Here is a 144,179-nt window from a genome sequence, read left to right as displayed (position 1 = left end):
TTTGAAGGTCCCTTTGTTTCGGTGCAAATGGGTCAATATGACACGAGGCGGGGTAACGGAAGACCCGCAGTACGGAATGACAACAGTGGATCTCAACAATCTTGCGTATGCAGAAGAACCATTCGTCCTAGCCAATGATGTGGCGCAGGTTTTTTATGTGAAAGACATGTCTACCAGGCCGAGAAAAAGAAAAGATAAGGAAGCGAATGGATCATACGACGAGCCAAAGCGCCACATAGTTCTTTCAGGGAAAAGAAACATCGTGGGAGTGGATGACAAGACAGACATGTCAGAAGATTATGAAAAGTTTGATGAAATTGCTCCATTCGCAGTGAATATTGACCCGAGCATCCAGTTAAATGATGAAGATTTTCCATGGCTACGGTGCAAAGGGACACACGCGAAGAAAAAGTTTCACACCCAAAGATCCGGGATGTGATCGGCTTCACTATCATCACTTTCTTCTGTGTTTCACACCCAGGAGGGAATCTCTGTAATAGTTAGGGTAGTTATGTGTTTTGGCATTTGAAACGCGAAGAAATTTTATGTGCAAACAAATTCTTTCATGCATTTACTATCTCTTTCGAAGTATCAGGGTTTCGGACGAAAACTCATCTGTTACAAAGGCATTTCATTTTTTAAATAACCTAAGCATTACCAAATTGAATATAATGATAAAACACAATAATATTAAACATAAGAAAAAAGAATCACTGAAAAATCTTTTTTCAAAGTTAAGTTATTCACAAACTAGTGATTCACACAAATTTCAAATAATTCAAAACTTAAACTATTCAAATTTGAAAACTACCGGCACTAACAAAAAGTTTGTAATTGTTTGTACCTAAAGCAAAAATATTTAGAAAGAAACTCTAAATACAGCAAAAAATAACTCAAAAATAAATAAAACAAAAAAAGCAAAAAAATTAAGAAAATAAAAAGCCCGCCTACTGGGCCAAAGCAGCCTGCATACGACTAGAAACAACCTTCTCGTTGGGCCAGGATGCAAGCCCGCAAAGGCCTAGTAGGCCCACATGGCAGCACTGAACATGTAGGCCCAGTAGGCCTGCTTAGGAGAGGAGCTTGAGAGAGCTACCGCACTAGGACTTATAAACCAGTGCGGTAGCCCTTCGACTAGCGAGGTGGGACTAAACTTGCCGCACCCCACCGGCGCACCCCTTTAGTACCGGGCCGTGGCACCAACCGGTACTAATAAAAGGGGGGGGGGGGTCTTTAGTACCGGTTGGTGCCACCACCCGGTACTAAAGGGGGGCGCTTCCTGCCGCTTGGCCTGGCCAAAACAGACCTTTAGTACCTGGTCGTGGCACCAACCGGTACTAAAGGTCCATCCTATATGTACAACAATTGAAAAAAATCACTTTCCCTCTCTGTTTCTTCCCTCCGTCGCGCCTCCCTGCCCCGATCGACGCCGTCCCCGTCGACGTCGCCGCCCCCGCCCCTCGTCGCCGACCCCGGCCGTCCCCGCCCCTCGTCGCCGCCCCGTCGACGTCGCCGCCCCGGCCGTCCCCGTCCCCGTCGTCCCCGTCCCCACGCCCCGGCCGCCCCGTCGCTGCGCCCGCCCCGTCGTCGCCGGCCCGTCCCGTCGTCACCGCCCCGTCCCGTCGTCCCGTCGTCGCCGCCCTGTCCCGTCGCCCCGTCGTCGCCTCGCCGGTGAGCTCACCCCGGCCGCCATGTTCACACACACACATTACACACACACACACATTATAGAATTTTTTCTGTTTTTTAGTTATAGAAATGTTAGAAATTATTCTCTTTTGTAGTTATAGAAATATTTTTAGAAATGTTAGCTATATAGAAATGTTATAAATTTTTCCTGTTTTTTAGTTATAGAAATATTAGAAATGTTATAATTGTTTCCTGTTTTTTAGTTATAGAAATATTTATAAAAATGTTAGCAATTTTTCTATTTTTTAGTTATAGAAATATTAGAAATGTTAGTTATATAATCAGAAATGTTAGAAATTTTAGAATTAGTTTTAGTTAGATGAATTAGTTTAATGTCAAATTGTTAGAATTTGCATATAGAATGTTAGATTAATGTTACTTTTTGCGGGCATATAGTATTTGTTCTCGATGATATGCCTGGCCCGCATCCTCGCCGTCGACCCGTTCATGACGATGTCATGCTTCAGAGGACCCATGTCCGGGACTGGGCTTCGCCAGGCTGGCACTGGGATGTGCTACCTGGAGGGGCGCGTCGCTTGGTGAGGAACCCGGCCTCGGGTCCCATCATTGACCCCGATCTCCTTTGGTGGCGTTCGCGTGGGCCACATTCGGTGCAGAGGTAGCCGGCCCCGCCGGAGGTGGTGCGTCGCCGTGTCAGGGAGGAAGACGAGCACGTCCATTGCTACATGGCTGCTATGGACGACGTCAGGTTCTCCACTACTTGGCAGGTTCTTTGGACAGATGACCGGAGATATGATCCTATGATGGTTCCTTCTCTTTGGGTGTCCACCGTCCGCGCCCCAGGAACCGCGATTGGCGCCCTAGATTCTTCTGTAGTACTCGATCTTTATTAGGTAGCTAGCCAGTCATGTATTCGATATATAATATTCGAGACGATGTATTCGAGATTATATATATTATTCGAGACGATGATGTATATTCAAGATTATATATTAATCGAGACGATGCATATATATTGCTAATTTATATGATTCGGTTTTTCCTTATTGATTGCATCCATGCATTGTAATTTGAATACTAAATTGTTCTATATTTCTTCTGTATTAGTTAAGTAAAAGCTATGGCGAACAATACCGGCAGAGACAGAGAAGAGGAATTGTTCGACATCATACACAGCCCTGGCAGGCTAGATGATCTGAATGAAGCAGATGATGGCTCCCAATATCTGAACAATACCGGAGAGGGTGATGAAAAGATATTCGATCTCGACGACCGAGCCGATGAAGTCATGAACTATGATTCTGATTATGATGACACAAACAATGTTTATGATGACATAGAGAATGCTGATCTTCAAATAACAAAGACTACCGGCGAGGTATATTTATATAAGCAGTCATCTGGTGATCATCACATGTTTTTTTATTTTAAGATATATGAACGAATCGATCTTCTTCTTTCAGCCCTCCGGATCGAGCAAATCTGCTTCTACAGACAGCAGGACAAAGCGAGGCCCGAGCAGATTGTTGAAGGACGGTGTAAAGTACAACATCGAATCCGTCAAACCTAGTGGCGAACCCTTGACGCCTAAGAACATTGCAAACAAGTGGACTCGTCAGTGCGGAGTTCTTGTGAAGGACAAACTCCCGATCTCCATTCAAGAATGGAAAGAGCCAAAGACTAAACGTCCAGGTGTTACTTGGGTCGACGACAGAGCCAAACAAGACCTTTGGGATTCTCTGATGGAACATTTCACCCTACCAGATTATTTCACTAAAGCAGATGTGGACAAAGTGAAGGGCGCTGCTCTTAAGAAGATGGCAATTGCATTCAACACCCACAAGAAAACTGTATGGGCCAACTACCTCGCTGCAAAAAGGAAGACTCCAGAATTCACGGGAACACTGGAGAAGCAAAGAGAACACTGGGACGATTTCGTGAAATTCAAGGATTCAGAAATATCTAAGGAACGGTCGATAAAAAACAAGGCCAATGCCGCAAAAAAGACGCAGTTCCATAGGCTGGGTCCAGGTGGCTACGCGGTGGGAATGCCTAAGTGGGATAAGTCTGAGCAAGAGATGGAGGGTGCAGGGGTCACTCCGATTACTAGGAGCTGGCCCCCCAGGTGCAGAACTTGGTTCTATGCGCATGGGGGGGCGTTGGACCCGAAGACAGGCCTGGTTTCGAAGAAGGCAAGTCTAAAAGGAGCCGAACAAAAGATACTTGACGCAATAGAAGAAGCTCGAGCGGGGGTGTTCACGCCCAACAGAGAGAACGACGAGCTTACGCGCGCCCTGGGAAATCCTGAACACCCGGAAAGAACACGAGGCATGGGCGTTATTCCCTGGTATGAGGGCTTTTCGGACTGGAATGACGACTACAGGTCCCGTGCAAGAAAGAAGATGGAGGAGGAGAAGAAGAGGAAGCTGGAGGAGGAGCAGAGGAAGCAGGACGCAGAACGCCTTCAAGGCCTAGAAGCAAGGCACGCGGACTTGGCACTCAAATTCCAGCAGCAGCAGCAGCAGATCGACTCACTTAGCCAGGAAAGGGGGTCTCAGCAGCGGCAGCAGCAAGCGGATGATCGTCCATCATTGGATAGCACCGTACCATCCATGCCAAGAAGCAGCGTTGGTTCTGCCCCGGGCGACACACTGCTGGATACATACCACCCTGTGGATGACATCATAGAGAACACTAACTGTGAGCTACACTCCAAAATGAAGAACATATCCATGAAGGTGGCGGACGGCGTTGCTTTCACAATTACCCCTGAAGCAACCTTCCATTGCATCCCGATTCCAGAGGGCTATGCTCGTGTCATGGTTGATGAAGTGGTGGAGCCATATTCGATGCTAGTACTTGACATTGCTGGAGGTGACGGCGAGCGCACACTAGGAGATGTCGTACATCGTATCATCCTATGGAGAAAGGATTGCATCATCTTTCCAAGTCCACCGACACCGCGTCGTCTGCCGACTCCTCCTCGAAGTCCGCCACCGAGTCAGCAGACTCCCGCTCCTCCAAGTCCACAAACGCGTGAGCCGACTCCTCCTCGAAGTCCGCCACCTCCTCCAAGTCCCCGAACGCTTGAGCAGACTCCTCCTCCTTCATGTCCGGCACAGCGTCAGGCCACTCCTCCTGCTTCAAGTCCGGCACAGCGTCAGCCACGTCAGCCGTCTCCGCCGTCTCAGCAATCGCAGAAGAGACACGCCGCAGCTATGGTGCGTAGCGGTACGAGTCGAGGTAGTACAGGAAGTACAGGCGGAGACAAGCGATATAAATATGGTCCAAGCCTCGCTCCTCTTCCTCAGAGGCCTTACGACATGACCGAGGAGCAAAACGCAGCCATAGTGCAGGCCCAAGTGGACGCCCATTTTGGACCGAAACCGGCACCGCCGCCAAAGGAGAAAGTGCCTGAGAAAACGATTGACCACTTCATTCGTATGGCTAGAGCACCAGCTCCCAAGCCTGTTGACTCAGACTATGAGCGTCAAATCAGGAAGCTACATCGAGCACGGCTACAGAAGGAAGCGAGCTCGAGCTCGAGCCAACAAGCAGCTGGCAAAAAATGCGGGAAAACCGTTCCCCAGCTGGGAGAACAGGCGGCGCAAGCGATCCCCCCGCTTGTTGTGCCAACAACACATGAGAGGAGTACGCGCGCCAAATATTATTGTGGGCAAACCGTTAGCGTTCCCCAGCAGGGCGATGTGGTAATAACGGAGGAGCATATAATGCAGGCTGAAATGCTCAAGATCTCTGTTGGACAACTCCTCGAAATCGAGCCCATGTCTCCGCTTAAAGAATCGGAAATAAAATGGAAATATGTCTGGGGCCAACCTTTGGTCCATCCAGACAAGGTCAAGGACCTCCCAACGAGAATGTATGAATTGCATCAATGGTACATGAACATTACCAAGATTTCCAATCGAGTGTCCCTCATGGTGAATGTCAAGGAGGAGCATTATTACCATGAGAAAGCTCTGGCCATTGAGTATCCAGAACTATTTCAGTTATACAATCAAGACGCACTCGACAAGTCTATCGTCAGTTGCTATTGTCTGTAAGTGATTTCTTTCTGTAATTTAAGTCTCAAGCTAATTATGTAGTGATAATTTTGATCAATCATTACATGTAATTATCCTCACTATATTCTTTTCTGTGGTATTATATGCAGGATGAAGATGTATGAAATGAAAAAATCTGGACGCTATGGCATTGGGTTCATTGACCCAAATACCATTAATGAGGACATATGGAAGCTTCCATTTTATCAAGCAGGTGTAGAGGAAAGCATGCTAGAGTTCTTGAAGCGCCTCAATAGCAATGAAGATATACCACTTCCTTACAACTTCCCGTGAGTCACACTGTCTTGTACTACAAATTCTGTTTTTGCTTACTAGCTAGCTAGATGTTAATAATTAAGTGTATACGGTTTACGGTAGTTGATTAATTTTATGCACATGCCCGCTTAATTAAGACATGCAAACGTGTGCGCATGCAGTTGGCACTGGGTCTTGATAGACATTAAAGTTGAGGAAGGAAAAGTTGAATTACTGGACCCACTAACTAAAGAAGATAAAGACTTCACCATCGTGAAGGGGATAGTCAACAGGTAATTTCGATCATTATTAACTATATATATCTCGACCTATTATTAGTTCGTCATTTCCTGATATGAACTATTTAATAACCCCTTTATTAATTTTCTTTGCCGGCGGGCAGGGCATGGGCAAAGTTCATCAAGGTGACTCCAGGCGACTGGAAAAAAAGTTGTTTTGGCATCGACCAAAGGTAAGTAATTAAGTAGTACTAGCTAGCTACCATCTCTTTAATTCTTGTTTCAATATCATTAATTAATTATCATGCTTGATTAATCATTATCTGATTCAATTCCATTCTCGTAAAGGCCCTGAAGCAGGCGCCGGGGAATAATCTGTGTGCATTCTATGTTTGCGAGAACATTCACATGATGACGTCCAAAAGGAGCAGATCTGATAGACAGGACTGGGTACGTTTGTCAGAACACTATTCACACCATTATCGATATCTAGTCACACAACTAACACACATGCATATTGATCTCCTTCTTAACAGTTCAGAGAGGTGCGGGATAAGCTCCTACCATCGGACCGCATACTAGCACTTCAAGAGGAAATAGCCGGATTTTTGCTCGACCAGGTCATAAATCCCAAAGGAGAATACTAGTACCCGCTACCGCCCCCATGAACCACTTGTCATCATGCTCCGGAGGCACCAAGGCAACATATGTAGGAGAAATTATATATGTATATACATGTGTATGTGTGAATAATGGTGTTGGTTGTGAGACATTCGATGAATCATTGTATATATATATGCGATTATACGAGAATCTTTATATGCAAATTTGTAGTATCATGAAATACCAGCAAACAAAAAAATGGAATGGAAAATAAAGCAAAAAACCCAAACATTTAGTACCGGTTGGTGTTACCAACCGGTACTAATGTCCTACGCGCACACGAGTCTGGCTCGTGCCATGTGGTGTCACTTTAGCGTCGGTTCGTGATGAACCGGTACTAAAGGGGGGGGGGGCTTTAGTCCCCACTCTTTAGTGCCGGTTGGCAAACCGGCACTAAAGGCCGGTTCTACACTAGTGAGGCCCCACTTGAGGTTGGATCTGTGTGCGCCTCTAACGCCGCTGAGTCTGCGACTTCCGCGGCGGGGTTGAGCTTCCCGTCCTCGGATGATGCAATCTGCTCCGGATCCAGGGCCAGCGCAGTTACATGCGCTATCTCCTGGGCACGGTCCGATGACAGATTTCGGTCATGTTCATCGTGGTGGCAGGGAGCAGCTGCCATGGGTGCGAATCTGTCAAAAATCAAGTCTCCGCGGATATCCACAACGTAATTCAAGTTTCTGTCCGATTTGTGGTTCCGGCAGACCATCTAGATTCGAACACTAGGGTGCACGTGGAGATTTCGCCCTCTACCTACCTGCACCTCACCGCCTCACTATGAACTAAGCAATCAAAAGAACAACACAAGATACACATGGTTTATACTGGTTCAGTCCAACATTGTGGTGTAATACCCTACTCCAGTGTGTGTGGTGGATTGCCTCTTGGGCTGGTGATGAGCAGTACAAGGAAGAACAACCTCGCGAGGGGAGGGGTTCTTGTGTTGGTGGTTCTGGCTAAGGTCCGACCGATTGAACTGTCGATGCCCTGCCTTGAGAGTGGCTAGTCCTATTTATGGGCAAAGGCCCTGGGCCTCTTCCCAAATATTGAGCGGGAAGGGCGCCAACAATTGGCCATTTTGGAGGGGAACATCTAGTACACTTATCCTTACTAAAGTTGGTCCTCGCCTACCAAAGGCACTGGTGGTGATGTCGGCTTGGGCTCCACGATGACTTCTATCCTACCGTTCTGCTGGTCTTGGTCTTGTTGCACCGAAATGGATGCCTTTGCTTGATGCTCTTGCCTGCGTTTGTTCCCTTTGCACCGAAGAGGAAACAAGGACACTGCGCGGGCTGGCGCCCGCTTGGCGCTCTTAGTCGTCATGGCTTGCATCATGGGGCACCTCGCGAGGTACCCCGCCTTGATCTCTCCGCCTCCTCGCGAGCCGGCCTGACGAGGCCGTGCCTGAGGAAGCCTTCTGTCATTCGCCCCGCGAGGCTTGGCCCCTCACGAGGGTCTTGAGCTCTTGTTGATGAAGATGGGCCATGCTGGGCCGCCCCTTGACCCACGCCGCATGCCGCTGGCAGGCATGTCTGGGGACCCCCATTCCCAGAACACCGACAGTAGCCCCCGGGCCCAAGATGCGCTCGAACATGGCTGAGCAGAGAGGCGAAGGGGCGAGCATGAAGCACCACGGGCCCTAACAGTCTGCGGCCTTGGGCGCCGCGTGGCGGTTGATTGGACGTGGGCGGCTCTGCTCCCCCATGACGCCTCGGCGACCGCACGACTTGACATGTCCTTGCATGCAAAAACCGGTCATGATTACCTGCGATCGCGAAGGCCGACGGTTGGCCTCCTCCAGCTATAAGTACGGAACGGCGCGGGCCATTCCAATTCATCTTCCTCTGCTGTCACTCCTCCTCTTCTTCGCCATTGCCACGTCTTGCCGAAATGGCTCCGATCCGCCAGTTCTCCGCAGAAGAGAAGGGAAAGGCCCCTCGAGAGGGCCCTGGCCCGCTTCCGCTGAAGAAGCGGTTGGTCCTCTGCGGCCGAGACGACGGCGCGCGGCAAGAGGTGTCGAGGCCCGGGTGCGAGCGACCGCCGCCAGGGTTCCCGCTGCCCTTGTACGCCCATCTTGAGGGCCCTGCAGAAGCTGACGCCGAGTGCCATGGCGACGCCGTCGTCGGCACCGACGGGTCACAGCGGTGCGCGTTGTCCCTCCTGGAGTCCACGCCGAGGGATCCTCCCGAGAGTTTGTGCTCCACGCCGCCATGCCTCCTCGATATTGGATTCGCCTTCCTCCCTCCTTCGCCTTCGAGATTCCGCCGAGGGGGCCTTTCAGGCTCGGGCTGCAGCACGCTGATTGCCGGGCTCCTGCGACCGATGCGGATGTCGAGGTCGTCGCTCCAGGTAAGGTCTTCATGACCCATGGCTGGGGTGAGGTCGCCCGGGTTTGCAGGGCGAGGGGCGCCCTTGTGATCGACTTGGAGTTCGATGGCGCTTCCATGATGCTCTTCAAGGTCTTCGACGAAGATGGGCGCCGGCTGGAGTGCTGCCCCAGAGGCAGCGGCCGGAGCTCCGGAGCGGCGAGGACTAGGCCTGCCGCTCGCCCTTCCAGCAGATCCTCCGGTGGCAGCGGATGCCTCGAAGGGTCCAGCGGCTCCGCCGAGCCCTTCGCGACTCCGGAGACGAGCGATGACAGCTACGAGCCCCTGAGCCTGCGCCGCTCTCGAAGCAGGGCAGGCTCGTTAGGCCGCCGCCGCCTCTGATCTGGATGAGGTTGGTGCCAGTGCCCGGTGGCCCACTGTTGATGATGGTGTCTGCCACGACGGTTCCTATAGCTAGGACGCCTTAGGATTCACGTCTTTTGTCCCTGCGAGGAACCAGGAACACACCCCGTGGGGGCTTGTAAGGTGTTTGTAATCCCTTTTGTTAATATGATCCTTATGGTGAGTTAGTGCGAGATGTTGATTCCGTCTTAGCTTAGTTTCTTCCTTTCGAACCTCACGAGGGCTTGGCGCTCTGCGCCGACAGGTTCCGGTCCCAAGGTGACTTCAGCCGTCGCTGGTATGCCAGGTCGCGATGCCGTGGTCAAAGCCAGGAGGTGAGCGGCCCGGGGTCCAGTAAGAGCCCCTGAGCCGCGATGCTCAGGAGGTCCCCTTTGGTGCTCAAGCAGTCATCATTCGGTGAGAAAGGAATGCGACGTTGCTAACACGGGATCACATTAGATGCGGTGACGGTGCAGCGATAGCTAGTGTTTCCGGAGGGTGACTTATCTCGAGAGTCGGGATCTGCTTCCTGGTGCAGTGCTAGATCCATGCGTTGTCCGACGAGGGGTTGCCTGGTGAGGGCCCTGCGTGCCTCTTTCTCCCCTGTCTGCTCTACGTCCTCGGTTCCTGGCTCTCGAGCGGGTCTCAGTCGTCGCTGGTATGCCAGGTCGCGATGCCGTGGACAAGGCCAGAGGGTGAGGGCTGGAGAGCCAGTAGGAGCCCTGAGTCGCGATGCTCAGGCACCCCCCTTTAACATGCAAGCGGTTCGCGCGAACGAGAGTGAAGAGGACAGCGTGGGGGCCTCGCCCGGTGCCCACCCTTGGAGGGATCCTGCAGGTCCATCACAAAAAGAGCGAGAGTCCGCTATGACAAGCGGCGGTCTACCGTTAGTTGCTTTGGAGGGGCGACGAGGCACTAAAGGCCTAACGAGGTGTATGAGGGCACCCGCGAGCCAGCGCGGGACTCGCGGGGCCCTACCCCAAGGCGGGTTGCGCCTGGCACTGGGCCTTGACTTGTGTTCCTGCAGATTTGGCCAGATGCCGATGCTCTACGTCCTCGGGTCCCGGCCCTCGAGCTAGTCTCAGCCGTCGGTGGTTTGCCGGGGCGCGATGCCGTGGACAAAGCCAGAGGGTGAGAGCTGGAGGGCCGGTAGGAGCCCTGAGTCATGATGCTCAGGTACCCCCCCTTTAACGCGCAAGCTTGGTTAGATGGTGACGCTCTACATCCTCGGGTGTCGGCCCTTGAGCTAGTCTCAGCCGTTGCTGGTTTGCCGGGGCGTGATGCCGTGGAAAAAGCCAGAGGGTGAGGGCTGGAGGGCCGGTAGGAGCCCTGAGTCGCGATGCTCAGGTACCCCCCCTTTAACGCGCAAGCTTGGTTCGATGTCGACGATCTACGTCCTCGGGTCCCGGCCCTCGAGCTAGTCTCAGCCGTCACTGGTTTGCCGGGGCATGATGCCGTGGACAAAGCCAGAGGGTGCGGGCTGGAGGGCCAGTAGGAGCCCTGAGTCGCGATGCTCAGGTACCCTCCCTTTAACGCGCAAGCGGCCGACACGAAGGAAGAATGGGTGCCACAGACAGGCACCAAATAACAAACATGATGGGTCGAATGCATAACCGGAAGATAAACGCAGGAGGGATACATGCCACTGGGTATGACCCGAGCGACTTGGGGATGATGCAGCCCGAGGGGAGCCCCCAACAAGGTAAGCTAAGGACATGAACAAAAGGGGTACACGCCGCAGGGACGGACCCACGCGGCCTGGGAATGATGCAGCCCTGGGGGCGCTCCCAGCTGGAAATGAAACTTGGAAGATGTCACCTGATAGTGTCGACGACGAAGGGGTGTTGAAGTAGCAGGCGTAGAGGGCTGTGGGAGCCGATCTTCACGAGCCCCCAGGCCCAGGAGCCTCGGGGGGCTCCGGAGGCGCTAGTGGCTCCTCGCGAACCATCTCCATCTCCGCCAGGACCGCGGAATGTCTGGCCTCCTGAGCCTCCAGGATGCCCCTAATGAGGCGCTGGCGCACCGCAGCCGCGTTCGGCAGGCCGTAGGGCATGCGAACGTAGCTGTGGGGTGGGCCTTCGCATCACCCCACGCGTGAGGGTCAGAAGCGCTCCCGAGAGGCGGCTCGGTTGAGCCCTGGGATGTCGATGCAGACACGCAGCCCGCCATCCTCGCCTAGAGGGGGAGCTGCGGCGGGTAAGCGGTGGCTGCCACTCATGACTCTTGACTCCTGCAACTCCTGCATGACCTGACTGACGAACTCCTGAGGGTTTGGCCCTCCTCGCTTTGCTCCTTCCTGAGGGAAACATGCTCTGAAACACGCCTCCAAGTGGTGCCCAAACGCCTCCCTTGCGACCTTAGCAAAGTCAGTAGCCCTCCAGGGGAGAGCCCCCGAGCCCTGCTTGAGGAGGGCACCGGGCGCGCCTTCCTATGCGACAGAAGGAGGTGTCCCCCGAGCAGGCGCAGACCCTGCGGGGCCTGCCTCCTAAGGAGTCAGGCCTGGTGATGTCTTCTTCTTCTTGGGAGCGGCTTCGGGGAGCCACCCGCTCCCGCGATCTGGGTCTTCAAGTGATGCGGCCTGAAATGCCCGTTCCAGGGAACACACTGCATCTCTTTCTTCACAGGGCACCGTGATGACCTCACCGCTTCCTGGCATCTTGAGGACATTGTAGCCGTGATGAGTCACGGCCATGAACTTGGCGAGAGCTGGGTAGCCGAGGATGGCGTTGTATGGAAGGAGGATGTGTGCGACGTCGAAGTCAATGAGCTCGGTACGGTAATTGTCGCGCTTCCCGAAGGTAACAGGAAGGCGGACCTGCCCTATCGGGACGGTGGAACCGTCGGTGACTCCTGAGAAAGGCTTGGTTGGCTGAAGCTGATCGTATGACACTTGGAGATTGTTGAACGTCTCTACGGACAGGACATTGAGCCCTGCTCCGCCATCGATGAGGGTCCTGGTGACCTGCACATTGCTGATGATTGGGGAGCAAAGCATTGGGAGGACTCCGGCTGTGGCCGCGCACTTGAGCTGATCCGCTGAGCTGAACGTGATGGCGCACGTCGACCACCTGAGGGGGCACGTGGCTTCAAGCTTGGGGAGGACTGCATTCACTTCGCGGGCGAACTGCTTGAAGATGCGTTGAGAGGCTCGGGCCTGAGCCCCGCCCAGGATGCAGGCGATCGCGCATGGCTCCTGGAAGCCCCCAGCCCCCTCGTCCTGATGATGGTCCTCGTTTCTCCTAGGCTACGGAGGCAGTGGAGGGAGGTCTGCGTTTCCCTGCGGGCGATCCTCGTGAGGCTGATCCCTCCAGTCTCCCTTGCGAGGCTGATCCTGCCAGCGATCCTTGCGAGGTTGGTCGCGCCACCCTTGGCGAGGGCCGCGGTCTTCCCAGCGTCCTGCGTTCCTTCCTCCCCCTTGGCCGTAGCCACGATCGTTGCGGTCGGCCGGCCGACCCTTCCTTCTCGCACGGCTCGGAGCTCTTGGCATTCATTGGTGTTGTGGGTGTGGAGGACATAGTACACACAGTACCGGCTGCCCTTGAGAGACCCGGGCTGATCTCTGCCCCGCTTGGTGTCTGGTTCTGCCGCGAGCACGGCAGCCCCCTTGCGCTTCACATCCTTGGCCTTGGGTTTCTTCTCTTCTGGGTCTACGGCTGGCAGCTCGAGGAGGGAAAGGCGCCCTTCCTCAGCCCTGGCGCACTTGGTTGCCAGGTTGAACAGCTCCAAGGAAGTGCACAGATCTTCATGCATCGCCAGCTCCTCCATCATCTTGACATCACACACGCCGTCGGAGATGGCCAAAATGATTGCCTCCTCGGTCACCCTGGGAATCTTGAGTCGTGCGCTGTTGAAGCGCTGGATGTACTTCTGCAGGGTCTCCCCTGGTTGCTGCTTGATGCGGCGCATGTCGCTCACGGCAGGCGGCCGGTCACGAGTACCTTGGAAGTTGGTGATGAAATGGGCGCGCATCTCGTCCCAGGAGGAGATCGTGCCTGGGGCCAGGTTCAGGAGCCAGGTGTGGGCCCCGTCCTTGAGTGCCATGGGAAACCAGTTCGCCATGACCTTCTCATCCCCGATGGTGGCTTCGATGCCTAGCTCGTAGAGCTGAAGAAACTCCGCAGGGTCGGCCGTGCCGTCGTAGGGGGCAGGTCTGGCTTGAACTTGCAGGGCCACGCGATGCTGCGCAGCTCGGTGGTGAAGGCGCGGCAGCCTGCTGTGGCCACGGGAGGCTTCTGGGGACGAGGAGCTTGGTCTTGCGGGCCCCCATGCGCTGCAGCTGGGAGCAGCGCGGGGTCTTGGCATGCTGGGACGGGAGTGTGGTCATGATGGGCCAGAGCAGGGAGCACTCGGGCAGCTTCTTGGGGGCGAGGAACCTCTTGGCAGCTCCGCTCTTGCTATGTAGGCGCCGGACGGGGTGGGTTCCGTCCAGGGGCCACACGCCTCGGGGCCAGAGCGCCTTCTTGAGGAGGAGGCGGATGAGGCGCCCCCGGAGCTTCATTGCCCGCGTAGGGCGGGGCGCGGTGCAGCGAGAAGGACGGCGCGGGGGAGCCCCCTGCGGCGTGGACGAGCTCGGTGACGCGGTCGAGCCATTCTTCGTAGACGTCGTCGACCGGGCGGTAGCGCAGGAGCTCGTTTGCCGCGATGAGTGCAGCTCGAGCCTCCATGGCCGCACGGGGCGCGCGGGACAAGGAACCAGCCGGGGCGAGCGAGGGAGTGGCGGTGCGGCCGTCTCGCCTCATGGATGGATGCTGGGACGATGCCTGCTACTCATTCCCCTCCGGGCCGGTGGCGGCATTGACGGCGGGCGACGGGGAACGACGAGGGTGGCTACCGACAGGGGTCGTCTGGGCGACGCGAGAAGCGAGAGCGTCTCGGTGCTCGGCGCGGGCCCGACGAGCGTCTGACATGGACGCGATGGTCGGTGAATAACAGGGCGGTGGAAGACAAACTCTGGAACACCCCTACCTGGCGCGCCAAATGTCGGATTTGGGGTTCCGGCAGACCCTCTAGATTCGAACACTAGGGTGCGCGCGGAGATTTCTCCCTCTACCTACCCGCACCTCACCGCCTCGCTACGAACTAAGCAATCAAAAGAACAACACAAGAGACACAGGGTTTATACTGGTTCAGGCCACCATTGTGGTGTAATACCCTACTCCGGTGTGTGTGGTGGATTGCTTCTTGGGCTGGTGATGAGCAGTACAAGGAAGAACAGCCTCGCGAGGGGAGGGGTTCTTGCGTTGGTGGTTCTGGCTAAGGTTCGACCGATTGAACTGTCGATGCCCTGCCTTGAGAGTGGCTAGTCCTATTTATAGGCAAAGGCCCTGGGCCTCTTCCCAAATATTGAGCGGGAAGGGCGCCAACAATTGGCCATTTTGAAGGGGAACATCTAGTACACTTATCTTGACTAAAGTTGGTCCTGGCCTGCCAAAGGCACTAGTGGTGACGCCGGCTTGGGCTCCACGATGACTTCTATCCTGCCGTTCTGCTGGTCTTGGTCTTGTTGCACCGAAATGGATGCATTTGCTTGATGCTCTTGCCTACGCTTGTTCCCTTTGCACCGAAGAGGAAACAAGGACACTGCATGGGCTGGCACCCGCCTGGCGCTCTTGGTCGTCATGGCTTGCGTCATGGGGCTCCTCGCGAGGTACCCCACCTTGATCTCTCCGCCTCCTCACGAGCCGGCCTGACGAGGCCATGCCTGAGGAAGCCTTCTGTCATCCGCCCCGCGAGGCTTGGCCCCTTGCGAGGGTCTTAAGCTCGTGTTGATGAAGATGGGCCATGCTGGGCCGCCCCTTGAGCCACACCGCAGGCCACAGATAGGCAAGTCTGGGGACCCCCATTCCTAGAACGCCGACAGTTTCCAAACTTGACCTAATGGCCATGGGCGTAGCTTTCGATGTGCTCTAGATGGCCAAGCGAGTTGGCCCGCAGTGGAAGCCGCCGAATACGAAGATCTGTCCGGGGAGGAAAACCTCCCTCCTAGACTGCATTGTTGTAGATGATTGAAGGAGTCATCAAACCTTTTGGTGACGACGTAGCGGAACTCTCAATGAAAGCACCAACGTCGGTGTCAAAATCGGCGGATCTCGGGTAGGGGGTCCTGAACTGTGCATCTAAGGTTGATGGTAACAGGATGCGGGGGACTAGGGTTCGGGCCCTCTCTATGGAGGTAATATCCTACTTCCTGCTTGATTGATCTTGATGAATATGAGTATTACAAGAGTTGATCTACCATGAGATCGTAATGGCTAAAACCCTAGAAGTCTAGCCTGTACGATTATCATTGCCTCTACGGACTAAGCCCTCCAGTTTATATAGACACCGGAGGGGACTAGGGTTGTACAAAGTCGGTTACAGAGAAAGGAATCTTCATATCTGGGTTGCCAAGCTTTCCTTCCATGCTAAGGAGACTCCCATCCGGACACGGGAGAGAGTCTTCTATCTTGTATCTTGACGGCCCAACAGTCCGGCCTATGCCACATAGTCCGGCCGTCCGAGGACCCCTTAATCCAGGACTCCATCAATGGTGTTTACCCAGGTTCGGGCCTTCTCTAAGAAGTAAAACCCTACGTCATGCTTGATTGTATTGATGTGTTTGGTATGGTTATAGAGTCGATCAACCTCGAGATCAGTCAAGCTAAACCCTAGGTTGATGGGATATTAGACGTGGCTCTACCCTAAAGTGTTGGGAAACGTAGCATGCAATTTCAGAAAAATTCCTATGCTCATGCAAGATCTATCTAGGTCATGCATAGCAATGAGAGGGGGAGAGTGTGTCCACGTACCCTCGTATACCGAAAGAGAAAGCGTTTGCTCAAGGCAGTTGATGTAGACGAATGATGACCCACAAGTATAGGGGATCTATCATAGTCCTTTTGATAAGTAAGAGTGTCGAACCCAACGAGGAGCAGAAGGAAATGATAAGCGGTTTTCAGTAAGGTTTTCTCTGCAAGCACTGAAATAGTAGGTGATAGATAGTGTTGTGATAAGATAAATAGTAACGCACAAAAGTAAATAAAGTAAATAAGGTGCAGCAAGGTGGCCCAATCCTTTATGTAGAAAAGGATAAGCCTGGACAAATTCTAATAATAATGAAGGAGCTCCCGAGGGCACATTGGGAATTATCATCAAGCTAGTTTCATCACGTTCGTAAGATTCTCGTTCGGTACTTTGATAATTTGATATGTGGGTAGACCGACACTTGGGTACTGCCGTAACTTGGACAAGCATCCCACTTATGATTAACCCATATTACAAGCGTCCGCAATTACAAAAAGGAGTATTAAGGTAAACCTAACCACAACATGAAACATATGGGTCCATATGAACCCCTAACGAAGCAACTCATAAACTAGGGTTTAAGCTTCTGTCACTCTAGCAACCCATCATCTACTTATTACTTCCCCATGCCTTCCTCTAGGCCCAAATAATGGTGAAGTGTCATGTAGTCGACGTTCACATAACACCACTAGAGGAGAGACAACATACATCTCATCCAAATATCGAACGAATAGCAAATTCACATGACTACTAATAGCAAGACTTCACCCATGTCCTCAGGAACTAAAGTAACTACTCACAAAGCATAAGCATTTTCATAATCAGAGGTGTAATAATATGCATTAAGGATCTGAACATATCATCTTCCACCAAGTAAACCAATAAGTATCAACTACAAGGAGTAATCAACACTACTAGCAACCCGCAGGTACCAATTTGTGGTTTTGGATAGAAGATTCGATACAAGAGATGAACTAGGGTTTGAGAGGAGATGGTGCTTGTGAAGATGTTGATGGAGATTGACCCCCTCCCGATGAGAGGATCGTTGGTGATGACGTTGGTGATGATTTCCCCCTCCGGGAGGGAAGTGTCCCCGGCAGAACAGCTCCGCCAGAGCCCTAGATTGATTCCGCCAAGGTTCCGCCTCGTGGAGGCGGAGTTTCGTCCCGTAAGCTTGCCCACGATTTTTTCCAGGACAAAACCCTTCATATAGCAGAAGATGCTCGCCGGAGGCCCACCAGGGGGCCCAGGAGATAGGGGGCGTGCCCTATAGGGGGGGGTTGCCCCCTGTCTCCTGGACAGGGTGTGCCCCCCCTGGCCTATTTATTTTGCTCATAATTCCTTAATAAATCCAAAAAGTTTTTCCATGGAGTTTCAGGATTTTTGGAGTTGTGCAGAATAGGTTTCCAACATTTGCTCCTTTTTCAGCCAGAATTCCAGCTGCCGGCATTCCCCCTCTTCATGGTAAACCTTGTAAAATAAGAGAGAATAGCAATAAGTATTGAGACATAATGTGTAATAACAACCCATAATGCAATAAATATTGATATAAAAGCATGATGCAAAATGGACGTATCAACTCCCCCAAGCTTAGACCTCGCTTGTCCTCAAGCGGAAACCGAGATCGAGAAATGTGTCCACATGTTTAGAGATAGAGGTGTCGATAAAAATAAAATACGGACATGAGGGCATCATGATCATTCTAGTAACAGCAACATATATAGATTTTGTCATATGATTTCCTATGTTCAAGTAATAAGCAATTCAAAATGTCAAGTATGGTTCATAAACTTCATTGGGAACTAACAAACTATCTATACCTATACTAATTACAGACTTCTAAGAAATTACCACGTTAATCAGTAATTAGGAGCCGTTAATCTCGATGGGACCGAGTTATTACGGTGTAGATTGACCCAAATAATCCTTGACAAAACAAATTCTCATAGGGCCCATAAGGAATAAAAACTACGCTTTGTGGTTCAGCCTCAACATGGGCATCCGTGCAGGACCACATAACTAACGCCCAGAATTTCTAAAAAAAAACTAACGCCCAGAATCAAAGCTTGACTACATGCCTAGAAATAATAAAGGGATGAAGTTGTTCAAAAAATATAAACGTAATATGCCTAACAAACTAGCACGTAATCATCCCTAAAAAAACTAGCATGTAATCATCTAAAAAGAAAACCATCCCGTAAAAAGTGGGGTTTCTTCCCGTCCCTCCTTTCCTCCACCTCTTAGTGACCTCCAATCTGTATGGTCCAGCGCCGCCTAACCTCCAGCGCTGCAGATTCCTATGATTCTTTATTCTTTCCTGCCTGCATGATCTCCCGGTGGTTCATGTCCCATTCCATCCCGCTTTTGTGCGCCTCCCGATGGCCACTTCACCTTGCGCAGACTGTGCGCCTCGACAGCGTGGACTGTCATCCACCACAACAATGGCGAGGTGCTCTCCTAGGTGGAGTGGCGGACAGCATAAAGGTTGCTGTCGCTGGCCTGGGTTCGAGTCTCCTCATTCTTCTATAAGAATAAGACAGGGGGCTTCTTTCCCTCTGTTCTAAAAAAAACAATGGCGAGGTGCCTCTCCTTGCATCTGATGCCAGTTTTTCCATAGACCTAGGTGAACAACCTTGCTTCTTTCACATATTTATAAATGTGCTTCCCCTTTTGACCCATGTGCTGCTTGAACGATGAGCCTGCTAAGTACGTCATGACTCATGAGTTATGATTATATACTATATGGAGAACGGGTAACTGTAAAGCATGTAATCTCTATGAAAACATTAACGAGTGTGATAGCCGGCAAGAGTATGTCGTATGTACTGACATTCATACACCAATATTGTGTACTGAATTATTATTATCAATTGTTAGGAAACAAGAAAAGCACTTCAGAATGATTATGCATCTACCTAGATCGAAATTACAGCTGAATTGTTATGTTGTACGAGTTTGTGTCAGATCTAACTGAGAGGCAACATAAGATCAAGATTGAAGGTGGTGTCCCTTTGTGAAACCATTACAGAGTGCGAGAGATGGCAAGAGTATGTTGTATGTACCGCTATTCATGCACCAATATAGTGTATTTATTTGTTCTTATGAATTGTAAAGAAGCAAGAATAGCACATGGGATTGATTACGCATCTACCTAGATCGTGATTTCAGCTGAAATTGTTCTGCGGTACGAGTTAGTGCCAAATCTACATGAAAAGCAATAAAAGATTAAGACTGGAGGTGTTATGTTGCTTACAGTTTTCTATGAAGCCATATATGTATGCACATGTTTATGCTCATATGCTGAAAAAGTGTTCAGACATAGTGATATATCTTCACAAATATTCTAGGGATATTTGCAGCATGGTAACACAAGGCAAGCACGAGCTCTCTCCATATGCCAGGTTTCAGTGCATCTGTTGCAGTTTTACTAGAAGCTCCAGTCTTCTTTTAACATATCTTGATTATTTGTCCTTATTTTATTCATATCTTCACAATCTTAAATATTTATCTATTGTAGGTAGCCTTAGTTTCTAACTTCCAGATTTAATTTACAGTCCCCACCCCCCTCTCTATTATGAATTGATAAGTCTACCATGGCGTTTTGTGCACTTCATAGATGACACCCTTGAAGGTATAAAATTTTAGCTCATATGATCTGCTAAATGTATCATATGGCCAAGGGAGAAGAGACATGGAACACTTGCTATGTTCATTGATTTTTTCCCATGCTCAAGTGCCTTAAGCCTTTGTCTCTGTTCATTGTAGTCCTACATCTAAAAAAATTTACCTTAGGTGCAAGTTATTTCAATTGTCTCTTTTGTACCAAACCCTTATTATTATGATGGGTTTCATGAATAAATGGTTTTAATAGAGCTAATTATTGGCCTCACTACTCTCTCAAATAAATACAAATGACTTTTTGTTTCCTGATGCATTCACATAATTTCACTGTGCCCTGCAAATATGTGACAGAACTTAAGGCCTTTTAGAATTAGGGAAGTGATAGAGCCGCCCTGATGACTAAATCCAGTGGATTCTTACACCATATGTTTGTCCTTTTTCAACCAATTTATCCTTTGTTGATAACTACATAAGTAATCGCATTTGGTTACTTCGATGGATCCTATTAAGGAGAGATTGTTTTTCAACCTATTGCATTTTCTTTCATGGAAGTCGTTTGTCCAACTGTCACTTGCTGTGGATTTGCCAATAATGGAGTTGAATTGGAATTCGTTAGTTTGGTCACAACTGGTTTTAAATTTAGTCTACATTTGGCAAGTTACCAATGCTGCAAAGTAGGAAGCTTAGAAGAATTTGTGTCTTATTCCTTTATGTCGTCTGGATAGCAATTTATATTTATGATGAATTTTGCAGATCATGTGTTCATAATAATAGTTTGAGTCATGCTTCACCTGTCTGCTACAAATTGTAGATTTCCGATGTAGATAACTATTACTTGCAGGTCCTATGCTTCAGTCTCAGTATGTATTTATATGGTTTCCGTAGTAGTAATTTGGTAACCTCAGTCATGTCATATACATATTAGAACTTAGCATAAAGAAATCACACACGTGACACCTGTATAATGTTGTTGAAGTGTGGAACAATGTGCGTTATGAAATTCTGTTATTGGAATAATTTTCATTATCATTTCTACTATGTTGAGAAATATGATTAGTATTTAAACACTGGATTCTAATTTTTCAGGTTTTAAACCATAAATCATGTAGTTGTGCCCTCTTTAAAATGCCATTGCACTTATCCTGCGATCTGAAATGTTTTATTTTTCTGTTGCTGTTATCAGGGAAGTGCATAGCAGCTATCCAGAAAACAGAAAAGAATCTTGGCCATGGTTTGGGCGTATTCTGACATTACTTCTACCAGTAAAAGGGATAAAACTTAAACCCATCAAAATGGGATGGGACTGAACAAGGCAACAACCCCCATGAAAGTGGAAAGAAGATAACACCATTGGTGCCTAATGCCCGTTTATCTTTTTCGTTAGCTGCATTTGGTGTTGCAGTGCTGCACTCAACTTGGTTTCATCGAGTAAACTTGACAAATTATATATGATACTACTATATAATCTCTGAGTCGGCCCTGCCAAGAAGTTTAATAACAAACTATAGAAACACGTTTGATTGTATTGGTTCCTACAAATGGCACAGATAAACGGCACTGTATGTAGAACACATTGCTTGACAAATATGATTTTGTTGTTTCCTAGGAATTCAATAATTGCTGTATCTAAGTCAAGCAAGATGTGGCACGAAAAATAGAGTTATCCAAAAAGGTTGTACAATTCTTGGTATAGAAATGTGCAACGCCTTGCACACAATTCTGAATATTTTAACTGTCCAATTTTCATTCGATGAAGAATCAAGGGGCGAGATCATTGACTAATAGATAAGAATACCCCTATCTAACGAAGAGTTAGGCAATTCGGATCTAGGCTCTAGGGAGACTAATCTTTTTTAAATCGAAATGTCTACTTGGAGTATAGAAAAACACATACATATATATGATTTCTCTACAAACATGTCAAGTTACATTAAATAATAAGATGATTTGTAGGCCATACAGAAAAAGTTAAATTTCTAACCCAATATAAAATGTTAGATAAGTTTAATATGTGTGCACTTACTACACATGTGGAAACATATTGATAAAAATATTTGTGCACGTACTACACATCTCTATGTGTATGTACAATTTTTTGTGTGTATTTTCTTAGTATAAAAATAATGTTTAAAAAATTTGGCAATAAAATAGGACTCGAATTTAGAAGAAAAAAAGCTTATAAATAGGCATTGCGAATAGTATTACAGTGTTTTTCGGGCAAAGTATATTATTCATTAACTGGCATCTACTCAACATCTAGCCCGTGCAGATGCACGGGTTAACGACTAGTAATCTCAGTCATTGAAGCAGTTGCAATTTATCGTAACATCAGAAAGAGTCAATAATAGAGCTTTCAACAAGGTCACATACTCAACTATCTCGTAGTCCCCCATAATTGTTAACACTCACTCAATACTTGTGGTTATAGAGTTTCAGCCGGACACTGAGAAAGATAGGGGCTTATTGTGTTGCCTCCCAACATATTCACCTTTAGGTGATGTCAACAATAATAGCCTATGCCAACTTACATTCAATTTGATATATGTATCATGACCTTTCAAACACGAGGAGGTTGCCAAAGGATAAAATGAAAAAGTGGAAAGGTGATGATCACCTTGACTAAAGCATAAAGTAAAAACATAAAGTAAAAGATAGGCCCTTCGCAGAGGGAAGCAGATGTTGTTATGCGCTTTTAGGGTTGGATACACAAAATCTTAATGCAAAAGAACATCACTTTGTATTTCCCCTTGTATGTGGACCTTTATTATGCACTCTGCCGCTTTTATTACTTCCACAACAAGTTCGTACAAAGCTTATTTTCTCTGCATTAATAAGTCATGCATATTTAGAGAGCAATTTTTATTGCTTGCGCCGATGACAACTTACTTGAAGGATCTTACTCAATCCATAGGTAGGTATGGTGGACTCTCATGGCAAAACTGGGTTTAAGGGAGTTTGGAAGCACAAGTAGTATCTCTACTTGGTGCAAGGAGTTCTGGCTAGCATGAGGAGGAAAGGCAACTCAACATGTTCGGAAGGTCACTGACAATATACTTTAACTGAGATGTCGGAAAACATAAACCATTACGTTGTCTTCCTTGTCCAACATCAATTCTTTTATCATGTCATACTTAATGAGTGCTTCACAATCATAAAAGATGTCCAAGATAATATATCTATATGTGAACCCCTCTTTCCTTATCACTTCCTATTAATTGCAACGATGACCAAGGCTACGTTCATCAACTCTCAACAATTTTTATGCCTCATACTTTGTATGTGTGAAGTTATCACTATCCATAAGATCAATATGAACTCTTCTGTTCTTTCTACTTTCTCAATATCATAGTAACATAGCGAAGCCCTTGACTCAACACTAACCTTTATTATAGATAGCACACGGACTCGCTTACAAAAAGAGATCACAAAGCAAAACTCAAAACTACTTGATATCAAAACTTCGAACTAATAGATCAAGATACTACTAAAAGGATCGAACTAAATAAAGCGGTAAAGATAGGAGTGTGATGGTGATACGATACCGGGGCACCTCCCCCAAGCTTGGCAGTTGCCAAGGGGAGTGCCCATACCCATGTGATTATTTCTCATTCACGATTGGTGTTGTGATCTTCTTGGCGATGATGCCCTTCAGGATACGGTTTTCCTCCTCGAGCTTATTGTTTTGTCGTCTGAGGCCCAAAATTTATTTACGGAGCTTGCCCGTAACGGCCAAGGCTCCTTTTACCCAAGGATGTTGCACAACTTCTGGAGAACACACGAAACTCTTTTTCATATTTTCATAAGAAAGAAATCTAGAGTTGGAAGGGATGACCGAAGCAGGGACAGCCAGGCGAGGGAGTTCCCCCATAGTGAAATCAGCTTGGAAACGAGAGGTAACTTCTTGATCTTCCTCCATGGCATCTATCCTTTTCAAATCAGCCTCCATCTCATCCTCCGTTGATGGTCCAAAGTGGTAGACATCGCCGTTTGCTCCTGGATGTGGTGTTGGGTGAGACACCCGGCTCTCCCCAACTGATTCCTGAGAAGACATCTTGCTTAATTCTGTAACAGAAACAGCTCGAAATGAAAACAGAGGATAATTGCGTGATACGGTGGCCAAAACCTTCGGGAGTATATATAATGAATTTTTACCGACCAAAATACATAACATACAAGAAAACGGAGTCTGGGAGGCACACGAGGTGCCCACGAGACAGGGGGGCACGCCCTACAGGGGGGGTGCCCTCCTCTCTCGTGGGAGCCTCGTGTCCCTTTCGGACTACTTCTTTCTTCCTAAAATTCTTAAATAATCCAAAACTGATGAAAATTGCCATTAGAGTTGTTTTGGAGTCGGTATACTTACCGTACCACATACCTATGCCTTTTCGGAGTCTGGAACGTTCTTTAAAGTGTCTCTTATGTACTCCTCTGGGTTATGGTTTCAATAATATTAGTTTCAACATTGATAGGGTTACCTGAAATATAATGCTTGATTCTTTGACCATTAACCACCCTAGGATTTGTGCCTTCAAAGTTGTTAATTTTTATAGCACCGGAACGGTAGACCTCCTCGATAACGTAGGGACCTTCCCATTTTGAGAGAAGTTTTCCTGCAAAAAATCTTAAACGAGAGTTAAATAATAACACATAATCTCCTACGTTAAACTCATGCTTTTGTATCCTTTTATCATGCCAGCGTTTGACTTTTTCTTTGAAGAGCTTGGCATTCTCATAAGCTTGGGTTCTCCATTCATCAAGTGAGCTAATATCAAATAACCTTTTCTCACCGGCAAGTTTGAAGTCATAATTGAGCTCTTTAATAGCCCAATATGCTTTATGTTCAAGTTCAAGAGGTAAATGACATGCTTTTCCATAAACCATGTTACATGGAGACATACCCATAGGATTTTTGTATGCAGTTCTATAGGCCCAAAATGCATCATCAAGTTTTTTGGACCAATTCTTTCTAGATCTATTCACAGTCTTTTGCAAAATTAATTTGAGCTCTCTATTGCTCAACTCTACTTGACCACTAGACTGCGGGTGATAAGGAGATGCAATTCTATGATTGACATCGTATTTAGCAAGCATCTTACGGAAAGCACCATGAATAAAGTGTGAACCACCATCATTCATAAGGTATCTAGGGGCTCTAAACCTCGGAAAAATTACTTCTTTAAGCATTTTAATAGGAGTGTTATGATCAGCACTACTAGTTGGAATAGCTTCTACTCACTTAGTAACGTAATCAACAGCAACTAAGATATGTGTATAACCATTGGAGGCAGGAAAAGGTCCCATGTAATCAAAGCCCCAAACATCAAACGGTTCAATAACAAGAGAATAATTCATAGGCATTTCTTGACGTCTACTAATGTTACCTATTCTTTGACTTTCATCACAGGATACGACAAACTTACGAGTATCTTTGAAAAGAGTAGGCCAATAGAAACCAGATTGTAGTACCTTGTGTGTAGTTCTATCTCCAGCGTGGTGTCCTCCATAGGATTCAGAGTGACACTTGCGTAGGATTTGTTCCTCTTCATGCTCAGGCACACAACATCTAATGATACCATCTACTACTTCTTTATAAAGGTGTGGATCATCCCAGAAGTAATGTCTTAAATCATAGAAGAACTTTTTATTTTGCTGGTATGTGAAACTAGGCGGTATATATTTAGCAACAATGTAATTAGCATAGTCAGCATACCAAGGAGCAGTACGAGAAGCATTGACAACCGCTAATTGTTCATCAGGAAAACTATCATTAATAGGCAGTGGGTCATCAAGAACATTCTCTAACCTAGACAAGTTGTCTGCAACGGGGTTCTCAGCTCCCTTTCTATCAATAATATGCAAGTCAAATTCTTGGAGCAAGAGAACCCATCTAATGAATCTAGGCTTAGCATCTTTCTTTTCCATAAGATATTTAATAGCAGCATGATCAGTGTGAATAGTAACTTTGGAATCAACAATATAAGGTCTAAACTTATCACATGCAAACACAACTGCTAAGAATTCTTTTTCAGTGGTAGCATAATTTCTCTGGGCAGTATCAAGAGTCTTACTAGAATAATGGATAACATTCAATTTCTTATCGACTCTTTGCCCTAAAACAGCACCTACAGCGTAATCACTAGCATCACACATAATTTCAAAAGGTAAATTCCAATCAGGTGGCTGAACAATAGGTGCTGTGATCAAAGCTTTCTTAAGTGTTTCAAATGCGTCTACACAATCATCATCAAAGACAAAAGGAATATCTTTTTGCAATAAATTAGTCAGAGGCCTAGAGATTTTAGTAAAGTCCTTAATGAACCTCCTATGAAAACTGGCATGACCAAGGAAACTTCTTATACCTTTTATGTCCTTGGGACATGTCATCTTTTCAATAGCATCAACTTTGGCTTTATCAACTTCAATACCTCTCTCGGAGATCTTGTGTCCCAAGACAATACCTTCATTAACCATAAAGTGACACTCTTCCCAATTCAGGACGAGACTAGTGTCCTCGCATCTCTGCAAAACTCGATCAAGGTTGCTCAAACAATCATCAAAAGAGGATCCATAGAAGGAGAAGTCATCCATGAACACCTCACAAATCTTTTCACAAAAATCAGAAAATATAGCCATCATGCATCTTTGAAAGGTAGCAGGTGCATTACATAAACCAAAAGGCATACGTCTATAAGCGAAAGTACCAAAAGGGCAGGTAAAAGTAGTTTTAGATTGATCCCCCGCTGACACAGGTATTTGAGAGAAGCCAGAATAACCATCTAGAAAGCAAAAATGTGTGTGTTTGGATAACCTTTCTAGCATTTGATCAATAAAAGGTAAAGGGTAATGATCTTTCTTAGTAGCTTTATTTAGCTTACGGAGATCAATTACCATCCTATAGCCTGTAATAATTCTTTGCGGGATCAATTCATCTTTATCATTAGGAAGGTAATACCTCCCTTTTTGGGGACACAATGGACAGGGCTTACCCATTCACTATCAGCAACGGGATAAATAATACCTGCCTCAAGGAGTTTTAGAATCTCCTTTCTTACCACTTCCTTCATTTTGGGATTTAATCGTCTTTGAGGATCTCTAACAGGTTTGGCATCTTTCTCCACTAAAATTTTATGTTGACATAATGTGGGACTAATGCCCTTAAGATCATCCAGAGTATATCCAATAGTAGCTCGGTGCTTCTTCAGAATTTTCAATAATCTTTCTTCTTCTTTCTCTGAAAGGTTAGCACTAATAATAACAGGATATATTTCTTTTTCAGCATACTTGAGATTATCAGGTAAGGGTTTGAGTTCAAACACGGGATCACCCTTGGGTGGAGGGGGATCCCCAAGAATTTCAACGGGAAGATTATGTTTTAGCATAGGTTCTTGTTTAAGGAACACTTCATCTATTTCTTCCCTTTCCTTCATAAACATATCGTTTTCATGGTCTAGCAAATATTGTTCTAACGGATCAGTTGGAGGAACAGCAATGGAAGCAAGACCAATAATCTCATCCTTACTAGATGATTCCTTTTCACGATGTTGTCTACTAAACTTAGCAAAATTAAACTCATGAGACATACCATCTAAGCCAACAGTGACAATATTCTTTTCACAATCAATCTTATAACTAGCAGTATGCAAGAAAGGTCTACCAAAAATAATGGGACAAAAATCATCTTGTGGGGAACCGAGAACAAGAAAATCAGCAGGGTATTTAATCTTTCCACACAATACTTCAACATCTCTAACAATTCCAATAGGTTTAATGGTGTCCCTATTAGCAAGCTTAATTGTAACATCAATATCTTCTAATTCAACTAGTGCAATATCGTGCATAATTTCTTTATAAAGATCATAAGGTATCGCATTAGCACTAGCACCCATATCACATAAGCCATGATAACAATGATCTCCTATTTTAACAGAAATAACAGGTGTGCCTACAACAGGTCTACGTGTCTTAGTATCGGGTCTAGCAATATTAGCAGTTTCACCCACGAAAGAAATAACATGCCCATCTAAGTCTTCATCCAAGAGATCTTTAATCATAGCAATACTAGGTTCAACATTAATATGCTCAGGAGGTGTATAAGTCCTAGTATTACTCTTACGAACACCATTTGAAGCTTTAACACGATCTTTTATCCTAACAGGAAAAGGAGGGTTTTCAACATAAGTAGTAGGAATAATAGGATCACTATATGTAATAGTCTTTTCTTCGACTATAATAGGTGCAACTACTTTCACTTCAACAGGCGGATTATATTTAAACCACTTCTCTTTAGGGAGATCACCGTGAGCAACAAAAGTTTCACAAAAAGTAGCTACTATCTTAGAGTCAAGTCCATACTTAGAGCTAAATCCACGGAAAGCATCGGTATCCATAAAATATTTAACACAATCAAACTTAGGTGTCATACCTGACTCCTTACCATCGTCGGAACCCCAATCTTCAGAGTTGAGTTTAATTCTTTCCAATAAGTCCCATTTGAAATCAATAGTCTTCAGCATATAGGAACCAGCACAGGAAGTATCGAGCAAGTTGCGATTATCAAGAGAAAGCCGAGCATAAAAATTCTGAATAATCATTTCTCGAGAGAGCTCATGATTGGGGCATGAATATAACATTGACTTAAGCCTCCCCCAAGCTTGAGCGATGCTTTCTCCTTCGCAAGGCCAGAAATTATATATGTAATTACAATCAAGATGAACAAGATGCATAGGATAGAGCTTCTGGTGAAATTCCAATTTCAATCGCTTATAATTCCAAGATCTCGTGTCATCACATAGCCTATACCATGTCATTGCATCTCCCTTCAAAGATAAAGGGAAGACCTTCCTTTTGACAACATCATCGGGAATACCTGCAAGCTTAAGTAATCGACAAACTTCATCCACAAAGATAAGGTGTAAGTCGGGATGCAAAGTTCTGTCTCCTGCAAAAGGATTAGCTAGCAGTTTTTCTATCATACCTGAAGGAATCTCAAAGTGAATATTTTCATAAAGTTCAGTAGGTTGAGGAGCATCTCTTTGCTCCTCTTGTTGGGGTGAAGATACCCCAAACAAGCCACTCAAAGGATTAGTTTCCATAGTGACTAGTAACAGAAAATTTCAGCACACTAAATAAATGTTTCCTTACGAAGTTCCACTCACCAAGAGCGCTACACTCCCCAGCAACGGCGCTAGAAAAGAGTCTTGATCGATGACCCACAAGTATAGGGGATCTATCGTAGTCCTTTCGATAAGTAAGAGTGTCGAACCCAATGAGGAGCAGAAGGAAATGATAAGCAGTTTTCAGTAAGGTTTTCTCTTCAAGCACTGAAATAGTAGGTGATAGATAGTGTTGTGATAAGATTGCACAAAAGTAAATAAAGTAAATAAGGTGCAGCAAGGTGGCCCAATCCTTTATGTAGCAAAGGATAAGCCTGGACAAATTCTAATAATAATGAAGGATCTCCTGAGGACACATTGGGAATTATCGTCAAGCTAGTTTCATCACGTTCGTAAGATTCTCGTTCGGTACTTTGATAATTTGATATGTGGGTAGACCAACACTTGGGTACTGCGTAACTTGGACAAGCATCCCACTTATGATTAACCCCTATTGCAAGCGTCCGCAACTACAAAAAGGAGTATTAAGGTAAACCTAACCACAGCATTAAACATATGGGTCCATATGAACCCCTAACGAAGCAACTCATAAACTAGGGTTTAAGCTTCTGTCACTCTAGCAACCCATCATCTACTTATTACTTCCCCATGCCTTCCTCTAGGCCCAAATAATGGTGAAGTGTCATGTAGTCGACGTTCACATAACACCACTAGAGGAGAGACAACATACATCTCATCAAAATATCAAACGAATAGCAAATTCACATGACTACTAATAGCAAGACTTCACCCATGTCCTCAGGAACTAAAGTAACTACTCACAAAGCATAAGCATGTTCATAATCAGAGGTGTAATATTATGCATTAAGGATCTGAACATATAATCTTCCACCAAGTAAACCAATAAGTATCAACTACAAGGAGTAATCAACACTACTAGCAACCCATAGGTACCAATTTGTGGTTTTGGATACAAGATTGGATACAAGAGATGAACTAGGGTTTGAGAGGAGATGGTGCGGGTGAAGATGTTGATGGATATTGACCCCCTCCCGATGAGAGGATCGTTGGTGATAACGTTGGTGATGATTTCCCCCTCCCCGAGGGAAGTGTCCCCGAAAGAACAGCTCCGCCAGAGCCCTAGATTGATTCCGCCAAGGTTCCGCCTCGTGGCAGAGGAGTTTCGTCCCGTAAGCTTGCCCACGAATTTTTCCAGGACAAAACCCTTCATATAGCAGAAGATGGTCGCCGGAGGCCCACCATGGGGCCCAGGAGATAGGGGGGCACGCCCTATAGGGGGGCGCCCCCTGTCTCCTGGACAAGGTGTGGGCCCCCTGGCCTATTTCTTTTGCTCATAATTACTTAATAAATCCAAAAAGTGTTTTCATGGAGTTTTAGGACTTTTGGAGTTGTGCAGAATAGGTGTCCAACGTTTGCTCCTTTTCAGCCAGAATTCCAGTTGCCGGCATTCCTCCTCTTCATGGTAAACCTTGTAAAATAAGAGAGAATAGGCATAAGTATTGAGATATAATGTGTAATAACAGCCCATAATGCAATAAATATTGATATAAAAGCATGATGCAAAATGGACGTATCAACGAACATCTTCATGTTCCGACCGATCAAGTACCGAACGTACGACACTTCTGAGTTCTGCACACGTTCAGTGCAATGACGTCTGTTGAGCTCTTGATCCAGTAGAGGGTCGAAGGAGTAGATGAGTTCCATCAGCACGACGGCGTGGTGAGGGTGATGGTGATGTGATCCATGCAGGGCTTCACCTAAGCACTACGACAATATGACCGGAGGAGTAAACTGTGGAGGGGGGGGGGGGTACCGCACTCGGCTAAGAAACAACTGTTGTGCCTAGAGGTGCCCCCCTCCCCCATATATAAAGGAGAGAGAGGGGAGGAGGCCGGCCTAGGGCGCGCCAAGTGGGGAGAAGTCCCACTTGGACTCCTAGTGGGATTCGACCCCCTTTTTCCTTCTACCGAATGGGGAAAGTGGAAAGGAGAGGGAGAGGGAGAAGGAAAGGGCATTTCCTATTTAGCGCTGCAGGCGCCGGTTATAGCTGTTTCCGCAAACCGGCGCCTGCAGCGACGCTAGCTGGGCTCGGCCCAGTTACCAGTTCTTCCCCCTGTTTTGAAAACTCAAAAAAGGAAATCACGCTTAGTCAGGAATCGAACTAAAGACCTCTCGGTCGATAGCCGACTCGACGGACCACTACGCCAACACCTAACTCATGAATCAAAACCTCCTTTCCGTCTTTTAATACATACAGGAAATTTCCTCTATGTTTTGTGTGTTTTTTCTCCTTTCTTTTTTGGTTTTTGTTTTCTTTTTTTCTTAAATGCGCGAAATGTTTACAAATAGCCGATATTTCCTTTTTCTAATTTGTGAACTTTTTTGTTAAATCTAATGAACTTTATTCAAATTCGATGAACTCTCTTTCCAAACTCGATGAACTATTTTCTAAATTTGATGAACTCTTTTCAAATTCGATGAACTATTTTCAAATCCAATGAACTTTTTTCAAATTCGATGAACTTTTTTCCAAATCCGATGAACTTTTTTCAAATCTGATGAACTTTTTTCCAAATTCGATGAACTTTTTTCAAACTCGATGAACTCTTTTCCAAACTCGATGAACTATTTTCCAAATTTGATGAACTTTTTTCAAATTTGATAAACTTTTTTCAAATCCGATGAATTTTTCCCAATCCGATGAACTTTTTTCAAATCCGATGAACTTTTCTTGAAAAATTAGTAACTATTTTCAAGTTTGATGAACATTAAACAATAATCAATTAACTTTTTTTCAATTTTGATGAACGTTTTTCAAAACCAATAAAAGTTTTTTCAAATTTGATGAACCTTATTTGGTAATATGTGAACATGTTTTCAAATAATTAGAAAATAAAACACTACAGTGTAATGCATAATAAATTGCATGTCTAGTTTCCATTCTTTAAAAAGATCACGCTGTGAATATTCAGAAGCAGGAAGCTGGTCCAGTGGTTAGCATCTTCTTATAGAAGTGCAAGGTCGTGAGTACGAATCCCAGAGATGAGGTATTTTTGGCGATATTTTTCCGCATTGCGTCTTGCGCGATCGTGGGCCGGCCCATCCAGCAGCTGTTGCAGGCGCCAGTTCCCTTCGGCGGCGCTGAAAGCGTGCAATAGGAGCTCCCGAAGGAAAGGGGGTACCATCCACTTCCCTAGTCCAATTCGGCCTCCTACCTTGTGGGGGGCGCACCGGCCCCTTGTGGGCTGGTTAGCCTCCCTCCTAGGGCCCATATGGCCCATATCTTCCATCGGGGGGTTCGGGTAACCCCTCCGGTACTCCGGTATGTACCCAATACACTCCGGAACCCTTCCGGTGTCCGAATACTAGTTTCCAATATATCAGTCTTTACCTCTCGACCATTTCAAGACTCCTCGTCATGTCCGTGATCTCATCCGGGACTCCGAACAACCTTCGTTCACCAATACACATAACTCATATAATACATATCGTCATCGGACGTTAATCATGCGGACCCTACGGGTTCGAGAACTATGTAGACATGACCGAGACACCTCTCCGGTCAATAACCAATAGCGGAACCTGGATGCTCATATTGGTTTCCATGTATTCTACGAAGACCTTCATCGATCAAACCGTAATGTCAACATACGTTTATTCCCTTTGTCATTGGTATGTTACTTTCCCGAGATTCGATCGTCGGTATCTCCATACCTAGTTCAATCTCATTACCGGCAAGTCTCTTTACTCATTCCGTAATGCATCATTCCGCAACTAACTCATTAATCACATTGCTTTCAAGGCTTCATATGATGTGCATTACCGAGAGGGCCCAGAGATACCTCTCCGATAGTCAGAGTGACAAATCCTAATATCGACCTATGCTAACCCAACAAACACCTTCGGAGTTACCTGTAGAGCATCTTTATAGTTACCCGGTTCCATTTTGACATTTGATAGCACACAAGGCATTCCTCCAGTGTCCGAGAGTTGCATAATCTCATAGTCAGAGGAATACGTATTGACATGAAGAAAGTAGTAGCAATAAAACTAAACGATCATTATGCTATGAAAACGGATGGGTCTTGTCCATCACATCATTCTCCTAATAATGTGATCATGTTCATCAAATGACAACACATGTCCATGGCTAGGAAACTTAACCATCTTTGATTAACGAGCTAGTCAAGTAGAGGCATACTAGGGACACGGTGTTTTGTCTATGTATCCACACATGTATCAAGTTTCCGGTTTATACAATTCTAGCATGAATCATAAATATTTATCATGATATAAGGAAATATAAAATAACAACTTTATTATTGCCTCTAGGGCATATTTCCTTCAGTCTCCCACTTGCACTAGAGTCAGTAATCTAGTTCACATCGCCATGTGATTTAACACCTATAGTTCACATCTGTATGTGATTAACACCCATAGTTCACATCGCCATGTGACCAACAACCAGAGGATTTACTAGAGTCAACAATTTAGTTCACATCGCTATGTGATTAACACCCAATGAGTGCTAAGGTGTGATCATGTTTTTCTTGTGAGAGAAGTTTAGTCAACGGGTCTGCTATATTATAGGTCGTATGTATTTTGCAATTTTTCTATGTCTACAATGCTCTGGATGGAGCTACTCTAGCTAATTTCTCCCACTTTCAATATGTATCCAGATTGAGACTCCGAGTCATCTGGATCGGTGTAAAAGCTTGCATCAATGTAACTCTTTACGACAAACTCATTATCACCTCCATAGTCGAGAAATATTTCCTTAGTCCTCTCAGGTAACTAAGGATAACTTTGACCGCTATCCAGTGATCCACTTCTGGATCACTATCGTACCTCCTCGCTAAACTCATACCAAGGCACACAACTAGTCTGGTACATAGTATATCATACTTCATAGAACCTATGGATGAGGCATAGGGAATGACTTTCATTCTCTTTCTATTTTTTGCCGTGGTTGGGTTTTGAGTCTTACTCAACTTTACACCTTCCAACACAAGCAAGAACTCCTTCTTGACTGTTCCATTTTGAACTACTTCAAAATCTTGTCAAGGTATGTACTCAATGAAAAATCTTATCAAGCGTCTTGATCTATATCTATAGATCTTGACACCCAATATGTAAGCAGCTTCACCGAGGTCTTTCTTTGAAAAACTTCTTTCAAACTCTCCTTTATGCTTTCCAGAAAATTCTACATCATTTCTGATCAACAATATGTCATTCACATATACTTATCAGAAAGGCCATAGTGCTCCCACTCACTTTCTTGTAAATACAGGCTTGACTGCAAGTCTGTATAATACTATATGCTTTGACCAACTCATCAAAGCGTATATTCCAACTCTGAGATGCTTGCACCAGCCCAATGATGGATCGCTAGAGCTCGCACACTTTGTTAGCACCTTTTGGTTGTATCATATACAACTCTTCTTAGGGATATCCATTTTAAGGAATGCAGTTTTGACATCCATTTGCCATATTTCATAAAATGTTGCAATTTCTAACATGATTCGGACGGACTTAAGCATCACTACGTTTGAGAAAGTCTCATAGTAGTCAACTAACTTTGTTGAAAAACCTTTTTGCGACAAGTCGAGCTTTGTAGACAGTAACATTACCATCAGCGTCGGTCTTCTTCTTGAAGATTCATTTATTTTCTATGGGTCGCTGATCATCGGGAAAATCCACCAAAGTCCACACTTTGTTCTCATACATGGATCCTATCTCAGATTTCATGGCCTCAAGCCATTTTATCGGAATCTTGGGCTCATCATAGCTTCTTCATAGTTCGTAGGTTCGTCATGATCAAGCAACATGACCTCCAGAACAGGATTACCGTACCACCATGATGCGGATCATGCTCTATTTGACCTATGAGGTTCTGTAGCAACTTGATCTAAAGTTTCATGATCTCTATCATTAGCTTCCTCTCCAGTTGGTGTAGGCATCACGTGGACAGATTTCTCGGATGAGCTATGATACGTCTCCAACGTATCTACTTTTCCAAACACTTTTGCCCTTGTTTTGGACTCTAACTTGCATGATTTGAATGAAACTAACCCGGACTGATGCTGTTTTCAGCAGAACTGCCATGGTGTTATTTTTGTGCAGAAACAAAAGTTCTCGGAATGACCTGAAAATCCACGGAGATAAGTTTCAGAAAATATAAAAAATACTGGCAAAAGATGAAGGCCAGGGGGCCCACACCCTGTCCACGAGGGTGGGGGGCGTGCCCCCTGGCACGCCCCTGTCTTGTGGGCCCACTGTAGCTCCGCCGACCTCAACTCCAACTCTATATATTCCTTTCACGGAGGAAAAAAATCAGAGAGGAAGTTTCATCATGTTTTATGATACGGAGCCGCTGCCAAGCCCTAAAACCTCTCGGGAGGGCTAATGTGGAGTCTGTTCGATGCTCCGGAGAGGGGGATTCATCGCTATCGTCATCATCAACCATCCTCCATCACCAATTTCATGATGCTCACCACCATGCATGAGTAATTCCATCATAGGCTTGCTGGACGGTGATGGGTTGGATGAGATTTACCGTGTAATCAAGTTAGTTTTGTTAGGGTTTGATCCCTAGTATCCACTATGTTCTGAGATTGATGTTGCTATGACTTTGCTATGCTTAATGCTTGTCACTAGGGCCCGAGTGCCATGATTTCAGATCTGAACCTATTATGTTTTCATGAATATATGTGAGTTCTTGATCCTATCTTGCAAGTCTATAGTCACCTATTATGTGTTATGATCCGACAACCCCGAAGTGACAATAATTGGGATACTTCTCGGTGATGACCGTAGTTTGAGGAGTTCATGTATTCACTATGTGTTAATGCTTTGGTCCGGTACTCTATTAAAAGGAGGCCTTAATATCCCTTAGTTTCCACTAGGACCCCGCTGCCACGGGAGGGTAGGACAAAATATGTCATGCAAGTTCTTTTCCATAAGCACGTATAACTATATTCGGAATACATGACTACATTACATTGATGAACTGGAGCTAGTTCTGTGTCACCCTATGTTATAGCTATTACATGATGAATTGCATCCGACATAATTATCCATCACTGATCCAATGCCTACGAGCTTTTCACATCTTGTGTTTCGCTTATTTATTTTACCGTTGCTACTGTTAAAATCACTACAATACTGCTATCTTTACTTTTACCACTGTTACCATTACTATCATATTACTTTCTACTAAATACCTTGCTGTAGATACTAAGTTATCCAGGTGTGGTTGAATTGACAACTCAACCGCTAATACTTAAGAATATTCTTGGGCTCCCCTTGTGTCGAATCAGTAAATTTGGGTTGAATACTCTACCCTTGAAAGCTGTTGCGATCCCCTACACTTGTGGGTTATCAAGCTACCTTCCAAATTGAGAGTAGGTACAATTACCTCATCAAGTACTACTTTCCTCCCACTCACTTCTTTCGATAGAAACTCCTTCTCTAGAAATGTTCCGTTCTTAGTAACAAAAATCTTGCCTTTAGACTTGTGGTAGAAGGTGTACCCAATTGTCTCCTTATGGTATCCTATGAAGACGGACTTCTCTGATTTGGGTTCAAGCTTATCAGGCTGAAGCCTTTTGACATAAGCATCGCATCCCCAAATTTTAAGAAACGATAACTTAGGTTTATTGCCAAACCACAGTTCATACGGTGTCGTCTCAACCGATTTTGATGGTGCCCTATTTAACGTGAATGCAACTGTCTTTAATGCATAACCCCAAAACGATAGTGGTAAAACGGTAAGTGACACCATAGATCGCACCATATCTATTTAAGTGCGGTTACGACGTTCAGACACACCATTACGATGTGGTGTTCTAGGTTGCATGAGCAGTGAAACTATTCCACATTGTTTTAAATGAAGGCCAAACTCGTAACTCAAATATTCTCCTCCACGATCAGATCGTAGAAAGTTTATTTTTTTGTTACGATGATTCTCCACTTCACTATGAAATTCTTTGAACTTTTCAAATGTTTCAGACTTGTGTTTCATTAAGTAGATATACCCATATCTGCTCAAATCATCTGTGAAGGTCAGAAAATAACGATACCCGCCACGAGCCTCAACACTCATAGGACCGCATACGTCGGTATGTATTATTTCCAATAAGTCATTAGCTCATTCCATTGTTCTGGAGAACGGAGTTTTAGTCATCTTGCCCATAAGGCATGGTTCACAAGTATCAAATGATTCATAATCAAGTGATTCCAAAAGTCCATCTACATGGAGTTTCTTTCATGCGCTTTACACCAATATGACCTGAACGACAGTGACACAAATATGTTGCACTATCATTATCAGCTTTGCATCTTTTGGCATCAATATTATGAATATGTGTATCACTATGATCGAGATTCAATAAACCATTAACATTAGGTGTATGACCATATAAGGTTTTATTCATGCAAATATAATAACAATTATTCTCTGTCTTGAATGAATAACCGTATTGCAATAAACACAATCCTATCTTGTTCATGCTCAACACAAACACCAAATAACATTTACTTAGGTTCAACACTAATCCCAAAAGTATAGGGAGTGTGCGATGATGATCATATCAATCTTGGAACCACTTCTAACACACATCTTCACTTCACCCTCAACTAGTCTCCATTTATTCGGCAACTCCTGTTTCGAGTTACTAATCTTAGCAACTAAATAGGTATCAAATACACAGGGGCTACTAAGAGCACTAGTAAGGTACACATCAATAACATGTATATCAAATAGACCTTTGTTCACATTGCCATCCTTCTTATCCGCCAAATATTTGGGGTAGTTCCGCTTCCGGTGACCATTTTCCTTTGCAGTAGAAGCACTCAGTTTCAGACTTAGGTCCACCTTTGGGCTTCTTCACGGGAGTGGCAACTTGCTTGCCATTCTTCTTGAAGTTCCCTTTCTTTCCCTTTGCCCTTTTCTTGAAACTAGTGGTCTTGTCAATCAACAACACTTGATGCTCTTTCTTGATTTCTACCTTTGTCGATTTTAGCATCACGAAGAACTCGGGAATTGTTTTCGTCATCCCTTGCATATTATAGTTCATCATGAAGTTCCAGTAACTTGGTGATAGTAACTAGAGAACTCTATCAATTACTATCTTATCTAGAAGATTAACTCCCACTTGATTCAAGCAATTTAGTACTCAGACATTCTGAGCACATGCTCACCGGTTGAGCTATTCTCCTCCATCTTGTAGGCGAAGTACTTGTCAAAGGTCTCATCCCTCCCGACACGGGCATGAGCCTGATATACCAATTTCAGATCTTGGAACATCTCATATGCTCCATGGCATTCAAAAACGTTTTTGAAGTCCCGGTTCTAAGCCGTAAAGGATGGTGCACTAAACTATCAAGCAGTCATCATGCCGAGCTTGTCAAACGTTCATAACGTCTGCATCAACTCCTGCAGCAGGTCTGTCACCTAGCAGTGCATCAAGGACATAATTCTTCTTTGCAGCAATGAGGATAATCCTCAGATCACAGACCCAGTCCACATCATTGATAATATCATCTTTCAACTTACTTTTATCTAGGAACATATCAAAAATAAACGGGGAGCTACAACGTGAGCTATTGATCTACAACATAATTTGCAAATACTATCAGGACTAAGTTTATGATAAATTAAGTTCAATTAATCATATTACCTCCCACTTCGATAGACATCCCTCAAGTGATCTAAATGATATGTGGTCCAAATCAACTAAACCTTGTCTGATCATCAAGTGAGATGAACTAGTCATCAATGGTGAACATCTCTATGTTGATCATATCCACTATATGATTCACGTTCGACCTTTCGGTCTCCAGTGTTCGGAGGCCATATCTGTATATGCTAGGCTTGTCAAGTTTAAACCGAGTATTGCGCATGTGCAAAACTAGCTTGCACCCGTTGTATTTGAACGTAGAGCTTATCACACCGATCATCATGTGGTGTGATACATTTCTAGTGTATCTATAATTTTTGATTGTTCCATGCTGTTATATTATCATTCTTGGATGTTTTACAATCATTTTAATGTCATTTTATATCATTTTGGTACCAACCTATTGACATAGTGCCCAGTGCCAATTGCTATTTTCTGCATTTTTTTTACATCGCAGGAAATCAATATCAAACGGAGTCCAAACGCTACGAAACTCCTGGAGGAATTTTTTGTGCCAGAAGACATCCAATGGGCCAAGGAAGCACCTGGGGGGGTGGCTTGAGGGGAGCAGCTCTCACCAGGGCGCGCTAGGAGGCCCAGGTGCGCCCTGGTCGGTTGTGCCCACCTCGGGTGCCCCCGAACCGCCTATTTGCTCTATAAATACACCAATCTCCCAGAAACCTTAGGGGAGTCGACGAAAATCAATTCCAGCCATCGCAGACTCGAGAAACACCAGATCCAATCTAAACACCATCACAGAGGGGTTCACCACTTCCATTGGTGCCTCTCCGGTGATGCGTGAGTAGTTCTTTGAAGACCTACATGTCCGTAGTTAGTAGCTAGATGGTTCCTCTCTCTCTTTTGATTATCAATACAATGGTCTCTTGGAGATCCATATGATGTAAGCCTTTTTTGTGGTGTGTTTGTTGGGATCCGATGAACTTTGAGTTTATGATTAGATCATGTTTTTATCCATGAAAGTTATTTGAGTCTTCTTTGATCTCTTATATGCATGATTGCTTATAGCCTCGTATTTCTTCTTCGATATTTGGGTTTTGTTTCACCAACTTGATCTATTTATCTTGCAATGGGAAGAGGTGCTTTGTAGTGGGTTCCCCGCTTTCTTCTAACAACCATCGGTATCTTACTTGAAACTATATTTTTATTCGTCACATGATATGAGTTTTGCTTGGAGCGTCTTGTATGATATGAGTCTTTGCTTGTTTTGCTTAGTGTTTTAAGTGTTGAATCCTTGCTGGACACACCTATTTGGGAGAGCCAAAAATTATGCTATGCTTGATCCTATGCTTCACTTCAATTTTTTTAGAGCCATGGACTTGCTCTAGTACTTCACTTATATCTTTTTGAGCATGGTGTGCTTTATTATTTTTTAAGAAAATGCTCTCATGGTTCACTTAGATTTATTTGGGAGTTAGTAAAATTTTAAGAAATTCTCTCTTGCTTCACTTAAATTATTTTGAGAGAAAGAAAAATTATGCTCATGATCTTCACTTATATTTGTTTGAGCTTATCAAAAGCAACATATGAAAATAGTGCCAAAGTGATAGATACCCAAGGAGGATATAATAAAAACTTTCATGAAGATCATTGGACAAAATAAAGTTCATTCTTAGTAATGGTTTTGAGATATGACGATATGATATGTGAGTCATGTTGATGAGTAATTGTGCTTTAGTAAGAATATTGATGTTAAGGTTTGTGATTCCCTATGCAAGCACGAAAGTCAATAGTTATGCAATGAAATTTATATCCTACTTATGCTGCATTATTCGGTGTTACTTATGCATAATGCTTGGGTACGCGATTTTTCGCTTTTTGATTGGTCGCTTCTCAATCTTTTTGCTAGCCTTCATTTTGCACTAAGTATGATCACTACTTGTGCATCCAAAACCCTTTAAACCAGTTTTGCCATATGAGTCCACTATACCTACCTATATGCGGTATTCCCATGCCATTCTAAGCAAATTTGTATGTGCCATCTCTAATTTTCAAAATAAAATTTTCTTTTGTGTGCTCTACCACTCGCGAGGCGGTGAAGGGTGACCAATATTTTCCATGCTAGATGTGTTATTCTCACGATGAGTGTTTATTCACTTGTCATTGCACGAGAGTACGACAAAGGTATTAGGGATGCCCAGTCCCAAACTGAATAAATGAATTTACTTTATGTTGTCAAATAATAAATTCCTTGGAAAGTGTTGGTATGGAGGGCACTCGTGGATACGGTTAGCCATGGAAAGTGAAAGTAATGGTGGAAAAGGAATAAACTTTATTTTTGCTTGGGTACCGCCTATGATATATCTAGCATGGAAATTCTTGGAGATCTCTAAGTCGTTTTTGTTGGTGGGAAAAGTATGCCTCTCAAAAATATTTTATCTCTAAATTTAAGCTTTGAGCTCTGACACCTCTACAAATCCCTACTTCCCTCCGCGAAGGGCCTTTCTTTTACTTATGCAATTTTTATTTTGAATTTGAGTCTCCATCTTCTCTTATAAAGCACCAACTAAAGGGCACTATGATCGTATTTGAGCATTGGGTGTAGCTAATATTCGAGTGTGTTTCATGAATGGATCAATGATTGAGCATGATGGGCTAGGGATAACTTGCTTTAGTGTTGATATTTTGAAAGACATGGTTGCTTGTTGGTATGCTTGAGTATTAAAGTCTTCATGTCAAAACTAGATTATTGCTTTGAATCATATAAAAGTCCATATGTCCATGCTATAAAGAAAAAAATGTGATGAACATGTTAGGCAGCATTCCACATCAAAAATTCTGTTTTTATCATTTACCTACTCGAGGACGAGCAGGAATTAAGCTTGGGGATGCTGATACGTATCCAATGTATCTATAATTTTTGATTGTTCCATGCTGTTATATTATCATTCTTGGATGTTTTACAATCATTTTAAAGTCATTTTATATCATTTTTTGGTACTAACCTATTGACATAGTCCCCAATGCCATTTGCTGTTTTCTGCATGTTTTTTACACCGCAGGAAATTGATATCAAACAGAGTCCAAATGCAACGAAACTCCTGGAGGATTTTTTTGGGCCAAAAGACATCCAATGGCCAAGGAAGCACCTAGGGGGTGGCTCGAGGGGAGCAACATACCCCAATATTCCAGAAACCCTAGGGGAGTCGACGAAAATCAATTCCATCCATCGCAGAGTCCAGAAACACCAGATCCAATCTAGACACCATCACGGAGGGGTTCACCACTTCCATTGGTGCCTCTCCGATGATGCGTGAGTAGTTCTTTGTAGACCTACGGGTCCGTAGTTAGTAGCTAGATGGCTTCCTCTCTCTCTTTTGATTATCAATACAATGGTCTCTTGAAGATCCATATGACGTAAGCCTTTTTTGCGGTGTGTTCATTGGGATCCGATGAACTTTGAGTGTGTGATCAGATCTGTTTTCTTATCCATGAACGTTAGAGTCTTCTTTGATCTCTTATATGCGTGATTGCTTATAGCCTCATATTTCTTCTCCGTTATTATGGTTTTGTTCGGCCAACTTGATCTATTTATCTTGCAATGGGAAGAGGTTCTTTGTAGTGGGTTCGATATATATGTCGGAGCGACATGTAATTACAGTGAGGGCGTCGAGCTCAACCAAAGATAAAGCCCCGCCTAGTGCGCCAGAGAGTGAGGACATGATGCTATGAGTGGGTGCAGGTGCGGGTGCGGGAGCAGGCCTGGTTGCATGGGAAGGTGATGGTGCGGTGGTGTTGTTCACTGAGTTGCTCCCGACAAAACTGGGCATGGGGAAATCATGTACCATCTTGTCTGGATTTTCCTCCATCTAGTTGATGATAGCCGGGATCAAGTTAGTAGCGAAATCAGTTCTGCAGGCATCTAGAGCTGCAGCGATTGCCTGCTGTAACAACTCATTTTTCTCCTCGGCTGCTTTTTTCGCTTCCTTAGCTGTTTTTTTCTCGAACACAAGCTTCACCTTCTCGTTGATGTCCGCCTGAATAAACTTATTTTTCTACTTCTTGGCCTCCGGGCCCTTGTTGTAAAAGACCTTCCATGTGGCGCCGTCTCTGGCGCCATGCACACGTCCATATTGCGGCCACTGGTCCAAAGGGAGTCCCTTAAGTTTGTTCAAGGCCCGGTTGAGAGGGGTGTCCCACTTGGGCCTCATCAGCAGAAGGAACGTGAACCGTTTACGAATGTGTAGTCGACTTGATCAGAAGCTAAATTACCAGTAGTTTAATCAACTTCCTCGTTATCTGGTCCATGTAAAAAACATTCTTTTCCTTGTCCCACTTGTAGCGGGCCCCGATAAAGTCACACTCCAAGGGGTTGGTGAACTTTGCGAAGGGGTATGGGAGACCCGCGGCTTCACGTTCCGCGTCCTCCTTATCCCATTTGGGCCTTTTGCCAAGGTAGCCATGGCTTCCGAGGCGATGCTTCCCCGTGTTCCTTTGCTGACGACTCTTGAATTTTGCAGCCTTAGCCATGGCTGCCTTGGTAGTGCAAGTGTTCTTGAACTCCTCTTCGTAAGTGTCGGATTTTCCTCCAGAATCTTGGACAGGGGTTCCTCAGCCTCAATAGCTCGTTTCACCCTCCCTTTCCAAGAGGCCAAATCATTGCTGAACATGCCCATGGCGTGATTGTTAATCTTTTTCATCTTTGGATCATCCCACGGTTGCTCTATGCTATCATCGCAGTCGGGGAACTTGAATCTCTTATGCAACTTCGTCAGGAGCAACTACCTCAAATGTTTTTACTCTTTAAGTCATCATCATTGATGCTCGCGCATTCTCGTAGGATGCATCCTACTTGGTTCCCGTAGCACTTGAGAGGTTCTTCCGGCTCTAATGGCTCAAACTTGCCAGGGGCCATCTTTGTGATCACCAGTCATCCGATACTGACTTTGTTAGGTTTTCGTATCCTCTACTTCTTATGCTTCTTCTTTTCGGTAGAGGCATCGGCGCAGGTACCTTCCGTGCCGGTATCTTCCCCGCCAGTACCTTCCCCGCCAGACTTGGTGCCGCCATCGGTGCCGACGACGTCAGTGTCGATGTCGGCGTCAGTACCATCATCGAGGCTGACATGCAAACCTTGACTCTACTTAGTAGACAAAAAGTCGAGGTACTGTTGTTCACCCTCATAATCCATCTCGCTTGCATCTTGGTCAGAAGGCCCGGTTTCTTCATTGTTCAACATGTTTCCTATGATTAAGTGTCCTCGTTTAATTATAAAACTATAAAAAATGAGAAATGACATAAAAAAGATCTATGTTTGCCGAAATGTCGTTTCCAAGCAAATCCCGGCACTCGATATGCCTACTTTCTAGCACAAGTCATGCCAAAATTCTCGGAAAATTTTGGCATGACCTGTGCTAACAAGGGGACATATCGAGCGCCTGAAATTCACCGGAACGGAAATGAGTCAACGTTCTAGCGAAACATAGGCCACTCAGATCATTTACCCTGCACATAATCATCGTTTTCCAAATATAACATGTCCAAATTCCAAATATGACATGTCCAAATCACATGTCCACATATCACATGTCCACTTCAAAATTGCATATAAAAGGAAGAAAGAGTGATTTGCAACTAAAAAAATCCAGCCTACCTAAATTTTAAAGTAAAAAAATATATCCAAATATCACATGTCCGCATAGCACAAGTCAATTTTCTTCATAATATTAGAAACTAAATTCAGCCTACCTAAATTTGAAACTGAAAAAATATTTGAAACTAAATAGATAACCTAATTAACCTACTGCCCTAACTAAAACCTAACTAAATTAACCGAAGAACCCTAGCTAGCAGAGAGAGGAGGAGCGATGTGAGGCTTATAGAGGGTGCAAGGGCGAGAAGGCAGGCCAGACGACAACCAAGGTTCAGAGGTCGGGAGCGAGGGCGAGGTCGGCAGGGTCAGGGGCAAGCGCCAGTGCCAAGGTCGGGGGCGAGGGGGCGAGCACCGGGACGGGGACGAGCGCCGAGACGGGAGCGAGCGCCAGGACAGGGGCGAGCGCCGGAGTCGGGGCCGAGCGCAGGGGCGCGGCGAGGGCAGGGCTCCGGCGGAGACGGGGGGGAAGAGAGAGTGGGGATTTGGGGGAGGAAGCAGAGGCGGGAAGAAATAGAGAGTGGGGATTTTGGGGGTTAAGTCAGAATAGCAGTAGCGTGTTTGAGCTAAACGCGCTATATCTAACTTAGCTATAGCGCGTTTTTCCCAAACGCGCTACTGCTATCACATGTAGTTATATCATTTTTCTATGGCCGCGCTGCAGCTAGTTTGACTAGCTGTAGCCCATTTTCAGAAAAGCGCTACTGCTATAACGATTATGTATAGCAGTTTTCCTGTTGGTTTCTTCTATTTTCTTTTCCTTTACTTTCTCTCCCTTTTCTTTCCTTCTTTTTCTTTTCTTTCTTTCCGAGAGCGGGAAACAAAGCGAAGGTGATACAATGTATATAACTAAGGCGATATATATTGCATCATTTGATGGTGAAGTATGTATACAAAATAGGAACATATATATTACATCATTTGACCCATGCATAACGGTTAAGTGTGTACACAAAATAGGAACGTATATATTACATCATTTGAACGATAACGGTTCCTCAGCGTCGACATTTTCGTTTTAGAGTGAGCCTCTTTCGCTTCTTGTTCGTTGAAGAATAATTGAGCCCCTCATTGTGACTTTTCCTTTTCCATGGAGTATGATCTTTCTTAGGTAATGTAGTATTGATTCTGCTTTTGACGTATACTTCATCGTCATCGTCATCTTCCCTCATTGGGTTGTCGTACTGGTCGTAGTCTTCCTCGTTGGCGACTCCATCCATTCCAATGATGTTCCTTTGCCTCTCCTCACGACAACATGGCTGGGACTGCACGGGTCGGTTATGAAGAAGCATTGTGTCATGTGCTTAGCATGTACCCATGGCTCGTTTTTTGTGATAGCGTTCATGGTAGCACTCTTGGCGCCGGGTATAGTCATGGTAGTGAAATATCGGTTTTCTCTTTCAACATTCTTAGCCCATCTCACACGGAACATCATCGCGTTGTGCAGTCCAGAGTAGTAAAGCTCCCAGATCTCCTCGACCCTTTCATAAAATCTCTCAGTTGTGTCATTGTCGTTCCCGGTCATGCATTCCATCATCACCCCTAAGTTCTGATCATCACTGTCCATATCTTTGTCCTCCGTGTAGAACGTGTATCTGTTGATATCATATGCCTAATAGGTGATGAGGTTGGGCGAGGGGCCATGTGCTAAGGCGTATATGAGCAATCCGTCCTTAGAGCCCTCTTCTAGGGGATTAGCAATAATATGCTCTTTGAACCAATGCTAGAAAGTGGAGTTGTACTCTCTAGTAACTTCGGTGTTCATCCTGCATACTGCCCGGTCACGATACTTCTTTGCGATAGTTTCTTTGTGCAGTGCCATGAAAGGATCTACCTGGTGTAGGTGTTGTAGCACTACCAATTTTGCACTATGAAAGTCATTGCGTCGATCTGAGTTGGCCACATGCAGTTCCCTGCGACCATTGGAGTGACCTTCTCCTTCGAGCCTCCATCGTGCTTGTTAACGGGCAAACCAACAACAGGCGGCCGGTCTGTGCCATATACAAAATTCTCGCAGAAAGAGATGCACTCTTGTGTTAGATAGCCCTAGACGATGCTTCCATCCGGACGGGACATGTTACGAACGAATCCTTTGATGATCCCATTCATCCTCTCAAACGGCATCATGTTGTGCAGGAATGACGGCCCCAGGTCTATTATGTCGTCCAGAATATGGACACACAGATGCACCATGACGTCAAAGAATACGGGTGGGAAGTACATCTCAAGCTCATTTAGTATCACAACGATCTCTTCATGTAGCCTCCGGAGCTGCTTCACACTGATCAACTTTCGAGAGATGACATTGAAAAAGTTACGGAGACCAATAAGCATGTCACGGACGTGCTTGTCCATTATCCCTCTAAGGGCAACAGGCAGCATCTGCGTCATCATCACATGACAGTCATGGGACTTCATCCCGCTAAACCTTTTATTCTTCGTGTCTAGATATCTACTTATCTTGCCACAGTAACTGGAACTAACTTTGATTCCGGTAAGGCACTTGAAGAATTGATCGATCTCAGTCGTACTTAAGGTGAAGCAAGAAGGGGGCAATAATCCTCTTCCTTTACTTTTTTTCCTTCTTCTCCCGCGCCTCTGTCTCCGTCTCTGTCTCCTTCGACTTTTTAGGGGATGGCATGTGCAGATTTTCCCTGTTTTCCAAATCCTGCAAGTCTTTTCTTGCCTTTGGCCCATCCTTGGTCCTATTCGGCATGTCCATCAGTGTCGCAAGCAAGCTCTCGAGGACATTCTTGCAGATATGCATTTGATCAAGGCAATGAGGCATGTCGAGTTTGTGCGAGTACTCCAAGTCCCAGAAAACAGACCTCGTCTTCCATACCTTCAGCTGCGGCTCCGATGCCTTTTTCATCATCTTTCCCAGCACGGGGCACTGTTCCCAGTTTTTCAGCAACTCATCGATTTAGGCGCCGCTCTACTGACGTGGAGGTCCTCGAAGCTCAGCCTCACCATTGAATAGATCTCCACAGTTTCTCCACGGGTTGTCCTTCTCGAGCCATCTTCAATGCCCCATGTACACGATTTTCCCGTACCCCCATCATTCCTTGACGTTAGCTGCTGAGACATTGTATCATCAATGCACCGCGTGCATCCGCAATATCCATGGCACACCTGGCCTGTGACATATCCGTAACTGAGATAGTCGTGCACCATCGTGATCAACGCGGCTCTCATATAGAAATACTCACCTTTGCTGGTGTCCCATGTCTTGGCCGGTGTTTTCCATAACATGTCTAACTCCTCTTGAAGTAGACCCAAATACAAATTAATATTATTTCTCGGTTGTTTTGGCCCTTGAATCAGCATGCTCATGTGTATGTACTACGACTTCATGCACAACCAGGGGGGAGGTTATACATCCATACAAACACGGGCCATGTGCTATGGTTGGTGTTCTGGTTGCCAAATGGATTCATGCCATCGATACACGAGCCGAGCACAATATTACTTGCATCACATGCGAAATACCGATATTTGCCATTGAACGCTTTCCACTAGCTTCCATCCATGACGTGTCTCAGGTTCAGATCATCTACATCGTCGGGCTTTTTCCTCTCGACATGCCAGCGCATGAGCTTTGCTTCCTTGGGATCTACTAAATACCGATGTAGACGGGGAGTGATCGGTAAGTACCATACAACTTTCTGGGGAGATTTCTTCCTTGCCTTCTTGTATCAAGAAGCATTTCACACCGGATAGCTTGTTTTTTTAGCGTGGTCCTTCCGATAAATTATGCAATCGTTGATGCATTCATGGTATTTAATGTGCGGCAGATCAAGAGGGCATATGATCTCCGTGGCCTCATCCACACTAGTAGGACTTAGATTCCCCACGGGAAGAACATCCTTTAGGTACTTGAGAATCTCATCGAGGCTAGTGTCAGTCCATTTGTTCTTAGCCTTCGTCTTCAGGAGTTCGAGCGTGAAACTCAAGCGGGTCACCTCAGGATTGCAACCATCATACAATGGAGTGTTAGTGTCTACCACCAGTGTCTGCAGCTTGGCCTCCTCTCTAGAAGAAGGTCTCTTAGTATTCGTCTCCTTGCGAAGCAGTGCTTGAACACATGATTGAACTTAGTATCGACGAAGTCTGCGGCGTGGAGTCCATGTTTTCTCCGCTACCATGTCCGGCCCCTTCTCCGCCGCCATTATCGATCATCTCTCCGTCTTGCCCCGTGTCGTCATTGCCTGCCCTGTCGGCATCCTCAACATCATCATCCTCATCTTTAGTTATCCACCGAGTATAGCCAGTCATGAGCAGGTGCGCCATTGCATCATAGGGGTCGAACCAAACTCCTCCTCTGCCTTCGACACAGACATAAAACCTCTGTCAGGTTATTTTCTTTCATGTCCTGCAGCACCGACCGCAACCACCTGTTCACCACCGTTCCACTAACCATCATGAACGCCCGCATGGTAATAGTAAATTATAAAAATGCATGCATGCATCAAAGTCACACAAAAATTCGGCATGATCTTCCCTAAAAATAGGACATATAGAGTTTGCTCGGAATTCACCGAAATGGAAATAAATCAACATTTCGGCAAAACATAGGCAACTCACAAGCACAATTTGGCGGCAACTCATACCACACACCCAATTTCCATGATATCGCCCGATTATGTCATATCGCACACATACGCATATTTCCATTCTTGCAAAAGCACAACTTTTAAATCACCTATCTTGAGACCGAGCACGGTGATGATGTTGTCGTGTCGCCACACACTCCTGTGGAATGATCAAAAGTGGACAAAGCTCTTCTTTACAAGGCTATAGATCTAGTTAGGGAGGTACATAGGTCACTTCACTAAATGCTAGCTAGATCTACCTAGCTAGCTAGTTTGAGAGGAGACAAGTTCAACTAGTGGAGGGGGATGGAAAAAGAGAAAGGAGATGCATTAATGGAGCTGGTATAGTTAGCTAGGACTAATAAAGGGAGAGAAAGATAGGTAGAAAAAGGAGATTAATGGGGGGAGAAGTAGTGAGGGAAGAAGCAAAGTGAGGGAGAGAGGAGGTTGGAGGGGAAAGTGAACGAAGAGAGGATGGGAGAGGGGAGAGGGGGAGGGAAAAGGTGGTACGGCTGCGGTTTAGTAGTTGCGTTGGTCGCAAAACATGCTGCTACTAACATGATAGCAGCAGCGCGCTCCTAGCGGACGTGCTACTGCTAAGCGGGGCCCACCATGTGGCCAGGTTCAAAATTAGCAGTAGCGACATGCAGAAAGAGCGCTCTACTACTATCTAATTAGAAGTAGTGCGGTTATCGCGGGCGCGCTACTGCTAAACCTAGCGTGGCCGGAACGGTCGGCCAATTTTAGTAGTAGCATGGTTCTACCGAGACACGCTACTGCTAAGCTAGTATTAGTAGCGCCTGTTAGCTGAACGCGCTACTGCTAATTAGCAGCAGTGCCCCTTTTTGACAGGCGCTACTGCTAAGTTTCTGCGTATAAGTTTTTTCCCTAGTAGTGCATCGGTTGAAGTCTCCACCAACGTGGATGTACGATAACACCACCTATTGAAATCACGCCAAAAATCTCCGTGTCTCCAATTGCCTTTGCACACTCCAATCCCATCCCTTTACTTTCTTGCAAGTTGCATGCTTTAATTTCCGCTGCTCATATACTCTTGACATGTTTTCTTGAAATGTATTGTGAATGCTTAAACTTGTGCTAAAACTCCACCTCAACTTAAAGAACTTAAAAATTGCTACCTTTATTTGTTGAAGTGTCTAATCACCCCCCTCTAGACACCTCTTTTCGATCCTTTCACCTATTCATGGTCCTAAGTAACCTTGGCTGCCGCCATCCAGATATTGACCTTAATGATGGCTTCAGGAAGCCACCGTCGAGCACAGATGTCCCTGCCGCCAAAGAGAAAGCCACTCCCCTTGCCGACAGGGTTCAAAAGGTTCCTTCTGCTCCACGAATCCACCAGGCCCGACACTGAGCTATTCCCGCCACCATGTTGGCCTATAACCAAAACAATGATGAATGTCCCGTGCTTACACCTCATGCAGTTTTATGCTTTCATGTGAACTTGATGTTATCACTTAATCTAAATTGCGTGTTTATCCCTTCCGAGCTTTACCCATTAGTGTTCGTATGATTAGTCTCTATACGCGTTTTGGTTGTCTGCTGGTACCATATTGCCGCCAAAGTCATAAGGGTCTGGCCCTTAACATTTATCTTGGCGTGGATGCATCCCGGTAGGTTTTTCCTTTATAGTTTCTGATGCAGCCACTCATTCCGTGAGCGGACTTTAAACAGAATGATGGTGCAGACAAGAATCTAGCAAAGATGCCATTTTGTGCAAGATTTCTTCATGCGAACATTTAGATGCTCAGGGGATAAACAAATATGTCAATCTGAAAGGTTCAGAAGGACACAGAGGTAGAATGTACTTAGCTTATTTGGGCTTCCGCATGTCCTTCCACTGGCTGTGGGTGCTCATGTAACCCGCATGTTTCGGGAAGGAGTGCATTGCTTATATATCAGCCTCTAAACCCCGGCACGGGTTGGCTAGAGGCGCATGCAACTTGTAGCAGTAGGGCGCGATGCCAGGTACTGCCGGTTTCTCTCCCTTCCTCTCTGCACTCCTTGACCAATCCTAACGGCAAATGGCACAAAAGCCACGCAAGCGTGGGCGGCCTTGCTTGTGTATACTTGCCGGGGCATCAATCAACGGACTTGTGCTGGCGATATACTCAGGATTTCCCTAGGTAGGGTAAAAGCTGAACCGAGCATCTCACGGGCTCGTCGATGTTGACGATGCTAAAACCCAGAGTAGCATGATTGTCAAAGAGTGAGAGTGGCAGAGAGAGAGAGAGAAATCTTGGTACCTTGCACATCATTCCTTCCTATCGAACGAGATTTAACAAGCACTCCTGTTGCTCGGCCCATTCGAGGTAGTATTGTTGCCCTTGCTGCTAGCTTCCATGGCCGTTTTGACCACGGTAAATGGGGATGGCGGAGAGCGAGCGAGGTCGGCGCGGGAGCAATGTTGCCGTTTCGCTCTGCCCTAGTCATCCTCTCGAACATCGCTGGGAGCGACGCCTTTGGCAAATATGACATGCTTCATACGCTCTCAGGTTCGCGCAAGTCACACCCCCTACCTAGCGCCCCAAAGATATCGCAGGAAACCACATCCACCTATGGAGCTATGAACCCCTTTTGGTTTGGCGGGGGGATGGGCACATTGCACAAAGAGCGGAGAAGCGTTACACAGCGCGGCAGAGATCACACAGACAATTTTACCAAGGTTCAGGCCGACGTGAGGCATAAAACCCTCCTCCTCCTTTGGTGGATTGATGGTGGAAAAGGTGGTGGTGGATGCAACGCACTTTGCGTGGCAGGGTTGCCTCAGGCGAAGTGGCAACGTGTGTATGGGTACATGAGGGCCTGAGCTTGGCAACCTCGCAGACCGAACCCTCTTTACGTCTGCCATGGGCCTCCTTTTATAGACGAAAGGGGTTACCATAGTGGCAAATTAGTCTTTGCATTCTGATTAGATAGCGAATAGTGCTATCATACCTAACTCTGCAGGCTGACAGGGCGCATTAAATGCACCATCTAGTGTCACATCACAGCGTGCCCGGCAGCCCTTGCTGGGCTATTTTGCTAGCTTCGCGCCTGTTTGCTTGACACGTCCCATGACGGGTGTCATATGGAGGTGTTGCTGTAGAAAGTGGCTGCCATGTGGCGAAAAGTAGCCACTTAGTCATCTTGGGGCCTGCCACTGCACTGACCTATGACTCGCGTTGCTCATGAGGTGGAGTGGTGGCGTAGCTTGCCTCTGTGAGTCCTGACAAGGCCAGCCGGGATGATCCGGAAGTATGCTTCTAAGGCAGAAACCCATCCCCGCCAGGCTCGCCTGCCTGGTAAGGGTGGTTCTTTCCTTGGCGTTATCTTGCTTCTCTGGCTCGTCTTGGCCTTGTTGATTTGTACTTGGACACTTTGGTGAACTAGTCCTTCTTGCTTGGCTTGATCTTGGTGTTGTAGTTTCTGTCCTTGAGCCTGTTGGCCATGCTAGTCCGTGCATGAGTCAGGAGAAAACATACACCCCTGTTTGTGTGCCCCAGCACGGCGAATCAAAATAATACGTTGGTGGTAAGTAATATGACTATCATCGCCCACAACTCTTTGTGTTCTAATCGTGCATATCATCTATGCATAGACCTGGCTCGGATGCCACTGTTGGGAAATGTTGCATGGAAAACAAAAGTTTTCTATGCACATGCAAGATATATCCATAGAGATGGATAGCAACGAGAGGGGAGAGTGAGTCTATGTACCCTCGTAGACCGTAAGCAGAAATGTTTACTAACACGGTTGATGTAGTCGAACTTCTTCGCGATCTAACCGATCGAGTAATGAACGTACGACACCTCCGTGTTCAGCACACATTCAGCTTGGTGACGACCTCGCCTTCTTCATCCATAAAGACGGGCAAAGTAGTGGATACGTTCCGGTAGCAGGACGGCGTGGTAATGGTGGTGGTGATGCTATCTATGTAGGGCTTCGCCTAAGCACTCCGAAAGTATGACCGAGGGACGAAACTGTGGAGAGGGGCGCCGCACACGGCTAAGAGATTGTCGTGGTCTTGTGTGGCGCCCCCTCCCTCATATGTATAGATGGCGGAGAGGGGAGGTAGCCAGGAGGTGCCCCCAAGGAGGCCCAATCCTCCTTGGGCTCCTACCCTTACATATTTACCAGAGGAGAGAAGGAAAGGGGAGACCGAATCCCCTTCCTTCCGTTTCTCCCCTTGGTCGGTACCTCCCGGGGCTTCCCGGAACCCCTTCCGGTGATCCGATGACTATCCGGTACCTCCCGAAACTCTTCCCGTGTCCAAATAACATCGTCCTATATATCGATCCTTACCTCCGGACCATTCCAGAGCTCCTCGTCATATTTGTAATCTCATTCGGGACTCCGAACAACATTCGGTCACCAAATCATAGAACTCATATAACACTATATGGTCAACAAACATTAAGCGTGCGGACCCTATGAGTTCGAGAACTATGTAGACATGACCTAGACACTTCCTTGGTTAATAACCAATAGTGGAACCTGGATACCCATATTGGTTCCTACATATTCTATGAAGATCTTTATCGGTCGAACCGAAATGACAACATACATAATTCCCTTTGTCTATCCTGGTATGTTACTTGCCCGAGATTCTATCGTCGGTATCTTCATACCTAGTTCAATCTCGGTACCAGCAAGTCTCTTTACTCATTCCGTAATACATCATCTTTTAACTAACTCCTTAGCACTTTGCTTGCAATCTTCTTGTGATGTGTATTACCGAGAGGGCCCAGAGATACCTCTCCGATACACGGAGTGACAAATCCTAATCTCGATCCATGCCAACTCAACAGACACCTTCGGATATACCTGTAGAGCATCTTTATGAATGCCCAGTTACATTGTGATGTTTGATAGCACACAAGGTATTACTCCTATATCCGAGAGTTGCATGATCTCCTAGTTGAAGGAATGTGCATTTGACATTAAGAAAGCAATAGCAATAAACTGAACGATCATATGCTAAGCTAACGGATGGGTCTTGTCCATCACATCATTCTCCTAGTGATGTGATTGCGTTATCAAGTGACAACACATGTCTATGGTTAGTAAACCTTAACCATCTTTGATCAATGAGCTAGTCTAGTAGAGGCTCACTAGGGACACGGTATTTGTTTATGTATCCACACATCTATTTAAGTTTCCGATCAATATAATTCTAACATGAACAATAAATCTTTATCATGAATAAGGAAATATAAATAACAACTTTATTATTGCCTCTAAGGCATATTTCCTTCAGAAGGATCTCCCGATCTTGCAAGGGCAGCCACTAGAAGCTGCAAAGCTATTGCAGAGAGCGCATGAGAGGCCGTTGAGGCTCCCGAGACAGTTTTGAAACTAAGTCCGCCCTAGACGAAGTCAAGAAGATGAATGGAGACGAGGACAACTCTTTTGCAGAGCTGAGCTTTCTTGCAAGTTGTTATGATGGAGCTAAACTTTTATTTTTCAACTATTTGTGCAGTCCATAATGTGGTCTATGATTGATGCTCCGAATGTAGTTTCTATGTTTCTATGAAGCTGGGCAACTTGTTGTTAGCTTGTTTATTGACTATGATAAAATGTGCTCCTACTAAACTATGATTCATCGTATTGCATATGATCGAATATGTAAATTCTTGTTGGTTATATGTATAGTTGTGGTGGAAGCCTAGATTGCCAGGCCCAACCACAACATCTAGCTGTGGTGAGCGAGGGAAGTTTGACCGCCACAACTACAATATCAAGCTGTGGTGCGCGGGTGTAGATGCCCGCCACTGGATATGTTCTACCAGTGGCGGGAGTGCACCCACTACTGATGGGGGTAGTAGAAGTGGCGGTAAGTTAGTGGCGGGCACCCCTGGGAGGCTTGCCCGCCCCTGATGACCTTTTGCGCCCGCCACTGTTAGGCATTCCTGCAATAGTGCTATAGTAGATGAAGTTTTCATGTTTCTAGCTTCTTGTTTTGATTTATTTTTGTGTTCAAATATTTCTTTTGGTTGTCATAAAAAGTGGCAGGGGGAGTATAAGATATAGAGGTGTGAAACCTCCGTCAGTGAAGAGTCGGCATAAACTCCAACATCAAAAACATCATCAAAGATACATATGAACTCCATTTTCGATGAAGTCAAGCTTGTCAGGAAGATGAGGATAAGCTCTAAAACTCACAAAGAGAAACACCAAACAAGTACCAAGAAATATGATGCAATTATGCAATGGTTTGAGCCCTCTACGAATGATACGATCAAGCTACTCACTTGAGAGCCCTCCTTGGTAGTATGGGAATCGATCCTGTAACCCGGTCTCCCAACTACCCCCATGAGACCAGTAAAATAGAAAACCTATCAAGGGTAAACCTGTTGGGGAGCGTAGTATTTCAAAAAATTTCCTACGCACACGCAACATCATGGTGATAAACTACGCATAACAACGAGAGGGGGGAGTGTCGTCCACATACCCTCGTAGACCGTAAGCGAAAGCGTTATGACAACGTGGTTGATGTAGTTGTACGTCTTCAGATCGACGATCCTAGTACCGAACGTACTGCACCTCCGCGATCTGCACACGTTCAGCTCGGTGATGTCCCACAAACTCATGATCCAGTAGAGCTTCGAGGGAGAGTTCCGTCAGCACGACGGCGTGATGACGGTGTTGATGAAGCTATCGATGCAGGGCTTCGCCTAAGCACCGCTACGATATGACCAAGGTGGATTATGGTGGAGGGGGGCACCGCACACGGCTAAAAGATCAATCATCAACTTGTGTATCTTGGGGTGCCCCCCGCCCCCGTATATAAAGGATCTAGGGGGAGGCGGCCGGCCAGGAGGAGAGTGCGCCAAGGGGGGAGTCCTACTCCGACCGGGAGTAGGGCTCCTCCTTTCCTAGTACGAGTAGGAGAAGGGGGAAGGAGGAGAGAGGGGGGAAGGAAAGGGGGGCACCACCCCCCCTCGTCCAATTCGGACTAGTGGGGGAGGGGGCGTGCAGCCCTGCCTTGGCCGCCCCTCCTCTTCTCCACTAAGGCCCATAAGGCCCATTATACTCCCCGGGGGGTTCCGGTAACCCCTCGGTACTCCAGTATATGCCTGAACTTGCCCGGAACACTTCCAAAGTCCAAACATAGTCATCCAATATATCGATCTTTATGTCTCGACCATTTAGAGACTCTTCGTCATGTCCTTGATCATATCCGTGATTCTGAACTACCTTCGGCACATCAAAACACATAAACTCATAATATCGATCGTCACCGAATGTTAAGCGTGCGGACCCTATGGGTTCGAGAACTATGTAGACATGACCGAGACACGTCTTTGGTCAATAACCAATAGAGAAACCTGGATTCTCATATGGGCTCCTACATATTCTAAGAAGATCTTTATCGGTCAAACCGCATTACCACATACATTGTTCCCTGTGTCATCGGTATGTTACTTGCCCGAGATTTGATCGTCGGTAGCTCAATACCTAGCTCAATCTCATTACGGGCAAGTCTCTTTACTCGTTCTATGATGCATCATCTCGCAACTAACTCATTAGTCACATTGCTTGCAAGGCTTATAGTGATGTGCATTACCGAGAGGGCCCAGAGTACCTCTCCGACAATCGGAGTGACAAATCCTAATCTTGATCTATGCCAAGTCAACAAGTACCACCGGGGACACCTGTAGAGCACCTTTATAATCACCCAGTTATGTTGTGACGTTTGCTAGCACACAAAGTACTCCTCCGGTATTCGGGAGTTGCATAATCTCATAGTCGTAGGAACATGTATAAGTCATGAAGAAAGCAATAGCAACAAACTAAACAATCAAGTGCTAAGCTAATGGAATGGGTCAAGTCAATCACATCATTATCTAATGATGTGATCCCGTTAATCAAATGACCACTCATGTCTATGGTTAGGAAACACAACCATCTTTGATTCAACGAGCTAGTCAAGTATAGGCATACTAGTGACACTTTGTTTGTCTATGTATTCACACATGTACTAAGTTTCCGGTTAATACAATTCTAACATGAATAATAACCATTTATCATGATATAAGGAAATATAAATAACAACTTTATTATTGCCTCTAGGGCATATTTCCTTCAGTCTCCCACTTGCACTAGAGTCAATAATCTAGATTACATAGTAATGATTCTAACACCCATGGAGTCTTGGTGCTGATCATGTTTTGCTCGTGAGAGGGGCTTAGTCAACGGATCTGCAATATTCAGATCCGTATGTATCTTGCAAATCTCTATGTCTCCCTCCTTGACTTGATCGCGGATGGAATTGAAGCGTCTCTTGATGTGTTTGGTTCCCTTGTGAAATATGTGTTCCTTTGCCAAGGCAATTGCACCAGTATTGTCACAAAAGATTTTCGTTGGACCCGATGCACTAGGTATGACACCTAGATCGGATATGAAATCCTTCATCTAGACTCCTTCATTTGCTGCTTCCGAAGCAGCTATGTACTCCCCTTCACATGTATATCCCACCATGACGCTTTGCTTAGAACTGCACCAACTGACAGCTCCACCGTTCAATATAAATATGTATCCGGTTTGTGACTTACAGTCATCTGGATCAGTGTTAAAGCTTGCATCGATGTAACCATATACAACAAGCTCTTTGTCATCTCCATAAACGAGAAACATATCCTTAGTCCTTTTCAGGTATTTCAGGATGTTCTTGACCGATGTCTAGTGACCCACTCCTGGATTACTTTGGTACTTCCCTGCTGAACTAATAGCAAGGCACACATCAGGTCTGGTACACAACATTGCATACATGATAGAGCCTATGGCTGAAGCATTGGGAACACCTTTCATTTTCTCTCTAACTTCTGCAGTGGTCGGGCATTGAGTCTGACTCAACTTCACACCTTGTAACACAGGCAAGAACCCTTTCTTTGCTTGATCCATTTAGAACTTCTTCAAAACTTTATCAAGGTATGTACTTTGTGAAAGTCTAATCAAGCGTCTTAATCTATCTCTATAGATCTTCATGCCCAATATATAAGCAGCTTCACTGATGTCTTTCGTAGAAAAACTCTTATTCAAATATCCTTTTATGCTATCCAGAAATTCTATATCATTTCCAATCAACAATATGTCATCTACATATAATATTAGAAATGCTACAAAGCTCCCACTCACTCTCTTGTAAATACAGGCTTCTCCAAAAGTATGTATAAAACCATATGCTTTGATCACATTATCAAAACATTTATTCCAACTCCGAGATGCTTGCACCAGTCCATAGATGCATCGCTGGAGCTTGCACACTTTGTTAGCATCCTTTGGATTGATAAAACCTTCCGGTTGCATCATATACAACTCTTCTCCCAGAAATCCATTTAGGAATGCCGTCTTTACATCCATTTGCCAAATTTCATAGTCATAAAATGCAGCAATTGCTAACATGATTCGGACAGACTTATGCATCGCTACGGGTGAGAAAGTCTCATCGTAGTCAACTCCTTACACTTGTCGAAAACCTTTCTCAAGAAGTCGAGCTTTGTAGACAGTAATATTACCATCAACGTCAGCCTTCTTCTTGAAGATCCATTTATTCGCGATGGCTTGCTGATCATCGGGCAAGTCAACCAAAGTCCACACTTTGTTCTCATACATGGATCCTATCTTAGATTTCATAGCCTCAAGCCATTTTGCGGAATCTGGGCTCATCATCGCTTCCTCATAGTTCGTAGGTTCGTCATGGTCAAGTAACATGACCTCCAGAATAGGATTACCATACCACTCTAGTGAGGATCTTATTCTGGTTGACCGACGAGGTTTGGTAGTAACCTGATATGAAGTTTCATGATCATCATCATTAGCTTCCTCACTAATTGGTGTAGGAGTCACAGGAACAGATTTCTGTGATGAACTACTTTCCAATAAGGGAGCAGGTACAGTTACCTCATCAAGTTCTACTTTCCTCCCACTCACTTCTTTCGAGAGAAACTCCTTCTCTAGAAAGGATCCTTTCTTAGCAACGAATGTCTTGCCTTCGGATCTGTGAAAGAAGGTGTACCCAACAGTCTCCTTTGGGTATCCTATGAAGACACATTTCTCCGATTTGGGTTCGAGCTTATCAGGTTGAAGCTTTTCCACATAAGCATCGCAGCCCCAAACTTTAAGAAACGACAACTTTGGTTTCTTGCCAAACCACAGTTCATAAGGCGTCGTCTCAACGGATTTAGATGGTGCCCTATTTAACATGAATGCAGCCGTCTCTAAAGCATAACCCCGAAATGATAGCGGTAAATCAGTAAGAGACATCATAGATCGCACCATATCTAATAAAGTGCGGTTACGATGTTCAGACACACCATTACGCTGTGGTGTTCCGGGTGGCGTGAGTTGCGAAACTATTCCGCATTGCTTCAAATGAAGACCAAACTCGTAACTCAAATATTCTCCTCCACGATCAGATCGTAGAAACTTTATTTTCTTGTTACGATGATTTTCCACTTCACTCTGAAATTCTTTGAACTTTTCAAATGTTTAGGACTTATGTTTCATTAAGTAGATATACCCATATCTGCTTAAATCATCTGTGAATGTGAGAAAATAATGATACCCGCCACGAGCCTCAATATTCATCGGACCACATACATCAGTATGTATGATTTCCAACAAATCTTTTGCTCGCTCCATTGTTCCGAAGAACGGAATTTTAGTCATCTTGCCCATGAGGCATGGTTCACAAGTACCAAGTGATTCCAAAAGTCCATCAGAATGGAGTTTCTTCATGCGCTTTACACCAATATGACCCAAACGGCAGTGCCACAAATAAGTTGCACTATCATTATCATCTCTACATCTTTTGGCTTAAATATTATGAATCTGTGTATCACTACTCTTAAGATTCAATAAAAATAGACCACTCTTCAAGGGTGCATGACCGTAAAAGATATTACTCATATAAATAGAACAACCATTATTTTTAGATTTAAGTGAATAGCCGTCTTGCATCAAACAAGATCCAGATATAATGTTCATGCTCAACGCTGGCACCAAATAACAATTATTCAGGTCTAAAACTAACCCTGAAGGTAGATGTAGAGGTAGCGTGCCGACCGCGATCACATCGACTTTGGAACCATTTCCCACGTGCATCGTCACCTCGTCCTTAGCCAATATTCGCTTAATCCATTGCCCATGTTTCGAGCTGCAAATATTAGCAACAGAACCAGTATCAAATACCCAGGCACTACTGCGAGCATTAGTAAGGTACACATCAATAACATGTATATCACATATACCTTTGTTCACCTTGCCATCCTTCTTATCCGCCAAATACTTGGGGCAGTTCCGCTTCCAGTGACCAGTCCCTTTGCAGTAGAAGCACTCAGTCTCAGGCTTAGGTCCAGACTTGGGTTTGTTCACTTGAGCAGCAACTTGCTTGCTGTTCTTCTTGAAGTTCCCCTTCTTCCCTTTACCCTTTTTCTTGAAATTGGTGGTCTTGTTGACCATCAACACTTGATGCTTCTTCTTGATTTCTACCTTCACGGCCTTTAGCATTGCGAAGAGCTCGGGAATGGTCTTGTTCATCCCTTGCATATTATAGTTCATCATGAAGCTCTTATAGCTTGGTGGCGGTGATTGAAGAATTCTGTCAATGACACTATCGTCCGAAAGATTAACTCCCAGTTGAATCAAGTGATTGTTATACCCAGACATTTTGAGTATATACTCACTGACAGAACTATTCTCCTCCATTTTGCACCTGCAGAACTTATTGGAGACTTCATATCTCTCAATCCGGGCATTTGCTTGAAATATTAACTTCAACTCCTGGAACATCTCATATGCTCCATGAAGTTCAAAACATCATTGAAGTCCCGGTTCTAAGCCGTAAAGCATGGCACACTGAACTATCGCGTAGTCATCAGCTTTGCTCTGTCAAACATTCACAACGTTCGGCGTTGCTCCTGTAGCGGGTCTTGCACCTAGCACTGCTTCCAGGACGTAATTCTTCTGTGCGGCAATGAGGATAATCCTCAAGTTACGGACCCAGTCCGTGTAATTGCTACCATCATATTTCAACTTAGCTTTCTCAAGGAACGCATTAAAATTCAATGGAACAACAGAATAGGCCATCTATCTACTACAACATAGACATGCAAAATACTATCAGGTACTAAGTTCATGATAAATTAAAGTTTAATTAATCGAATTACTTAAGAACTCCTACTTAGACAGACCATATCACTCTAATCATCTAAGTGATCACGTGATCCATATCAACTAAACCATGTCCGATCATCATGTGAGATGGAGTAGTTTTCAATGGTGAACATCACTATGTTGATCATATCTACTATATGATTCACGCTCGACCTTTCGGTCTTAGTGTTCTGAGGCCATATCTACATATGCTAGGCTCGTCAAATTTAACCCGAGTATTCTGCATGTGCAAAACTGGCTTGCACCCGTTGTATGTGAACGTAGAGCTTATCACAGCCAATCATCACGTGGTGTCTCGGCACGACGAACTTTTGCAAAGGTGCATACTCAGGGAGAACACTTATACCTTGAAATTTAGTGAGAAATCATCTTATAATGCTACCGTAGATCTAAGAAAAATAAAATGCATAAAGGATAAACATCACATGCAATCAATATAAGTGATATGATATGGCCATCATCATCTTGTGCCTTTGATCTCCATCTTCAAAGCACCGTCATGATCACCAACATCACCGGCGTGACACCTTGATCTCCATCGTAGCATCGTTGTCGTCTCGCCAACTATTCCTTCTACAACTATTGCTACCTCTTAGTAATAAAGTAAAGCAATTACATGGCGATTGCATTTCATACAATAAAGCAACAACCATATGGCTCCTGCCAGTTGCTGATAACTTTGTTACAAAACATGATCATCTCATACAATAAAATTTAGCATCATGTCTTGACCATATCACATCACAACATGCCCTGCAAAAACAAGTTAGACGTCCTCTACTTTGTTGTTGCAAGTTTTACGTGGCTGCTACGGGCTGAGCAAGAACCGTTCTTACCTACGCATCAAAACCACAACGATATTTCGTCAAGTTAGTGCTGTTTTAACCTTCAACAAGGACCGGGCGTAGCCACACTCGATTCAACTAAAGTTGGAGAAACTGACACCCCCAGCTACCTATGTGTGAATCACGTTGTCGGTGTCAAAACCGGTGGATCTCGGATAGGGGGTCCCGAACTGTGCGTCTAAGGCTAATGGTAACAAGAGGCGGGGGACATGATGTTTACCCAGGTTTGGGCCCTCTCGATGGAGATAATACCCTACTTCCTGCTTGATTGATCTTGATGATATGAGTATTACAAGATTTGATCTACCACGAGATCATAGATGCTAAACCCTAGAAGCTAGCCTACGATTATGATTGTTGTTCTTGTCCTATGGACTAAACCCTCCAGTTTATATAGACACCGGAGGGGGCTAGGGTTACACAAAGTCGGTTACAGAGAAGGAGATCTACGTATGCGAATCGCCAAGCTTGCCTTCCACGCCAAGGAGAGTCCCATCCGGACACGGGAAAAAAATCTTCAATCTTGTATCTTCATAGTCCAACAGTTCGGCCAAAGTATATAGTCCGGCTGTCCGAGGACCCCATAATCCAGGACTCCCTCAATAGCCCTTGAACCAGGCTTCAATGACGATGAGTCCAGCACGCAGGTTGTCTTCGGCATTGCAAGGCAGGTTCCTTCTCTGAATACTCCATAGAAGATCTTGAATACGAGGATCTTGTCTAGCTCTGCAAAACAATTTCCACTCACCACCGTAGAGAGCACAATATTCCACAAATCTAATCTACTGACAACTCTTCCTAGCGTGACATCAGGCCACAGCCCGACCCTTATGAATCGTTTTTCCCAACCTGCCATTACACGTATTGCGAGGCGGGTTTATTGGCATGTCTTGTCGAAGCAGAGATCATGTTCCCGGGATTCTCATCAATACGGGTGTCGGTAACCCAACTACGTCTGTTAGTATGACTCCTCGATTTTAGGTAAGTTCGAAACAGTCACGCTGAGGACGCGTGAGATTCACCCCCTTTATAGAGGGACCGAGGCCTGTCCCTTTCTTCCCACGCTTGCTCTGTTGGAAATATGCCCTAGAGGCAATAATAAATTAGTTATTATTATTATATTTCCTTGTTCATGATAATCATTTATTATCCATGCTATAATTGTATTGATAGGAAATTCAGATACATATGTGGGTACATAGACAACACCATGTCCCTAGTAAGCCTCTAATTGACTAGTTCGTTGATCAATAGATGGTTACGATTTCCTGACCATGGACATTGGATGTCATTGATAACGGGATCACATCATTAGGACAATGATGTGATGGACAAGACCCAATCCTAAGCCTAGCACAAAGATCGTGTAGTTCGTATGCTAAAGCTTTTCTAATGTCAAGTATCATTTCCTTAGACCATGAGATTGTGCAACTCCCGGATACCGTAGGAATGCTTTGGGTGTACCAAACGTCACAACATAACTGGGTGGCTATAAAGGTGCACTACAGGTATCTCCGAAAGTGTCTGTTGGGTTGGCACGAATCGAGACTGGGATTTGTCACTCCGGTTGAGGGGAAGGTATCTCTGGGCCCACTCGGTAGGACATCATCATAATGTGCACAATGTGACCAAGGGGTTGATCACAGGATGATGTGTTACGGAACGAGTAAAGAGACTTGCTGGTAACAAGATTGAACAAGGTATCGGCATACCAATGATCGAATCTCGGGCAAGTACAATACCGCTAGACAAAGGGAATTGTATACGAGATTGCTTGAATCCTTGAGATTGTGGTTCATCCTATGAGATCATTGTGGAACATGCGGGATCCAACATGGGTATCCAGATCCCGCTGTTGGTTATTGGCCAGAGAGCTGTCTCGGTCATGTCTGCATGATTCCCGAACCCGTAGGGTCTACACACTTAAGGTTCGGTGACGCTAGAGTTGTTATGGGAATTGGTGTGCAGTTACCGAATGTTGTTCGGAGTCCCGGATGAGATCCCGAACATCACGAGGAGTTCCGAAATGGTCCGGAGGTAAAGATTTATATATGGGAAGTCCTATTTTGGCCACCGGAAAATGTTCGGGATTTTTCGGTATTGTACCGGGAAGGTTCTAGAAGGTTCCGGAGTGGAGCCCACCAGCATGGGGGGACCCACATGAACGTGGGTAGTGGGGGCAAGGACCCACACCCTTGGTCAAGGCGCACCAAGAACCCCCCTTAGAAGGAATAAGATCATATCCCGAAGGGATAAGATCAAGATCCCTAAAAAGGGGGGATAACAATCGGTGGGGAAGGGAATGATGGGATTTCTTTCCTCCCACCTTTGCCAATGCCCCAATGGACTTGGAGGGCAAGAAACAAGCCCCCTCCACCCCTATATATAGTGGGGAGGCGCATGGGAGCTTCACCCTTGCCCCTGGCACAACCCTCTCCCTCCCCAACACCTCCTCCTCCGTAGTAGTGCTTGGCGAAGCCCTCCCGGAGAACTGCAAGCTCCACCACCACGCCGTCATGTTGCCGGAGCTCTCCCTCAACTTCTTCTCTCCCTTGCTAGATCAAGAAGGAGGAGACGTCCCCGGGCTGTACGTGTGTTGAACGCGGAGGTGCCGTCCGTTCGGCACTAGGATCTCCGGTGATTTGGATCACGATGAGTACGACTCCTTCAACCCCGTTCTCTTGAACGCTTCCGCTTAGCAATCTACAACGGTATGTAGATGCACTCCCCTCTCTCTCGTTGCTAGTTTCTCCATAGATAGATCTTGGTGACTCGTAGGAAAATTTTGAATTTCTGCTACGTTCCCCAACAGTGGTATCAGAGCTAGGTCTATTGGGTAGATTCTATGCACGAGTAGAACACAAAGTAGTTGTGGGCGTTGATTTTGTTCAATATGCTTACCGTTACTAGTCCAATCTTGTTTTGACGGCATTGTGGGATGAAGCGGCCCGAACCGACCTTACACGTAAACTTACGTGAGACAGGTTCCACCGACTGACATGCACTTGTTGCATAAGGTGGCAAGCGGGTGCTAGTCTCTCCCACTTTAGTCGGATTGGATTCGATGAAAAGGGTCCTTATGAAGGGTAAATAGCAATTGACATATCACGTTGTGGTTTTTGCGTAGGTAAGAAACGTTCTTGCTAGAAACCCATAGCAGCCACGTAAAACATGCGAACAACAATTAGAGGATGTCTAACTTGTTTTTGCACGGTATGCTATGTGATGTGATATGGCCAAAAAGAATGCGATGAATGATATGTGATGTATGAGATTGATCATGTTCTTGTAATAGGAATCACGACTTGCATGTCGATGAGTATGACAACCGGCAGGAGCCATAGGAGTTGTCTTAATTTATTGTATGACCTGCGTGTCATTGAACAACGCCATGTAATTACTTTACTTTATTGCTAACCGGTAGCCATAGTAGTAGAAGTAATAGTTGGCGAGACAACTTCATGAAGACACGATGATGGAGATCATGATGATGGAGATCATGGTGTCATGCCGGTGACGATGATGATCGTCGAGCCCCGAAGATGGAGATCAAAAGGAGCAAAATGATATTGGCCATATCATGTCACTTTTTGATTGCATGTGATGTTTATCATGTTTATGCATCTTATTTGCTTAGAGCGACGGTAGTAAATAAGATGACCCCTCATTAAAATTTCAAGAAAGTGTTCCCCCTAACTGTGCACCATTGCGAAAGTTCGTCATTTCGAAGCACCACGTGATGATCGGGTGTGATAGATTCTAACATTCACATACAACGGGTGTAAGCCAGATTTACACACGCGAAACACTTAGGTTGACTTGACGAGCCTAGCATGTACAGACATGGCCTCGAAACACAAGAGACCGAAAGGTCGAGCATGAGTCGTATAGTAGATACGATCAACATGAAGATGTTCACCGATGATGACTAGTCCGTCTCACGTGATGATCGGACACGGCCTAGTTGACTCGGATCATGTAATCACTTAGATGACTAGAGGGATGTCTATCTGAGTGGGAGTTCATTAGATGAACTTAATTATCCTGAACATATAGTCAAAAGCCCTTTGCAAATTATGTCATAGCTCGCGCTTTAGTTCTACTGTTTTAGATATGTTCCTAGAGAAAATATAGTTGAAAGTTGACAGTAGCAATTATGCGGATAGTAGAAGGCTTATGTACTTAATGCACCGCTCGGTGTGGTGGACCTCCAACGTGGTCTGTGGATGTTGCGAACATCTGACATACACGTTTTGATGACTACATGATAGTTCGGTAATGTTAAATGGTTTAGAATTGAGGCACCGAAGACATATTTCAAATGTCGCAGAACATATGAGATGTTTCGAGGGCTGAAATTGGGATTTCAGGCTCGTGCCCACTTCAAGAGGTATAAGACCTCCAACGATTTTCTTAGCCTGCATAATAAGGGAGAAAAACTCAATCTTGAGCTTGTGCTCAGATTGTCTGAGTACAACAATCACTTGAACTGAGTGGGAGTTGATCTTCCAGATGAGATAGTGATGTTTCTCCAAAGACATTGCCACCAAGCTACTAGAGCTTCGTGATGAACTATAACATAACAGGGATAGATATAATGATCCTTGATCTATTCGCAATGTTCGACACCGCGAATGTAGAAATCAAGAAGGAGCATCAATTGTTGATGGTTAGTGAAACCACTAGTTTTAAGAAGGGCAAGGGCAAGAAGGGGTACTTCAGGAAACGGTAAATCAGTTGCTGCTCCAGTGAAGAAACCCAAGGTTGAACCCAAACCCAAGACTAAGTGCTTCTGTAATAAGGGGAATAGCCACTGGAGCAGAATTACCCTAGATACTTGGTAGATGAGAAGGATGGCGAGGTCGATAGAAGTATATTGGATATACATTGTGTTAATGTGTACTTTACTAGTACTCCTAGTAGCACCAGGGTATTAGATACCTGTTCGGTTGCTAAGTGTTAGTAACTCGAAATAAAAGAGCTACGGAATAAACGGAGACTAGCTAAAGGTGAGATGACGATGTGTGTTGGAAGTGTTTCCAAGGTTGATGTGATAAAGCATCGCCTGCTCCGTCTACCATCGAGATTGGTGTTAAACCTAAATAATTGTTATTTGGTGTTTGCGTTGAGCATAGACATGATTGGATTATGTCTATCACAATACGGTTATTCATGTAAGGAGAATAATGGTTACTCTATTTATTTGAATAATACCTTCAATGGTCTTGCACCTAAAAGAATGGTTCATTGAATCTCGATCGTAGTGGTACACATTTTCATGCCAAAAGATATAAGATAGTAATGATAGTACCACTTACTTGTGGCACCGCCATGTAAGTCATATTGGTATAAAATGCATGAATAAGCTCCATGTTGATGGATCTTTGGACTCACTCGTTTTTGAAAAGTTTGAGACTTGCGAGCCATGTCTATTGGTGTATACGCATGAAGAAACTCCATGCAGATGGATCGTTTGGACTCACTTGATTTTGAATCGCTTGAGAAATGCAAATCATACTACATGGGCAAGATGACTGAAAAGCCTCGTTTTCAGTAAGATGGAACAAGATAGCAACTTGTTGGAAGTAACACATTTTGATGTGTGCAGTCCAATGAGTACCGAGGCATGCAGTGTATATCGTTATGTACTTACTTCACAGATGATTTGAGTAGATGTTGAGTATATTTACTTGATGAAACACAAGTCTGAATTATTGAATGGTTCAAGTAATTTCAGAGTGAAGTTGAAGATCATTATGACAAGAGGATAAAATGTCTATGATATGATCATAGAGATAAGTATCTGAGTTACGAGCTTTGGCACGTAATTAAGACATTGTGGAAATTGTTTCACAATTAATACCGCCTTGAACACCATAGTGTGATGGTGTGTTCGAACATCATAGTTGCACCCTATTGGATATATATGGTGCGTGCCATGATGTCTCTTATCAAATTACCACTATCGTTCATGGGTTAGGCATTAGAGACAACCGCACTCACTTAAATAGGGCACCACGTAATTCCGTTGAGACGACACTGTTTGAACTATGGTTTGGAGAAACCTAAGTTGTCGTTTCTTAAAAGTTTGGGGCTGCGACGCTTATGTGAAAAAGTTTCAGGTTGATAAGCTCGAACCCAAAGCGGATAAAATGCATCTTCATAGGACACCCAAAACAGTTGGGTATTCCTCATAATTCAGATCCGAAAGTAATAGGGATTGTTTCTTGAATCGGGTCCTTTCTCGAGGAAAAGTTTCTCTCGAAAGAATTGAGTGGGAGGATGGTGGAGACTTGATGAGGTTGTTGAACCATCACTTCAACTAGTGTCTAGCAGGGCACAGAAAGTTGTTCCTGTGGCACCTACACCAATTGAAGTAGAAGCTTATGATTGTGATCATGAAACTTCAGATCAAGTCACTACCAAACCTCGTAGGTCGACGAGGATGCATACTGCTTCAGATTAGTATGTAATCCTGTCTTGGAGGTCATGTTGCTAGATAACAATGAACCTACGAACTATGGAAAAGCAATGGTGGGCCCAGATTCCGACGAATGGCTCGAGGCCATCAAATCTGAGAGAGGATCCATGACTTTGGAAGAAATACTTGATGGTCGTAAGGCCGTTGGGTAAAGATGGATTTGAAAAGGAAGATAGACAATGATGGTAAGTATCACCATTAAGAAAGCTCGACTTGTCGTTAAAGATGTTTTCCGACGAGTTCAAGGAGTTGACTACGGTGAGGCTTTCTCACTCGTAGTGATGCTAAGAGTCTGTCGGGATTGGATTATCAGTTACTGCATTATTTATGAAATCTTGCATATAGGATGTCAAAAACCATTGTTTCCTTGACAGTTTTCTTGAGGAAAGATTGTATGTAATAAAACCAGAAAGTTTTGACAATCCTGAAAGACGCTAACAAGTATGCAAAGCTCCAGCAGTCCTTCTAAGGACTGGAGTAAGCATCTCGGATTTGGAATGTATGCTTTGATGAGATGATCAAAGATTTTGGGTTTATACAAAGTTTATGAGAAACTTGTATTTCCAAAGAAGTGAGTGGGAGCGCTATAGAATTTCTGATAAGTATATGTTGTTGACATATTGATGATCAGAAATGATGTAGAATTTCTGGAAAGCATATAGGGTTATTTGAAAAGTGTTTTTCAATGGAAAACCTGGATCAAGCTACTTGAACATTGAGCATCAAGATCTATGAGGATAGATCAAAAATGCGAAATGGTACTTTCAAATGAGCACATACCTTGACATGATCTTGAAGGTGTTCAAGATGGATCAGTCAAAGAAGGAGTTCTTGCCTGAGTTGTAAGGTATGAAGTTAAGAGTTAAAGCTCGAACACAGCAGAAGAGAGAGAAAGGACGAATGTTGTCTCCTATGCTTCAGACGTAGGCTCTATAGTATGCTATGCTGTGTACCGCACCAGAAGTGTGCCTTGCCATGAGTCAGTCAAGGGGTACAAGAATGATCCAGGAATGGATCATTGGACATCGGTCAAAATTGTCCTTGGAGTAAATAAGGACATGTTTCTCGATTATGGAGGTGATAAAGAGTTCGGCGTAAAGGGTTACGTTGATGCAAGCTTTAACACCTATCCGAGTGACTTTGAGTAGCAAACCTGTCGGGGATATACCCCGCGGTATGACCCGGCCGGAAGTATGACCCGACAGGACTTGGCGCTTCACCGATGACCCGCCGGAGGACTGGCGACTCACGGGTCCGGTGGCTCACTGGTCAGATGACTCACGGATGACCCCGACAGCGGGTCACATAGAAGACTAGGCCCAAGGCCCAGTAGGCCGGCTCATATTATAGTGGGCCGGCTTAAGACAGAAGGCATGAGGAATATTTCCTTTACAAGGAAGCAAGACCCGTACTTGTATCCGACTTGTAATAGAGAATAAGTTAGTTCTAATCCTAATAGGACTCTACATGTAAGCCGCCCCTTCAACTTATATAAGGAGGGGCAGGGCTCCCCAAAGAGGGACAGGCAAGAAGAAACAATCCTTAGGGCTAGACACAAAGAGCCGGCTTACGAGCGACTCCCTCGTGATGATAATGAGATCTAGCCTCAAAAAGCATGTAGGGTTGTTACCGGATGATGTTTCCTGGGGCCCGAAGCTGTCTAAACCCTTGCCTTCTGTTGCGTCTCTCGATTTCGCTCAACCCCTCTCAAGCTACCACATAAATGCATTGGCCTCACGACTAAGTCCTTGCCCTAAGGACATCTGACGTATTAATTCCACGACAAAACCAGATACGTATAGTGGAGCAACCATTTGGAATAGCTTCAAGTGGAGCGTGGAAGAAGCATTTACAATATGACCTAGAGATTTGCGAAGTACACACGGATCTGAATGTTGTAGACCCGTTGACTAAAACCTCTCTCACAAGCAAAACATGATCAAACCCCAGAACTCATTGAGTCTTAATCACATGGTGATGTGAACTAGTTTAGTGACACTAGTAAACTTTTTGGATGTTGGTCACATGGCGATGTGACCTATCAGTGTTAATCACATGGCGCTGTGAACTAGATTATTGACTCTAGTGCAAGTGGGAGACTGTTGGAAATATGCCCTAGAGGCAATAATAAATTAGTTATTATTATTATATTTCCTTGTTCATGATAATTGTTTATTATCCATGCTATAATTGTATTGATAGGTAACTCAGATACATGTGTGGGTACATAGAAAACACCATGTCCCTAGTAAGCCTCTAATTGACTAGCTCGTTGATCAATAGATGGTTACGGTTTCCTGACGATGGACATTGGATGTCGTTGATAATGGGATCACATCATTAGGAGAATGATGTGATGGACAAGACCCAATCCTAAGCCTAGCACAAAGATCGTGTAGTTCATATGCTAAAGCTTTTCTAATGTCAAGTATCATTTCCTTAGACCATGAGATCGTGCAACTCCCGGATACCGTAGGAATGCTTTGGGTGTACCAAACGTCACAACGTAACTGGGTGGCTATAGAGGTGCACCACAGGTATCGCCGAAAGTGTCGGTTGGGTTGGCACGAATCGAGACTGGGATTTGTCACTCCGGTTGACGGAAAGGTATTCTGGGCCCACTCGGTAGGACATCATCATAATGTGCACAATGTGACCAAGGGGTTGATCACGGGATGATGTGTTACGGAACGAGTAAAGGGACTTGCCGGTAACAAGATTGAGCAAGGTATCGGCATACCGACGATCGAATCTCGGGCAAGTACAATACCGCTAGACAAAGGGAATTGCATACGGGATTGCTTGAATCCTTGACATCGTGGTTCATCCGATGAGATCATCGTGGAACATGTGGGAGCCAACATGGGTATCCAGTTCCCGCTGTTGGTTATTGGCCAGAGAGCTGTCTCGGTCATGTCTGCATGATTCCCGAACTCGTAGGGTCTACACACTTAAGGTTCGGTGACGCTAGAGTTGTTATGGGAATTGGTGTGCAGTTACCGAATGTTGTTCGGAGTTCCGCATGAGATCCCGGACATCACGAGGAGTTCCGGAATGGTCCGGAGGTAAATATTTATATATGGGAAGTCCTATTTTGGCCACCGGAAAAATGTTCAGGATTTTTCGGTATTGTACTGGGAAGGTTCTAGAAGGTTCCGGAGTGGGGCCCACCGGCATGGGGGGACCCATATGAACGTGGGTAGTGGGGGAAAGGCCCCACACCCTTGGTCAAGGCGCACCAAGATCCCCCCTTAGAAGGAATAAGATCATATCCCGAAGGGATAAGATCAAGATCCCTAAAAAGGGGGGATAACAATTGGTGGGGAAGGAAATGATGGGATTTCTTTCCTACCACCTTTGCCAACACCCCAATGGACTTGGAGGGCAAGAAACCAGCCCCTTCCACCCCTATATATAGTGGGGAGGCGCATGGGAGCTTCACCCTTGCCCCTGGCGCAGCCCTCTCCCTCCCCAACACCTCCTCCGTAGTAGAAGTGCTTGGCGAAGCCCTCTCGGAGAACTGCAAGCTCCACCACCATGCCGTCGTGCTGCCGGAGCTCTCCCTCAACTTCTCCTCTCCCCTTGCTGGATCAAGAAGGAGGAGACGTCTCCAGGCTGTACGTGTGTTGAACGCGGAGGTGCCGTCCGTTTGGTACTAGGATCTCCGGTGATTTGGATCATGATGAGTACGACTCCTTCAACCCCGTTCTCTTGAACGCTTCCGCTTAGCAATCTACAAGGGTATGTAGATGCACTCCCCTCTCTCTCGTTGCTAGTTTCTCCATAGATAGATCTTGGTGACTCGTAGGAAAATTTTGAATTTCTGCTATGTTCCCCAACATGCTCCTCCCCCCACCTCGAGTTCCAACACCCAAAGCTCAGGCTTAAGCGCTTCGGACCTTCAATCATGTCCAGATCCAACCTCCAAGGTCGATGGATGGCCTCCTCTATCATAGTGGAGGACATCAAGAAGCTCAGGGAGGCCAGGTATCTGACCGCCGAAATCCCGCACATGCTACCTGCTCAAGGGCAGGTCATCCCCACTCCCGAACCCAATGAGAGCGTCGTATTTGTTTCCCACTTCCTCCGGGGGTTAGGCTTTAGTCTCGGTCCCTTTGTTAGAGGTCTCATGTTCTATTACAGGCTAGATTTTCATGATCTAGCTTCGGACTCCATCCTTCACATCTCGTCGTTTATCATCGTGTGTGAAGCCTTCCTCCTCATCACCCCACACTTCGGCCTATGGCTCAAGACCTTCAATATAAAGCCGAAGGTAATCGATGGGCGATATGCGAAATGCGGAGGCGCTATAATAAGCAAAAACGCCGATGCCCTATGGCCAGAGGGTTCCTTCCCGGAGGTGTCCGACTGATGGCAGCGGAGTTGGTTCCATATCACAGCTCCCCGAGGCACAAAGTGGGTGGCTGCCCCGCCTTTTGCTCGGGCCCTCCGCCTCAACTGGCGTCGTGGGTCAACGAGGGACTGGATTGGGGGCCAGCTAATGACGCACCGACATTGCAAAGTCGCATTCGGGATCTTCTCAAGAGGAATGTCAGTCTTGTCAAGGTAATGCAAGTAATGCTAGTTCGTCGGGCCCTGTCGTGCCAACGTCGACCTCGCCGCATGTGGGAGTTCAACCCGGAAGGACCATGAACTATTCAACAATTCTTCGGCTTGATGCTCGAAGGGATGTACATGTTGTTCTTCAGATGACGAATAAAGTGTCCGGACACCACCGAGGACGCGGGTCTCAACTGCAACCGTCCAGATACCCAAGTAAGTAATTTCGCAACCGAACATGCTGTCTTTATATCTGACACAAGACCAATCTAAAAAATTTTCTCATCCAGGACTAGATATGGAAGGCGGAAACGATCAGGTGTTCGGCCCCTCTTCCCGAAGGCTTGCCGGATCCTGTACTGGCCAGGATGCTTGAGCGCGCACCCTATCAAGTGCCATCAGGAGAAGATGAAGGGAAGAAGAAAGAAGCCAAGAGCAGGCTTCATACATTACACATCCAAACCGGGGGAATTAATATCTCTATGAAGGAGAATAGTCAGGGAGGGGAATCTAAAATCCCCTCCCCCCATGGGAAGAAAAGGGCAACCTCTGAAGACTTGGAAACGGAGGGTTCCAAACGAGGGAAGAAACCCTCGCCAGGGGGCCCTGCCCCAGAGGGTGTTCTCACCGCACAACACCCGCAAACGAGCCAGCGCTCTACCGAGCTGTAAGTGAATCAGAAGTACTTTGGTAAATATATCATGCTTTACTTCTGAGAATAATAACCAAGATCTATCTCTTGCAGTCCGGCTCGTAGCCCTTCTCAACAGAGTTCGTCTTTGGGGGTTCTTCTTCCGGAGATGATGGAGAGTGAAACGCCTCCTCCTGCCTCCTGCCCCATGGGGCGAACCACCCCGAGGTGTCGTCACGGAGTATTTCTCCTGATCCACTAAGGCCAGAAGTTAATGCTTCGGCCGCCCGAAGCCCGGAGTATTCGGATCCCAAGGAGAGCAACAAAAAGAGTCCAGGATTGTCCGGCACATAGCCAGACACACTGACGGGCCTTCTGGAGTGAGCGTCTATCTCAGAGGCGCACCGTACTTTAATGGGTATGGTGTTTGAGAGGATTTCATCCGCCAAAAGCGGGTTGAATGAAGCTTTTACGAGCCTGCTCAAAGGCTTTGAGGTACGCAAAGTAATATGTAAACTTTCGGCTGTACCGCACACGCTAGGTGTGCTTTGTATAGATAGTAGCCCCTGAGACTCTGGTTGCCAGCCCGAGGTGGCAAACGGAGGATCATACTCCCAAGTAATGATCGCGCTGTGTTATGTGCAGACGGCTGAGGGTCTAGCGGTTGACCGGACTGCTGAATTCCCCAAACTAAGGCGACAACTTGATGTGGTGGACGCCGACAGCAGCTTGTGAACAAGCGGCTTGACGAGGCATAGGGTATGTGTTTTTTGGCTTGTCAGCTAATATTAAGAGGAGCATGATGCTAGTATCTATAATATGCTGTGGCTGCAGATGGAGCTGCTCCCGTGGAGGCCCTTCAAGTGGAACTTGCCCTAGCCAAGGAACAAGCCAGGATAAGTGATGCGGCCGCCCTAAAGGTGGCCGAAGAGTTAAGAGCCGGGCAGGCTGCTCATCGCCGGAGCAAAGATAAAATAGCTGAGATGGCTGTCGAGCTGAAAGATGCCACCGACCGATATGAGCTCCTTGAAAAGGAGAGATAAGCGAAAGCGGCTGACCTGAAGAAGGCCTTGGAAGCAGCCAAGGAAACGCGCTCTGAAATCAGAGCTGTACGGGAGGAGCTTCGACAAGCCGGAGATATCACGGCTGGGAGGCCCTTTTTGTTGCGGATGAAGTTTGGAGATCCAAAGTATGCTCCTCGGGATCAGTTATGGAGTGCTCCAGACGCGTATGCGGACTTTGCAAAGAGTACCGCTGACGCGACTGAGTTTTCCAATGATCGAAAAGATCATGAGGTAGAAAGGTTGTTCTGGTCGCAGTTCAGTGCCCCAACGCATCCGTTGCCATTGAATGAAAAGATGGCCTCATGGGCCAAGCTCCATAGGTTGTCCGGGCTTGCCATAAGGTCTGTCGTGGATCATCTTTGGCTGAAGGGACCAAGGCTGGACAATTATTTTGGTTTAGTGCAACAATGCCTTGGTGCTATGTTGCATATCGATGATGTGAAGAGGTCGGCGTGCATAGAGGGTGAGCGGATGGCTCTTGCCCGTGTTAAAACATTTTGGGTAGGGATGGAGGCCACCGGTATTGAAAACCCGGGGTCCGGCGGAAGGCCAGGACCCGGCCGAGCACTATTTTGAATAGGTTTTAGAAGGCGCCCGTTTAATAGAGGCTCAGTGCTCAAAGAGTACCATGTTCGAGTGACATGTATCCCAATTGTAAAAACAATGCTACTTCGATTATAAAGGCCGTGTTTATACTTTTGCCCGAAAGTATTGTAGTGCCTCATGTGCGGCCGTTTATGTATGTATGTAACCTGAAAGTTTGCAGTCGTCGGCTTCAGCCCCACGCATATAATGCGGGGGTGTTCAAAAAAGGCGCGTAACCACACTTGATCCAACGTCTTGGTCCATTAAGGAGGTGATAGCACGTCGAACTAGGCAATCGGACTATATAGCTTTAACACTTTCACTTAGCCATAGAAGTTTGACGGTGGGGCTACTAATAGCCCCTGGTACTTCCGCGTTCATCCAAATACGATGCGTGTATGTACATGATGGGAAATAAGTCCTTCATTAATGCGGAGGAATCCCGAAGATTCCGCTAGGTCATCGAGTGGTTGACCAGTCTCTCGCTGTATCATGACAGTCAGTTTTCGGCTTTATCTACTGAGGTGCTCATCCGGAATAACCAAGGCACAATCGTAGTAGTTCTCCTTTGGCCGCCTTAGCCGATAAAACAAAACGTAAGGTAGCAAAACCCAGGAGCCGGGCAAACCCAACATTTGACCAAAGACATGATTCGGAGCTGATGCAAATAAGGCCAAACTTGCGACGCCGAACACTCCCGAAGGTATTCGGACTTTGTAACATATACTGGGCTGAGTAACGCCCTCAATAATGAACCCCGAATTTCTAGGTACGTGCATTAATCTGTCATGGCAAAATGCCAATAACGCCAGTATCCCTCTCGGGTGTGTTAACTACCCGGGGGATGTCAAGCAACAAGAGACGTTAAAGAAGGTTTACATAGGGGCTTAATCTAAAGAGAAACCTTTGAGCGGGGCCCTGCTGCATGTCTGCGCCTTTATCTCCGTTGTGCCGTATCCTGGAAGGGTGTCGCACGATGGTCATCTGTAAAAAGGAAAATCCTAGGTAAAAGAGTCTGGTGTAAGCGTGCGAAAAGTTAGTTATTCTCAATGAATCATGAAAATGCAATCTATTATTATATTAATAAGGTCGAGCCGAACTGTGATTTTTTTTACATTCGGGTAGCCCCTAGCACCGCTTATGGGGGTATATCCATAGACCCAAGCTCAGGTTTATCTGGGCTGTTACAAGCGGCAGTGCGCTGGACTTGTCTAACCGTGTCCGTAGTCTTAACGACCCGTCATGTATTCTGGTTCAAGAGGCCGCTTAGTGTTCGGCTGCTAGAGCCGCCACATATCTTCCGCACGTAAGGAACACTCTATGTTTCCGTTAACTATGATGACGCCACGTGGACCGGGCATCTTGAGTTTAAGGTAGGCATAGTGCGGTACTGCGTTGAAGCGTGCGAAGGCCGCTCTTTCGAGTAGTGCGTGATAGCCGCTTTGGAATGGAGCGATGTCGAAGATTAATTCTTTGCTTCTGAAGTTTTCGGGAGAACCGAATATAACCTCTAGTACTAGAGAGCCCGTGCAACGGGCCTCCACACCTGGTATTACTCCTTTAAAGGTAGTATTACTTTGGCTGATTCTTGATGGGTCTATCCCCATTTTGGGGACAGTGTCCTGATATATCAGGTTAAGACTACTGCCGCGTCCATAAGGACTCAGGTGAGAAGGTATCCGTCAATTATTGGGTCAAGCACCAAGGCAGCCGATCCCCCGTGCCGGATACTAGTCGGATGATCCCTGCAATCAAAAGTGATTGGGCATGCCGACCAAGGGTTGAATTTGGGGGTGACGGGCTCTACAGCGTATATGTCTCGGAGTGCGCGTTTGCGCCTTCTCTTCGGTATATGAGTTGCGTAGATCATATTCACTATTTTGACTTCCGGTGGGAATTTTTTGTGTCCCCCAGTGTTCGGCTGGTGAGGCTCATCCTTGTCTTCACTTGGTGTCTCCCTTCCTTTGTGTTTGGCGTTTAGCTTGCCGGCCTGCTTGAAGAGCTGGGGCAAACGCGATGTAGGACATAGTTTGGCCAAGAGTCTCCTGATAAAGAGAGAGACCTCCAAGTGAGTGTTGAAAGATATCCACGGAGGTCAACTCCATGATCGGTGCCCAATCAGATTCGATAGGCACGGACGCGCGCGGTTCAGAACCGAAGACCAGAGACGAGCTCGGGGGTCCGGTGACACAAATCTCTTTGGAGGTGGAGTCTGTGCTTGGCTCCAATGCCGATGAGTGTGCGGTCTCCGTGTCGGGGTCCATCCATTCGTCCTCGGATGGCGCGATCTGCTCCAGAGTAAAGGCCGGGGCAGCCGCAGGTGCGATATCCCGAACACCGACCGATGGCAGATCCAAGTCATGCATGTCCTGATTGTTCGACGCTCCTGACGTAAGCTCGAACCCGTTGAAGACCAAGTCTCCGCGGGTGTCGACGGTGTAGTTCAAGTTTCCAAACCTGACCTGATGGCCAGGGACGTAGCTGTCGACCTGCTCCAGACGGCCAAGCGAGTTGGCTCGTAGTACGAAGCCGCAGAATATAAAGATCTGTCTAGGAAGGAAAACCTCACCCTGGATCGCATCGTTATTGATGATTGAAGGAGCCATCAAGCCCTATCGCGATGACACAGTGGAACTCTCAATGAAAGCACCAATGTCGGTGTCAAAACCGGTGAATCTCGGGTAGGGGGTCCCGAACTGTGCGTCTAAGACTAATGGTAACCGGAGGCGGGGGACATGATGCTTACCCAGGTTCGGGCCCTCTTGATGGAGGTAACACCCTACTTCCTGCTTGATTGATCTTGATGATATGACTATTACAAGAGTTGATCTACCACGAGATCATAGAGGCTAAACCCTAGAAGCTAGCCTATGATTGTGATTGTTGTTCTTGTCCTACAGACTAAACCCTCCGGTTTATATAGACACCCGAGGGGGCTAGGGTTTCACAGAGTCGGTTACAGAGAAGGAGATCTACGTATCCAAATCACCAAGCTTGCCTTCCACGCCAAGGAGAGTCCCACCCGGACACGGGATGAAGTCTTCAATCTTGTATCTTCATAGTCCAACAGTCCGGCCAAAGTATATAGTCCGGCTGTCCGAGGACCCCCTAATCCAGGACTCCCTCACACGTCGGTAGAACCAGTCTCGCGTAAGTGTAAGCATAATGTCGGTCCGGGCCGCTTCATCCAGCAATACCGCTGAATCAAAGTATGACATGCTGGTAAGCAGTATGACTTGTATCTCCCACAACTCACTTGTGTTCTACTTGTGCATATAACATCTACGCGTAAACTTGGCTCTGATACCACCATTGGGGAACGAAGTATTTCAAAAAAATTCCTACACACACGCAAAATCATGGTGATGCATAGCAACGAGAGGGGAGAGTGTTGTCCACGTACCCTCGTAGACCGTAAGGGAAGCATTATGACAACGCGGTTGATGTAGTCATATGTTTTCATGATCGACCGATCCTAGTACCGAACGTACAACACCTCCGCAATCTGCACATGATCAGCTCGGTGACGTCCCACGAACTCACGATCCAGTAGAGCTTTGAGGGAGAGTTCCGTCAACACGACGGCGTGATGACGGTGTTGATGAAGCTATCGACGCAGGGCTTCGCCTAAGCACCGCTACGATATGACCGAGGTGGATTATGGTGGAGGGGGGCACCGCACACGGCTAAATGATCAATCATCAACTTGTGTGTCTTGGGGTGCCCCCCAACCCCGTAAATAAAGGAGCTAGGGGGAGGCGGCCGGCCAGGAGGAGGACGCGCCAAGGGGGGGAGTCCTACTGCCACCGGGAGTAGGACTCCTCCTTTCCTAGCTAGTAGGAGTAGGAGAAGTGGGAAGGAGGAGAGAGGGGGGAAGGAAAGGGGGGCGCCGCCCCCTCCTTGTCCAATTCAGACTAGAGGGGGAGGGGGCGCGTGTCCCTGCCTTGGCCGCCCCTCCTCTTCTCCACTAAGGCCCATAAGGCCCATTATACTCCCCGGGGGGTTCCGATAACCCCCCGGTACTCCGGTATATGCCCAAACTTACCCGGAACACTTCCAAAGTCCAAACATAGTCATCCAATATATCGATCATTATGTCTCGACCATTTCGAGACTCCTCGTCATGTCCGTGATCATATCCTAGACTCCGAACTACCTTCGGTACATCAAAACACATAAACTCATAATACCGATCGTCACCGAACGTTAAGCGTGCGGACCCTATGGGTTCGGGAACTATGTTGACATGACCGAGACACGTCTCTCGTCAATAACCAATAGCGGAACCTGGATGCTCATATTGGCTCGTACATATTCTACGAAGATCTTTATCGGTTAAACCGCATAATAACATACCTTGTTCCCTTTGTCTTAGGTATGTTACTTTCCCGAGATTCGATCATTGGTATCTCAATAGCTAGCTCAATCTCGTTTCTAGCAAGTCTCTTTACTCGTTCTGTAATGCATCATCTCGCAACTAACTCATTAGTCACATTGCTTGCAAGGCTTATAGTGATGTGCATTACCGAGAGCGCCCAGAGATACCTCTCCGACAATCGGAGTGACAAATCCTAATCTTGATCTATGCCAACTCAACAAGCAACATCGGAGACACCTGTAGAGCACCTTTATAATCACCCAGTTACGTTGTGACGTTTGGTAGCACACAAAGTGTTCCTCCGGTATTCGGAAGTTGCATAATCTCATAGTCATAGGAACACGTGTAAGTCATGAATAAAGAAATAGCAACAAACTAAATGATCAAGTGCCAAGCTAACAGAATGGGTCAAGTCAATCACATCATTCTTTAATGATGTGACCCCGTTAATCAAATGAAAACTCATGTCTATGGTTAGGAAACACAACCATCTTTGATTCAACGAGCTAGTCAAGTAGAGGCATACTAGTGATACTTTGTTTGTCTATGTATTCACACATGTACTATGTTTCCCGTTAATACAATTCTAGCATGAATAATAAACATTTATCATGATATAAGGAAATATGAATAACAACTTTATTATTACCTCTAGGGCATATTTCCTTCAAATCCTTTGCCCTGCACAAAGTCCACTTGAGCTAGATGATGAAGATTTTGACTTCCTCAAGTTGGACCGTCTTTCTTGATAGCGTTGGCTACATGAAGACTAGTAGATAGCTTCTCCATACTCCACTATGGGCGAGCCACTCTTCAGTACATCTTCACAGGTCCATTATTAGCATAATGGATGGCAAGCTTCAAGCATGATCTCTTCGAGATGCTCCACTTGAACTTGCACACCGCAATCTTGATGACAATCACCACTTGATGTCATCCTCCATGGGTTGTATGAGAACTTCCTCTTGACGCAAGCCCATGGAATCATACGCAACCCCACATAGAACTCTCACTTAGACCATGAGTTAGTACACAAGGTGTAATGGACAATGCTTACCATACCATAGGATCACTTGATCCTTCTCGGTACATCTTGTACGGTTTGTGTGTTGATTAACTTGATGCATTCTCTGACTTAGTCTTGATCAACCTTATATCATGTCTTCTCTATGATCAATCTTTGGATAATTCCTTGAATAACACCTTGGTCATCACGTAATCTCCTTGAAACCAACAAATGAACTTCAAGAAATGCTTATGGACAAGCCCTTCAAATATAGCTCAAGGCAACCATTCGTCCATAGGGATTGCCATCAATTACCAAAACCAACCATAGGGGCACCATGCTCTTTCACCCACCATTGACCTCCCACCACTTGTAAAGTATGTGCCAATGGGAGGTGCTCGGCACACCACCTATGACTATGTCGGCGTCATTTTCTTCTGCCGCATGCCAGGCTTCGGCCACGAGGTTGCTCGAGCTTCCCCGGACCCCATGCCCCCAAGGAACAAAAGAGGCCGGCGTGCGCTAGCTTACCACGAACTTATCCACGGCGACGCCATGGCCACGACACCCTCGTTGTGGCTATTAAAGCCGATGCCCACCACCCTAGCCACACTGGTACGCGTCGATGCTATAGAAACGGTTTTTAACCCCTTTCCGCGATGGCGTTCGGAACTGTCGCCAAGTGAGTGACTGCAATAGGGGGGGGTCCTTTCCACATGACCTAGAAACCGTCGGGGATATGCCCTCGTGGCACAGACGCTCAACAAAATGAGGTCGTGTGTGACTGGCGAGCGCTCAAATACGGTTATATGTACAGTAGTGCTAAAAAATATAATTATACATGCAAAATTGATTCTGGTCGTAAGTACATCCCACACAGTCAGCCCCCGCTAAACGTTTCTGTTCGTATGTACATTCCACATAGTCCATCCAAGGAATACGTTTCCGTTAGTATGTACACCCCCACACAGTTAATCCAAGATGTACCAAACGTTTTTGATGCGCACAACATCACAAACAATCAATAATTTGGAAGCGTGTGTGATAAGGTGACTATCACAAACATTTAATAAGAAAGAACTATCGACGATGTTGTTGTTAATCACACACATTTTTTCTTGGCTGATCATGTGTGTAGTGGAGATTGATCGCACACGGTGTCTCCTAGTTGATCGTCTGTGCGGTGGAGATTGATCGCACATGTAGTGGATCCTAGAAACGTGTCTGATCTCCACATCTATCGCAGACGTTTCTCTTTTGCAAACTATGTGTAGTGTAATCCCTAATTATTCCCTAATTTAAAAATCACATGTTTTGAATTTGAAAGTAGGAAATCACTTATTTCATATCCAACCATGTTTATTACAAATATAGGGTCAACCACGAATGCATAATTCGATGCACAGGTACATATACTGAAGAACTACAAAAGCACCAAGTAAAGAATGATGAACCACAGTTGTAATAAAGACTGTAAAGAGAGAGGCGAAAGACATTCTTCAATCAGTGCCACACTTGATGCTCCTTCTTGATTTCTACGTCCATAGCCTTTTGCATCGCGAAGAGCTCGGGAATTGTCTTCTTCATCCCTTGCATATTATAGTTCATCATGAAGCTCTTATAGCTTGGTGGCAGTCATTGAAGGATTCTGTAAATGACACTATCATCCGGAAGATTAACTCCCAGTTGAATCAAGTGATTGTTATACCCAGACATTTTGAGTATATGCTCACTGACAGAACTATTCTCCTCCATTTTGCAGCTATAGAACTTATTGGAGACTTCATATCTCTCAATCCGGGCATTTGCTTGAAATATTAACTTCAACTCCTAGAACATCTCATATGCTCCATGATGTTCAAAACATCGTTGAAGTCCCGGTTCTAAGAAGTAAAGCATGCCACACTGAACTATCAAGTAGTCATCAGCTTTGCTCTGCCAAACGTTCACAACGTTCGGCGTTGCTCCTGCAGCGGGTCTTGCACCTAGCGGTGCTTCCAGGACGTAATTCTTCTGTGCAACAATGAGGATAATCCTCAAGTTATGGACCTAGTCCGTGTAATTGCTACCATCATCTTTCAACTTGGCTTTCTCAAGGAACACATTAAAATTCAACGGAACAACAGAACGGGCCATCTATCTACAACAACATAGACATGCAAAATACTATCAGGTACTAAGTTCATGATAAATTAAAGTTTAATTAATCAAATTACTTGAGAACTCCCATTTAGACAGACATCCCTCTAATCATCTAAGTGATCAGGTGATCCATATCAACTAAACCATGTCCGATCATCACGTGAGATGGAGTAGTTTTCAATGGTGAACATCACTATGTTGATCATATCTACTATATGATTCACGCTCGACCTTTCGGTCTCAGTGTTCTGAGGCCATATCTGCATATGCTAGGCTCGTCAAATTTAACCCGAGTATTCTGCGTGTGCAAAACTGGCTTGCACCTGTTGTATGTGAACGCAGAGCTTATCACACCCAATCATCACATGGTGTCTCGACATGACGAACTTCCGCAACGGTGCATACTCAGGGAGAACACTTATACCTTGAAATTTAATGAGAGATCATCTTATAATGCTACCGTAGATCTAAGCAAAATAAAATGCATAAAGGATAAACATCACATGCAATCAATATAAGTGATATGATATGGCCATCATTATCTTGTGACTTTGATCTCCATCTTCAAAGCACCGTCATGATCACCAACGTCACCGGCGTGACACCTTGATATCCATTGTAGCATCGTTGTCGTCTCGCCAACTATTGCTTCTATGACTATTGCTACCGCTTAGTGATAAAGTAAAGCAATTACATGGCGATTGCATTTCATACAATAAAGCAACAACCATATGGCTCCTGCAAGTTGCTGATAACTTTGTTACAAAACATGATCATCTCATACAATAAAACTTAGCATCATGTTCTGACCATATCACATCACAACATGCCCTGCAAAAACAAGTTAGATGTCCTCTACTTTGTTGTTGCAGGTTTTACATGGCTGCTACGGGCTGAGCAAGAACCGTTCTTATCTACGCATCAAAACCACAACAATATTTCGTCAAGTTAGTGTTGTTTTAATCTTCAACAAGGACTGGGCGTAGCCACACTCGATTCAACTAAAGTTGGAGAAACTGACACCCCCAGCCACCTATGTGCGAAGCACGTCGGTAGAACCAGTCTCACGTAAGCGTAAGCGTAATGTCGGTCCGGGCTGCTTCATCCAACAATACCGCCGAATCAACGTATGACATGATGGTAAGCAGTATTACATGTATCGCCCACAACTCCCTTGTGTTCTACTTGTGCATATAACATCTACGCATAAACCTGGCTCTGATACCACTATTGGGGAATGTAATATTTCAAAACAATTCCTACACACACGCAAAATGATGGTGATGCATAGCAATGAGAGGGGAGAGTGTCGTCCATGAACCCTCGTAGACCGTAAGCGGAAGCGTTATGACAACGCGGTTGATGTAGTCATACGTTTTCATAATCGACCGATCCTAGTACCGAATGTACGTCACCTCCACGATTTGCACACGTTCAGGTCGGTGACGTCCCACGAACTCACGATCCAGTAGAGCTTCAAGGGAGAGTTCCGTCACCATGACGGCGTGATGACGGTGTTGATGAAGCTATCGACACAGGGCTTCGCCTAAGCATCGCTACGATATGACCGAGGTGGATTTTTGTGGAGGGGGGCACCGCACACGGCTAAAAGATCAATCATCAACTTGTGTGTCTTGGGGTGGCCCCCCACCCCCGTATATAAAGGAGCTAGGGGGAGGCGGCCGGCCAGGAGGAGGGCGCGCCAAGGGGGGAGTCCTACTCCCACCGGGAGTAGGACTCCTTCTTTCCTAGTAGGAGTAGGATAAGGGGGAAGGAGGAGAGAGGGGGGAAGGAAAGGGGGGCGCTGCCCCCCTCCTTGTCCAATTCAGAATAGAGGGGGACGGGGCGCGCGTCCCTTCCTTGCCCGACCCTCCTCTTCTCCACTAAGTCCCATAAGGCCCATTATACTCCCCGGGGGGGTCCGGTAACCCACCGGTACTCCGGTATATGCCCAAACTTGCCCGGAACACTTCCGAAGTCCAAACATAGTCATCCAATATATCGATCTTTATGTCTCGACCATTTCGAGACTCCTCGTCATGTCCGTGATCATTTCCCGGACTCCGAACTATCTTCGGTACATCAAAACACATAAACTCATAATACCGATCATCATCGAACGTTAAGAGTGCGGACCTTACGGGTTCCAGAACTATGTAGACATGACCGAGACACGTCTCTGGTCAATAACCAATAGCGGAACCTGGATGCTCATATTGGCTCCTACATATTCTACGAAGATCTTTATTGGTCAAATCGCATAACAACATACGTTGTTCCCTTTGTTATCGGTATGTTACTTTCCCGAGATTCGATCGTCGGTATCTCAATACCCAGCTCAATCTCGTTACCGGCAAGTCTCTTTACTCGTTCCGTAATGCATCATCTCGCAACTAACTATTAGTCACATTGCTTGCAAGGCTTATAGTGATGTGCATTACCGAGAGGGCCCAGAGATACCTCTCCGACAATCGGAGTGACAAATCCTAATCTTGATCTATGCCAACTCAACAAGTAACATTGGAGACACCTGTAGAGCACCTTTATAATCACCCAGTTACGTTGTGATGTTTGCAAGCACACAAAGTGTTCCTCCGGTATTTGGGAGTTGCATAATCTCATAGTCATAGGAACGTGTATAAGTCATGAAGAAAGCAATAGCAACAAACTAAACGATCAAGTGCTAAGCTAATGTAATGGGTCAAGTCAATCACATCATTCTCTAATGATGTGATCCCGTTAATCAAATGACCACTCATGTCTATGGTTAGGAAACACAACCATCTTTGATTCAACGAGCTAGTCAAGTAGAGGCAAAGCAGTGACACTTTGTTTGTCTATGTATTCACACATGTACTAAGTTTCCGGTTAGTACAATTCTAGCTTGAATAATAAACATTCATCATGATATAAGGAAATATAAATAACAACTTTATTATTGCCTCTAGGGCATATTTCCTTCAAAACCTTTGCCTTGCACAAAGGCCACTTGAGCTAGATGATGACGATCTTGACTTCCTCAAGTTGGACCGCCTTTCTTGATTGCGTTCGCTACATGAAGACTAGTAGATAGCTTCCCCATACTCCACTATGGGCGATCCACTCTTCAACACATCTTCATAGCTCCATTATTACCGTAATGGAGCAAGCTTCAAGCATGATATCTTTGAGATGCTCCACTTGAACTTGCACACCGCAATCTTGATGACAATCACCACTTGATGTCATCATCCATGGGTTGTATGAGAACTTCCTCTTGATGCAAGCCCATGGAATCATACGTAACCCCACATAGAACTCTCACGTAGACTATGAGTTAGTACACAAGGTGTAATGGACAATGCTTACCATACCATGGGATCACTTGATCCTTCTCGGTACATCTTGTACGGTTTGTGTGTTGATTAACTTGATGCATTCTCTGACTTAGTCTTGATCAACCTTATATCATGTCTTCTCTATGATCAATCTTTGGATAATTCCTTGAATAACACCTTGGTCATCACGTAATATCCTTGAAACCAACAAATGAACTTCAAGAAATGCTTATGGACAAGCCCTTCAAATATAGCTCAAGGCAACCATTCGTCCATAGGGATTGCCATCAATTACCAAAACCAACCATAGGGGCACCATGCTCTTTCACCCACCATTGACCTCCCACCACTTGTAAAGTATGTGCCAATGGGAGGTGCTCGGCACACCACCTATGACTATGTCGGCATCATTTTCTTCTGCCGCATGCCAGGCTTCGGCCACGAGGTTGCTCGAGCTTCCCCGGACCCCATGCCCCTAAGGAACAAAAGAGGCCGGCGTGCGCTAGCTTACCACGAACTTATCCACGGCGACGCCATGGCCGCGACACCCTCACTGTGGCTATAAAAGCCGACGCCCACCACCCTAGGCACACTAGTACGCGTCGATGCTATAGAAACAGTTTTTAACCCATTTCCGCGATGGCGTTCGGAACCGTCGCCAAGTGAGTGACTACAATAGGGGGGGGTCCTTTCCACATGACCCAGACACCGTCGGGGATATGCCCTCCTGGCACAGACGCTTAGCAAAATGAGGTCGTGTGTGACCGGCGAGCGCTCAAATACGGTTATATGTACAGTAGTGCTAAAAAATATAATTATACATGTGAAATCGTTTCCGGTCGTAAGTACATCCCACATAGTCAGCCCCCGCTAAATGTTTCCATTCGTATGTACATTCCACATAGTCCATCCAAGGAATACATTTCCGTTAGTATGTACACCCCACACAGTTAATCCAAGAAGTACCAAATGTTTGTGATGCGCACAACATCACAAACAATCAATAATTTCGAAGCGTGCGTGATATGGTGACTATCGCAAACATTTAATAAGAAAGAACTGTCTGTGATGCTGTTGTTAATCGCACACATTTTTTCTTGGCTAATCGTGTGTGTAGTGGAGATTGATCGCACACGGTTTTTCCTAGTAGACCGTCTGTGCGGTGGAGATTGATCGCACATGTAGTGGATCCTAGAAACATGTCTGATCTCCACGTCTATCGAAGACGTTCCGTTTTTGCAAACAATGTGCAGTGTAATCCCTAATTAATCCCTAATTTAAAAATCACATGTTTTGAATTTGAAAGTAGGCAATAACTTATTTCATATCCAACCATGTTTATTACAAATATAGGGTCAACCACGAATGCATAATTCGATACACAGGTACATATACTGAAGAACTACAAAAGCACCAAGTAAAGAATGATGAACCACAATTTTAATAAAGACTATAAAGAGAGAGGCGAAAGACATTCTGGTTGCTGGAGAAGCTGAAGCGGAATGCCCATATTGTGACCTCCTCCATACGTAATGCACGCACGACTCTAGGCCCACCCCTTGTGATGGTTGCCCATCCATCCTTCACTGTCTTCATTACGACTTGTCCATGCTCATAGTAGTCTAGATGAAATACTTTAACCTTCATTGCGTGTCCACCAATCATGTACTTTGTGAGGTAATATTGAGTGAACTGCTTCGGGAACCACTGCGAACGAAAAAGATTCAGACATTGTTGTCTAACAACTCATTATGGGCAGTGAAAAGAGAAGGTTGCAGAGTTTGTAGTTACCATCCTACATCTCACTGTTGTGATGGATAGAGAATATACAAATAATTTTCTTGCCACCATTCATATCTTTTTGCTAATAATTGATACATCTCCAACGTATCTATAATTTTTGATTGTTCCATGCTATTATGTTACTCCTTTTGGATGTTTATGAGTTTTATTCTACACATTTATATCATTTTTGGGACTAGCCAACTAACCGGAGGCCCAGCCTATATTGCTGTTTTTTGCCTATTTCAGTATTTCGAAGAAAAGGAATATCAAACGGAGTCCAAACGGAATGAAACCTTCGGGAGCGTTATTTTTGGAACAAATCTGATCGGGAGAGCCTGGAGTTCAAGACAAGAAAGCTCCAAGGGCCCTACAAGATAGGAGGGTGCCCCCCCCTGTAGGGCGCGCCCCCTATCTCGTGGGCCCCTCGGGCGTCCACCGACGTACCTTTTCCTCCTATATATATCCACGGACCCCGAAAACATCCAGGAGCACCACGAAACACAATTTCCACCGCCGTAACCTTTTGTATCCGCGAAATCCCATCTTGGAGCCTTCGCCAGCACTTTGCCGGAGGGGGAATCGACCATGGAGGGCCTCTACATCAACACCATAGCCTCTCCGATGAGTTGTGAGTAGTTTACCACAGACCTATGGGTCCATAGTTATTAGCTAGATGGCTTCTTCTCTCTTCTTGGATCTCAATACAATGTTCTCCCCCTGTCTTGTGGAGATCTATTCGATGTAATCTCTTTTTGCGGTGTGTTTGTCGAGATCTGATGAATTGTGGGTTTATGATCAAGTTTATCTATGAATAATAGTGGAATCTTCTCTGAATTCTTTTATGTATGATTGAGTTATCTTTGCAAGTCTCTTCGAATTATCAGTTTGGTTGGACCTACTAAATTGATCTTTCTTGCCATGGGAGAAGTGTTTAGCTTTGGGTTCAATCTTGCGGTGATCTTACCCAGTGACAGAAAGGGTTGGAAGACACATATTGTATTGTTGCCATCGAGGATAACAAGATGGGGTTTATATCATATTACATGTGTTTATCCCTCTACATCATGTCATCTTGCTTAATGCGTTGCTCTGTTCTTATGAACTTAATACTCTAGATGCAGGTAGGAGTCGATCGATGTGTGGAGTAATAGTAGTATATGCAGGTAGGAGTCGGTCTACTTGTTACAGACGTGATGCCTATATGCATGATCATGCCTAGATAACGTCATAATTATTCACTTTTCTATCAATTGCTCGACAGTAATTTGTTCACCCACTTTAATACTTATGCTCTCGAGAGAAGCCTCTCGTGAAACCTATGGCCCCCGGGTCTATCTCTTATCATATTTGCTTTCAATCTACTTTTATTTGCCTCTTTACTTTTCTGCATCTATATCACAAAATACCAAAAATATTATTATCTCTCTATCAGATCTCACTTTCGTAAGTGACCGTGAAGGGATTGACAACCCCTTTATTGCGTTGGTTGCGAGTTCTTAGTTTGTTTGTGTAGGTGCATGGGACTTTTGAGGAGCCTCCTACTGGATTGATACCTTGGTTCTCAAAACTGAGGGAAATACTTACACTACGCTTTGCTGCATCACCCTCTCCTCTTCGGGGAAAACCAACGCTAGCTCAAGACGTAGCAAGAACGATTTCTGGCGCCGTTGTCAGGGAGGTCTTCGCTCAAGTCAAGACATACCAAGTACCCATCACAAACCCATCTCCCTCACATTTACATTATTTGCCTCTTGTTTTCCTCTCCCCCACTTCACCCTTGCCATTTTATTCTCCCTCTCTTTCCCAATCTCCTCCTCTCTTTTTGCTTGCCGTTTTTCTGTTTGCTTGTGTGTTGGATTACTTGTTGCCATGGCACAAGATAATACCAAGTTGTGTGACTTCTCGAATACCAATAATAATGATTTCCTTAGTACTCCGATTGCTCCTCTTAATGATGTTGAGTCTTGTGAAATCAATGCTGCTTTGTTGAATCTTGTTATGAAAGATCAATTCTCCGGCCTTCCTAGTGAAGATGCTGCTACTCATCGAAACAATTTTGTTGATTTGTCTGATATGCAAAAGAAGAAAGATACGGATAACAATATTGTCAAATTGAAGTTATTTCTGTTTTCACTTAGAGATCGTGCTAAAATTAGGTTTTCGTCTTTGCTCAAAAATAGTATTGATTCTTGGAACAAGTGCAAAGATGCTTTTATCTCTAAGTATTTTCCTGCCGCTAAGATCATCACTCTTAGGAACGATATTATGAATTTTAAACAACTTGATCATGAGCATGTTGCCCAATCTTGGGAAAGAATGAAATTGATGCTTCGCAATTACCCTACTCATGGTTTGAATTTATGGATAAGCATACAAAAATTTTATGCCGGTTTGAACTTTGCCTCTAGAAATCTCTTACATTCTGCCGCGGGAGGCACGTTTATGGAAATTATGTTAGGAGATGCTACAAAATTGCTTGATAATATTATGGCTAATTATTCTCAATGCACACCGAAAGATCTTCTAGTAAAAAAGTGCATGCTATAGAAGAAATCATTGTTTTGAGTGGAAAGATGGATGAACTTATGAAGATGTTTTCTACTAAAAATACTCCTCTTGATCCCAATGATATGCCTTTGTCTTCCTTGATTGAGAATAATAATGATTCTATGGTTGTGAATTTTGTTGGTAGGAATAGTTTTGGAAACAATGCTGATAGAGGAAATTTTAATACTAGACCGTTCCTTAGTAATCCCTATAATAATTCTTATGGTAATTTTAATAAGATGCCCTCGGATTTTGAGAATAGTGTGAAGGAATTTATGATTTCTCAAAAGAATTTTAGTGCTTTGCTTGAAGAAAAATTGCTCAAAGTTGATGATTTGGCTAGGAACATTGATAGACTTTCGCTTGATGTTAATTCTCTTAAACTTGGATCTTCTTCTCCTAAGCATGATATCAATGAGTATCTCAAAGTAATGAGAATCTCCATTGACGAGTGCAAGGAAAGACCTTTAGATTGCATGCTAAAAAAGAAAGCTTTATAAAAGCGTGTTCTTCTAGTCGCCATGAAAATAATGATGAGGATCTTAAAGTTGTTGATGCGTCTCCGATTAGATCTATGCTTTGCAATATGAAGTTTGATGATTATGGGAGTGATGATGAATCAACTTTGCCCAGAAGGCGTCCCAAAAAATTCAGAATCTTTAGATCGTGATGTTAAATTTGGTAAAAGAGAAATTGGAGAATCTTGAACTTCTAATATTGAACCTACTATCTCGGATTTCAAGGTATTTGATTATGATAATTGCTCTTTAGAAGGTTGTATTTCCTTGTTGCAATCCGTTGTTAATGCTCCTCATGCTTATAGTCAAAATAAAACTTTTACCAAACATATTGTTGATGCCTTGTTGCAATCTTATGATGAAAAACTGAATTTGGAAGTTTCTATACCTAGAAAACTTAATGATGAGTGGGAACCTACTATAAATATTAGAATTAAATATTATGAGTGTTTTGCTTTGTGTGATTTGGGTGCTAGTGTTTCCACGATTCCAAAAACTTTTTGTGATATTCTAGGTTTCCATGATCTTGATGGTTGCTCTTTAAATTTGCACCTTGCGGATTCCACCATTAAAAAGCCTATGGGAAGGATCAATGATGTTCTTATTATTGATAATATAAATTTTGTGCCCGTAGATTTTGTCGTTCTTGTTATAGATTTCAATCTTTCTTGCCCTATTATTCTTGGTAGACCTTTCCTTACAACAATTGGTGCTATTATTGATATGAAGGAAGGGAACATTAGATTCCATTTCCTTTAAAGAAAGGCATGGAGCACTTTCCAAGAAATAAAGTCAAATTACCTTATGAATCTATCATGCGTGCTACTTATGAATCAAGTGCCAAAGATGGCACTAGTTAGATCTATCCTTGCTTTTATGCCTAGCTAGGGGCGTTAAACGATAGCGCTAGTTGGGAGGCAACCCAATTTTTCTTTATGTTATTTATTTTTGTTCCTGTTTAGTGTTAGATTTCGTTTCTACTTTCTGTTTAGATGTGTTTTTATCTTTTGTTTAGTGTTTGTGCCAAGTAGAACCTATAGGATAAACCATGACGATAGTTGATTTGATTCTGCTGAAAAACAGAAACTTTGCGCTCACGAGAAAAAATTCAATAAATCACAGAAACGTGATTTTGCATTGATTCTTTTTGATGCTGATCAATAGACAAATTTTCCAGTACGTCCTATTTTGGTAGGATTTTTAGAGTTCCATAAGTGTGCGTTAGTTACAGATTGCTACAGACTGTTTTGTTTTTGACAGATTCTGTTTTTCGTGTGTTGTTTGCTTACTTCAATGCATCTATGGCTAGTAAATTAGTTTATGAACCATAAGGAAGTTGGAATACAGTAGGTTTGACACCAAAATAAATAAATAATGAGTTAATTAAAGTACCTTATGTGGTGGTTTTGTTTTCTTTCACTAACGGAGCTTATAAGATTTCCTGTTGAGTTTTGTGTTGTGAAGTTTTCATGTTTTGGGTAAAGCCTTTATGGACTATGGAATAAAGGGTGGTGAGGGAGTCCCGGACTAGGGGGTGTCCTGTCACACCCAATATGCGACCCTCTCCAAAAGGAACTCAAAGGTCCCACCAAGGATAGACCTGCATATTGAAACGCTTTTGCAAGGTGGATATCATTACATCAACATTACATAATAGATGGGGATACATACAAGAGGCATACAATTCCACATGAATACAACATCACAATACATAAGAGCATCATCCCTCTATGGATGAATCACAAACAGAAACTGAAACGACATCCACCCTGCTAGCCCAGGCTGCCGACCTAGAACCTATCCCCTGATCGAAGAAGAAGCAGAAGAAGAACTCCAATACAAGCAAACATCGCCCTCACGTCATGATCATCGCATAATATGTACCTGCAACTGTTGTTGTAGTAATCTATGAGCCACGAGGACTCAGCAATCCCATTACCATGGGTATCAAGACTAGCAAAGCTTAAAGGGAAAGGAAGGGTTAAAGTGGTGAGGCTGCAGCAGCGACTAAGCAAATATGGTGGCTAACATACGCAAATGAGAGCGAGAAGAGAGCAAATGGAACGGTCGTGAAGCTAGCAATGATCAAGAAGTGATCCTGAACTCCTACTTACGTCAAACATAACCCAGAAACCGTGTTCACTTCCCGGACTCCGCCGAGAAGAGACCATCACGGCTACACACGCGGTTGATGCGTTTTAATTCGGATCTGGTGTCAAGTTACCTACAACCGGACATTAACAAATTCCCATCTGCCTATAACCGCAGGCACGGCTTTCGAAATATTATACCCTGCAGGGGTGTCCCAACTTAGCCCATGACAAGCTCTCGCGATGAACGAAGGAATAGACCTTCTCCCAGGAAGACCCAATCAGACTCGGAATCCCGGTTTACAAGACATTTCGATAATGGTAAAACAAGACCAGCAAGACTGCCCGATGCACCGACAATCCCGATAGGAGCTGCACATATCTCGTTCTCAGGGCAACATCGGATAAGCTAAGCGTACAGGAACCGACGTAACCCAAGTTGCCAAGGGATGGTCCCGCACGGTGCTCTAGTTTGGACCAACACTTAGACAAGCACTGGCCCGGGGGGGCTAAAATAAAGATGACCCTCGGGATGCGCGACTCCCAAGGGAAAAAGGGCTAGGTCAGGCACATGGTAAAACCAAGGTTGGGCCTTGCTGGAGGAGTTTTATTCAAAGCGAACTGTCGAGGGGGTCCCATAAATCACCCGACCGCGTAAGGAACACAAAATCCGGGAACATAACACCGGTATGACGGAAACTAGGGCGGCAAGAGTGGAACAAAACACCAGGCAAAAGGCCGAGCCTTCCACCCTTTACCAAATATATAGATGCATTAATAATATAAGAGATATTGTGATATCCCAACCAAAATCCTGTCCACCATGGAGAAATCTTCAACTTCACCTGCAACTAGCAACGCTATAAGAGGGGCTGAGCAAAAGCGGTAACATAGCCAAACAACGGTTTGCATAGGAAAGGTGTCAAAGGTTAGAGGTTCATGGCAATATGGGATGGCTTGAATAAACAGGTGATAGGTAGCGCAACATAGCGATAGAATGAAGCAACTAGCATAGCAATGATAGTAGTGAGATCCAGGGTAGCGGTCATCTTGCCTGAAATCCCGCAAGGAAGAAGAACGAGGTCATGAAGAAGACGAACGGATGAAGCCACGAAGACGAACCAAGCATAGACGAACGAATCCTCACGATCGCAACGAAACAGGAACTATCGAAAAGAAGCACACAACATCGTAATCACACCACACATGAACATGACATGATGCACGACAAGCATGATGCATGAAAAATCTATATGAAGCTACTCATGGCAAGAGATTATGCAAATAAGAGCAACACATCAAGGCAAGTTTAAATGAGGCCGAGAACAACATATAACCATTCCGGTAAGTCCTTATATGCATATTTCGAAATTGGTCCAGATCTGAACAAACGTTAAGTTGAAGTTGTTAAACAGCAATTTAAGATGCACAAAGATGATCTACACGAGTTTCTAGTCAAGTTACATATAAAGTTCATTTAATTCGGAGCTACGGCCTAGAAGATATGAGCAAAACAAGTTAAACATTGCATTGATGCAAAATGCACTCAAACATCAAGCAACACCTCAAAACAAGGATGCAACATGATAATATGAAACTACATGCAATTCTAAGCAAGTTTCATATAGAGCACACTCAAAACGGAGCAACGGTTCAACATACACACACTATACAAGTTAAAAGGACAAGCTGTCCAAAACACCAACTAGGCATATTGCAAGCATCAAAACAACATACTACAGCACCCAAACATGAGAACAAAAGGCATGGACATGATGTACAGGTAAAGCATTACAAAACATGAACACTGAGCTATCTCCAGAAATCACTAGAACATGCTCAAACGCACATGGTAAGATTACAAGTTATTACAATTTCAGACTTTGCAGAAAATAACATCATGATGCAATGTTCAGAGCTATCAAACAACAGGTTACAGGAACTTATAATATCAAACAAAGGCATGGCATGAGTCTACTAATTGCATAGATCAAAAGTCCCTGACTGACCATGAGCCAAAAAGGATCAAAAAATATGATGGCACCCACGTAAACATATCAAGTTATTAAACATATTCATACATGGCAGGAACATAATTATGAAGGCATGTAGATGAGCTTGTGCAACTCACTACAGATCATTACATGGCATGGCAAGGCACCCAACAGTAAGAAGACATATTTTTGAAGCTAAGCATGGAAATAGCAAGGTCATAGGGTGCATGTATCACTATCAAAACACATGGGAACAAGTGAACTTAATGTTAACAGGCTGACAACAACATTTTCAAGCAACTTTGGAGCAAGATATGAACAATCTACAACAACCTATAAATGCAACCAGGGGCATGTATGGTTATAGGATGACATGTAGATCAAAACATGTTTATAGAACATCTCCAGATTATGCATAGAATGATTAGTAGCAACATGTTTATATAGCATCACGAAATAACAGATTCAGCCTAGCGAAACAGCAACATCATGTACCCTACTTAATAAGCTCGATACACTCACCACAAGTCATTGCATGACAAGATAAGCATAGCATCATCAAGAAGACATGTTTGTGAAAAAAACCAAGCCAAGAACAAGTCCATAGCATGCAAGGATCAACTACAACAAGCTTGGCCAAATTGAATAACATGTAAACAATCTGCCAGGAAACATTTTGAAGCAAAAGTAGAGCACGAAAATGACATGCTAGACTACTCCATAATTACAACCAGAGGCATGAATGGATAGACAATAACCACATGTTCAAAACACCCTTACCGAAGTATCTCAAAATATGCATGCATCTCTCTGTAGCATCAAGTTTACATGGCATCAAAATAACAGCAGAACGTGGACTAAAATCAGCAACATCACGATGCCTAGTTTGCATGCTTGTGCTAGTCACCACATTGATCACAAAAATACATCGTAAGCACCTCTGTAAAGAAGACATGGCATAGTTCAAAACACATGAAGACATCAACCTCATAGGATGCACACATCAATCATGGCAAAAATGACAAAAGAGCTCGTTCTGATAACAGACAACAGAAAACATTATGAAGCACTCTTACAACGATGATTCAGGCATCAAGATGACCTCAAGTGAATATGATGCAATGGAATGAAATGATGAACTCTTTGAGGCGAACAATTCGACATATTACACGCGCAAAACGGAGCTACGGATGCAGAGATACAACAGGTAAAACATGGCATGAAAATTAATGCAGATACGGGGACTTAGTGATAATCTGGAGGTCAACCTTAGGGTTTGCACGGAAAACGAGGCGGCGGCAGATCTGGCCGGAGCTTCGCCGGAGCAAGGCGCCGAAGGTGACCGGAGGGGGCGGAGGAGGCCGGAGAGGTCGGGTCCGGGCCGGATCTGGCCGGATCCGGCCGGATTCCGGCGAGGAAGGCGGCGGACGGCGGGGCGGCGCCGCGGGGAGCTCGCCTGAGCTCCAAGCGACGGCGGGGTGGCGTGAAGGCGACGGCGCATCTCCGGCCACGGGAGCGGGCGGCGCCGGGCAGCCGGGACAGCGCCCGTGGCGGCGGCGGCGGGAGGCCGCGGGGCGGCGGCGCCGGGGCACTCCGGCGAGGTCGGGCGCGGGAGGAGGCGGGCGGAGGCGCGGAGCGACGGGGCCGGAGGCGCGGCGGCGGCGCCGGTCCTCGGGCGCGGGGACCCGAGCGACGGCGGTGGGGTGCTCGGGCCCGCGGGGCGCGGCGGCGAGCGGGGCGATGGGCCGCGGGGGCCGGCGCAGGGCCGGCGGGCCGGCGGCGGCGCGCGGGTGGCCGGGGGTGGCCACGTGGCGAGATCCGATTGGGCGCGGCGGCGGGGCGGACATGTCCGCTGCCCGGATTTTTGTCCGGCGGCGGCGGGTGGAGTTTGATCTAGGGTTTGCCCGAGATTTCGGGGAAGGGGGCTAATATATAGGTAGAAGGAGCTAGGAGAGTCCAAATGAGGAGCGGTTTTTGACCACGCGATCGTGATCGAGCGACCGAGAGCATGGAGGGGAGTTAGATGGGTTTTGGGCCAGTTGGAAGGGGTGTTGGGCTGCAAAGAGAGAAGGGCTTTACGGTTACCCGGTTAACCGTTGGAGTACCAAACGACCTCCAGATGGCACGAAACTTGACAGGCGGTCTACCGGCGGTATACCAAGGCCACTTAGCAAGCCTCGGGCCATTCCGAGAAAGTTTAACACCCACTCACAACAGGAGACGAAAAGGGGGACGCCGGAGGACATAGGAGCGCCAGATTGCAAAACGGACAACGGGGAAAAGGCTCGGATGCATGAGACGAACACGTATGCAAAATGAAATGCACATGATGACATGATAAAATGCAACACGCAAGCAAATGACATGGCAACTACGGCGAATAACTGGCAGACAACTGGCGCATCGGATCCGGGGCGTTACATGTCCGGATAGCCGAACTATCATCATCGGCCGGACTCCAAGACTATGAAGATACAAGATTGAAGACTTTGTCCCGTGTCCGGAGGGGACTTTCCTTGGCGTGGAAGGCAAGCTTGGCGATACGGATATGTAGATCTCCTACCATTGTAACCGACTCTGTGTAACCCTAGCCCTCTCCGGTGTCTATATAAACCGGATGGCTTTAGTCCGTAGGACGAACAACAATCATACCATAGGGTAGCTTCTAGGGTTTAGCCTCTTTGATCTCGTGGTAGATCTACTCTTGTAACACACATCATCAATATTAATCAAGCAGGACATAGGGTTTTACCTCCATCAAGAGGGCCCGAACCTGGGTAAAACATCGTGTCCCTTGTCTCCTGTTACCATCCGCCTAGACGCACAGTTCGGGACCCCTACCCGAGATCCGCCGGTTTTGACATCGACATTGGTGCTTTCATTGAGAGTTCCTCTGTGTCGTCACCAATAGGCCCGATGGCTCCTTCTATCATCGACAACGACGCAGTCCAGGGTGAGACCTTCCTCCCCGGGAAGATCTTCGTATTCGGCGGCTTTGCACTGCGGGCCGATTGAATTGGCCATCTGGAGCAGGTCGAAAGCTACGCCCCTGGCCGTCAGGTCAGATTTGGAAGTTTGAACTTCACGGCTGACATCCGCGGGGACTTGATCTTCGATGGATTCGAGCCACAGCCAAGCGTGCCGCACTGTCACGACGGGCATGATTTAGCTCTGTAGCCGGACAGTACCCTGGAGGCCGCACTCAAGCCCGCTCCGATCTTCAATTCGGAGCCGGCTGCGCAGATCGAGGACGGATGGCTAGACACCGCCTCGGGGGCTGCAACCTCTACGGCGATAGAGCCAAAAACTGATCTTGTCCCTCACAAAGCTCGTGACTCCGAGGTGCCGTTCTCCTTGCCGGACTCTGAACCTCCCGCGCCCCCACCAATCGAATCCGGTTGGGTGCCGATCATGGAGTTTACTGCCTCGGACATCTTTCAACACTCACCTTTTGGCGACATCCTGAGTTCGCTAAGGTATCTCTCATTATCAGGAGAGCCCTGGCCAGACTACGGTCAGGACGGTTGGGATGCGGACGACGAAGAAATTCAAATCCCACCCACCACCCACTTTGTAGCCACCGTCGACGACCTAACCGACATGCTAGACTATGATTCCGAAGACATCGACGGTATGGACGACGATGCCGGAGACAACCAAGAACCAGCGTCTATCGGGCACTGGAAAGCCACCCCAACTCACGACGTATGTATGGTGGACATACCAACAGGAAGCAATAATGAGGAACAACGGCATGTGGCGAAGGAGAACTCCCCAACAAACAACAAAAACGGCGACGCAAGCGCCGCCCGAAGTCCCGCATCGATAAAAACGACACCCATACGGACCCGACCCTAGAGTAGGGCGAAGCAGTGGATGGCGAACATGCCACCAAGCAATCATCCGAATACGGTGAACCGGACAAGCAACCCATCCCCGGCGAAAACAAGAGCCTAGACGATCTCACGCCAAACACATCACCAGCGCATAAGAGCCTTCATAAAAGGCTCGTCGCTACTGCAAGAAGTTTGAAGAAGCAAAAGCGGAAGCTCAAAACAGCAGAAGACGCACTCCGAATGAGATGGAGCAAAGTACTCCATACCGCAGATAATTACGATGCTAGTCGCCAGGCAAAGAGCTACCCGAAGCGCAAGCTGTTGCCCGAATTCGACGAGGAGGCCTTAGAGCCCCCACAGTCAAAAAAGAAAGATGCCGCCTGGCCGGATAGACGACCAGATGACAGGCTAGGAGCAGCAAGAGGCTCCGCACACAAGCCTCATGACCCGCTTTTGCGCGGGGGAAGACAGCTGGCTGGCTAGATGCAGTGCCAGCAACCCGAGTACATCCGAAGTCAGGGATGGAAATGGGAAATCACAACGCAGAAAAGATCAGCGCCGGAACAAGGAAAACATCCCAAATAGTATGGCGGTCAACGACGGATTCAAAAGCTCTCGGCCGAATAACAAAACACTGCCCCTCAAGGATAACAGTGACGAGCTATCCAACCTAAACAAGATTCTGGACAGGCTATGTCAAATACATGGTACCTCCGGAAAGCCTGCAAACCATACCCACAGAGATTGTTGGGTCTTCAAGCAGTCCAGTCGACTTAACGCTGATCACAAGGGGCTCTACACACCAAGCGAAAGTGATGAACCCCAAAAGCAGCACTCCGGAAAACAGAAGACTTTCCCACTAGAAGTCAAAACAGTGAACTCACTTCATGTGATAACACGAAAACACAGCGCGGCACCTGACATACCAGGACACCGTCCACAGAATGGGGATAGACCCTACCAAAATTCGCCATAACAGCACTTCCTTCAAAGGACTGACGCCAGGCCTTTAAGCCAATTATACGGGCTCTGTACCACTAGAGGTTGTGTTCGGTTCATCCGACAACCTCCGTCGCGAAAAGCTCACTCTATGTAGCGCCCCATTTTACAGTGGCCATCAAGCACTACTAGGACGCAAAGCTTTCGCCTGCTTTAACGCAATACCACACTACACGTCTCTTATACTTACAATGCCCGGTCCACGCAGCATAATCTCATTAAAGAGTAACTCCGAGTGTTCCTCGACCACGGAGAGCGTGGGGCTGCCTTGACAGCCACTCCGACCTTGCAGGTCAAGGCCCCTAAACACAGGTCATTAAGACCCCGGACATGGTTAGGCGAGTTCGGGTAAATAAACAAGGGGCCTCCCAGCCGCATACCCCCTTTATAAGGGGCCGCGCGTCTAAATGATGAGAGCCAATAAAGCTCAACTTTCTTCATCTTCCAAATTATACTTTATTTTAATACAACTTTTGCACGATATTTCTTAGAAACTAAGTCCTTCTCTTTTACAGATGAAGCACGTGCTACACCCGTCCAGGATACAACACAACGGAGACACGGGCGCAGACGTGCATCATGGACCCGTTGCAAGGATTCTTTTCAGATTAAGACCCTGCGTAAACCTTTCTTACTGTCTCTTGTTGATATACATCCCCCGGTTTCATACCATAGCCGAGGAGGAGGCTGGCATTTTGGCATCAGCCGCGTCAGAAGTTCCCGCCTGTACCTGGACACTAGGGGCTTAGGGCATTGTTCTGCCCGGTATCATAAAGACCGAACACCTCAGGGAGTGTTCGACGTCTCGAGTTAGGCCTTATATGCATCAGCTCCGAATCATGTCTTTGGTCAAATGTTCGGTTTGCCCGGCTCCTGTGTTTTGCTGCCTTACGTTCCGTATCATCGGCTAACGCGGCACCAGGAGAACTACTGCGATTGTGCCCCGGTTCGGCCGGGCGAGCACCTCAGTAGAGAAAGCCAAAAACTGACTGTCATGATATAGCGAGAGACTGGTCAACCAATCGATCGACCATTGGAATGTTTAGAATTCCTCCGCTTTGACGAAGGACCGCTTCCCGGTCAGGCACATACGCGCCCCGAGTTCGGAGAAGTGCGGTGCCGCTAGGGGCTATATAGTAGCCCCACATTCAAGCTCCTATGGCTAAGTGAAAGTGATAAAGCGTTATAGTCCGATTGCCTAGTTTGCTACGCTATCACCTCCTTAAAAGGACCAAGACATTGGATTAAGTTTGAAAAAGCTCTTTTCTTTTTGCAAACACCCCCGCACCATGTGCGTGGGGGCTGAAGCCAAAGACTGCCATCTTTCAGATTATACATACACATACGGCCGCACAGGAGATAGTTCAATACTTGTACGCACAAGTATAAAAAGCTATTGCATTATAAACATGAGCTCACAAATTATACATGTCATTTGAACATGACATCTTTCGAGCACTACGACTCTATTAAATGAGCGCCCTGTAGGACTTCCTCAAAATAGTGCTCGGCGGGTAATCGGCTCTTGTCCGAACCCCAGGATGCAACAGCGGTGGCATCCATGTCCGCCCAGTATGTCTTCACATGGGCGAAAGCCATCCGTGCACCTTCTATGCATGCCGACCGCTTCATCGCCTTGATATGTGGCACCGCCCCAAGGAATTGCTGCAACAAGCCAAAATAACTCTTCGGCTTGGGCCTTTCCGGCCACATATGAGTGATCACATCCGTCATGGCAAGTTCGGACAATCTATTCAGCTCAGCCCAACTCAGCCAGCCGATCAGTCATCGGAAGTGGACGCTCCGGACTATGGAATTGAGATCAGTAAAGTTCTTCCAATTCGTGATCCTTCTGGCCTTGGAAGTGCACGACTGCGTCTGCCGCACTCGCCGCCAAATCCAGATAAGGATCCTCTGCACCACACAACTGGCCCAGCTGAGCATACTTCGGATCCGTGAATTTCCTACGCAAAAGAAAGGGCTTTCCAGCCACAATGTCTCCGGCCTGACGCAGTTCCTCCTTCATAGCCCGCATCTCACTCCGGGCATCCTTGACTTCGGCGCTGGCCTTCTTCAGGCCCTCTTGCTCCACTTGGCGTTCTCCTTCAAGAACCTCACAACGGTCGGTAGCATCTTTTAATTTCAAGGCCATTCCGGCCAACTCTTCCCTGCTTCGGCAGTGAGCAGCCTTTTCGGCTTTTAGCTCTTCCGCTGCCTTCAAGGCAGCCGCATTACTTATCCTGGCTTGCTCCTTGGCTCGAGCAAGCTCTGCTCGAAGATCTTCCACAGCTGCGGCACCATCCGCATCAAGCATACAAATTGTAAGGAACGGGCACCAGCTCCCTTACTAGGCAACCGCAGAGCAACCACCTACTTTGTGACGCGCTAAGTCGTTTATTGACCAGTGCGATGTCCGCATAAGCAACATCGAGTTGCCTCTTCAGTTCGGCAACTCCATCAGTCCGGCTGGCCACCGAACGTTCCGCCACCTGCATAGGAAAGGTGACATTCTATAACTGAGATTATGATCCTTGGCACGATATCGCTTTTGATAGCATACCAAGTCTAAGGGGCTACTATCTATACAGGGCGCACCTCATGTGCAAAACTGTCAAAAGGTATGTCATTTTTTGCATACCTCAAAACCCGTCAGCAAGCTTCCGACGGCCTCATACAACCCGCTCTCGGCGGACGAGATCCTTTCAATCACCGTACTCATTAATGTGCGGTGATCTTCCGAGATAGACGCCCTCTTAAGCAAATCCTGCAGCTCCACCGGCCGTACTCCAATGGGTGCCAAACTCTTTGGCCCCGCCGGACTCAGGGAGACCCTCCGCGACGACACCTCAGGGTCGTCTGCCCCGCACGATGGGGCGGCATATGGAGGCGTTTCGCTCTCCATCATCTCCGGACGAAGGTCTCCCGAAGATGAGCTGTGCTGAGACGGGCTGAGATCCGAACTACAAGATGAAAACTTCGGTTACCCTTAGAAATTAAGCAGGGGTGTCCACTGTTACAAAATTCCCCCTTTTTACTTACGGCTCGCTGGAGGGCTGATTCCTCCGAGGAGACAGTGCAGCCGGGGCTCTTCCCGACACAGGACCTTCTGGTACAGATTTCTTTCCCCGCTTTGAGGCCTTGGCCTCCGGGTCTTCGGAAGCTGTCCTCTTCTCCCCCTGGAAGGAGGGACTCTCGATTACTCCCTTACTGAAAGCCTCCTTGGCAGAGGTGGTAGTTCCCGTGTGCCCCCCTTCTCCCTCCTCCAAAGGTGCAACCTCCAACATTTTAATTAACACGGGATCCTGCGTGGTCTCAGGGAGGGGGGCCGGACACCGTATCAGTTTTTCTTGTGCTATCCACTCCTGTCCAAGGGATAGCTGGTTAAAAGGCAAACCCACGATAAATAAATGGACAATGTGTCCATACACAGGGCTACTTACTTGAGTATCCGGGCGATTGCAGCTTAGGCCAGCGTCCTCGGTCAAGTCTGGACGCATCTCTTGCGATCCGAAGAACAGTTTGTACATCTCCGCGGGTGTCAAACCCATGAAGTGTTGAAGAGCTCGTGGCCCCTCCGGATTAAATTCCCACGGGCGGAGGAGGCGACGTTTGCAGGGCAGTAGGCGCCGGATCAGCATAACCTGTACTACTGCGACTAGATTGATCTCCCTTTCTTGGAGGCCTCGAATCCGGTCCTGCAATAGGGGTACGTCTTTGGACGGCCCCTAGTCACACCCCTTGTTGACCCATGACGTCAACTGTTGTGGAGGGCCCGAGCGGAAGACGGGCGGCGGCCTCTGCTTGCTGCCCCTGGAAGCGGTGATATAGAACCACTCATGTTGCCACGAGCCGAGCTCCTCCTGAAAAGAGCCCTCGGGCCATGGAGCATCGGCCCTCTTGCTTATGACCGCCCCTCCGCACTCTGCCTGACGCCCCTCAATCATCTTCGGCTCCACATTGAAGGTTTTGAGCCACAAGCCGAAGTGAGGGGTAGTGCGGAGGAAGGCTTCGCAAACGACAATAAACGATGAGATGTGGAGGATGGACTCCGGAGCCAAGTCATGGAATTCCAGCCCATAGTAAAACATGAGCCCCCTCACGAAGGGGTCCGTCGGGAAGCCTAAACCCCGACAGAGGTGAGACACGAACACAACGCTCTCGCCGGGCTCGGGAGTAGGAATAACTTGCCCTCGGGCCGGCAGCCTATGCGAAATCTCATAGGTCAAGTACCTGGCGTCTCTCAGCTTTAACACGTCTTCTCCCATGACGGAAGAGGGCATCCACCGGCCCCGTAGGTCGGAGCCGGATATTGTCGAAGGTCGAAGGTACCCGAATCTGGAGCCCAGGGTGTTGGAACTCGGGGGCGAGGGGCGGATTCGATTGAGGATTGAAGAAAAAGAACTGGCCTTGGTCTCATTATAAAGAGGAAGAATACCGAGAGCCGTCGTCGTGACCGTTTGGAACCCGCCTTCGATGGAGGGGGCGTGGCAACGGGCGCGGTTGGGTTACCCACGTCCGTATTTATGGGAATCCCGGAATAAGGGGAACACGATCTCTGCTTCGACAAGACGTGCCAAGGAAACCGCTTCGCTAAACGCGCTGAGGTGGTACAATAAAAACAATTTAAGTAAAGGCTTGGTAGTGGTGTGACGTCACACCATCAAATACGCCAGCAGATTGAACTTGTGTAATATTATTCTCTAAACGGTGGTGCGTGGAATTTATTTTGCAGAGCCGGACACTATCCTGGTGTTCACAATCTTCTATAAATTATTCGGAGGAGGAACCCGCCTTGCAATGCCGAAGACAATATGCGCGCCGGACTCGTCGTCATTGAAGCCTGGTTCAGGGGCTACTGAGGGAGTCCCGGACTAGGGGGTGTTCGAATAGCCGAACTATCATCATCGGCCGAACTCCAAGACTATGAAGATACAAGATTGAAGACTTCGTCCCGTGTCCGGAGGGGACTTTCCTTGGCGTGGAAGGCAAGCTTGGCGATACGGATATGTAGATCTCCTACCATTGTAACCGACTCTGTGTAACCCTAGCCCTCTCCGGTGTCTATATAAACCGGATGGCTTTAGTCCGTAGGACGAACAACAATCATACCATAGGCTAGCTTCTAGGGTTTAGCCTCTTTGATCTCGTGGTAGATCTACTCTTGTAACACACATCATCAATATTAATCAAGCAGGACGTAGGGTTTTACCTCCATCAAGAGGGCCCGAACCTGGGTAAAACATCGTATCCCTTGTCTCCTGTTACCATCCACCTAGACGCACAGTTCGGGACCCCCTACCCGAGATCCGCCGGTTTTGACACCGACAGGTGGCAAGAGCTTGAGCTTGGGTATGACCATGGCACCCCAAGATATTCAAGAGTATCCAAAAGCCTAAGCTTGGGGATGCCCCGGGAAGGCATCCCCTCTTTCGTCTTCGTTCATTGGTAACTTTACTTGGAGCTATATTTTTATTCGCCACATGATATGTGTTTTACTTGGAGCGTCGTGTATTATATTGGTCTTTGCTTGTTAGTTTACCACAATCATCCTTGCTGTAACACACATTTTGGGAGAAGCCTATTTGATTAGAATTTTCCAGAATACTCTATGTGCTTCACTTATATCTTTTGAGCTTGATAGTTTTTGCTCTAGTGCTTCACTTATATCTTTTAGAGCACGACTGTGGTGTCTTAATTTTGAAGAAATTGCTAGTCTCTCATGCTTCACTTATATCATTTTGAGAGTCTTTTAGAACAGCACGGTATTTGCTATTGTTACAAAGTTGGTTAGAATGATGAGCATCCAAGTTGGGTATAATAAAATCTATCATAGGAAGTGAATTGGATGCTATGATCAACTTGATACTTGATAATTGTTTTGAGATATGGAGGTAGTGATATTAAAGTTATGCTAGTTGAGTGATTATGAATTTAAAGAATGCTTGTGTTGAAGTTTGTGATTCCCGTAGCATGCACGTATGGTGAACCGCTTTGTGATGAAGTTGGAGCACAATTTTATTTATTGATTGTCTTCCTTATGAGTGGCGGTCGGGGATGAGCGATGGTCTTTTCCTACCAATCTATCCCCCTCGAAGCATGCGCGTAGTGCTTTGATTTTTGATGACTTCTAAATTTTTGCAACAAGTATATGAGTTCTTTTGATTAATGTTGAGTCCATGGATTATACGCACCCTTTCACCCTTCCACCATTGCTAGCCTCTCTTGTGCCGTGCAATTTTCGCCGGTACCATACACCCACCATACTCCTTCCTCAAAACAGCCACCATACCTACCTATTATGGCATTTCCATAGCCATTCCGAGATATATTGCCATGCAACTTTCCACCGTTCCGTTCATATGACACACATTACTTTTGTCATATTGCTCTTTGCATGATCATGTAGTTGACATCGTATTTGTGGCAAGGCCACCTTCATAATTTTCAATCATGTCGCTCTTGAGTCATTGCATATCCCGGTACACCGCCGGAGGCATTCATATAGAGTCATATCTTGTTCTAGCTTTGAGTTGTAAATCCATAAAAGTGTGATGATCTTCATTGTTAGAGCATTGTCCTCGTGAGGGAAGGATGATGAAGGCTATGCTTCCCCCACAAGTCGGGATGAGACTTCGGACTTTAAAAAAAAGGAAAAAAAGAGAAAGGCCAAAAAAAAGGCCGAAGAAAGAAAAAAAGAGAGAAAAAGAACAAGAAAAAAAATAAAATGAGAGAAAAAGAGAGAAGGGACAGTGCTACTATCTCTTTTTCCACACTTGTGCTTCAAAATAGCACCATGATCTTCATGATAGAGAGTCTCATATGTTGTCACTTTCATATACTAGTGGGAATTTTTCATTATAGAACTTGGCTTGTATTTTCCAATGATGGGCTTCCTCAAAAGTGCCCTAGGTCTTCGTGAGCAAGCAAGTTGGATGCACACCCGCTTAGTTTCTTTTGTTGAGCTTTCATATATTTATAGCTCTAGTGCATCCGTTGCATGGCAATCCCTACTCACTCACATTGATATCTATTAATGGGCATCTCCATAGTCCGTTGATATGCCTAGTTGATGTGAGACTATCTTCTCCTTTTTTTCTTCTCCACAACCACCATTTTATTCCACATATAGTGCTATGTCCATGGCTCACGCTCATGTATTGCGTGAAAGTTGAAAGAGTTTGAGATTATTAAAGTATGAAACAATTGCTTGGCTCGTCATCGGGGTTGTGCATGATTAAATACTTTGTGTGATGAAGATAGAGAAAATGCCAGACTATATGATTTTGTAGGGATAACTTTCTTTTGGCCATGTTACTTTGAGAAGACATGATAACTTGCTTAGCATGCTTGAAGTATTACTATTTCTTATGTCATTACGAACTTTTATTTTGTATTATTTGGATCTAAACATTCATGCCACAATGAAAGAAAATTACATTATGAACTATGCTAGGTAGCATTCCACATCAAAAATTCTCTTTTTATCATTTACCTACTCGAGGACGAGCAGGAATTAAGCTTGGAGATGCTTGATACGTCTCCAATGTATCTATAATTTTGATTGTTCCATGCTATTATATTACCCCTTTTGGATGTTTATGGGCTCTATTCTATACATTTATATCATTTTTGGGACTAACCTACTAACCGGAGGCCCAGCCTATATTGCTGTTTTTTTTGCCTATTTGAGTATTTCGAAGAAAAGGAATATCAAATGGAGTCCAAACGGAATGAAACCTTCGGGAGCGTTATTTTTGGAACAAATCAGATCCGGAGAGCCTGGAGTGCAAGTCAAGAAAGCTCCGAGGGCCCCACGAGATAGGAGGGCGCACCCCCTATCTCGTGGGCCCCTCGGGTGTCCACCGACGTACTTTTTCCTCCTATATATATCCATGGACCTTGAAAACATCCAGGAGCACCACGAAACACAATTTCCTCCGCCGTAACCTTATGTATCCGCGAGATCCCATCTTGGAGCCTTCGCCGGCACTCTACCGGAGGGGGAATCGACCATGGAGGGCCTCTACATCAACACCATAGCCTCTCCGATGAGTTGTGAGTAGTTTACCATAGACCTACGGGTCCATAGTTATTAGCTAGATGGCTTCTTCTCTCTGTTTGGATCTCAATACAATGTTCTCCCCCTCTCTTGTGGAGATCTATTCAATGTAATCTTTTTTGCGGTGTGTTTGTCGAGATCCGATGAATTGTGGTTTATGATCAAGTTTATCTATGAATAATATTGGAAGCTTCTCTGAATTCTTTTATGTATGATTGAGTTACCTTTGCAAGTCTCTTCGAATTATCAGTTTAGTTTGGCCTACTAGATTGACCTTTCTTGCCATGGGAGAAGTGTTTAGCTTTGGGTTCAATCTTGCGGTGATCTTACCCAGTGACAGAAAGGGTTGCAAGACACGTCTTGTATTGTTGCCATCGAGGCTAACAAGATGGGGTTAATATCATATTGCATGTGTTATCCCTCTACATCATGTCATCTTGCTTAAGGTGTTGCTCTGTTCTTATGAACTTAATACTCTAGATGCAGGCAGGAGTCGGTCGATGTGTGGAGTAATAGTAGTAGATGCAGGTAGGAGTCGGTCTACTTGTTATGGACGTGATGCCTATATACATGATCATGCCTAGATAACGTCATAATTATTCGCTTTTCTATCAATTTCTCGACAGTAATTTGTTCACCCACCATAATACTTATGCTCTCGAGAGAAGCCTCTAGTGAAACCTATGGCCCCCGGGTCTATCTCTTATCATATTTGTTTTCAATCTACTTTTATTTGCATCTTTACTTTTCTGCATCTATATCATAAAATACCAAAAATATTATTATCTCTCTACGAGATCTCACTTTTGTAAGTGACCATGAAGGGATAGACAACCCCTTTATTGCGTTGGTTGCGAGTTCTCAGTTTGTTTGTGTAGGTGCGTGGGACTTTTGAGGAGCCTCCTACTGGGTTGATACATTGGTTCTCAAAACTGAGGGAAATACTTACGCTACACTTTGCTGCATCACCCTCTCCTCTTCGGGGAAAACCAACGCTAGCTCAAGACGTAGCAATAATCCTTATTAGTTTCCTCACTTGATGCTTGTTCATGAATATCTCATTGCCCCATACGCAAAAAGGGTCGATGCATGGATCCTTGCCAAGGGCATATGTACCTACAAGCAACAAGTCAATATTAGAAGCTAACAAGTGTCCAGGCCTGGATCTATATGCACTACATTATGGAACGACAGGGGAGTACAAGCCGAGGGATGGAGCTAAGCTCGGCCTAAAATGGTGGCCACTTCCCGTTGTTGTCCTGCATAAGTAGTGGAAAGGCGTGATAAGTACGACAACCTTAACATCAAACAAATATAGCAAAGGTAAACAATATCATCTCCAAATGATTGCTTGAATGTGTTGGTTTCAGCATGCTGTTAAAGCATATATAAATTATAAGGCAATGTTACCCACAGCAGGCTTAACAGCCATCAAATATTGCAATTCAAACTGGTATTATTGAAAATGATAGAACGTAGGTAATGCTTAAACATCACTAGATAAATGTGTAAAACTGAAATAAAGGGCATGTGTTAACTACACTAGGCATAACTGGAACCAAATATGGCCGTTCAAACTGGTATTGATGCAGTCGAGTGGCACAATTCCGACTTGCACATAAAGAACAACACATTGTGAATGACTGAAATAAACAAGTTACAAATGATTAGTATAACAACCAAATATAGCCATTGAAAACTGGACAGAGTCTCACTACAACCAACCTAACAAGCAAATACAGATAAATAGGGCATATGCTTGAAAACTGGACAAATGCTCACTGCAACCAACCTAACAAGCAAATACAGATAAACAAGGCATCTGCTTGAAAACTAGACAAATGCTAAAAAAACAACCTAACAACCAAATACAGATAAACAAGGCATCTCCTTGATAACTGGACAAATGCTCACTGCAACCAAACTAAGAACCAAATACATATAAACAAGACATCGGCTCGATAACTGGAAAAATGCTCGCTGCAACCAACCTAACAACCAAATACAGATAAACAAGGCATCTACTCACTATAAACAACCAAATATAGACATTCGTGAAACTGAAGTGGAAAATTCATACTTAATCATCACATAGCCCTATTGGACAATACATTTTTGCATAAATGGAATAATTAAGCACGACATAGTTATAGCACCACATGGCAAATGCTACTACAACAAAGGGTATGGGTTGGCAAGCTAGAAAACGTAAGATTTGCTGATAGGATGTTGCCTCACATTTCATGGACGGTATCCTTCCAGTTGGATGAGCACAGACCCATGGTGGAAGAACCTTTGTGGGTGCCCTCCTTGTAGTCGTGGTCATGGTCGATGAGATCTGACTTGGCAATTGAGGATTCCAAGCCGCCACCGTAGAACGTGTCCTTCAGAAATGACAAAATGGGCTCGATGGCGTATAAGGATCGCAAATCCTTCACCGCTTGGCGGAGGAGATCAGCGGCAGGGATGTCAAAGAGATCAACGATGGTTGAACCAGAGGGGTTGGGGATGGACCACGTAACATGTGACATGTCCCGCGTGAAGCCGTCGCTGTCGACGAGCTTGATGTCGTAGCCAGCTTTCTTGTGATATAGTAATACGCAAGCCCGCTGACATGAAGCCTTCAACATGGCAACATAGTCGACATCTTCACCAGCTTCCACGATGACGTGTTTCTCTGGGATCGACAGGTCGGGGCGAACGGCGGCCACCTTGCCAACATCCGTCAAAGAGGTCATGATAAACCACTTCTTGGCCGAACGCTCGTCGGGCTCCCCGAGATACATGGTCGAGCTTAGGCTGCGACATTTTGGAGCAGGGGATGTGGATCTGGTGGGGAGGGAAACTGCAGGCCTCATCTAAAAACTCAGGGGAGTGGGGCGATAGTATGAGAATCGTTGGGTAACCTGAACTTTCTTATCTAAGCTAGGAGGAGCAGGCAGACCGACATGGGTTGGTGGCGGTGCTGGCGGCAGCCGTGAGCTAGGGTTCAAGAGGGGGGAGGGGCGGTTGGGGGGACTGTGGTGGGAAGGGGGGTGTCGGTGTCAAAACCGGTGGATCTCGGGTAGGGGGTCCCGATCTGTGCGTCTTAGGCTGATGGTAACAGGAAGCGAGGGACACAATGTTTACCCAGGTTCGGGCCCTCTCGATGGAGGTAAAACCCTACTTCCTGCTTGATTAATATTGAAGATATGTGGAATACAAGAGTAGATCTACCACGAGATCGTAGAGGCTAAAACCCTAAGAGCTAGCCTATGATGGTATGATTGTAATTGTGATCGGCCTTCTAAGGACCATGCTTAGACACCGGAGAGCTAGGGTTTACATGGAGTCGGTTACAAGGAAGGAAACATAATATCCGGATCACCAAGCTTGTCTTCCACGCAAAGGAGAGTCCCATCCGGACACGAGCCGAAGTCTTGAGTCTTGTATCTTGACGCTTGTATAGTCCGGACGATGAATATAGTCCGGCTGTCCGGATACCCCCTTATCCAGGATTCCCTCAGTAGCCCCTGAACCAGGCTTCAATGACGATGAGTCCGGCGCGCAGTCTTGTCTTCGGCATTGCAAGGCGGGTTCCTCCTCCGAATACTCCAAGGTTATTTGTCGAACGTGTAGGCCGTGTCCGAATCTGCAAAATGATCTTCACATACCACCTCAGAGAGAATGACACTTCAGCTGACAATGCCCAGCCTCAGCCTATATTGCGAGGCGGTTTCCTTACCACGTCTTGTCGAAGCAAAGATCGTGTCCCCTTATCACGGCATTCTCATCAATATGTTACGGGTAATCCAACCGCACCGCCAATCGCGGTAAGTAGGAGGTGAGCGGCTCCACCAGGCAAGTGGGGAGGCGCAAAAGCTCTTACCTTCTCTTATAAAGAGACAAGGTCTCTTGCTCTTTTACCCACGCCTTCTTCTTTCGTTAACTAATTCCCCTCTGCTCGAGCCCTAATGCATAAGCGCTCTACTTCTCCATCAAAGAGAGGTTTTCCGAAGATGTCCAGATCCGGAGCAAGAGGCAAATGGATGGCCTCTACTGTCCGGGAGAAGGATATCAAGAGGCTCCGGGAAGCCGGGTATCTGGCCAAGAAGATCGGCCATCGTCTCCCACCGGTGGGACAGGTTGTCCCTACTGCGGAGCGTCACGAGAGAGTCATATTCCTTCCCCATTTTGTCCGTGGGCTTGGGTTTCCCCTCCATAAATTTGTACGTGGAGTCATGTATTACTATGGGGTTGATTTTCATGATCTTTCCCCCAACTCCTTTCTCAATATCTCGACGTTCATCGTTGCATGCGAGGCCTTCCTCCGGATTCCACCTCACTTTGGCCTGTGGCTGAAGATTTTCAATGTGAAGCCCAAGGTGGTGAGTGGCGAACACGTCGAGTGCGGCGGCGCCATGGCGAGCAAGATGCCCAAGGTAGTTTGGCCGATGGGCACTTTCAACAACTCCATCAAGGAGTGGCAGCAGCAGTGGTTTTATATCACCGAACCACGCGGCGAAGAGTGGGCTGTAGCTCCTGAGTTCAGATCTGGAGCTCCACTGCGGCTCACGTCCTGGCCCAAGAAGGGCCCGAACTGGTGCTCATCCGATGAGCTGTTACTGCTCCAGACGCGCGTTCAGAGTATGGTTAACAAGGACGTCAAACTTGTTGAGATGGTCCAGGTGATGCTAGTTCGCCTGGTTCTCCCTTGCCAGCGTCGAGCCTGCACCTTGTGGGAGTTCGACCCAGCCGAGCACCAAACCCTCCGGGAGCTCTACGATACCTCCCACGAGGATATCTGGAAGGTGCTCTTTAGGTCCGGCAAATGGCCGGATTCCAGCGAGGATCGGGGATATCAATTATCCCATTCTCAAAACCCAGTAAGTCACAGCCACGCCCTGTCCAGCCATGCTTCAGTTGGCATGTCCGAGGGACAATTATAATTATGTCTCATCGTGACCTCAGGGATGGATAGAGAAGGTGGAGCGGATACAATGTCCGGCCCCACTACCAGAGAAGCCGGCCGGGCCTCTTCTGACAAAGATGCTGGTTCCTGCGCCTTACAAGGCGCCCAAGAAGGAGGCCTCCAAGAAGGTCAAGAAGACCCAGAGTGGCCTCCGCTGTCGCGAGGCTTCGGACACCAGATCCGAAGGCTCGAGCGACGCTCCTTCCGAAGACGAAGAGGAGGAGGCAGAGGAGGACGAGCCTCGCTCTGCAGGCGGGAAGAAGCATGCAGCTTCACCGTCCCTGGAGGCCGAATCTCCCAAGAGAGGGCGAGGTTCCGCTCTAGAGGCATCCACCCCGGCTGCCGATAACAGCCCGGAGTGGGATCCCGAGGCCCAGCTCCTGGGAAAACCGTAAGTAACCGAAATCCGAATACGCCTATGTATCCAGGGTCGTCTGGGCATAGTAGTTTTAACTGTCGCCACATTTCATACAGCCCGGCAGGGTCTCCTGCCGGACAATCCTCATCGGAGGATTCATTGAGCTCGAATGTTGTGGTGAGTAAGACGCCTCCGGGGACTCCTTTTCCGAAGTTTGTGCGCGACATTGAGGTGTCGTCTCAAAGAGGCTCAGAGCCGGATAAGGTTCTTGGGGCCTCTAAGGCTCCAGGATCGGGCGAACAGCCACCTTCCATGAAGGGAGGTTTGACCACTCCGCCGGCAACCTCTGTCTACGCAGAGCTACCGGGTGACCTATTGACAACGTTAAAGAATGCGTCTGTCGTCGATGAACATCGGACGCTTATGGGTACGGTGGTTGGAAAGATTCAGGCTGCCGAAAGCGGGCTGAATGAGTCCTATCTTGGCCGTATAAAGGCCTTTGAGGTATGGTTTCTAAGGAACCTTTAAAGGATTAGTATGATATGAGGAGTAGCCCCTGATACACTGTCCGGCAAAAGAGAGCCGGGCAGGGGATCAAACCCTCTATTTTAATGGGAGCCTTTGTTTAATGATGCGTACCCATTTGCTTTGAAAACAGGCGGCTGCGGAGAGGACTGCCACTCATAATGCGGAAGTGTCCGAACTAAAGCAGAGCCTGGAATGGGCCGAAGAAGAACTTGGCCGTGTGAAGAAGCAATTAGAAGAGAAACAAGGTATGTTAAACATTGTCGTGTATTGGGCACAATTGAATAAGTGTTCTTATTGAAAAGTATTTGTGTTATGCGCCCTAGGAGCGAGTGCTGAATATGAGGCACTGAAGAAGGCAGCGGCTGAGGCCCAAGAAAGAGATGCCGCCAAACAGGCGCTGCGTGAAAAACACGAGGCCAGGGTCGTCACGACTAAGCGGGAGCTCTAGGATGCTGTGACGAAAAGCGAGAGCTTGGAGCAGAGTCTAGTAGGGAAAGAATCCGAACTCGCCCAAGCTCTCCAAGCTGCGGAACATTCTCGGGAAGAAGCTCGAGGTGCTATACAGGACATTCAGGAGGCCCACAAAGTTGCGGCTGGTAAGGCCCATTGTATATATGGCCATTATTGCGTTATAGCACGGAGAACTCTAAGCGGCAAGCTGAATTCTTGTTTTTATAGGGGCGTTTGCGGATCTGCCTCGCAACATATCAGATGCTGCCCAATTTTACCGGATCGAGCAGGGGGAGTCTACGGGGAGGGACTTCTGGTCGCAGTATCTGGCGCCAAACTATCCAGTGCCTTTTATCGATCTTCTGAAGCAGCTGGTCAAACTGCACCAGGCGACCGAACTAGCCATTTAGGACTTGATTATCCGGATGTGGCCTGGAGAGCGATTCCAAGCAGTTACTTCGGACTCGTGAAGCGGATTGTGGGCGCCTGTCCTCGGCTTGATACTATCAAGCGATTAGTCTGTATAGAAGGTGCGCGAATGGCGCTTGCCCATGCAAAAGTGCATTGGGGTAAGCTTGATGCGGAGAAGCTGATTACTGAGGGGCCACCAGAGGGTAAGGAGCATCGCAAGCCCGAACTGTATTATGAAGGTGTAATGAAGGGTGCCCGCCTGGCGGCGGATAAGTGCACCAAAGACACTTTATTTCCCTGAGGGCATTTTTGCCAACGTTTGTAATATGGGATAATGGCACTTTTATTATATGTTGCCTGTTTTGTTTGAACATATGTTCTTCCTTTGCGGCTATTTATTGTATGTAAATTCTGAGAGTTGGCCAGTCGTCGGCTTCGGCCCCCACGTGAGAAGTACGGGGGTGTTCGGGGTATTTCTGAACACCCTTTATCCCATGGTTGGGTCCTTATAAGGAGGTGTTTCTCACCACGAACCAGGCAATCGGACTATAGGGCTTTACTACTCTCACTTAGCCATAGGAATTCGAGTATGGTTGGCGCAGCCCCTAATGTCCGGAAGGCCAGACTAGGGGCTCTATTGGCGCCTATCGGTAGACCAATCTATCGAAATCTGCATTTTATAGTGGCGTTATGCGGAATAAATCTTTAAGGATTTTGTAACCTCTCGAACAGCTGAACAGCTCTCACCACATCGTGACAGTCGGTTTTCGGCTTTCTCTACTGAGATGCTCGTCCGGCAGAACCGAGACACAATCGCAGTAATTCTCCCAGCGCTACCTTAGCTGACGGAATGGAACGTAAGGTACCAAAACATGGGAGCCGGGCAAACCCAACCAATGACCCAAGACATGATTCGGAGCTGATGCATATAGTTCTATAAGTTCGGACTTTATTGCCGTGCCGTGAAGCCCCTGGCATAACCAGGCATAGCACGAAGCGTGGATGCCGTTTTTATGGCAAAGAGGCGTCGATGATAGACGACGGCCGGTGCATTTTTATTTAAGTCTACGCATTGCAGTAATATGATATGTCCATGCATATGAATGCTATTTACGATTATGAAAAAGAGATGGTTTTCTGGCGGAACCTGTGGTGGACGGACTAGAGGGGGCTATGAATGGATCAAAAGTGAATCTGAACTGCCCTCTACCCGCATGGTCATGTCCTTGTGTGTCCGGGCCGACTTCACGCCGCCAAACCTGTTTTGCATAAGAGTTAGTTTGTGAAGGTAAGTGAGCGGAGGGCATCGAACGTCCTCCGTGGTTGGTCCAAAGGTTCCTGATCGGACCCTGGTGACCCCAGCCGCTATTCGAGAAGCAGCCCGGACTCCTCAGTTGGTGTCCGGATCGTTGGCTGTCATATCAAAATATTGACAGGCATGCGCGACTTGCTACTCTTGTAGCTTTATCATCCCCGCTTCTGAGGGCGGGGTTTGGCTCTACACGCAGGTGTGAGTGTATTACCGGTGCTGGCCTGATGATTTACCATGTGGGATCTAGCCAACATGGTTCATCTTGTTAGCATACGGTGTGATACCATATAGGGGGAATGCGCCGATGGCGCGGCCTTATTTGGTTATCTGAAAACAACCATTAGGGCGGCGGGCCAATGATCCTGGCCTTTGTGCCTGGCACCTTGTAGAAGGTGTTTATTTGTACGCCCACTGGGGCTTTTATTGTTTGAGGATCCCCTAGACTGTTAGGTCTGGGGGTATGCAATTGAATTGCTGTGGTTTGCATGGTGGGGGGCGATTGGTCGTACTGTTGTACTAGGGGGGGCGGCTTTTGACTAAGTGCCTCCCCTCAATGTTTCCAGCACACGCCCGGTTGCTTTCCTTTGGAGATCCGGCATTCTCTATTAGTATGTTTTTCCGTTCTTTTGGGAGTACCGTGAATTTCGTACGGCTGATCGAGTTCGTGGCTCGGGCCGAATAGGCTTAAGTTGTTCCTTGTCCGTTGACCGGACTGGGATTTGTTGAACTTGATACCAGCTTCCCTGATTTGCCATTTATGACCGTTGCGCCGGGGCTTGAGGCTGCTTCTTTGTGTATCCTTCTTGCTGGTTTGGACCGCAGTGGTGTGCGGACGTCGGGTTGTGTGCCTTTGATTTTCCTGCTTAGGTTGAGGTAGCCAGTTGTGCCGCGTGTGCCCTTTGTTAGGGCGGTCGAGTCCGTACTTCTCGGTGGCCAAGATCTTGGTCCACTGTGCTATTAGAAAATCCTGTTCAGCCTTAAGCTGCTCTTGCTTCCTTTGCAGACTCTTTGCAGTGGCTATGAGTCGTCGCCTAAAGCGAACTTGTTCCACTGGGTCTTCAGGCACGCCAAATTCGTCATCGTCGAGGCTTACCTCGTCTTCGGAGGGGGTACATAGTTGTTCCTCTCCAAGTATCCCACCGTGGCCTGTACGGCCTGCTTGATGGTCGGCTGATCAGGACTGTATTCCTCTTTGGTACTATCCGGATCATCTCCGGGACCGGTATTGATGTGGCAGGGCTTGCAGTGGCGTCGGAGACGCCCATATTTTGCTTTTCCTTGGGGGGTTGTCCTCCACTGCCTCGTCGCTGTTGGTTTCTTTCGGAGTGTCCACCATGTATATATCGTTTGAAGGGGTGGCTGTCCACCGCCCTGTGAGCGGTGGCTGCTGTATGTCTCCTGCATCGTCGTCCATACCGTCGATGTCTTCAAAGTCAAAGTTGAGCACGTCGGTTAAATCATCGATCGTGGCGACAAAGTGGGTGGTGGGTGGTGTAACGCCCCGAGACCGACGCTCCAGAAGACTTCCAGCTATTCCGAGTTTCGCCGTGCGATCTATTTGTTTGTTGCATTCTTCTTAGCTTCATTTGCATTGCATCATGTCATCATGCCATCATATCATTAATTTTAAAACTCATCTAAATAAATTGTATGGATCTTTGATCCATTTAAATCGAGGGAAGGGTGACTTATCTTTATAACATATCTTCCAATATTAGGGAGCTATATTTAAATGTTCCATTGATTTGGAATTAACCATAACCCACTTGCAAAATATCCCATGCCGTTGTTATCTCAATTCTTGGTCTCCAACCTTGCCCATAATTTCTTTCATCATTTTCCGGCGCTCCACCAAAAATCTCAACAATTTTGGACACTTCTAAATCCTAGTCCTTGTTCAAACCATTTGAATTAAATTCAAATGACTTTGAATTTAATTCTTGCAATCTTGCCCACTCCATTTTTCTTGGGTCAAGCTCATTTTTATGAGTCCGGAAAAATTAACCCCATGCTCAAATTATTTCTCCAACCCTTTATTTATCTCATTTTTCTTTCTTTGCTATTTACTGCTTTTGGTAAATAAAAGAGAAGTGGGGGATTAGTGAGAGAGAGAGAGAGAGGTAGCCTACACCCGTCGGCCTCTTGGGCCTGACCAACCAGCCCAGCACATCCCGCAGGCCCAGCCATTGGCCTCCACCAGCCCACCTAACCCCCTCCTAAACCCTAGCCCGGCCATCTCTCGAGCCCTCGCTCTCTCCCTCGTTCCCCTCCCTATGCCGCCACACAACACACATCGCCAGGGAGAGGAGCTTCCCGCGCTGCAAGGCCCGAGCACCTCTTCCCCTCCTTGCCATTGCCGCCCTGGCAAGCACCGCCTCAACGCCCCTCCACGCGACGCCTCCCCTTCTCCTGCTCCTCCGCGACGCCCTGCTGACGGCCAAGTCCCGGCCTCCAACGCTAGGAACAGCCCCGAGCTGCCGCGCCTCCATGTCGTCATCCGCATCCCCAGCCTCCTCGCCGGTGACCTGCAGTTCCAGCAGACCCCGCGCGCCCTCTCCTTCCCTTCCTGCCTCATCCTCGGTGCTTCGTCCTCGAGCCCTACGCGCCCGACGCTGCCCCGTTTCCTTGCGCTGGCCCCGCCACCAAGTCCCGCCGCTGGAGCTCGCCTTCGTCCCGACTCCGGCCGGATCAGGTCCCGCCGGATCCGCCCTTGCGTGACCCGGATCCGCCGCTGCCGCTCATCCATGGCGCCATGGACTCTGCCTCTTTTGGCCAACCCGTTGCTGCCGTGCACAACCTCTGCCGTGCCCTGTGTGCGTGCTCTCCGCTTCCTAGCACTGTTGACGTCAAGACCGTGGCTGCAACAACCTGGATTGCCAAGTTCCTCTTCCGAAGTCATCAGGTGCGCGAGGACCTCGAGTACAACTACACGATGGCCCGTCAAGTACCTCTATCGCCGTCTCCAGGATTCACCAAGTACCACGACGTCGGTGTCCCTCCAAGTTTGATGTTGGAACATGCACAGCTACCGTCGCCAAAGACCCGGGTAGCAGAAATGTCAAGTTCCTCTCCGCCGTGAACGACTACTTCCACTACCGTCGCCACGTGAACAACTACTTCCCACGACGACCCGTGAATGACTACTTCCTTCGTCGAACTCGACCCGCTCCGAAACGCATGCTTTGAAGGTATAATCCCGAGATGATCACCCGTGGACCAAATGCATGTGTTGTATGAGATGCACCCTATGTTTGGACCGTGTCTGAATTGTTCCTTGCACGCTCGCTGTAAGCCATGCCACCGACATGTGGGACACCCGGTATTCGGGATCACCCCACCTTCTTTTGCATATGTCATCCACATCTTTGTTTGCACCGGTCGCTCAATCAGTTGTTGGATCACCGGAATGTTGCCGTGGCACCATTTCCGTTGTAGTTGCTGTGGCACCTCTCTCGTTTCGCCACGGTGACAAATGCTTCATAATATGCTCATGGAAACATTTTCATAAAAATTGCATAAACCTTGATTATGTCATCCGCATCATGTTAACAACATTTAAATGGTTAAAATTGTGTTTGAATTAAATTGCTAAATGACATATGGGGATTTTTCGGAATTGTTGTTTGTTGTTTCCGGCCTCATTTAAACTTGCCTAAATAGTTAGTTCAATTATGTTTCACCTCTTGTCATGTTTGATAACATTTAATATTGTTGGTTAGCCTAAACGAGAGAGAACTAAATATTTGAATGTGGTGTTTCGTCAATATGCAACTCGTTGCATACTGAGCTCCACTTAACTTGTAATATTGTTTGTTGCACTTTGCCATGCCATGCCTCTTTAAACCGGACATGCATCATACTTGTTTGTGCATCATGACATGTTTATGCTTGTGTGTTTACCATATTGTTTGCTTCTTTCCGGTTTGCTTCTCTCGTTAGCTTCGGTTTCGTTCCAGAGTTGTGAGGATTCGTTCGACTACGTCTGTTTGTCTTCTTCATGGACTCGTTCTTCTTCCTTGCGGGGTTTCAGGCAAGATGACTATTACCCTCGATATCACTTCTATCTTTGCTTGCTAGTTGCTCCGTTCTATCGCTATGCTGCGCTACCTATCACTTGTTTACCATGCCTCCCATATTGCCATGTTGGCCTCTAACCTTTTCACCCATCCTAGCAAACCGTTGTTTGGCTATGTTACCGCTTTTGCCCAGCCCATATTATAGTGTTGTTAGTTGCAGGTGAAGTTGAAGATTGCTCCATGATGGACATGATTATGTTGGGATATCACAATATCTCTTATTTAATTATAATGCATCTATATACTCGGTAAAGGGTGGAAGACTCGGCCTTATGCCTGGTGTTTTGTTTCACTCTTGCCACCCTAGTTTCCGTCATACCGGTGTTATGTTCCTTGATTTTGTGTTCCTTACGCGGTTGGGTGATTTATGGGACCCCCTTGACAGTTCTCTTTGAATAAAACTCCTCCATCAAGGCCCAACATTGTTTTTATCATTTGCCAACCTAAGCCTTTTTCCCTTGGGTTCTGCAGACTCAAGGGTCATCTTTATTTTACCCCCCGGGACAGTGCTCCTCCGAGTGTTGGTCCAAACTAGAGCACCGTGCGGGACCATTCCTTGGCAACTTGGATTACGTCGGTACCTGTACGCTTAGCTTATCCGGTGTGCCCTGAGAACGAGATATGTGCAGCTCCTATCGGGATTTGTCGGCACAGCGGTTGGTCTTGCTGGTCTTGTTTTACCATTGTCGAAATGTCTTGTAAACCGGGATTCCGAGACTGATCGGGTCTTCCTGGGAGAAGGAATATCTTTCATTGACCGTGAGAGCTTGTGATGGGCTAAGTTGGGACACCCCTGCAGGGTATAAACTTTCAAGAGTCGTGCCCGCGATTATGTGGTAGATGGCAATTTGTTAATGTCCAGTTGTAGATAACTTGACACCAGATCTGATTTAAAACACATCAACCGCGTGTGTAGCCGTGATGGTCTCTTTTCGGCGGAGTCCGGGAAGTGAACACGGTTTTGGGTTATGTTTGACGTAAGTAGGAGTTCAGGATCACCTCTTGATCATTGCTAGTTTCACGACCGTTCCTTTGCTTCTCTTCTCGCTCTTATTTGTGTATGTTAGCCACCATATTTGCTTAGTGCTTGCTGCAACTCCACCTCATTACCACTTCCTACCCATAAGATTAAATAGTCTTGATCTCGCGGGTTTTGAGATTGCAGAGTCCTCGTGACTCACCAGATACTAAGCTCAGATGGGATCTCAACGAAGATCTTGGTCGTTGCTATGTTTCGTCTCATGTTGATCAGTAGTGGAGCCCAGTTGGGACGATCGGGGATCTAGCAGTTGGGTTATCTTCTTTTCTTTTGGCTTCATCCGTAGTCGGACTATATGTGTGTACTCTGAATGATATATGATTTATTTGTTCATTGTGTGAAGTGGCGATTGTAAGCCAACTCTTTATCCCATTCTTGTTCATTACATGGGATTGTGTGAAGATGACCCTTCTTGCGACAAAACCACCATGCGATTATGCCTCTAAGTCATGCTTCGACATGTGGGAGATATAGCCGCATCGTGGGTGTTACAAGTTGGTAATCAGAGCCATCCCCGACTTAGGAGCCCCCTCCTTGATTGTTTGCTAGCGTTGTTGATTCTAGAAAAAAATGTTTTGAGTCTTAGGATTATATATATCGGAGAGTAGGATTCTTTTTACTCCTCAGTCCCTTCATCGCTCTGGTGAGGTCTCCTGACGTAGATGTTTTGACTTTCCTCTCCTCAAATTTCACTAAATTGTTTTTAGGATCATGCAGGTATCTTGGAATCGTTCTGATGGTTTTGTGACGAGAACATTGTTCTTGGTGCCTCCTGTCTTTTATGTGGCAGTGACCCGGGGAGTTGAGCTCCGAGGTGTTGTCATCACAATTTTATCGTTGCAGTTCTCGAATACCTGAGTTTTGCCGACATCGAAAATCTCTTTTATGCAGTTGTTGGTGAGATAACCTTGACGCCACCCAGTACTGGGGCGGGAGTTCGGGAGTATTGCCATAGCTCGTATAACGGATGCTTTTCGAAGGTTGAGGTACACGATTTCCGAAGGTTTCTTGGTTATGTGTTGACAGATGGATACGGCTGGATGTAGGGATTGTTAGTTTGGGTGAGATATATTGCTTCCCCTATATCCCCAACACCTGATTGCATAACCAGAAAGTTTCGGGAGTTTTATAGGTGGGAATTCAAGTAGCTCCTAGAATATCTTTTCGACGGATGCATGATATGAGATTGGGGTTCGACGTCTAGTGGTCCGCCTATCCACGGTCATTTTTACAGTGGTCTCGTTGTGTCTTAAAGAACCCTTGGCTATGCTGGTTCGAGGACGCTTCATATGTCATGTCCACTGCCTTGTACATGATGGTGTTGTACGTTGGAGCCCGTGTGGGCCCCACCACGAAAACTTCAGACGAAATCTCTATCATATGTTTGTTCCGGCTTATTCTGCAAGCAAATCCTTGTTTTGTTTTATTTGTGGCATTTGAGTTGCTTTGAAGTTAAATGTTGAATCCATACCTTTCCTAAACGTTATTCTCATATTGCTATGGGAATACTAATCCTTCTTATTTATCAAGATCGTCATCCCAATTCTATTCCCAACCGGTGCACTTCTCTTCAAGATGATCCCATCATTCTCCCCATCCGCAAGATCAATTCTAATTTTTCTCAACGGTGTTCATTCCACCTACCCCAAGTTGCCTTTGTTTTCCCGCCCTCCCACCCTTTTTCTTCAAGGACTCAGATTTCTTAATCAAGTATCCTTTTATTGATGTGAAGTCTCTCCATTCTTTTCCGTCAATGCTCTTATCCGGTGATTCTCAAGAAGATACTAATGGAGCTACAAGTTTATTATTCTTCGTCTCTTTACTTCTCCGGTGGTTTAATTTCAAGTTTCGGTGTTGATCATATCTCTTCCTTTTGTTTCACATATCTTCCCATGTGAATTTCTTATCCAAGGCTCGTCTTTTCATTCAAGATCCGTTCAAGCTATTTGGAGATTATTATCTCATTCAAGTCATTTAATTCAACCGGCGCAATCCCCCCTTTCAATCAATCCTTCTACGGTGTAACTTTGAGTGGGCCCTAACCCACAGGTCTTTTCCCAGGATCTTACCTGACTCTTCTAACTTTCCCGGAGCTATTCCCAAATTCTTTTCGAAGTTTGACGTAAGAATGAATTTCATGAGTCAGATGTTTTCCAAGATCGATTTCAAATTATTTTTCATTGTTGGCTCAACCTCCTTGTTTTTTTCATTCTCCTGGAGCATCTCAACAATTCATGGTGGTGTTCTCGTTGTCATTCTCGGATTTTGAAGATCGAAGAAGGATTTCTCTTAAACCTTGTCCATTCTCTTGAAGATTCATGGTTCTAGCTTTATGTCATCCTCATAATTGTTTTTTATTGTGACAATTCTTTTCTTACCATCCGGAGCATTTCATGAGTTGTTTCCGTTTCTTTCCTCCGAAGGCCATCATGTCATAGATCTTCATTCTCAGCGTGTAGATATCGTTTTCCAAATCTTTCCGGTGCATCGTCCAAATATCCTCTAATCAGTTCACGATCTCTTTGTTCTCATGTATCTAAACCCCCTCAAGTATCTTCATTCGTTTTCCAATTCTTCCCGGTGAATTGTGCCTTTGCTACTCCCATTTTCAATTCTTACGGTGGTTCATTCAAGATTTCTCTTCCTTCGTTATCGTATCAATTCATTCATTCTTTTGCAGTTTCAATCCTACCGGTGGTTGTTGAAGACCTTCTCAAGTTTACGCTATATCTCTCTTAATCCTATCTACGAGAATAAGTAGTATGCCAAATCCGTTGCTTGTCATCAATTTAAATCGGTGAAGGATAGGCATGACATAATTCTTATTCTTGTTTCATCCAAGTGATTAATCCTTTCCTTCGGAGTTTGTTCAGGAGGAATAAATTCTTGTCTTCTTGTTGTTCATCTTTTCTTTCTGGAGTTCCAAGTTCTCTCAGTTATATCGTCGCGAAGCTCCTTCTAAATCATGTCAAGGCTTCACCTTGTGTTTTCAACTTCCCTTTCTTTCTATCATCCTTTTATTACCGAAGTTCTTCATGGAGGCTCTACATGGTGGTTCGTCAAGGATTCTTTTCATTCTTCAATTGTTCTTCAAGTTTTCTCTCGAAGTTATGACCCGCCAAGCTACACTCTAAAATAAACATGGTGCTCAACACATGTTTTGTTTTGTGGAGTTCAAGTATTCTTCTTCTTGCATTTTGAAGTGCAGTTCTTTCTACCTTATCTTTTGAGGTGGTGTTATATCATTCTTGACAATTTTTCCATTCACGTTTCGTGATTCACATGTTGTCAAGAATGAGGTATTTTAAATCCATTAATCTCTTCGTTGGAGTTATCTTGGGTTATATTTCACCTACAACCTTCCCTAAGGAATGTTGCTATTTGTGGTGCTTATCAATGATCCAAGTTATCTCTCTATCATCTTGGTGGAAGGAGTTTTTCATCTCGTTGGTGTTATCAATGATATTATTTGTTCCCATAGTGGCAGAATTTCGCCTCAATTTCGAGAAGTTTTCCATAAGCCCACAACAAGCTTATCATTTCGTTGTTGATAATCCAACAACTCCGTTCTAGGAATTCTTGTTAGCGTGCTCTTTCAAGATCATGTTTTCCTCCGTTCATTCCATTCCATTTTTTCATTTCTTCTGGAGGCATTGTGATGTTGTGCTCTTCACCCATCACGTCATTTTGTCAAGTTCATGTTATTTTCTTGCTTGTCCATTTAACCGGAGTGTTATGTTCTGTGCTAAGTTCTTTTCATCTTATCAAGTCTTGCATCTCTTTTCAACCGAAGTGATGTCCGAATTTGTTCTTCCTTGTTCCTTGTTTATCTCGTTTCAACCAGAGTGGTTCCAATTCCTTCTTGTCCATTGTACTCGTCATTCATAGCTTTGCAACCTCCAAGGTTCACATGGTGTTCCTTGTTTCTATTTTCTACAACACTGCTCTCAATTGTGTTCAACTCCGTTGTGTTCTTTCTTTCAACTTTTCAACCTCTCAAGGTTCTTTGGCTTCACTCTTTTGTCGAAGAAGCAACTTAGCTTTACCTCTTCTCTTCCTCTTACGTTTTCTCTCCGGTGCCATTCTAGATCTCGGGATGAGATCCTCTTGTAGTGGTGGAATGTTGTAACGCCCCGAGACCGACGCTCCAGAAGACTTCCGGCTATTCCGAGTTTCGCCGTGCTATGTATTTGTTTGTTGCATTCTTCTTACGCTCTGTTTGGATGTCTGTATTGAAGGGTTCCGTATTGAATTGGTTGCAATACCAATTCAGCAAAGAAACTGAAATGAGAATGAATACGAATTCGCTTGTTTGGTTGTTCACCGAATTGGCTCATGGAATCTCATAGAGGTTTCAATACCAAATCTTGTTTGGATGACAAACTATGGAATTGTATATTTACATGAGTATGAAGATTACGCTTTGTTCTTTATGACTCAGTTTTTTAATACAATCTAGAATAAAAATGATTATATAGCAATAAAAATGACAAAAAATATACAGTCGGTGGCTTATGCTTTGCTCTTCGTGTATCAAAATGAAATTTGCACAACAAATTGGAGTAAAAGCTATCATGTATTGTTTACTTCACAAATCACAAGTTTCATATCACCATACATTTTTTTGGAATCACAATACAGCTAGCTAGTGAACAAGGAGAAATTCAGAGGAAGAAGCAAACTCGATCTGGACCATCCACCGTCTGCCTTGGCTACAACGAACTGAAAGTGTTGCTTCCTAGTGAATGGGGAGAAGTTTAGAGGACGAAGCAGACTCAGCTAGCTAGGATCAAAGGATGAAGCAGACCCCGCAGAGGGGCTGGATCTAATTCCGCGCGAGGTCGTGCTCCTCTTTGTGCCACGCGCCAGCCGCTCAGCCTGCCGTCAGAAGCATCTCCGCCCGCGCCGATGGATGCGGACGCCGCCTGATGACGCGGATCTCAGGCTGTGAGGAGAAGGTCGGGCATGGATCCATGGCGCGAATCCAGACGCCGGCTATGGGAAGAATCTCTGCCCGCGCGCTGGCTCTGGGCCACTGTCGCCGCCACCGCCACCCACCACTCCGCGATGTTGCGGTGGCCGCCACCGCCGGAAGTAATGGCTGAGAAGGTCGGCCACGCTCTATGGAGAGGATCCAGACGCCACTGCCGCGAGGAACGCCGCGGTTGCTGCTACGTCGCCGGGATGCGGGAGTAGCCATGCGCAGAGGAGCATGACGCGGTACCGCTAGAGCTTCTTTGCTCCGCCTCTGTTTTCTTTTTCTGGTCACGAGGGGAAAGAGAGGGGCCGAAGCAGTATGTTTTGCGGGTGAGTGCAAATCCAGCGAAATCGGAGCCAGAGGGGTCCGTATTGTGGGAGGGGAGCGCACATGAGAGCGAAAACGGCGCTGTATTTGGCCTCATTTCCATTCGATGTTTCAGTGCGCACCCAAACAGCTGAATTGGCAGTTCGGGAATACCAAATCCAATTCAAGGCTGCAATACAGACATCCAAACGCAGTGTTAGCTTCATTTGCATTGCATCATGTCATCATGCCATCATATCATTAATTTTAAAACTCATCTAAATAAATTGTATGGATATTCGATCCATTTAAATCGAGGGAAGGGTGACTTCTCTTTATAACATCTCTTCCAATATTAGAGAGCTATATTTAAATGTTCCATTGATTTGGAATTAACCATAACACACTTGCAAAATATCCCATGCCGTTGTTATCTCAATTCTTGGTCTCCAACCTTGCCCATACACTACTAGAAAAAGGGCTATAGATGGGATTGACACTAATGGCGCACCAGAGAGTAGGTGCGCCATTAGTATATACTAATGGCGCACCACCTTCTGATACGCCATTAGAGTTGAAACTACTAATGGCGCACCAGGCAAAGAGTGCGCCATTAGTATCAATTTTTTTTGAACTAGCGCGCCTGTCCAAACATACTAATGGCGCATCCAGATAAAGTGTGCCATTAGTACTTGTAACTACTAATGGCGCACCGAGAAAAGGGTGCGCCATTAGTACCAAATTTTTTTTTGAACTAGTGCGCCTGTCCAAACATACTAATGGCGCATCCGGACGTAGTGCGCCATTAGTAGTTGTAACTACTAATGGCGAATGGTGCAAAGGGTGTGCCATTAGTATTAATTTTTTTTAACTAGTGCGCCTGTCCAAACATACTAATGGCGCATCAGGATAAAGTGCGCCATTAGTAGTTTAATCTAGTAATGGCGCACTGCGGATCAGTGCGCCATTAGTATTTTTTTTTTGCAAAACTACTAATGGCGCACCGCCAGAAGGTGCGCCATTAGTTACCTGGATTACTAATGTCGCATTTAGTGCTGGTGCGCCATTAGTAAGTGGGCAGCAACAAGATATTTTGGACAGCCCTCTCCTACCCACACTCACTTTCTCCCCACTTCATTCTCTCCACCTCCTCCTTGTCTCGGGTGCCTCCTCTTTTTCACCTCATTTCCACCGTAGATTCATTCAAATTAAGTGGTTAAATTACCTTGTTTTAATAGGTAAGTAAGGGGGAAGCTATATTTATGTTGTTCTCCTTACAACAATGTGCACATGCACTTTTTACGGCCTAGCTAGATCTATGTGTGTTCATGGTGTTGCATATGTTTGTGCTGTTGCAAATGTGTTTGTGTTTGGAGGTGTACCGGTATTTGAAATGCGATAGTTGCCAATATTTTGCCGGAATGTTGATTCATTTCCGTTTCGGCGAGAATTTTGGCATTAAGCATTCTTTTTTGTCCTATTTTTAGGGAAAGTCATGCCAAATTTTTGTTTGGTTCTAAAATATCGTTTTGCGCTACCCCGCAGGCGACCATGGTCCGCGCGATGACCGAAGGCATCGTGAATAGGTTTTTGAGGTCCGCGAAGGCCGAGATGCTTCAAAAGAATGAGACGGAGATAAGATGTCCGTGTCGAAGATGCAAGCTGAAGAGCCTTATTGTGGACCCGGATTCCGGGCAGGTGCGGGACCACCTGCTCTTGCATGGTTTCATGGATGGCTATCGGTGGCAAGGTGATGAAGATGACTACGAAGTTGTCCATGGGGGACGGGCAAGAAATGAGGAAGGGCAGCAAGACAACCACCGCGGCTCGGGCGGGCGAGAAGACGAAGAATCCCCAGGAGATGATCACGACGGTGATGCTGTACACAGTCATCATGTAGAAGATGCAGGACATGATGATGAGGAAGATGCCGGAGCAGGCGACGGGCATGATCATGAAGATGATGATGCCGGCGGAGTAGACGACGCTGGACCATCAATGGGCTGGGTGCAGGACCCTCATATTCAAGAGCTTCTTCTCAAGCAGACGGATAACGCCAGAGCTGCCGCCCGAGAGAAAGCCAAGATGGATCAACTTGAGTTAGACGCGGTTACTCCATTGTATGAAGGATGCAGGCCCGAGGATACCCGCCTGAAAGTAATGCTCATGGCTCTGGAGATGAAGGTAAAACACAAAATGACCGAAGCATGCTTCGACGAGAACATGTCATTCTGGCACGAACGTCTTCCCAAGGGGAACAAGTGCCCGACCAGTTTGGAGGAGGCGAAGAAAATCGTGTGTCCTCTCGATTTACCGCACGTGAAATACCATGTGTGCATGAACAATTGCATCATTTATTGGGACGAGCACGCGGAGTCTACCATATGTCCGGTGTGCGGCGTCACTCGATACAAGAAGAGGAAGAAAGCTCCTCGAAAAGTGGTGTGGTACTTTCCGATCACTCCTCGTCTGCAGCGCTATTTCGCGGACCCTAAGGTAGCAAAGCTCCTGCGTTGGCACGCGGATAGGGAGGAGAAGAAGCGAGAAGATGACGCAAATGATCCGGAGATAGATAAAAAAGACAAGATGCTGAGTCACCCTAAGGATGCGAGCCAGTGGCAAGCGTTGAACTTCGAAGACTCCAAATTTGGGAACGATCCAAGGAACATCGTGCTGGGCGCGAGCACCGATGGAGTCAATCCGTTTGGCAGCCAGAGAAGCACACATAGCACCTGGCCTGTGTTTGTGTGGATGTACAACCTTCCCCCCTGGTTGTGCATGAAGAGGAAGTACATTCACATGAGTATGCTAATTGAAGGGCTGAAACAACCAGGGAACGACATCAATCTGTATCTGGGGCTGCTGAAAGAGGAGCTTGACACGCTGTGGAAAACGCCAGCCAATACGTGGGACGCCGCAGAGAAAGAATATTTCCCTATGAGAGCCGCACTGCTCACGATGGTGCACGACTATCTCGGTTACGGATATCTCACGGGGCAGGTAGTCCACGGATTTTCTGGATGCGTAAGGTGCATGGATGACACAACGTATCGCCAGCTAGATAGAGATCCCGGGTCTTCAAAAACCGTGTTCATGGGACATCGAAGGTGGCTTCGCAACGATGACTCGTGGAGGAAACGCAAGGATCTGTTCGATGGTGAAACCGAACCACGAAAACGCCCATGTACGAGGAGCGGCGAGGAAATAGATAAGCTGTTGAAAAATTGGAAAGACTGCCCACTGCCGGGAAAGAAGCAAAAGGCGCCAGAGCCGGGAAAGAAGCGAAAGGCGCCAGAGCCGCTGCTGAAGGTATGGAAAACGAGGTCTGTTTTCTGGGACTTGCCGTACTGGAAGATCCACTGTGTGCCTCACAGCCTTGATGTCATGCATATCACGAAGAACGTATGCGAGAGTCTGCTTGGTACCCTGCTCAACATGCCAGAGAGGACCAAAGGTGGGCCGAAAGGAAGGGCAGACTTGAAACCAATGGGCATCAGGCAGGAGCTTCACGCTAATGATGATGATGATGATGATGATGAGACGAAGCAGGACACAGAAAGTTGTCGCAAAGGCAAAAAGGCCAAGAAGACCGGAAATGACTACCCTCCCGCGTGCTTCACTCTAAGTCAGGAGGAGATCGAGCAGTTTTTCACCTGCCTCCTAGGAGTAAAACTTCCTTACGGTTACGCGGGGAAGATAAGCAGATACCTAGACCCAGCGAAGCAGAAGTTCAGCGGGATGAAGTCTCACGACTGTCACGTGCTGATGACATAGATACTTCCAGTTGCAATCCGTGGGATCATGGACACGCACGTCCGTGAAACGCTATTTGGCCTATGCAACTTCTTCGACGTCATCTCTCGGAAGTCGACTGGTGTGAGGCAACTCAGAAGGCTACAGGAAGAGATCGTGGTGATACTATGCGAGCTTGAGATGTACTTCCCGCCCGCATTCTTCGACGTTATGGTGCATCTGCTGGTCCATATAGTGGAGGATATCATCCAACTCGGGCCGACGTTCCTGCACAGCATGATGCCGTTCGAAAGGATGAATGGTGTCATCAAAGGATACGTTCGCAACATGTCACGTCTAGAAGGAAGCATAGCCAGGGGCTTTCTGACCAAAGAGTGCATCTCCTACTGCACGAATTATCTAGGCATCGAGAACCCCGTTGGTCTGCCCATCAACAGGCACCTCGGCAGGCTCGCTGGATGGGGTTACCGTGAGGGTCGCCGCGAAATGCATGTCGACTTCGATGGTCGACTCGCCGACTTTGAAAGAGCAAACCTAGTCGCGCTACAACACATAGACGTGGTCGATCCTTGGGTGGTACAGCACAAAACCTTTATTAAGGAGAAAAATCCTTCGATCACCGAAGATGACTACAATGACTTCAAGATCAATTGCTCGAGCACCGCAAACTCCCAATCAAGTCAGTGGGGGAAAGAAATGCGGGAGCTGAACTTAGGGGAACACAAACTCGGTCCCGGCGGTTACAGAGTGGCCTATATGGGACAAGGAGGACGCGGAGCGTGCTAAGCAAGGCCTACCGCCCCGCTTCGAGAAATACAACGGTAACAAGCAGACTAGGAACTATGTCAGGGCCCGGTACAAGGAGGACCCGATAACAAAGGAGCTTACCACGGATCCGAAGACCAGGGCGCTTGAGCTTGTTCTGGTAAGGAATACACCCCCGCGTAATTAGCTCCATATGGTTGCATTCTAATTAATGAAGCCAAATTTCTAAATGGTTCACATTCCTTCCGCAGGCGACTGAAAGCAGTAGCGCGTGGTCGACTACGAGCAACCCTTGGGACACCACTCTAAATAGGGCGTTGAATGTAATGAAGAACAAGGATAAGCTCAGTAAGCCGACGTCAGCTGGTCGTGTGGCCGGCAAATGCTTGTCCACAAAATGGGGGTCATACTATACCACTGGTGTGCGGAAGGAGAAAAAGACCAGCTCAGAAAGCCAGGCGCGCGAGGTTCAAGAACTCAAGGCACAGGTGGCGCGGATTCCGGAGATTGTCCAAGAGCAAGTGGAACAACGACTCGGAGCGACGATCACCGCCATTGTGCCTACCTTGATCCAGGGGTTGAGTGCGTGGATTGCGGGCGGCCAACAGGGGCCGCCCCCGCTTCCTAGCTTCACGGCCAGCAACTCGCAGAATGCGATGGCGGGGCCATTGGTGTCTCCGGTGGAGGCGGCATTGGTGTCTCCGACGCCGGCACGGGAGCTTAATGCACCCGGGTGTACGCCGGCCGGCACCTCTGCAGCAAGCGGCCCCTCCGTCAACTGCACGCCCGCCGTTGGCGGTGCCTCGACATTAGCCGAGCTCGACGCCATCATCACGGTAACTAATTAAGCCTCTCTCGGCCGAGGACTTCATCTCCTTGCCTTTGACTGGGCATCCCTGACGCCCTACATGTTTTCGCAGGGCGTCGCCGACGTTCCGTGCACTCTCCTGCACTTCGTGAACAACGAGTTGGTCGATGTCGCCAAGGGCAAAATCGTTCAACCGGGCAACCCCTTGTTCCACGGTACCCAGATGCCACCCAACTTGTTTAGGGTTCAACTGGTTCGGGTGCTGCCAGGCTGCGACGAGTTGTTACCTCCGATTCGACCCGTCGGGGCCGACGATGATGATGTGATGACCCTTAGCGCCTGCCTGAGCTGGCCCCTGCTTTGGCCGAAGAGCCAGATTCGTTTGGGGGCGGGGGACACCACCCCAAAGACAACACCGCTAGTCGTGCCGGCGCCAAGTCGGCCCCATGGCAAGACCGCCGCAATGGTGCCGGACATCCCTATGCCACTGGATCCAAACATGCATATGGCACAGGATCAGAACGACTACGACGACGATACATTTGGCAACGTCGATCAGTACTTTGCCGAACATGGGTACGATGGCGACTTCATGGGGGCTCCTTCTCAAGAACCCAACCCAACAAAAGACGTGCGCGATCTAGCTGGTACCGCGGAGAAGCCAAGTTGCAACAGGCGTCGTCTGCCGTTCAGCTCTCAGGAGACGCCTCCAGCTGCCGACTCCACCGAGCCTCAGATAGGCGAGGTGCGAAATATTATCAGCCCAAATACACTCAAGAAGGCGGTCTGTGAGCAGAACTCGGTCCCATTACAGGAGAAGAAGAAGGCACGCAAAAGAAAGACTAACAAGGGTGCGAGCCAGCCGGCACCGAGTACGATCCGTGCTCAGGACGGGCCACCTTCACCTGAGGATATCTCGAGGAGGGTGCATGTGGCGGGTAGGGCGATGCTACCGACAAATATGCTCAATGCTGCAACCGGTGCTATGCGGAGTCTGCATGACAGTGTTCTTTCTTTGGAGAATCGGCGTCTCAGAGAGAAGGATGTGGCATACCCGGTTTTCGCGGCCAAGGTGCCAGAGGGCAAGGGCTTTGTGGATAACTCCATCGGGGGTACGATCGTCCTGCGGTTTGATGACATCCACGCTATGTTGAACCTTCATCCGCTGCACTACACCTTTGTTCGGCTATTTTCGCTGAGTATGGAGATGCGGGTCATTCACGACAAGACCCCGGACATCGTGATAGTCGACCCCTTCTACATGCGTGCCAAGATCTTGGGCAGCGCTGGGGACCGGCAAGTCGCGAGTTCTTACCTCGAAGGCGTCATTCTGGCAAACCAAGATAAGGATAACTTCCTCGTGCCTTACTTTCCCGAGTAAGTCCTCCCCTCAACCGCCCCGTAACATATGAATTCTTAGATTTCGATCGTTTTTCTTTTAACATTCCGTGTTTTCTGCAGTGACACACATTGCACGCTCATCCTCCTAAGCCCCAAATATTCCATGGCCACGTATTTCGACCCGGACCGTCAGTCGAACGTAGACTACACAAATGTCAAGAAGGTTCTTGATGATGTTCTCCCCGGCTACGTCAAATCTGGAGGCACCTTCACCAGGCCTATTCGTAAGTACGGCAAGCACGTGTTCTCCCACAATACGACTTCTACTACGTCAAGCAGCCGCCTGGCGTTCAGAAGGGTGCCTACTACGCCATCCATCACATGCGGGCGATCGTACGGGACCATCATCAACTTCTGCTACCGAGTATACACAAAGATTGGGCCGCGAGCGTGTCGGCAATCCAGGACGCGGACATGAGACAAGAATTCTTTCGCATCCAGTCGGAGTTTGCGGAAATCATCCATCAAGATGTCCTTTCTACCTCGGGGCAGTTCTACCTCAGAAATCAACCGTCCAACAGTGACATCGACACAATGCTACAAATGCAGGCTGACAACGCCCGTTCTTTCATGACTCCCACGATAGACGGCGGCTTCATCCACGCTTCGGTCCCTTGAGTCGAGTCGAAAGCAGTGATGCTGTGTCTAGTTCTGAAACATCGATTGGCTCATGTTGTAATTAAACTTTAATGAACTTGTAGTATGTCTCTTTGGTTTCGAGAGTCGTTCAACTTAGATGTAATCGATGCTATTAATGTCTTGCTTTTCTCTTCCGATCGTTCTGTTGCATACTTATATATTGCTTATGTATTGTCTGTGAATTGGTACTAACGTTTCGTTTGGCTAGTGCATAGCGATGCCGACGTATGTCGTGTACAAGGGTAAGGTTCCCGGAGTCTACAACGACTGGGAGGAGTGTCGGAGACAGGTTCACCGATTCAGCGGTAACAGTTACAAAGGGTACACCACTAGGGCCGAGGCCGAATCTAGATACGCCCACTATCTAGAGGGAGAGGGGAGGGAGCGTTGGAGGAACTGGATGAAGACGAGTTTCATCATGATGATGCTCATCGTGATGACCGCAACTCTCTTTTATGTGATGGTAGTTTAGATGATCGATATCGACTTGTAATGTGAAGACAAACTCGCTACTCGCGGTCTCGAGACTTGTAGTATAATGTTCTATCTTTGTTCGATCTTTTCAATTCGGAGACTAATATGATGAATTGTATTCGGAGACTAATATGATGAATTGTATTCATAGACTAATCTTCTATTGTATTCGATGAATCTGTTGTTGATGTGTGCTGTCTATATTTTGTCAAATTATACATTTTGTAACCTGTGCAAAAAAAAGAAAATAAAAAAATAAAAAAAACCTAATATTCATACTAATGGCGCATCACATGACAGTGCGCCATTAGTATGACAAAGCATACTAATGGCGCATCACTGAAGAGTGCGCCATTAGTATGCCGAGGTTACTAATGGCGCATCTTGCTGCCGTGCGCCATTAGTATGCCAGAGCACCTGGGTATACATGGCCCCTGGGAAGCATACTAATGGCGCACTTCTGTATACACTAATGGCGCATCAGTGGTGCGCCATTAGTATATCAGATACTAATGGCGCCCCCGGGGGTGCGCCATTAGTAAAATATACTAATGGCGCACCGCTAATGCGCCATTAATGGCCAAATTAGGTGCGCCATTAGTAGGCCTTTTCCTAGTAGTGATAATTTCTTTCATCATTTTCCGGAGGTCCACCAAAAATCTCAACATTTTTGGACACTTCTAAATCCTAGTCCTTGTTCAAACCATTTGAATTAAATTCAAATGAGTTTGAATTTAATTCTTGCAATCTTGCCCACTCCATTTTTCTTGGGTCAAGCTCATTTTTATGAGTCCGGAAAAATTAACCCCATGCTCAAATTATTTCTCCAACCCTTTCTTTATCTCATTTTTCTTTCTTTGCTATTTACTGCTTTTGGTAAATAAAAGAGAAGTGGGGGATTAGTGAGAGAGAGAGAGGTAGCCTACACCAGTCGGCCTCTTGGGCCTGACTAACCAGGCCGGCACATCCCGCGAGCCCAACCATTGGCCTCCACCAGCCCACCTAACCCCCTCCTAAACCCTAGCCCGGCCATATCTCGACCCCTCGCTCTCTCCCTCGTTCCCCTCCCTGCGCCGCCACACAACACACATCGCCAGGGAGAGGAGCTCCCCGCGCTGCAAGGCCCGAGCACCTCTTCCCCTCCTCGCCATCGCCGCCCTGGCGAGCGCCGCCCCAAGGCCCCTCCACGCGACGCCTCCCCTTGTCCTGCTCCTCCGCGATGCCGTACTGCCGGCCAAGTCCCGGCCTCCAACGCTAGGAACAGCCCCGAGCTGCCGCGCCTCCACGTCATCCGCATCCCCAGCCTCCTCGTCGGTGACCTGCAGTTCCAGCAGACCCCGCGCGCCCTCTCCTTCCCTTCCTGCCTCGTCCTCGGTGCTTCATCCCCGAGCCCTACGCGCCCGACGCTGCCCCGTCTCCTTGCGCCGGCCCCACTACCAAGTCCTGCTGCTGGAGCTCGCCTTCGTCCCGACTTCGGCCGGATCAGGTCCCGCCGGATCCGCCCTCGCCTGACCCGGATCTGCCGCTGCCGCTCATCCATGGCGCCATGGCCTCTGCCTCTTTTGGCCGACCCGTTGCTGCCGTGCACAACTTCTGTCGTGCCCTGTGTGCGTGCTCTCCGCTGCCTAGCACTGTTGACTTCAAGACCGTGGCCGCAACAACCTAGATTGCCAAGTTCCTCTTCCGAAGTCATCAGGTGTGCGAGGACCTCGAGTACGACTACACGATGGCCCGTCAAGTACCTCTATCACCATCTCCGGGATTCACCAAGTACCACGACGTCGGTATCCCTCCAAGTTTGATGTTGGAACATGCACAGCTACCGTCGCCGAAGACCCGGGTAGCAGAAACGTCAAGTTCCTCTCCGTCGTGAACGACTACTTCCAGTACCGTCACCACGTGAACAACTACTTCCCACGACGACCCGTGAACGACTACTTCCTTCATCGAACTCGACCCGCTCCGAAACGCATGCTTCGAAGGAATAATCTCGAGATGATCACCCGTGGACCGAATGCATGTGTTGTATGAGATGCACCCTATGTTTGGACCGTGTCCGAATTGTTCCTTGCACGTTCTCCGTAAGCCATGCCACCGACATGTGGGACACCCGGTATTCGGGATCACCCCACCTTCTTTTGCATATGTCATCCACATCTTTGTTTGCACCGGTCGCTCAATGAGTTGTCGGATCACCGGAATGTTGCCGTGGCACCATTTCCGTTGTAGTTGTTGTGGCACCTCTTTCGTTCCGCTACGGTGACAAATACTTCATAATATGCTCATGTCAACATCTTCATAAAAATTGCATAAACCTTGATTATGTCATCTGCATCATGTTAACAACATTTAAATGGTTAAAATTGTGTTTGCATTAAATTGCTAAATGACATAAGGAGATTTTTCAGAATTGTTGTTTGTTGTTTTCGGCCTCATTTAAACTTTCCTAAATAGTTAGTTCAATTATGTTTCACCTCTTGCCACGTTTGACAACATATAATATTGTTGGTTAGCCTAAACGAGAGAGAACTAAATATTTGAATGTGGTGTTTCGTCAATATGCAACTCGTTACATATTGAGTTCCACTTAACTTGTAGTATTGTTTGTTGCACTTTGCCATGCCATGCCGCATTAAACCGTACATGCATCATACTTGTTTGTGCATCATGACTTGTTTATGCTTGTGTGTTTACCATATTGTTTGCTTCTTTCTGGTTTGCTTCTCTCGTTAGCTTTGGTTTCATTCCGGAGTTGTGAGGATTCGTTCGACTATGTCTGTTTGTCTTCTTCATGGACTCGCTCTTCTTCCTTGCGGGATTTCAGGCAAGATGACTATTACCCTCGATATCACTTCTATCTTTGCTTGCTAGTTGCTCCGTTCTATTGCTATGCTGTGCTACCTATCACTTGTTTACCATGCCTCCCATATTGCCATGTTAGCCTCTAACCTTTTCACCCTTCCTAGCAAACCGTTGTTTGGCTATGTTACCACTTTTGCCCAGCCCATCTTATAGCATTGTTAGTTGCAGGTGAAGTTGAAGATTGCTCCATGATGGACATGATCATGTTGGGATATCACAATATCTCTTATTTAATTATAATGCATCTATATACTTGGTAAAGGGTGGAAGACTCGGCCTTATGCCTGGTGTTTTGTTCCACTCTTGCCGCCCTAGTTTCCGTCATACCGGTGTTATGTTCCTTGATTTTGGGTTCCTTATGCGGTTGGGTGATTTATGGGACCCCCTTGATAGTTCGCTTTGAATAAAACTCCTCCAGCAAGGCCTAACATTGGTTTTAACATTTGCCACCTAAGCCTTTTTCCCTTGGGTTCTGCAGACTCAAGGGTCATCTTTATTTTACCCCCCGGGCCAGTGCTCCTCTAAGTGTTGGTCCAAACTAGAGCACCGTGCGGGACCATTCCTTGGCAACTTGGATTACGTCGGTACCTGTACGCTTAGCTTATCCGGTGTGCCCTGAGAACGAGATATGTGCAGCTCCTATCAGGATTTGTCGGCACAGCGTGTGGTCTTGCTGGTCTTGTTTTACCATTGTCAAAATGTCTTGTAAACCGGGATTCCAAGACTGATCGGGTCTTCCTGGGAGAAGGAATATCCTTTGTTGACCGTGAGATATTGTGACGGGCTAAGTTGGGACACCCCTGCAGGGTATAAACTTTAGAGAGTCGTGCCCGCGGTTATATGGCAAATGGGAATTTGTTAATGTCCGGTTGTAGATAGCTTGACACCAGATCTGATTTAAAACGCATCAACCGCGTGTGTAGCCATGATGGTCTCTTTTCGGCGGAGTCCGGGAAGTGAACACGGTTTTGGGTTATGTTTGACGTAAGTAGGAGTACAGGATCACCTCTTGATCATTGCTAGTTTCACGACCGTTCTTTGCTTCTCTTCTCGCTCTTATTTGTGTATGTTAGCCACCATATTTGCTTAGTGCTTGCTGTAACTCCACCTCATTACCACTTCCTACCCATAAGCTTAAATAGTCTTGATCTCGCGGGTTTTGAGATTGCTGAGTCCTCGTGACTCACCAGATACTAAGCTCAGATGGGAGCTCAACGAAGATCTTGGTCGTTGCTATGTTTCGTCTCATGATGATCAGTAGTGGAGCCCAGTTGGGACGATCGGGGATCTAGCAGTTGGGTTATCTTCTTTTCTTTTGGCTTCGTCCGTAGTCGGACTATATGTGTGTACTCTGAATGATATATGATTTATTTGTTCATTGTGTGAAGTGGCGATTGTAAGCCAACTCTTTATCCCATTCTTGTTCATTACATGGGATTGTGTGAAGATGACCCTTCTTGCGACAAAACCACCATGTGGTTATGCCTCTAAGTCGTGCTTCGACACATGGGAGATATAGCCGCATCGTGGGTGTTATAGGTGGGCAACGAATTCCTTCGTCGCCTGCTTCCCACTCTAGCCGGACATAGTTCGGCCCAGAGTCTCCTGACAAAGAGAGAGACCTCAATGAGTTCAGCATGTCGCCAAAGAGTGAGTGCTGAAAGATGTCCGCAGCGGTAAACTCCGTTACCGGAGCCCAACCTGGCTTGGCTGGCTCGAGAGTGAGCGGACTAGGACCAACAGTTGGATATGAGTCCGGGGGTCCGGGATTACATGCCTCCACAACGGTGGGACCCGTGTTCGGCTCCACCGCCGATAAGTGTGCGGCCTTCGGAGCGGGGTCAAGCCCTCCGTCCATAGGCAACGCAACATGCCCTGGATTTAGATCTAAGGCTGCTTCGGGGATGATGTCCCGAGCACTGTCCGACAGCAGGTCTAGGCCGTGCTCGTCGTGGCTGTCCAGCCCTCCTGGTGCAGGCTCGAATCCGTCAAAGATCAAGTCTCCGCGGATATCCGCCATGTAGTTCAAGTTTCCGAACCTGATCTGCTGGCCAGCGGCGAAGCTGTCGATCTGCTCCAACCGGCCAAGCGAATTGGCCCGCAGTGCGAAGCCACCGAACACACAGATCTGTCCGGGTAGAAAAGTCTTACCCTGGACCATGTTGTTGACGATTGAAGACTCCATCAAGCCTCGAAGCGATGACACGGAAGAACTCTCAATGAAAGCACCAATGTTGGTGTCAAAACTGACGGATCTCGGGTAGGGGGTCCTGATCTGTGCGTCTTAGGCTGATGGGTACAGGAAGCGAGGGAAACAATGTTTACCCAGGTTCGGGCCCTCTCGATGGAGGTAAAACCCTACTTCCTGCTTGATTAATATTGAAGATATGTGGAATACAATAGTAGATCTACCACGAGATCGTAGAGGCTAAAACCCCAAGAGCTAGCCTATGATGGTATGATTGTAATTGTGATCGGCCTTCTAAGGACCATGCTCTCCGGTTTATATAGACACTGGAGAGCTAGGGTTTACATGGAGTTGGTTACAAGGAAGGAAACATAATATCCGGATCGCCAAGCTTGTCTTCCACGCAAAGGAGAGTCCCATCCGGACACGAGCCGAAGTCTTGAGTATTGTATCTTGACGCTTCTATAGTCCAGACGATGAATATAGTCTGGCTATCCGGATACCCCCTTATCCATGATTCCTCAGGGGGATGGTGGTGTTTGAGGATACACCGCGGCTACTGAAAATTTTAGTGATGGTGGGTGGAGATGGTGGTGGATGAGGAAGGGCGACAGTTCAAATGCCTCGGCTACTGCAATTTGACTATAAGGTCGGTGCTGGAGGAGTGTGGGCGACGGTTGAAGTACGACGTCTACTAAAATTTGGGTAAAGAGATTGGTGCGGGGCGGGAGTGCCCAAGATCGCGCACGGTCCAATAAGAATATGTGTGTATGATAATAAGGAAAGGTGGCAGAACCGCCGATTTCTGCAATGCTCAAGGCAGGTAGTTTGTTTTTATATTTCTAGCTAGCTGGTCTATCACACACGGTTCATCCTAATTTCTAAATAAACTTACTCGCCTTTACCTGGCGCTGTCGTGGTGATTTTGCAGCGCACTTGCATTGCACCCGCGGTTAAGCCAGTACCTCCACCATTTGCTCGCGCTTGCGCAGTCATGCTTATTCAAGGGCCGAAACAACCAGGAAATAATATTAATTTGTATCTGGGGCTACTTCAAGAGGAGTTAGACACGTTATGGAAAACACCGGCCAAGACATGGGACGCCAGCAAAGGCGAGTCTTTCAACATGAGAGTCGCGCTGATCATGACAGTGCAGGACTATCTCGGTTACGAATATGTGGCAGGCCAGGTGTGCCATGGATATTGCGGATGCACACGGTGCATGTATGATAAGACGTCTCAGCAGCTAACATCAAGGAAAGATGGCGGGTCTGGGAAAATCATGTACATGGGGCATCGAAGATGCCTCGAACAGGATGACCCGTGGAGAAACCGTGGAGATCTATTAGAAAAATGATTTGGTCCAACTTTGCAATAAATATATTGTAGGTCCTTCACAAAAACCTCCTTTTGGGTACTCGAAAAATGGAAAATGGCTTTTTCGTCCAAAGAAAATGAACACTTCCTTAGGCAACATTGTTTTCCATTCCAATATGCACCCTTGTGTACAATATGAGATCATTTGAACAAACTATGCCATGAATGTGGCCATAAGATTGATCATTTGGCTTGAAAGCCATTGATCTCCACACGTGATAGCTCGTTTCTGAGAACACGTTTTTAAAATAATTGTTGTATTACAAGTTTGTTATTTTTCCTGGGAACTTGGCCACATATAATGACACAATGCGAATGTTTCCCAATTTTTTGATTTTTTTTGAATTTTTTATTCCCGTTTCAAAACGCGGTCAAAACAACGAGAATGACCGTTCCTAGCTAGTGGTTGAATCTTGGATTTTTTTGGTGTTTCTCTGATTAAGTAGATATCCATGTATCTAGAAATGAATTTTGTAAAAAATAAAGAGCAAAATATGAGGCACCTGCAGTTTAAATTTGACCCGCTTCCTGTCGAATCGGTGTAAATTTGTATAAATGAACAAAAATAGCTAGAAGGACCGAAGCTGCATACAAATTGGTGATCATCCGTAAAATGTGGTATAAACTAAGTGAAAATTTTAGTGATGCCATTTGCAAAATAATTTTGCTAGTTGCTTCACAAAACCCCCTGTTTTTAGCACTAAGAGCTAATTTTAATAAATACCTCATGTTTTGAACCAATCAGGAAGGAGCCCACGGATCACCCCCCCTGTAGTCGATCTGAGCCGTCCACACTCTCCCTGAGTCCCTCGATCCAGCGTCTCTCGCTCACCTCTCGTCCCTCTCCCACCAACCCTCCCTCCCCGATCCAGATCGGCTTCCTCTCCACCCTTCCTTCTGCCGCTTTCCTCTCTCTCTTCCCTCCACCGCCTCTAGGGTTTCTCTCCCCGATCCCCAATCCACTAGCGCTCCACTCCTCCCTTGCCGCTGCCACCTCCGGCGCCCGATCCTGGCGACCTCAGGCGGGAATCGAAGACCCCTGTCCAGCGAGATCCGGTGCGCGCAGCGAGATGCATCTGCCTCTCCCTCGATCCCCTTCCCACTCCCTCCTACCACTCATCCATGGCTCCCTCACAAGAAGTCGCGGTCGCCACCTCCACCAAGGAGCCATCCAACAACGGCAGCGGCACGGCCGCTGCCCCCAAGACCAAGACGCCGGCCCTGAACGAGCGGATCCTGTCCTCGATCACGTCCCGGTCGGTGGCGGCGCACCCGTGGCACGACCAAACAGAGGTGATTCATCCTCGACCCCAAGAAGCACATCGACGTCGCCGTCGCAGTCCTCTCCCGCTTCCTCGACCTCAAGAAGCTCGCCATCCTCACCGACTGCTGCGACGACCACATGTACATCTCCGAGGTCCGTCTCTGTCCAAACTCCAAACCTTTCTCTTCTTTTCTGACTGTCAACATGAAAAGGATGATTCCATGGATCTAATCTGACTGCTGAATCCAATTCCTTGGCTTGACTGCAGGAGGGACCCTATCCATCATCCGATTCTGATTGACGACTTCACCTCATCGATCGAGATTCCATGCGAGGCTGTTGACCAAGCGATTCAATCCAAGGGGGTCCTTTTGCATTGCTGATTGAAGTTGTGCTCTCCTTATCAGTTTTTTTATTTTACTGTACTTTATCATCATGCAGACTTGTGGTTTTAGACTTTCAGTACAGTTTGGTCAGATATATCTCCTACCATTCTCTTCTATTTGTGCTTAATTGATTCCTGGACGGCCGTGGATATCTATCTTAGCCCCATCTATCAAGGGTAATCAATGTACTAGTGTAATGTTGATCTGCATCTTATCTTATCTGTGGGAAAAATGATGGATTCGAATTGCAGGAGCTGTCTTAATTAGCTTCTTCTATCTATCGTACATAGTTTGCTTGATGTCCATGTTTACCCAGAATGTTTGGTGACCCTACTGCTTCTTTTGCATTGCTCATCTATTGATAGAAATATAGAACCATCGTACATGATCTGGAACCTTTTGATTTCGGTTGCATTGCTCCTATCAGTCGCTTAGTTCATCTATATGTCAACATGTGCTCCTTAGTTGATGCAACCTTTTGATATCAGCGCTACGAATCTGTGTTAAACTAATTTCTAGATGACCGTGGCTACCTTAATTAGCTTGGTTAGTTAGTGGTAAATGTGGTATGCTGTGTATTGTTGATCTGCATGTTATATATGAGACAACCAAATCTGATTCAAATTGCCGTTTTAGCGCATGTCAAAATTGGGATTTTGGACATGCTACTAATACTATGTGTTTAATCATTTCCTGGTATGGCATTTGCTTCTTCGGTCATAGGATAGTAATCTGGATTGATTAGTGAATGTGTAGATTGTTTGGTCGTGCACTGCTTGATAGTTTTGATCAACAACGAGCATCTATCTAGGTGGTGTTTTGATCCTCATAATTGTTGTTGTTGTTTCAGTCCATCTGCCATGCGCTGGACAAGCATGTCGCTTAATCATGAAGTAAATTGCTCGGTGCAGTATTTTTCTCTTAAGATTTTTGCAGTGTATGTCATCTAAATAAAACTGCAGGCAGTGATCTTCTTGTGTGAGTATATATGTCTGCATTGTATGTCGTTTTTGTGAAAATATGATGATTACTTCCTATGTACTGCATATTGTGTAATGGAGTTTGCTTGTATGGTGTTTGTGAAACTGCGGCCGCCCACGCCCTGCTTCTCCCGGTCTCTGTGTACCCTGCCTGCACATTGTCTGTTTGTGATTTGTTCTAGCAAGTATCTGTTCATGAGAAATAAGCTCTCCAGGATTCACTGGACCAACAACTACTTGTTCTAGCATGTTTATTTCAAGCAATTTGTGATCCATGCTGTTTGATGAACCAGTACCCGCGTCGGCACACTAGTAGGGAACTTGCAACCTTCAGTTTTCTCACCAGTAGTCACTTATCCTGTCGTTCATGTCCATACAACATTTGTCCTTGTTCTATGTTACAACTGCTGCAAAAATTTTATTAATGTGGGATGTGGCTCTATGTCCAGTTCTGTTTCTCTTCTAAAGAAATCCCCTCTTCCTCTTGTGTGCAACAAGTTGATTGTTTTGTCTCTGTATTATTGTGCAGATTGGCCAAGTGTTCGTCGATCTGCAAGCCGGTTTAAGAGCTGGGATTGGCCGTTCGAATTCAACACGGAGCTGAGTATATGTCAACACATTTCGTCCATCAAGCGCCGCCTCGCCGCCTCCGGCCACCCTGACGACGCCCTCGCCTACGCCAACCTCCACTCCTGCATGAGGTACACATGCATTTCTATTACTATTGCTCGCACTTTGTTCCTGATGTATTCATTTGACAAATGAACCTAGCAGCATCAAAGTGCAGAATATCCACACCAAAATGCATTGGCATGCTGAACCCTTCCTTAATTAATTCCCATTGAGCAAAGATATTGAA

This window comes from Triticum aestivum, chromosome 5B, assembly GCF_018294505.1.
Source record: "Triticum aestivum cultivar Chinese Spring chromosome 5B, IWGSC CS RefSeq v2.1, whole genome shotgun sequence".
Classification (NCBI taxonomy): domain Eukaryota; kingdom Viridiplantae; phylum Streptophyta; class Magnoliopsida; order Poales; family Poaceae; genus Triticum; species Triticum aestivum.
The sequence above is the reverse complement of the archived record's forward strand: the minus strand, read 5'-3'. Positions refer to the sequence as shown.